The following is a 110,208-nucleotide window of genomic DNA, read 5'->3' as shown; positions in this document are numbered from 1 at the left end:
AGGGAAGGAGGGGAGCAGCCTACCTGCGGCCGGTGCCCGGGACACGCGGAAGCGGCGCGATGGGCGCGGGCGGGGCAGAGCGGGGCGGAGCAGGAACCGGGCACCGGGACAGCACCGGGAGGGCACCGGGAACCGCAGCACCAGGGCCCTGCCCGGGCGAGCCACCCCCACCGTCCCCAGCCCGAGGTGACACAGAGCGCCGGGACAGGCAGGGAGCGAGCTGCCCCTGCGGGCACTGCTGGAATAGGGACGAGCAATGCAGAGCCCAGGATGCAGGGGTGAGGAGGGACAGGGGGCACGGACAGATGCACCTGAGCCTCAGGAGTACAGAAGTCAGGAAAATAAAACAATTAAGGTGTTTTTCTGCTTAAGAAAGCATGGGACCTGCTAAAGGCACTTTGTTTTTTCCCCCTCCAGCAAGAGCAGGGGACAGAGCAGCTGGCCAGGGACAAGAGCTGGTAAAGGCAAAGCTTCATCACAAGCAAGTGCAGGGAGCAGAGCAGCTGGCCAGGGACAAGAGCTGGTAAAGGCAAGGCTTCATCACAGCTCAGGTAAGGGGAGAACAGAGAACACAACCCCCCAGCTTTAGGTACACACAAACCCCCATGGTTTTGAACACAGGTCACGCTTTATTCCAGTGTCTGCTCACCAGCCCTGGCACAGGGACAATGCCAGGAACAGTTACCAAAATAAGTTACATTAGGAATTATTACAAAGTAGCATTTTCTGGGAAAGAACCAGCACCTGGATTAAAATCCCCCCTATTTTAATAACAGGATATCCTAATCCCATGGCAGAGTAACTCCTGGGAAAAGCTGCCTCATTTAATGGCTGTGAAGTGTTTCACACATGGAGTTACTCACAGATAATCCTTCAAGCCATTCACAGAAATTAGAAAGATGATTAAGGAAAACCCCACACTGCCGAGTGCTTCTCCATGAAGGAAGAAGGGTTTGGCTGATCCATGAAGAGAAATCTCTTCTTGAGCTCCTTGCCCCCAGCTGTGCCAGATGTGCTGCAGGGCCGAGCCTTCCCAGAAGCACAACAGGCACAAAGGAAGTTGTGTCTGAACCTGTATTTTTAAATGTGGAGAAGGTGGGAGATGGTATCAAAAGTCAAGCATAGCATCTTCTCAAGAGTTCCACAGCTTGGGCAAATTAAAAACAAATCCAGCATTAAAAATAAGTTGAGATCACTTCTCTCCCACAACTTGTCTCAGCAAGATTTAGGCACTCACAGCTACAGCTGGGCTGAGTTAAAAGGCTGCAGTGCAGGTCCCATCTCCCCTTTCAGCACAGCAGTTAGATTTAAAAACAGTAAATCAAGATTGAGAATCTCCCCACCTTGGTTATCAGACCTCCTTACAACTACATCTGACTCTAAATTCAGAGAGCAGAGGCATCCATGCCACAAGTGGGCACACAGTTAGAAGATCCAGTGCTGTTCTAGCCAAGTAGCCTTGGCCAGAAGAGCTGGGATTTATCAGAGATCTTCCTTTGCTGCACTGGTTTTTATCTCCTTTGCAGCCAGGGCCACCTCTGTGTCCTTCCCTACCTTCTCCTCCAACTTGTCTAGCACTTCATACCATTTTTCTGAGAGCCTGTTGGTTCCCTTTGGCTCTTCAGGTGCCTTTGTCACCTCCTGTGATAGCGGAGCCTTTTCCAACTTGGGTAATTTTCTATCACACCTCATCTCTTCCTTCTTGTGCCTTCTGCTGTCCTGTGCCACCTTGGCCATGGCCCTGAAGGGCCCCACAATCCAGTTCAGAGGGGTGTTGTGAGTGACAAACTCAAAGAGGACATCCAGGGACCTGCGGGCCTCCGCCACGCGGTCCTGGCTGCGGGCCAGGGTGGTTCTGGAGAGGTCCTGGAAGGACACGGCCCTGGAGAAGGAGCTGTGGAGCTTGTGGAGGTGTCTTGTGGCCCGAGACACGGCCTCCTGGATGCTGCTGGGGAGGCCGTGGATGCTGAGCCTGAGGCGGTGGTAGGCGGGCTGCAGCTGCTGGGTGATGATCCTCAGCATGGCCAGGGTGCGCGGCTCCACCTGCCGGGAGAGAAGAGCTCAGGGCGGGCTCGGGAGGGCCCGGCCCCGGGGGCTGCTCCGTGCACCGGGTACCTCTGCCTGGCACGCCGTTCTGACTTGGGTTCCTTTGGGCTGCGTCAGGCTCCACTCCACCCACAGCTGATGGAGCTTCTGCTGCCCCGCCAGCAGCTTCTGGCCGACCTCCTGTTTCACAGACTCAATCTGATGGGGAAAAATGAGAGGAAAGGTTGTACTGCAAGCACACACAGAGAGGCACAAGCTCTTCCCTGCCAGGGAAGGATCCAAGGTGACACGGAGCTGGCGGGGGACGGAGGAAGAGCTTCCAGCTGGATAGCAGGGCAGGAAAGGCTACAGACAGGAGGAAGGAGGGCAAAGCGTGTTGGTACCAGTCTCAGTGCCAGCTGCAGCCGTGCCAGGGGGTCCTGGGTGCGGTGCCTGAAGCCCTGCAGCTTGGCCAGGGAGTGCTGGTAGGCTCGGTGCCGCACGCGGCCCGACAGCGAGCCCAGGCGCACAAAGTAACTCCTCTGCCTCTTCTGCTCCTCCAGGGAGGCCACGCCAAAGCCCTGCACCGTGGTGGCCAGTTTACCTGGGGGAAACAAGAACACAGGGCAGCTGGGAGGGGTGGCAGAGGTTGGATCACCCACTGGAAAACATGAAGGCTGAGGCTTGCTGTGGGTTTGTAGTTGCTCGTGTGCTAAAGGCAGGTTAGTCCCTGCTCAATCTTCAGGTAAGCAGACTCGATGGAAAGGTTGAAGCATGAACCCATGTATTTATTTATTTACTTTGAGGACCAGCCAGCAAACGCTTGAACTCTGTCCCATGCCATGTGGCAATCTGGTGTTGACAGCCAGCAACTTGGTGACAAATTCAGAGCACCTGTCTGCTTCAGAAGCTGCATCTTGCTGTGTCAGGTGCTCTCTACTCACATGGGAAAGGACTCGCATCTACAAGCGCCAGGTACAGATTTTCTTACCTAGCTCTTCCTCGGTCATTGGGAGGTAATGATCCACCAGATCTTCTGACATTCCCAGGACAGATTCCACACCTCCAGCCACTGCCTGGCTCACTGCCTTGGCCTTGCTTATGCTGTTGGTCACCACTGAGTTGGTCATCTCCACACCCTCCTGGAGAACCTCCCTGCCCTGCTCCAGGGCTGTGTTGATCTTGCTGGTGATGGTGCCATAGGCAGCATCCAGAGCTGTACTGACCGTAGAGGTGACCACAGATTTGGTCTTCTCAACGCTGTCCTGAACAGCCCCTTTGGTCAGGTCCACTGCTTCGGTCACCTTGTTGGCCACCAGGTCCTTGGCCCCCTGGGCAGCCCCCACAGCTGCAGTGATGGTGGAAGCAACAGCAGACTTGGTCCTGTCAATGCTGTCCTCCACTGTGTGCTTGGTGACATCCACGGCCTCTGTCACCTTGCTGGTCACCAGCTCCTTGGCCCCCTGGGCAGCCTCCACTGCATTGACAATCGTAGAGGCAACGGCAGACTTGGTCAGGTCAACACTGTCTTCTACAATGTGCTTGCTGAGGTCCACTGCCTTGGTCACCTTGTCTGTCACCATCTCCTTGGCCCCTTGAGCAGCCTCCACAGCGCTGACAATCGTGGAAGCAACTGCAGACTTGGTCAGGTCAACACTGTCCTCCACCATGTGCTTGGTGACATCCACGGCTTTGGTGACCTTGTCCACAGCATCGGTCACCTTGTTGGTCACCAGCTCCTTGGCTCCCTGGGCAGCCCCTACAGCTGCAGAGATGGTGGAAGTCACAGCAGACTTGGTCCTGTCAACACTGTCCTCCACAAGGTGCTTACTGAGGTCCACAGCCTCTGTCACCTTGCTGGTCACCAGCTCCTTGGCCCCCTGGGCAGCCTCCACTGCATTGACAATTGTAGAGGCAACAGCAGACTTGGTCCTGTCAACACTGTCCTCCACCATGTGCTTGGTGACATCCACAGCCTCTGTCACCTTGCTGGTCACCAGCTCCTTGGCCCCCTGGGCAGCCTCCACAGCGCTGCTGACAGTGGAGGTGACCACAGACCTGGTCAGCTTGACACTGTCCCCAACCATGTTTTTAGTGAGGTCCACAGCTTCAGTGACCTTGTCAGCCACCGCTTCCTTGGCCTCACAGGCAGCGTCCATAGCAGATGTCACTTTGGTGGCCACCAGCTGCTTGGTGTCTGAGATCACCTGCACCAGGGAGAGGCAGAGAAAGATTTTGTTGTTGTTGTTCCAAAATATATTTTCCCTCCCTGAAAAAGCTTTTCCACTTGGGTTAGTGGTGCTTGCAGTGTGTGGGCGGGCCAGGGAGGTGAGCACACCTCATGGACATGCTCACACCTCTCTAGCTTTCCCTGCTGCTGAGCTTTATTTATTTCCCCATATTCTTCTGGACCCACAGCAGTCCCACCAAGCCATGGCTTCCCCAGGAAAAGCCTTTCCTTACCTTGTCTGCTGGCTGCTGCAGGAAGGGCAAGTTCTGCTCCAGCTGATCCAGACCTTTACAGGCATATTCATTCACAAGAGCAACTGGAAGAGACAACAGGCACCAGTTTATTCTTACATTTGGGGATGGATTTTTGACCCCACAATGGCCAGGATACAGTCATGAAAACAAGCCCCAGAAAAATTAATCCCCATTCTAGGGTGGGATGTGTGTGGGCATCTTGTTAAAAGTGAACAAACCCTAAAATGCAGCAGGTTCAAATAATCTTCATTTTGCCTTCCCAGCTTTCTAACAGCAGACTTCAATCCAATTGCACTGTAGCACCTGCCCTTGGTGGGTTTAAAGGGTTGAAAAGTGTTGGGGTAAGGCAGACTGAGCTCTGTTCCAGCCCTGGGATGGTCAGAACATGCAGTGAGAGCCAGCAAGCAGGGAGTTACTGCTCAGTAACCTCAAGAAATCGAACTTCTGCTGGAAACCATTTCATTCCCAGGCAGTCCAGTGTCCAGGAGCTGCTGGGTGGGAGGCCCAGTGCCAGAGGAGAGGGTGCTGTGGGAGGTGGGATCATCCTGGAGGCCCCTGGACCTGCCCTCCTGCCCCAGGGGTCCCCCAGCCCTGCACTTACTCTGGGGCTCGAGCTGGCTCAGGATGGGCTGTGCCCCTCCGACCACGCTGCCCACAGCCACGGCAGCCACGGTCTCAGCCACGCTGCAGACACCACTGAGGCAGGGGTGGCACTCCTTGGTCTGGTTGTAGGCAGAGGAGACCAGGTTGAAGGCAGAATTGAGCAAGGGCAGGTTGGAGACTCGGTTGACAGCGCTCTAAAGCCAAGAGAAACCCTGACATTAGAGCCCGGCCCGAGCTGGTGGTGAACACAGCCATGTGTCTGTCCAGAAACCTCCCAGCAAATTCATCTCCTCATCCCTCAACTCATCCAGAGGCCTCCAACAAGCCAGGCTTGAGAACTGTGAACTCTGTGCTAGTGAATCCTGAGTCACACCAATTTCAGCACCAAACCAGGACCTGTAACAGCCCCTGTTTCAGAAATACTTGCATCATTTGGCCAGCCCTGAAGGTGTCTCTTGAGCAAAACAATTCTGTAGTGAGGGGGTTTTGATTTGGCCACAGCTTCACAGGGCTCATCTTTCTGTCCCCCCAGCCTGGTTTTGGGGTGCTGGCAGAGGTTTGGCACATGTGAGTGGGTGGTTTAACTGCTGTGGGCGTCCTGGCACCTACCACAGTGTGCTGCTCCTCAGCCTTCAGCAGGTCTGGGGTTGGGGTCTTTCCTGAGGCCATACCGACTTCAGCTGCAGCTGGAAGGAAAAACAAGATTATCATGAGCACAACATCATTGCCTCCAAAGAAATCAAATCCTGCCAGGACAGGGGAAAAGCAGAGGGCAGCAAAGCTGGGATCCATCATTCTGCTGCTCGCAGGAAGGGTCAGGTTAGAAATAGGGGAGAACTATTTTATCTGTATTGTGTTTGCTCTGTGGGGTGGGATGACCAGGTACCCACTAAAGCAACTCCATCACCCCCTCCTCAGCTGGGCAGGGCGGAGAAAATACAACAATCTAGCCAGTCTGGGAGGGACATGGAAATCCTGTGGAGTTCTCCCTGGAGGGTGAGCCAGGATTCCCAGCTGCAGCATTCCACGGCTACCTGGAGACTTGCCTTCACATCCTACTGGGCAGCAAGGCAGGAAATCTCACTTCCTGTGAAACCAAGGCTCAGAGACATTCTCATGACTAATGGGATTGAAGAAGTATAAAATGTTGCAATAACCTGAACGGGTACTGGTCTCCCAGCACAGATCTCCTATGGTATCTGGACACTCCTGTATTGGTAATAAAGGCAGCATTACTCTGAGCCTTAGCCAGGCACAGCAGGGATTTCAGCACATTTGTTCCTTGGGACACAGTCTGCTTTTCTGTCCTTTGCCAGTTAACTCCTATTCTTAGATTTGCCGTGACATTTTCCAGTGGAAAACCCTCAAACCAAAATTCCTCCCAAACTGGATTTCCAAGCCATGCACTGCTCCAGGCTCACTGGCAGACTCTTCCCCCCAAAAAAAACAACTTTCCATCCGAGTTGTAGTGGAGCCCATTGTCTTGTTTCTTGTGTTCTTTGCCTCGTGCAAGGTTTTGATTTTGCTGAGAAACAGGAACAGAGAGATGGAGAGCAGTAGTGAAACCAGCATTTGTGAGCCTGGATGGGCTCTGCCACTGGCCAGGGACATCTCAGGAGGTGACTTGGCAAAACACCAAACATTGCTGCATTAACCACTGAGTTAGTCAGAATTCTGTGAGATTTGAGCAGTGCAGGGGTGCTGAGTGCCCCATGCCTATAGCAAAAGTGTCACACAAGTTGTCACCTGCAGCCTCTCCAGTGAGAATCTGGGAGCCCTCCCTATTTATCTATTATTAACCACCACTGGGTCCTCACCAGGCTGGGAGAAAAAAGCTGCTCCAAAGAAAGCAAGGCTGAATATTAAATCTGAGTCCCAAAGTCCACAGGGCTGCTGTCAGTGGCTGCCCCTCCTGCTCTGCCTCAGGGCAGCTTTGTTATTGCTTTGGAGCCTTGCAGGGCAAAGCACAGCTCTTTCAACACCACCACAAACAACCCCTTTGCTCAGTTATTTTACTTCTGGGCAGGTGGAAAAAGCTCAGACTGTGGAGTTTGACACTGTGGTGGCCTTGGTGTCAGGGCCAGCACAGAGGCAGCAGCAAAGGGAAGAGGGGAGGATCCTGGTTAGAATAATTCAGGAGTAATTTTTTGGCTGATGTAAAAACTGCTGTAAGGTTAGATCACCCTCTGAAGTACAGAGATCCTGTGTTGATTATAGATGCAGCCTGCCAGGGACAATCCTTCAGCACAGTCATGTTGGAGCGAGGTTTGTTCTGCACTGTGGAGGAGAAATCCATGTTTTGCAACACCCAGATTTGCAGTGTGGGCAGATCCCCACGGCATGGCTTTATTTTCTTTTTCCCTGCAGAAATGCTGAGCAGCCCTTGCTTTGCTTCAGAGGTTGCAGGAAAGCCCAGTGCTTGGCAATTGTGGGTCAGGTGGTTCTGAATCCTTTGGAGAAGCCACAGCCAAGCCAGGATGGCTGCAAGTGGAAATCCCAGTGGGCAGAGGAACAGAAACAGCAGCACTTTGGTTTGGTTGTGGTTTCCTTCATATGAAAGTGATGAGCAGATGACTTCACACCATTGCTACATCTGAAATATTAGGTCACTGCTGGAGAAAGCTCTTGAAACAGGTGGTGTCAGAACAATGAAACTTCTGTGCTCTTTTCTGGCGTCAAGGTCAAGAGATCTTCTGGTTTCAGGAGCTGAACTCTTGGTAATTGCCCATTTGGAGTCAGTGAAGGAGCAAGGGCTGGCTTCCCTGATTTCTGGCACTGGCAGGGACCAGTTCATGTAAAACTGGTTCTTTGCTCCCCTTGGCTGGGAGGTTTCCCTGCGGGAAGCAGCTCAGCTCCATCAGAACAGGCTGCTGGTGTGGGCTCCTGCAGCATCCACATGTTCAGGAAGCTTCTCCCCCTTCCAAGGGATTTCACCTTGGGAGATAAACCGAGCCACAGCCAGCATGGCTGGTTCCCTGGCTTAACTGACAATTCCTTAATGACCACTGAGGAAAACAAACTAAATTTAGTGCTTTAGATGTGAGCAGGGAGGGCTAATCAGGGCACAGGAATTCAATTGTGGTTAAAGCACCTATTTACATTCTTTTCGAGATTTACCACTGATACCCCGTTCCCAAAAATGCAGAGCTGGGTCATGGGATGTCTGTGGAGAATGGGCTGCAAATGCTCTGAGGACAGAATTAGTTTTAGGAGGAATATCAAACGATTCCCAGCTTTGACCTGAGGACAGTAGTTTCCAGGGCTGGCCGAGGTGCCCATCTCACCTTTCTGGATAAACCAGCAGCAGTAGGAAACCTCAAAGATCAAAGCCACCCTTGCTGATGGATGCAGGGCTTCCCCCACACGCCTCCAGCAGAATTAAACACCAGCCAGTGGCCACCACCGGGCCAGTAACTGCTTGGAACAGAGATATTTTATCAAAGAGGAGAGGAAGTTTTAACTGAAACAGCTTCTCAGGACTTCCCAATCTTTCCGTGAGGACAGAGTTCCTGGTTTCATCTGGAAGCTGTAACTTGCAGAGCAATCAGCTCAGCACATTCCCATCTGGAATTTTCAGCAGAACCAGCTACAGGAGCTGCAATCCTTCCACAGCTCAGGGTAGTCATAACCACATTTAAAGCCTTGTTGGTCTTGGGAAACGCTAATCCCGTTTGGCAAAGCTGCCTCTGGGGGCTGGCAGAGCCCTGCAGGGACAGGAGCTCTTGTGTCACTCAGCTCCACCAGAGCATCACGAGAAACAGCCCCGGGCAGGGCTGGCAGCGCTGTCACAGGAAGGGAATGCCGGGCTGGTCACCTGCACCTCCTGTCCCCGGGGTGTCACCTGCACCCAGAGCGTCCACCTTGTCCCCACCATCACCTGTGCTCATGCAGGTGACTGCTGGGAGTCACCCCCTGTGGATCCCCAGCAAACAAGAAGCAGGACAGAGCTTTTAAACCCCAAACTGCTCCAGCACAGGTCGGAGATGCACAGAGTCACCAAGGAGCCATCTCGAAGCTGGGAAGGAGCCTTTAGGGAACGGTTTGGGTTGGAAAGGATCACCTGGTTCCACCCCTCAAGCCTCTCAGCTCTTACCCAAGGCAGACACATCACAACACCAGAAAATGCCACCTTTGGCCTCGGAGAGCAAAGCCCCCTCACACACAGGGACACAGCACCCAGCTCCTGCTCTGCCAGGGTGCTGAAGGGCCCTGGGGTGTACCCGGGCAGCTCTGAGCCACAGCTCCTGTGGGGACCGAGCCGGGAGGCACCCCCAGCCCGGCCACAGAGCCCCCCAGCCCCAGCTCCCGCCCCCCAGCCCAGCCTTACCTGCCTCCTCCGCGCCCGGCACCGCTCAGACTGGGAGCACTGGGAGCACTGGTGTGACTGGGAGCGCGGGGCGCCGCCCCACTTAAATACCCCGCGGGGTGAGTGGCAGCGGGGCTGAGGGAATCGGGAGCCAATGGCAGGGGAGCTCAGCGGGGAGGGGCTGCAGGTGAGGGGCTGGGGGTCCCCTGGGGGGCTGGGGGTGAGGGTTGGGGTCCCCTGTGGGGCTGGAGGTCCCCTGGGGGCTGCAGGTGAGGGGCCCCTGTGGGGCTGGGGGTCCCTTGGGGGCTGGGGGTGAGGGTTGGGGGTCCCCTATGGGGCTGAGGGTCCCCTGGGGGCTGCAGGTGAGGGGCCCCTGTGGGGCTGGGGGTCCCTTGGGGGCTGCAGGTGAGGGGCTGGGGGTCCCCAATGGGGCTGAGGTCCCCTCGTGGCCATGGCGGGTGTTGGGAGCTGCTGTTTGTCCCCTCAGGAGGGACAGACCTGGCAGGGGATCTGTCACAGGGTGTCCATCCCCTGGTGCTGTGGCCTTGGGGCCGTGGGGTTGTGGAATACCCTGAGTTGGGGTCCCCTGGCCCTGCACAGCCCCCCCAGCAATCCCCCCGTGCCCCAGAGCTGCTCCTGCTCAAGGAGCTGCTCGTGGAGGCCGAGCACTGGAGCTGCCTGGAGATGGGGTGCTGGCACAGGAGTGAGCCCCTCTCTGTCCCCCAGCCCTGGGGCTGCTCCCTGCAGGGGTCACAGATGTCACCAAGTCCCAGAGGAGCAGGACGTGCTGTTTGTGGTGTAAACCATCATCATCATCATCATCATCATCACCATCCTGATGTTTCCTTGGCAAAGCTCCCCCTCCCCACACGGGGGCTGCTGTGTCTCCCTGAGCTCTCCCACCTCAGCCCGTGCCAGGCCCTGCAGACAACTGATGATGAAACTTTCTGCTTTTCCTGTTTGCTGGGGTTTTGCTTGATTTATGTTTTTATCCTTGCTGAGGGCCCAGCAGTGCAGGGCTCCAGGGAGCTCAGGGCTTTTTAACAGCCATAACAAATACTGAAAACTCCAGTTAATGCTTTTCTATTTGTGCCTTTTCATCTCCAGCTCTCAAAAACTGGTTTGAAAACATCAATTAAGCTTCCTGTTGTCTGTTGTCAAGATCAGCGGGGGAGGAAACTGAGGCACAGGTAAAAATTATCTGAAGTCTTCTAACACTATTACAGTGATTGAGTCACCTTGTTTTGGGCCTCTGGATGCAGGAGACCTCGGCTCTGGTTCTGTGTTGCCATTCAGGCAGGTGGGGGTGCCAGTGGTTTTTGAAAAATGTGCTGTTAAGCTGACAAAAATGTAGAGAATTGTCACTCCTGAGCTTTGGGGCTGGAAGGAATCCTCATCCTGAGGCTGAATTAGCTGGAAAGGGCTCTGGAGCTCAGGAGGTCCTGGGAGATGGGACCTGGCTGAGTCTGGGAACATCCCAGGGATGGAGATGTCCCACAGCCTCTCTGGGTGCTGGATCCATTGGGTCTGGATGTTGCATTAATGGAGAAGCTGCTCCCGGTGTCCACTCTGAGCCTCCCCAGCTGCAAACTGTGGCTTTTGCCTCTTGTTTGATCACCTGCACTGCTGGACACAGTCCTTGTGCATTTGTCTGTGTGACATAAACTCCATATTCCTTCATCACCAGAGTCACAGGATCCAGAATAATGGCCTGGATGGGAAGGACCTTACATTTTTGATGCAGTTCTGAAGTGTTTGATATCTTGTACTAAAACTGAAGCCAGGCTTTAACAACTGTGATGTTTGTAAGGGAAATAAAAATTGTTCTTGTCTGTCCTGTGAAGAATTGATGAAATTATTTTTTTTTTTTTTACAGGAACAGGGAGTCAAGAAATGAGTCCTGTGTATTTTGGAGTGTTGGTCTGCCATGGCCAGTGCTGCATCCCCAGGTAAGGTGGCAGTGACCCAGCTGCCAGGTGTTCCTGGGTGTGAAGTGCCCCAGTGGTCAGTGCTGTGGGGATGGTGAAAGTCTCATGGGACAGGTTTTATTTCATCCCCTAAGTGAGTGAAACAGCACTGTCTGCATGATGCACAGCAATGGTGGGGCACAGGGGAATGGGAGAAGTGATAACTAGTGATTAAAATTAACCAGGCAGTGTTTAATATCTAATGAGTGGCTTTGTATTAGGGTAAAATGTCAGTGCTGGGATTTCCTGCTGGGTGGCAGAGCTGCCTGCAGGCTCAGGACACTGGATTTGGGAGATTGCAGTGTCACAGCAAAGCTTTGCACAATTGCTTCAGTGACCCTTGGTGCTGTATGAAAGACACAGATTTAAATCTGAGATAAAATCACCCTAAGATGTTTGGTGGGGTGGGAAGGGCGTGGGAGGAAGTGGAGAAACACGTTTGGGGAAGGGAGAGGAGTTGTGTTGGTTGGGAGCCCTGTGCAGCCCTGAGCAAAGCTGCAGCATCCAGACACAGGGCAGGATCCTTCAGGTGTGAATTGTGAACCCCACCTGCTGCTCCTGTGGGAGCCAGGAGCCCCTGTGCCTCTGCCCTGCTGCTTCAGCTGCCTCTTGAGTCCTTCAGCTGCCTCCTGGCCCTGCTGGGGACGAGCCACTTGTCCCATGCTGGGATTTCTGTTGAGTGCACACCTGCAGGTGTGTGTGGGATTTGGAGGGTCAGAGCCCTGTGTTGGGAGCCATTCCTTTCCCTGCTCTGAGGTGTGTCATAGCTCAGCATTGTCCCCCTGGGGCCCAGAGGCCACACGTGACACTGGAGTTCCCACTGCAAGTGTTCACCTGCTGCAGCGGAAATCATCCTGCTGCTCTCGCAGTGCATGAGTAACCTGCCACCATGCCATGGTCACCGTGCCCTTGTCACCTGGCCTGGGGCAGGCACAGGCACGAGAAGGGATGAGAATGATGATTCAGGGCTGGGGCATGAGGAGCTCTGCTGCTGTTCCTCAGGTCCTTGGGCTCCCAGAGCTGCCTGGGCATGGAGGGGACAGCTCTGGGTCATTGTCATTCACTGCTGTGCAAAGCCCACCAAGCTTCCCCGTGCCCCCAGGCCTTCAGAGCACCCTCCTGGGTCAGGGCCTGCTGCAGTCTCTGCTGCCCTCCCTCTGCATGAACCCAGCAGGACCCTCCTGTCTCCTGTGCCTGCTCAAGGTGAGCCACTTCTGCTCCCCTTCAGCACTCACCTGGGCTCCCCAGGCCCTGTTTTGTGTCCAAGTCCCCTTCCAGCACTCACCTGGGCTCCCCATCCTGTTCCCTCTCCAGGTCCTGCTCCCCTTCCAGCACTCACCTGGGCTCCCCAGCACCCGTCCTTGGGAACAGCTGTGCAAGAATAGCTGTTTATGCACATAAAAGCATAAATGCCAGTGCCTCTGTCCTGGTTTTGGCTGGGATAGTGTTCATTTTCTTCCCAGTAGCTGGTCCAGGGCTGTGTTTTGGATTTAGCATGGGAATAATGTAGATAACAACCGATGTTGTGGTTGTGGCTGAGTTGTGCTTACTCCAAATCAAGGACGTTTCAGTTTCCCAGGCTCTGCCAGCGAGCAGGGGCACAAGGAGCTGGGTGGGATCATGGCCAGGAGAGGCCGGAGGGATATTCCATTCCACAGAACATCCTGCCAGTGCAGAAACTGGGGGGAGCTGGGACCTGTCTGTCTCTGCTGTGGGAGGGATGAGCTGGGTCAGGGGTGGTGAACGACTCTTGGGCACTCTGGCAGGGAGGAATTCCAATCTCCCAGAACCCTCCCAGGCTGCAGGAAGTGCTGCGGTGGCTTCAGGTTCATCCTCCAGCACATCTGCAAGGGCGTGCAATGACTCTGTGTCAGGCAGAGCCTCCAGCCTTGGCAGGAGATGAAGCCTGGCGGCACCAAGCCCATCCGGGCTCCTGTCAGCCGCGACCGTGGCTCATCCCATGGCGGCTCCAAGGAAGATGGGGCCTGCCCCGTGTGTCCCCTGCGTGTCCCCTACGTGGGAGGGCACCACATCCTGCTGCTGGCTGTGCTCTGGTGCCGAGGGGAGGCCGTGGGGGCGGGGAGGGGAGCACGGAAGCGGGGTGTGCCGCGCCGTGCCGCGCCGTGCCGGGCCTCCCGCGCCTCGTGCTCCTTTGTTCCAGCCCAGGCCGCGCCATCCCCGCGGCCCCAGCCCGGCCTCTCTCCCCCACAGGCGCCAACCCTCGGCCTCTCATCCTCCTCTTGGAGCAGGCTTCTCTCAGGGGCCTCTTGGCCACGCTTTCCCCCATCCAGCGGTTGTTTCAAGCAAATATTATCATTTTAGATTTCCTCACAGCATCGGTGGGTTTGGGGATAAACATCCTGCTGGATCTGCCCGTTCTGTCGGCTCGCGCGGCCACGCCAGGGCCCTGCCGTGTTACCCGGGCCACGTTGTCACCAGTGGGGCCCTGCACAGCGCCACGAGTGCCCCTGGAGCTAACGGCCTGGGGAGTTAGAGCCCTTTTGCGGATTATTTGCTTTATTCGGATTGCTCTGTTTATTCGAATTCGGTTATTCGGATTATTCGGATTATTCGGTTTATTCGCATCAGGGTAGGGCCTGGAGCCCCCCAGGGGGACAAGAGCCCTCCTGGAGCTCCCCTGGGAGAAGAGGACCCCTGGGGAAGGGTGGCTGTCATAGAGGGGTCATTGGAGTCTCCTCTCCCTGGGGCTCACCGGGTTTGAGGACAATACCCGGTACCGTGCCCGCGGCCCGGGGGCTCAGGGCTGATGGAGCCCTTGGGGATTCGGGGGGTTTTGCCCTCGGTATCGCAGCGGAGCGGGGGGCGCCGGGCCGGGTCACTGGCGGGGATCCCCGCTGTCGCCCCCGTTTGCCGGGGGTGTTTTCCCGGTCCCGTTTCCCCCCCGGGGCCCCCCCGGCTCCGGGAGGCGGCGGCGGCCCCGCCCCGCCCGCGCGTTCCCGCCAGCGGCGGCCAATGGGCGCGCACGGGGCGCGCGCGGGGCTTTTCCGCGCCAAACTCCAAAGCCCGCGGAAAGCGCGCGCGGCACCGGCACCGGCTCCGGCACCGCACCCGGTGAGTCCGCCGGGACCCCCGGCACCGGTACCGGCACCGCACCCGGTGAGTCCGCCGGGACCCCCGGCACCGGTACCGGCACCGCACCCGGTGAGTCCGCGGGACCCCCGGCACCGGTACCGGCACCGCACCCGGTGAGTCCGCCGGGACCCCCGGCACCGGTACCGGCACCGCACCTGGTGAGTCCGCCGGGATCCCCGGCACCGGTACCGGCACCGCACCCGGTGAGTCCGCGGGACCCCCAGCCCCAACCCCGGCACTGCACCCGGTGAGACCGCCGGGACTCCCAGCGCCAATCCCGGCACCGCACCCGGTGAGTTCGCCGGGATCCCCGGCACCGGCACCGCACCCGGTGAATCCGCCCTGACCCCCAGCCCCGGCACAGCCGCCCATGGCGCTGCCGCCGCGGGCCGGGGAGCGTCCGGGGGCACCGGGTGCGGGAGGGCAGCGAGGGGCGCGGGGGTTTCCCCGCCCTGCCCGGGGGGTGCGGGAAGCGGCGGGAGCGCTCCGCGGTGCCCGGGCGGTGACAGCTGGGTCTGGTGCCCCGGAGGGGTCGCGTCGCTCGGGGCTGCGACAGCGGGACCGACCCCCGTCCCCGAACGGGCCCGCGGGAGGGGGTGTGGCCGTCAGGGGCGGTGCCGGCGGCACCGGTGCCCGGCGGGCCCGGGGAGTGGCATCGCCCCGGGGGCTGCGCGGGGATGACGCGGCGGGGCTGGGGCGGGTCCGGGCGCGGCGGGGGTCGCTGACGCCCCGCCGTTCCCCGCCTGTCCCGGGCGGGTGTGCGGCCGGGGGGCCGCGTTCTGCCGGTGACGGCCCCTTTAAGACCACGCGCTTCGCCCCCTACCCCCTTTATCCCCTCTCTCATTTGCATGATCGCGCGAGACTTGGCGCGTGGGCGCGGCGGGCGGGTTTCAATTGTGGCGCGAGATACGGCCGGCGCGAGCGGAGCCGTTAGGCTCCCGCGTGGGAGGGCGGGGCCGGCCCCTCGCAGCCAATCAGCGGCCGAGCCGGCAGGGCCGGCGGCCAATGGCGTGCGGCGGGCTCGTGAGGGGGGCGCGGCCGCGGGTGCGGGCCCGCCCCGGCGGTGCCGCCGCTGAGCGCGGTCCCATTCCCGGGGCAGCGCCGGCGCCATGTGGATCCAGGTGCGCACCATGGACGGCAGCCAGACGCACCGCGTGGACTCCCTCTCCAAGCTCACCAAGGTGGAGGGGCTGCGCCTGCGGATACACGAGGTGTTCGGCGTGGAGCCCCACCGGCAGCGGCTCTTCTACCGCGGCAAGCAGGTACGGGCGCGGCGCGGGCATTGACAGCGGGGAGCGGCAGCAGCGCGGTGCCGGACACCCCCAGCCGGGCCCTGCTCCCCTCCAGCTGGGGACGGGTGTTCTAATTTATTTATTTTTAATTGCGTGGAAATAAGGGGTTTTGCTGCCATCTAGTGATCCCCGCTCCTTCCCGCGTCCGTGGGTTTGCCGGGACAGGAGCCCGCTGCAGAATTGCCTTTATTCTTACTTTGCTTTACTGTTTTCTACCTAATGTGTTGCTCTTCTGCCTTGACATCGCCTTTATGAAGTGTCTGCAAATTACCAGTGGTTTTATGGTCTTTAAAGTACTTAATGTTTTTGAGCCTTGCAAGTTACACCGCTCTGAAAGCCATAAAGATCTAATTTTCCTTTGTAAATTGGGAAAAGCATCTCATGATTTTGAAGTTTCTCAGCTGATATCAAATTCTCACTAGGTACAGAACACTTCAGTGGCTCAGTGCTGTATTATGTTCTCAATAATACGTTTACAATTGCTGTTGCACAGCTGTTTTATTCCCTGTCAGTTCATAATGTAACTAAATTAGCAGTGAAGTCAATCAAAACCATTTAAAAATACAATTGATGTAGTCTACCTAGTCCTATGCTGCTAAACCTTCATGCTAGAGAAACTCCTAAGCTGGTGTTTGGTTGATCACAGGATTAATTTCAGGAAAAGCAGCGGGATGCTGAGCTGGCTGCAGACGGACAATTTTTTCTAGCTGCTTTTCTTTCTGTTTTAGGCAGTCCTGAGCTAACTGTACTCTGTAATTAGCAGGTGTGACACCTGGACTAGCCTCAGTCTAAGCTCAGGTACCAGCTCTAGCATAAACAGAGGCCTGTAGGATGGTGTGGCATCACCTTTCTGTTGGGTTGGTGTAGATTTGGGTGCATTAATGACCCATTTGTGTTGTAGATCGAGTGATAAAGGGAGAGGTTGGTTCAGGGCAGGTGCCACCTGTCAGCCCGTCCCTGAGGTCTGGGGTTAAGCAGGTTTTCAGAAGTGGTGACTTTCATTCAGTTTGCCCTTGCCCTCCAAAGGGAACCCCTCCTCCTGCAGCTCCAGCGTTCCCTGGCTCGGGCAGGAACGTGACCCGGCCTCTCTCGGGCCTTGTTCCCATTGTGCTTTGTCTGGCTGTTGGAAGCCCTGCAAATGTTCCATTTCTTACCCGTGAGCGTTTGTCAGTGGGGTTAGGAAATTAGCTGTTAGTTCAAAGCTGCCTCCTTTGTTTGAGGTTTGTCCTCGGTGCTGGGCTCTTCTTTCTGCCCGTGCTTTGAGCTCCTGTGGTTTCCTGTGCTGTTCCTGTGCTCTTCCATTTCACTTTGCACCTGTTGTCACTCGTGTCCTCTGCTGCTGTTCCCGTGTTGGTGACGCTGTGTCCTGCCTGAGAAGGAACAACCCATTCCTGGTGTGTTCTTCTGCACCTCGAGGAGTTTTCATCTCTGAACCAGCAAAAAGCTCAGACCTCTTCCTGTGCAGTCAGATTTCCAGGGATTGTTCCACAGCCATTTGATGCCATAAATCAGAATTGAATTATCATAGTGATTCCTGTGAAGTGTAAATTTTTGTGGTTTTGCTCTGCTTCCCCCTGATAGAGAACAAAGCTCCAGGGATTGCTTTTTCTGGTGGTTTAGGCTGGAAAGGGATGATCATTTCCTGTATAATTTCTTAGTCAGACCTTAAATATGTGGGGAAGCTTGTCTGAACTTCTGACTGCTCCGTGGGCTCCAGCCTTACATGTTAACTCTAAAATGGTTGTGCTCCTTTGAGCTCTTGAGAGGTTATTGAGGGGCCTCTTTCTGCCTCTGCACTTCTCTTTTTGCAGGGGCAGGGTCCTGATTTGACTACAAACTGTGCCAGATAAACTCTTAGAATTAGAGGGAGTGTGAAATTGGAACGCGCCAGGCTACGCTGAAGAGCGATCGAGTGGTTTCAAGTTGAATTGACTCTTTTTTGATTTTACTTTTGATGGAAAAAATGTGTGTTTGCTGGGAGAAAAGTGTGTGATTAACTCTGGCTTCTACTTAATGCTATGAATTATGGTGTAACAATTCGTAGCATTATGGAGATGGTGTAACAACAATCTGGATCACACACAATTAAAATATAAAGACAAGCTGCATTAGCATTTGGGATGTGTCTGAATTGAGGAAGAAATAATTTTTTTTTGTAGGTAATGTGGAATTATCTTTGAATCCTGACAGGAACGTGGAGGGTCTGTAGTTGTTTAATTGTAGGGAATGTGCTGCAAACTTTTTCAGATCTCCTAGAGGCTGGGTAGCGAGTCCAGAGCAGCATGGTCGCCTTGCTCTGGCAGACTGAAAAAAAAAAAGCATTTAAATATCAGGGGCTGAGAGAGAAGAAGGGCCCGGATCTGGCTGGTAATGGTTCCCAAGCCACGTGGTGGATGTTGGCGGGCTCTGAGCTCGATGGGAGGCTGGAGGCAGCGCGGCGTGGGCAGCGAGGGGCGCGGTGAGCGGTGAGCGGGTCCGTCAGCGGTTCTGTGAGCGGGTCTGTGAGCGGATCCATCAGCGGTTCCGTGAGCGGGTCTGTGAGTGGATCCATCAGCGGTTCCGTGAGCGGGTCCGTCAGCGGGTCCGTCAGCGGGTCCGTGAGCGGTTCTGTGAGCGGCTCCGTCAGCGGGTCTGTGAGCGGATCCATCAGCGGTTCCGTCAGCGGGTCCGTCAGTGGGTCCGTCAGCGGTTCCATGAGCAGATCCGTCAGCGGGTCCGTCAGCGGGTCCGTCAGCGGGTCCGTGAGCGGGTCTGTGAGCGGATCCATCAGCGGTTCCGTGAGCGGGTCCGTCAGCGGTTCCGTGAGCGGGTCCGTCAGCGGCTCCCTGCTTTCCCTGCAGATGGAAGATGGGCACTCCCTGTTCGATTACAGCGTGGGGCTGAACGACATCGTGCAGCTGCTGGTCAGACAAAGCCCGGCCGCGCTGCCTGCTGGCAGCAAGGACAAGGACCCCGAGCTCTCGGACAGCGACTCCGGCTGCGGCTCCGGCCCCAGCGAGTCCGACAAGAGCTCCCACAACGGGGAGGCTGCGCTGGAGCTGGAGGGACAGCCGGGCACGGCCGCCCAGCCCGACTGGGCAGACCCCTGCTTCGGCCTCTACAAGGTGGGTGCTCGCACGCCGGGAGCCCTCGGACCGCGCCTGGCCTGGGGAATCGTTCTCTGTGCTGGGGAATCGCTGAAAATCTTCCGCACTCCAGTTGTGTGGGCAGTGCCTTTCTTCCTCTCAAACACCCCGACAACAAAGGCAGAAATACCAACCAAGCCACAAACCAATTCAATGCAAAATGCTGTAGGTCCAAAAACTTAATTTTTTCATTTTGTCCTTTGAAATTAAACTACAATACACTATTTTTTTTTTTAAGTATTCAGAGTGTCTGGTTTGATTCTTTTACAAATTTTCCCAGTACTTTTGCTTGGAGTCACTACATTTGTCAAAGCTGAAACTTTCTTGAATGAGCAAAAGAAAATCTCAAGCAGCTGTTCAGAATAATTTTATTTCTCTGTTTCAATGGGTTTTATTGCAGATCTAGTGATGTCTTTGCCAGGTTACGAGCAAGACACTTTGAAACTCTATTACAGACTAACCAATAATGGTTTGGGCTCACCAGCAAGGCTGGGTTTACATGTGCTGGTGTGGAATGGATTTATAACCTTACAAATTCAACCTAAGCAGACTGTAGGGCTGCACAACAGGACCAGGAGAGCAGAGGAAATCTTAATTTTTAGGGTGGTCACTTAAATATCTTGATGATGGTGCAGTTCTTGAGATGGTTAAATCTTTAAGTAGATTGGAAATGAATACCTAATTTGCAGATCCCTTTTGGTGAGCTGTGCTCTTGGCTCTGTACAGATCAATGACCTGGTGGATGCTCGGGACACGGACATGGGAGCGTGGTTTGAAGCCACAGTTGTGAATGTAACCAGGAAAAAACCCACCACTGGATCAGCTGAGAGCTGCACAGACCCCGACCAGCCCACAGCTGTCCCTGAAGAGGATGTGATTTATCATGTGAAATATGATGAGTGAGTTTTTGTTTTGTTGCCCTCTTGGCCAATAGAGTCATTGGGGTCGTGATGTTGATGGGAAATTTTATTGCAGATATTGCACAAATTAAAACAGAACTGGGCAGTGACACAGTCATTATGTCATTGGGCCCTGGCAGCTGTAAGGTTGTTTTGCAGTTGGAATTCTGGAATTGCAGTTGGGGGCTGGAATCACGTTTTTATGGATACCAGCATTTACAGGGAATGCTGGTGTCCAAGGGTTGAAGGGAGGCAATAATATCAAAGTCAGACTGGTTGGTTCTGGCTGTGTCTGTGTGGGAGGAGATTTTATCCTTGATGATATTCTTGTGTTGCACAGCAAAATCACCCTGTCAGCATAACACCTGTTCGTCCCCAGAGCTGATGTTGAATGTGATTTCTGTTGTGTCCCTCCCTTCAAGTTACCCAGAGAATGGGGTGGTGCAGATGGGCTCGGGCAACGTGCGGGCGCGGGCACGGACCATCCTCAAGTGGCACCAGCTGGAGGTGGGGCAGGTGGTGATGGTCAACTACAACCCTGATGAGCCCAAGGAGAGGGGCTTCTGGTACGATGCTGAGATCCTGCAGAAAAGGGAAACCAAAACCACCAGGGAGCTCAATGCAAAGATATTACTTGGGTAAGCTGTTCATGGGGGTAAATGGAATTTTCCTGCTCTGCTTCAGCTTTCTGAGGTCTGAGTGGCTCTGCTGGTGTCTGTGAACTCGAGCTGTGGGATACTTCCAAACTCTGATCTCTTCTCACCTTCTTCTAGGGAAGCTGGTGATTCCTTGAATGACTGCACAATTATATTAGTGGATGAAATCTATAAAATTGAAGAGCCAGGCACTGCTTCTCCCATCAGTTCTGGAACCCCAAAACGTGAGTCTGACGTGGAGTTCTTGCATGTCTGTCTTACCTTGTCATGTCCTGCCAGTTGTCTCTGTGAGGGTTAAAGGTTTAAGGGCTCCAAGTCACGTTCAGCTGTGCCTCCTTTGACCATTTCCAGTGGATCTTGGCACTTGCTGAGTATGGTTTGTGTTTGCCCACAGGACAGAGTGGACCCGTGTGTAAAGCCTGCAAGGACAACCCAAACAAGACCTGCAGGGTCTGTGCTTGTCACATCTGTGGGGGGAAGCAGGATCCAGATAAGCAGCTCATGTGTGACGAGTGTGACATGGCCTTCCACATCTACTGCCTGAACCCTCCCCTCAGCAGAATCCCAGATGATGAGGACTGGTAGGTTCTGAGGAGGTGTGTGGGGTGTCACAGTTACATCTAATTAGGAACAGGGATGTGGGTGTTTAAGGTTTTTTTTTTTTTTTGTAAAACTTCATAGCTTTTAATGAGCTTAATGAGAATAGGTTTTAAGCCCATGGCTTGCACACTCCTTTTCCTAGTTTAGGGATCTGGATGCCTTTTTTGTGTACCTGCCTAAGGGCAGGGCTTGGAGCAACCTGGGATATAGAGGAGGGTATCCCTGCCATGGCAGGGCTTGGAATGAGAGGAGCTTTAAGGTCCTTCCAGCCCAAACCAGCCTGGGATCCAAAGAGGACCAAATGAGAGCTTGATGCTGGGAGGATTCAGCTGTGCACTGGCTTTTATGGGTCACTGCAGGCAGGCCCCATCATCAGATCAGGCAGGTTTGTGCATGAGATTTGTGCAGTGAGAGTTGTGGGTAGTGAAATACATCCTTCAATAGACAGAGTCAGTTGAAATGCACTGGTTTGTTCCCTCAGTGTTTCAATACTGTATGCAATGATTTTATATCACAGCTGTTTCCTGATACATCTGCACAGGAGCTGTTGTAGGTTAAATTCCAGCATGGAAAGTGTTTCCATGTCCTGTCTGGTTTCACATGGGGAAATTGTAACATAACTCACTGTGGCTGGAGGAAATGTTCCTAACTGAAAGCTTTGCTACTTGTTAATTTTCACTGACTTTAGGTATTGCCCTGAATGTCGAAATGATGCAAGTGAGGTGGTTTTAGCAGGAGAGAAATTAAAAGAAAGTAAAAAGAAACAAAAGATGGCATCTGCTAATTCCTCCTCCCGGAGAGACTGGGGCAAGGTCAGTCCAAAGCTGTTTTACTTGGGGTTGTGTTTGTTCCTTTGGGCTCTTGGCTGATGCTGCTCTCTGCCCAGGGCATGGCGTGTGTGGGGCGCACCAAGGAATGCACCATCGTCCCCTCCAACCACTATGGACCAATCCCTGGCATCCCCGTGGGCACCATGTGGAAATTCAGAGTTCAGGTATGAGGCTGAATCCTGGCCTGACCTGCTGTGGGGAAAAATTGGGGTTACCCAGCTCCTGCAAGAAACTGAAACAGTTAATGTGGAAATGTGTGTGTCACTGGATATATGGAAGTGCAGCAGGAAAAGAATTCTGGCTTTGTCTGGATCAAGTGTTCCATAACTAATGCTGCATTGTTGGACCATCAAGTGCTGGTTTATTTTGTTGTAGTGCTCTTTTTGGTAACTCAGAAACCCCAAAGCAAGCGGATTTGTTCCCAGTGGTTTGTCCTGGAGGTGTGCAGTGTGCCCTGCCAAGGGTGTCTCAAATATCCACGTACATGAAACAGAAGGTTTCTCATCCTGTTAGAAAGCTGGGGCAGAAAAAAGCACTGGCTTATCCAGATCTTGTTTTCAGGTATTGAGGGAAGGCTGCTATTACAACTCTTTCAAAACTTGATACAAATATTTAATATCTGTATTTTTCTTAAATACCTGGAGCATTTTAATAAGCAATTTCAGTAAGAAATATCCAGATAGTTAGATTTGCACACAAACCTTATCCACGTGTTCAATTTACTGATACAGTCAGTGCCTTATTTTTTAGAAGCATTTTTATTTTTCCTCCTTCTGTCTGGAGCTTTTTGGGGGATGATGGTGAGAGCAGCTTCCCCCTGTGACACATGGAAAGCAAATGTGAAGTGGCACAGTTGGTTCAGCTCAAACCCAGTGCTGGTGTGGCCTGCTGAGGGCAGGTGCCTCCAGAGCTGATTTTGTCTCCCAGGTGAGCGAGTCTGGGGTGCACAGGCCCCACGTGGCAGGGATCCACGGCAGGAGCAACGATGGGGCCTACTCCTTGGTGCTGGCAGGAGGATATGAAGATGACATTGTGAGTGGATTCTGATTATTTATGCACAGAACCAAACAAACCTGTTGAAACTCCACACCAAACACTTGCCCAGCTTCACCCGTTTCCTTCAGAAGCAAACAAGGCAAGGAAAAACTGCCTTGATCTGTGCCAGCCTGAGGCACAGGATCATCCCAACCCAGTTTGATATCCCTGTGTCAGCTTTTGATCCCAGAGTTCTGAAAAAACTGCAGTGGTCTGTGCCAGCCTGAGGCACAGGATCATCCCAACCCAGTTCGATATCCCTGTGTCAGCTTTTGATCCCAGAGTTCTGACTTTTCAAGGTCTGCCTTACACCCACATTGGAGCAGTCTCGTGGGCTGTGCTGCCAGCTGTTCACTTGCAGCAGATCCTGTGTGAGCCTGGGCTGCTCAGGGGTGTGACAAGACAGCATTGTCACCATTGTCACCTGATGTCCTCTCCTGGCAGCCTGAGGGACAACCAGAGACTGGCCCAATCTGGGAGCTTAAATACACAGGAAGCATCTTTCCTCTTTGAGAATGCCCTGCTAAACCTACCTGGTTGAAAGACTCTCCTGCTTTTGTTGAATTCTTTTTGTGACTGTGAAATCCACCCGTGTTCATTTCAGGATCATGGGAATTCCTTCACCTACACGGGCAGTGGGGGCCGGGACCTGTCTGGGAACAAGCGCACGGCAGAGCAGTCCTGTGACCAGAAACTCACCAACATGAACAGGTTGGCAATGTCTGTGCTCCATTCTGGCCTCAGCACCTGGCACTCTGTCAGCACAGGGGTTGTTGGGCTGTTCAAGCTTTGGAACAAGGGCTGGAGTTGGGTCTGGGCTGTGGTTTGGCTGCAGATCAGTTACAGAATGGGAACGCTCCTTTCAGTGCCCTGCAAGGGGACAGAACTGGGTGGGCTTGGTGTCACCTGCAATACTGGCTGACACTTAAAGAACAGAGCAATAAATTGGTGTGGGAGTTCTGCTCTCTCCTGCAGACCTTTGCAGCCACTGCAAACCAGACCATTTGTAATTCTGAGCTGTTACTCTCAGATAAGCCTGGGCTTGAGTGGAGGAGCTGCTCTGGGCCGGGGCATTGGGGTCATGCCATGAACAATTAACTGTGCCCCCATCAGGAGGGTCCCTGAGTGCAGAGGTGTCAGTGTCACACACAGGGGTTCCATGGCAGTCACACACTGAACTCTGGCCTCTCCTGCAGGGCCCTGGCTCTGAACTGCAGTGCCCCCATCAACGACAAGCACGGGGCCGAGGCCAAGGACTGGCGGGCGGGGAAGCCGGTCCGGGTGGTCAGGAACGTCAAGGGAGGCAAGCACAGCAAGTATGCTCCTCTGGAGGGCAACAGATACGATGGCATCTACAAGGTGAGGAGGGCTGAGCTGGGAAAAGAGCGTGTGCTCGTGGCCAGGGGGCTTGGACAGAGGGTGATGGCCTTGCTGTGGCTTTTGCAGGTGGTGAAATACTGGCCTGAGACGGGGAAATCTGGGTTCCTGGTGTGGCGTTACCTGCTGAGGAGGGACGATGAAGAACCTGCTCCTTGGACCAAAGAGGGGAAGGACAGGATGAAAAAGCTTGGCCTGACAATGCAGGTACTGCCCTGGGACATCACCTGGAATCTCAACTTGATGGAGAGCAGGGATTCTTCTGTTACATGCTCCTTAGCTAAAAATTGAGATTAATAAATGCTTTCGGTCTGCTGAGTTGTTTGTTTTTATACATCGAGAAGCTAAAAGGACAAAACTCTCTTTGTTTCTGGTATGGAATTTCTATAGGCTGTGAAGTGCTTCCCTACAGCAGGGATCTGTTGCTTAAATAGATTAAAAGTGCCCCTGGAGCTGTTCTCCAGAGGTCACTCTTGGACCTGTCTTGGTCTGCAAGTCTGACCCGGTGTGTTGGCATTGAATGATCTTTGATTTGTTTCCCTGCAGTATCCTGAAGGATATTTGGAAGCTGTTGCAAACAAAGACAAGGAAAAAGAAAATAATGGAGATGATGAGTTTGATACCCCAGGGAAAGGGAAGAGGAAAAGGAAATCAGCAGGTTTGTGGAGTAGGCAAGTGGATCTAGAAAACCTTGGAGGTTTTTGTGCATTTTACTTGGTTACTCTTTTCAGGTGGCTTTTTGGTTTTTTAAAAAAAATCTTTGTGTTTTCTTTCAGGTAGGGAGGAAACACCCGTCTCCTCTCCAGCAGGGACTCCAAAGAAAACTAAAGTTGAGCCATACAAGCTGACGTCCCAGCAGAAATCTCTTATAAAAAGTGATGAAGCCAATGAAAAACTGTGGAATGAAGTCCTGCAGGCTCTCAAAGATGGACCGGTACCTTGGGCATTTCCCCCCAGCTGTAGTTGTGCTGTCCCCAGCCACAGACCCTTGACTGAATTCAAGAACAGCCTCAGACCTAAAATTATTTATTTTAGTGTAAACACCCCCAGCAGGTTTAATGGGACAGATTGTGCATATTAAGATTTGTTGAGGATCTTTCTATGATCAATTGCATTTAATGGTGGGGGTTTGGGTTAATTTATCTTTCAGCCCTAAGCTGATTGAATGTTCTCTCTTTGCAGAAATTTCTGAATAAAGTGGAGGAGGCCTTTCTGTGTATTTGCTGTCAGGAGGTCGTGTTCAGGCCAGTCACCACCGTGTGCCAGCACAACGTCTGCAAGGTGGGCTGGGCTCTGCTGGGCTGGGCTGCTGGGGAGGAATTGTTCCCTGGAGGGTGGGCAGGCCTGGGATGAACTCCCAGAGCAGCTGGGGCTGCCCCTGGATCCCTGCAGTGCCCAGGCCAGGCTGGACAGGGCTTGGAGCAGCCTGGGACAGTGGGAGGTGTCCCTGCCATGGCAGGGGTGGCACTGGGTGGGCTTTGAGGTCCCTCCATGCTCAGCCAGGCTGGAATTCCTGATCTCTGCTGTGTCCAGCAGCACTGGCTGGGTTGGGTTTAATGTCCCTCCATCCCAATCAGGCAGGAGTTCCCTGCTCTCTGCTGTGTCCAGCAGCAGCATTGGGGTGGGATTTAGGGTCTCCCCATCCCATGCAGGCTGGGAGGGATCAGTTCCCTGCTCTGTGCTGTGTCCAGCAGCAGCATTGGGGTGGGATTTAGGGTCTCTCCATGCCCATCCAGGCTGGGAGGGATCAGTTCCCTGCTCTCTGCTGTGTCCAGCAGCAATGGCTGGGTGGGATTTAGGGTCTCTCCATCCCAGCCCTGCTCTGTGCTGTGTCCAGCAGCACTGGGGTGGGATTTAGGGTCTCTCCATCCCATGCAAGCTGGGAGAGATCAGATCCCTGCTCTCTGCTGTGTCCAGCAGCACTGGGGTGGGATTTAGGGTCTCTCCATCCCAGCCCTGCTCTCTGCTGTGTCCAGCAGCACTGGGGTGGGATTTAGGGTCTCCATCCCAGCCAGGCTGGGAGGGATCAGTTCCCTGCTCTCTGCTGTGTCCAGCAGCACTGGGGTGGATTTAAGGTCTCTCCATCCCAGCCAGGCTGGAATTCCCTGCTCTCTGCTGTGTCCAGCATCACTGGGGTGGATTTAAGGTCTCTCCATCCCAGCCCTGCTCTCTGCTGTGTCCAGCAGCATTGGGGTGGGATTTAGGGTCTCTCCATCCCAGCCAGGCTGGAATTCCCTGCTCTGTGCTGTGTCCAGCATCACTGGGGTGGATTTAAGGTCTCTCCATCCCAGCCCTGCTCTCTGCTGTGTCCAGCAGCAGCAATGCTCCCAGCTGGGAGCGCAGTGCCCCTGCTCTCTCTGATGCCATCCCACGAGTCTCAGGGCTGGCTCTCTGTGTCAGAGCTGTCCCCAGCGAGCCCAGCTCAGCTCCCCGTCCCTGACCCTGCTCTCTCCTGTCCCCAGGACTGCCTGGACAGGTCCTTCAAGGCCTCTGTGTTCAGCTGCCCCGCGTGCCGCTACGAGCTGGGCCGCAGCTACAGCATGGAGGTGAACGAGGCCCTGCAGAGCGTCCTGGCCCAGCTCTTCCCCGGCTACGGCAGCGGCCGGTGATCCCCCAGAGCACTTCTCCCTCCCTGCTCCCTCCCTGCCTGCCACACCCACCCCGGGCTTAATTTAAAGCAAAAAAAAAAAAAAGGTTAGTCTGTGTTTTCTCCCGCCCCCCCCCCCCAGCAAAACAATGGTTTGAAGTCTTCCTGGTTTTGAAAACAAACCTGTAAACTCCAAGGATGGTCCTTTTGTACGTTCGTGGGTTTTGTTTTTGTTCTCTGTGTTGAACTTTGCAGTTTTATTTTTGTTTTTTCATCCCCTCAAACCTGCCATTCATCAGTACAGAGTTATTTGTTTCTAATAATGGACTGAAAGTGCTTCCGGTGAGGCTGCTAATGATGAGGAAAGTTCTCAGAGTGCCCCTCTGCCCCCTTTATTTTTATTTTTTATTCCAAAAATGGCTTGGTTGCTAGAACAATCTTCACTGTCTGGGGATTTGGCCATCAAGGTAGACTCGTGCATCACCTTGGCAGCATTTTGATACTCAATTTGTACAAGTGGTTCCTGGCTTTGTACCACAAGTGGGTTTTTACTATTTTTTTGTAAGAACTGGGTTTTATACATTTGACAAAAAGCCATTTCCCGCTAATTTTGTATCTCAGAAGCAGAAGGCTGCTTGCTTAGAGCCAAGTGGTTGGAGCAATATGAAGTACTACCTCACTGGACTTCTCTTAGGGAAGGATTTGTTCAGCTGGGCGCTGTCCCCTGTCCCGAAATGCCATTGTGGAATATCCTAAAGCCATTCTTAAGTGCCTTTTGTCCTTTGCTGGAAGACTGGGCTCTGAATCACCATCAAGGTCTCCTTTTTTTTCATAAGCACTGAATTGTTGGGACTTGCCAGCCGGATTCTTTGGGAGCGTGGATCACTGTAGCTGTGTGTGATTAGTGGGGATTTGCAGAGGATCAGGTTTCCTAGTTATAGGTGTATTGGGGAGTTTGTTTTTCTTTGTTCGCTGCATTTCTACTTGGAAATGAAAAATAACCAATTCTGGCTTTTGTATGAACCGTTTTGTATTGGCCATGCCTGGAGAAGGCTCCCTTGGTCTCCCTCTAACATTACCAAAGTTTGCAGTTTGATACCTCAGCAAGACAGGGATGTTTTTAATCACACTTTTCTGCAGACAGACTGGAACAATTGTGCCTATTATTGGTTTCCTCAAATCTTACCCTTTGCAAAGTGATTATGTTAATATGTTAGGGAAAAAGACCCTGCAACATTTTATACGTTTTTTGGTGAATTTGTCAATTTTTTGTATAATGTGCAAGTTGATGTTCTCAAAATAAATATCTTTTCAGATGAATTGTTGACTGTTCTCCTTCAATTCTTTTGATCCAGAGTGGGTTTCCAGACCCAGTTCCTTGGTTGAATTTATGTCCCATTAAGCCAAGCCTTTTATTGTTCTAAGGGTTGAGATTTTCATTATGATTTTTCACTGCAAGTTTGGCGAATCCTCATTTCCACTGCTCCAAAATCACAAACACCAACTGGCATTTGGAATTTTTTGTCCATTTAATGAATAAACTCCAAAACTGTTGCAAATGCCAAGTCCTGCATCATATTTGAGGTGTTACAGGAACAAGGGTGAGCTTCTCCACAAACCAGAGGAATTAATTCAGCCACTGAGGTTTCCACAAAGGCAGATGAAGGAAATAAAGCACCATTAAGGTGGTAAAAACAAAAATCTCTGAAATGAAGCAGCACTAGCACCATCTGCCCTCTTTAAAATAAGTTTATTTTAAGGTCATTGTTAACGTGAAACACTTTCAGATATTTAGATTTCATTGCAAATGTCCTTGTGCTTTTTATTCTGTGTTGTTATGTGAAGAATTGAGGTGAGTGAGTGAAAAGTGAGAAAGTATTTCTGCATTTAAAATGCAATAACTGCAATGACTTCCTTCGTTTATTGGTATTGCTGTTACTTGGAACTTGAAAAACAAACTTTGTTTCCTCCATAGGTGCCAATGTACTGTTCTGTTGGTGGCTTTTTTAAGCAACAATTACAATTCCCCTGCAAATTGGACACTTTGTGGTGAGATGTGCCAAAATTATCTGTCCCAAATTACAAAGCCCTAGCAGGGAAACGCCTGCGCTGCTCAGTGAGGGATTCCGTGCCGGGGGTGATGTGCTGGGCTGATATTTCACTTCCCACCCTCACCCGGGGCCGTTTGTGGGGCAAATCCCCGAGATGGGAGCAGGAACAGAACAAAGTTTCCTGGGGAAAATCAAAGTTTCCTGGGGAAAGACTGGGGGAGCGACAGCAGCAAAAACCCAACCGAGGAGCGGCTCCTGTTCTGGGAATTCCCAGCGCGGGCACGGACTGCGAGCTCTGCTCGGCCTCACTGAGGGCAAATTGGCAAATTCGGGATGGAAACGAGCTGTGCCCGGACACCGGCGGGGACCGGGACCCTAAAGCTCCCCGGGCAGCGCCGGCCGAGCCTCGGCTCCGCCCGGGAGCGGCGGGGATGGGGACCGGTGGTCCCGGGACCCCCCGGTCAGTGCCGGTCCCCAATTCCCGCTGTCCCCCTCATTCCCTGCTTGTCTCCCCGTCAATCCCCGCCGTCCCCCCGATGTCCCCCCGCGATGTCCCCGCTGTCCCCCCGATGTCCCCGCTGTTCCCCCGTGTCCCCCTCCGTCCCCGCCGTTCCCCGCCCGGCCGCGCGGGGGCGCGCGCGCTCGCCGCTCCCCCATTGGCGCAGCGCGGCCGCAGCGCCCCCGCCCCGCGCTGTGCGGCTCCTCACGTCCTCACCGCCCCGCCCCGCGCCTGACGGGCACCTCGCGCCGCCAATCAGCGCCCGCCCGGCTTCTGCCTCGCCCAATTGACGCTGGGGGGCGGGCCGCCGGCAGCAGAAGGCGGCCTGCGATTGGCGGAAAGCGCGTGAGTGACGGGAGCGCTCCCCGCTGCCCCGCCCGTCGGTGGGCGGACCGTCGCTCCGCGCCGCCGACCAATCAACGCCCGCGCTTGCCTTGTTATTCGGCGATCGGGCTCACCACTGCCTGGACCCGCCGTCCGTCACCGGCGGCGCGGCCAATGGGCGCGAGGGCGGTGCCGCGCGCGGCCAATGGGCGCGGCGGGGAGGCGGGCGCAGGTGGTGGCCGCGGGGCGCTGCGCTCGCCTGGGCGCCCCCCCTTCGCTGCGCCCCCCGCGCCGCCGAGGGCCCCGCGCGCAGGTACGGCCGGACCGCGCCCCCGCCCCGCCACCGGCACCGCCACCGGCCCCGGCCCGAGCGGGCCCGCACCCCGCCACCCGCGCTGCGCCCCCCGCGCCGCCGGGCCCGCCGCCGCTCCCGGCCCCGGCCCCGGCCCCGCCGCTCCCGGCGCGGCCCCGTCCCCGCCGCTCCCTTCCGGGCCCGCGGCCCCCGCGCGGCCTCCCCCGCAGCCGGCCCGGACGGGCCCGCACCGGCCCCGCCGCGCTTTGTGTGGGTGGCACCCCCGGGGTCCCGGTGCCCCGAGCCGGGGCTGCCCGCGGGGATTCACCGCCCGCGGGGTTCGGGCCGCGCACGGGGATCAATGGCGATCCCGGGGGCTGGGGGCGAGCAGGAGCCGCCGCCGGCTCCGTGATTCGGTGCTGGGAAAACCGGGGGCAGGAAGGTGACAGCGGCCGGGGCTGGGCTGTTCTGTCGGCGCTTCCCTCCTCCGGCACTGTCAGAGCCTGGGCCCGGCCGCGGCGCTTCTCTCCCGTTCTTGTCAATTCCTCTGTAATTCCTCCGTCAATTCCTCTGTCAATTCCTCTGTCAGTTCCTCGGTGTGACCCGCACAGCCCCGCTGTCCCCGGGCACGGCCCGGGACCCTCGGGAGCTGCGGGGTTCGTGTGCCCGCCCCGGCCCAGCCGCTCCTGGGTGCGCAGCGGAGGGGATGGAGGGGATGGAGGGGATGGAGGGGATGGAGGGGATGGGGAACCCTTCAGGAAACCCAGCGGGGACAGGAGCCCGGCAGGGGCTGGAGCGGTGCCAGGGCTTGGCATGGGGCTCAGGGAATGGTGCTGGGCACTGCCCAAGGTGCTGGGCACTGCCAGGTTCCCCAGGGAATGGTCCGGGCCCTGCCCAGGGTGGGATTGTTGGGGGTCTGTGCAGGACCAGGGGCTGCGCTGCGTTCTCCTGTGAGTCCCTCCCAGTTTGGGACATTCTGGAGTTCACCCAAAGGTGTTCTTGGCTTTCCTGGGTGGTTTTGAAGGTGTTGAGGAGCCAGGGGTGGTGCAGAGAGGCAGCTTTGGGCCCCTGTGTGCTGAGGAATGAGGGCACCAGTGAGGATCCATTTCATCCCTGCTCCCTCTGCCTTGGGATGGAGCTGCTGCTCTGCCCTGGGACACTGCATCTGTAACTCGTTTGGGCCAGAGGAAATCTCTGTTAGGGCAAGCATGACCCTCCCAAAACAAAGTTTCCTTTAACCCAGAAAAGTCAATTTTAAAATTGACTGAAACCTGATAGCGTTTCACCCACAACATTGCTTATTTCCCGGGAACTTTTGCTTTTTTCTCGTCACTTTCCTTTTCCGGTTTCACTGAAATTCACAGAGTCGGGGAAACCTCAGGCCTAGGATGCCAAACTCACAGTTACATTTTAGCAATGACATCGAGTAACTGTGGGAGCCCCCAGGAATTGCTCAGCGACAGCGAGTTCCCCGTTCTTGGGCTTCCCTGTAACAAGAGAAGGAAGTTGGGGCGGGCCGACCAACTCCTGCAGTGCCAGAAGGATCCTGAAGGAATCCTGAAGGGATCTTCAAGGAATCCTGAAGGAATCCTGAAGGAATCCACGGCTGTTCCTGCCTCATGACAGGCAGGAGTTCCTCCCATGCAAAGGAGGTGTAGGTGGATATGAAGTGATTCCTTGTTCCAGAGCTGATGTTCATGGATGAGACATTCACTGGAGCATCTTTTGACAGGAAAATTCTGTCTAACCCTACGTGGTGGATTGTTCTTTTTGTGCTGATTGGAAAGAGACAAATGCCTTGACTGGCCCAGTGGGACCGGAAAAACAAAAAAGTGTATATATATATATATATATGAATAAAAGTGTATATATATACATATATATATATATATAGTGTATAAGTGTATATATATATATAGTGTATAAGTGTGTATATATATATAGTGTATAAGTATATATATATATATATATGGTCCTATATATAAACATGACGTATGAAATATGCAATATATTAATATATATACAAAAGGACATAAAATATATTTATATGTATATAAAAAAATATATAGAAGGAGTCAGTTTTGTCAGTAAGTCAGAGCACTTTGGTAAAGACTCAAAGTATACAGGTCACGTTCCAAGTTTGGCTTTAGGATGAACGTGGGCTTTTATAAATTAAAAGAAATGAGCTTTTGATGGGAAGTCAGGAGCAAAATTCGCTTTCCCAGCCGTTTGCTGTAGATAATCCTGGCCATTGGTCATGGGAAGGGCTCACCTGAGCTGTGGGGACACTGCTGCTCTCGCTGGGAGCTGTTCTCAACTCCTGCCATGCACCAAGGAAAGATTAGGCTCAAGTGGGAGTTTCACAGCTCTGCAGGTGTTTTGGATCACCCAAAATACAGACAGCTCCTGAAAACGCGGAGCTATTTCCATATAAAAGGTCGTAAGAAATTTGCTGTGAGTTGGGAGAACCAGTTTGGCCAGCCCTGCTGGAAGGGCTCTGGGACGATTTCACATTTATGCGGGGTTGTGTTTTATTTCCTCCTGGGATGTCCAGCAAACAGTGTCAGCATCAGGAGGCTCTGATTCACCTCGCAAGTTTAAATCTCATTTTTGAGAGCAGGCAATGCACCTGAGAGCAGAAATAATCATTGTGAGCCAGCCAGGCAGCAGGGGAGGGAAGGCTCTTGGCAGTCAGGAGAAACTTGGTGTTTCAATGAGTTCTGGGCAGTCAGGAGGAATCAGAACTGGTGGATTTCCCCTCCCTGACTCACCCAGGCTCAGGCTGTGCTGTGGGGAAGGGTTTGCGGAGCCTGTGCTGCCCCACGTTCCTTCGCTGGAGCATCTGTTAATAGCAGAGATGGATGGCAGCTAAATGTGTCACACAAGTGAGGGATTCGCTTAATGGCTTTGGATGCCACTGGGATCCTCCGGGGCTGCTGGAAGGAATTATTTGTCATCTGGTGAGGAATTCAAGGCGGTTTGTCCGTTTGCAGTAGCGGCTGAAATCCTGGATGCTGCAGAACGTTGGCAGGAATCCTGTCACTTCCCACAGGCTGGGGGATATTAATGACTTATCACTGTGGGATATGAGAAAGGTGTTCCTCCCTCTTCAGTGCTCTCCACTCAACTGGTTGTTGCTTAATAAGATTTTCTCGTTTTAACCTTTGTTCTGGACCAAATATGTTCTGTCTTGTCACAGCTTAGGGGTAGAGCCATTTGCTACCATGGCTTAATTAAGATGCTTATTTTCGTTTATATTTTCGTTTATATTTTCGTTTATATTTTCATTTATATTTTCATTTATATTTTCATTTATATTTTCGTTTTCACTCTCCTGTGTAAATGAGGCCGCTCCTCAGCCATGCTCTCACTGGATTACACGGGAGGACACTTTTGTGTTCTGCCCTTCCTTGGTCTGGGTGTGCCTCACTCCTGGCAGAAGTGACCTGAAGCTTCGTTATTTTTATGTTTTATAAGGCTCATGAACAAGCCACAGTTCCCAGATCCTCAGAGAGCACAGGATTGCCCTTTTGTTCCTAAATCTCCTAGAAATCCTGCTTTTGAATATGGCCCAAGAAGCGAATGTTGGAGGTTGGTGGGGGGCTGAGGTGATTTCTGAGGCTTTCTGATACTCCTTCACAATTTTGGCTGCAGCCCAGGGCAGCGGAGAGGCCTTTGGTGAGGTTTTGGTGCAGATAAGAAGTTTTTTGTGGAGTTTCCCACATTTGATCTCAGTTGGCAGAACAAGCAGCACAGCTTTACCTGGGCGGGGTGTGTGGAGTTTGGAGCTGCAGCTTCCAGAGAGACCTGGGTAAAGCAGAGCTGGGAGAGATCCAAATTGTCTCGTTTCACCTCCACGCTCTGGGGTTAATTCAGGCTTTAAATTGTCACTCCTGGAGCTGCGGGTTTGGCTGAGAGGTGTGAGGTGGGTGCGGGCTGGGAGAAGCCTGGCGGGGAATGAGGGACCTGGGGGTACCTGGGCAGGTGAGCCAGGGAGGGGCTGGGGTGCCTGGGGGTATTTGGGGTATCTGGGCAGGTGAGACAGGGAGGGGCTGGGGTTCCTGAGGGTACCTGGGCAGGTGAGACAGGGAGGGGCTGGGGTACCTGGGGGTTCCTGAGGGTACCTGGGCAGGTGAGACAGGGAGGGGCTGGGGTACCTGGGGGTTCCTGAGGGTACCTGGGCAGGTGAGACAGGAAAGGGCTGGGGTGCCTGGGGGTACTTGGGGGTACCTGGGGTACCTGTCCAGGTGAGCTGGGGCTGTGCTGAGCTGAGGTTCCTGGACAGGTGAGCCAGGAAAGGGACTGGAGTTCCTTGGGGTACCTGTCCAGGTGAGCTGGGGAAGGCCTGGGGTTTCTGGGGATACCTGGGGGTACCTGGGGGTACCTGTCCAGGTGAGATGGGGATCTTCAGGACCATGCTGGGCTGAGATTTCTGGGGATACCTGAGGGTTTCTGGGGGTACCTGTCCAGGTGAGCTGAGGTTTTGCAGGGCCATGCTGGTCTGGGGTTCCTGGGGTACCTGTCCCGGCTCGCCGGGGTTCTGCAGGGCCGTGCCAGGCTGGAATACCTGGGGGTATCTGGGGATACCCGGGGGTTCCTGGGGTGCCTTTCCAAGCTCGCTGGGGTTCTGCAGGGCCGTGCCAGGCTCGCTGCTGCCCTGCCCGAGCTCCGGGGCATTGCCGGGACGTGGCGGCAGCTGGAAGTGGGTCAGTGTGTCACACCCAGCCCGGGCATTGCCTCGGGCACAAAACCAGCCCAGGGCTTCCTTTTGTATGGGCAGCGTGGTTAAAAACGCCGCTGACAGCCCCATTTGTTGAGGGCTTTTTGTTGTAAAAATCTAAAGGAGCTTAGGGAAGTTGCTGAGAACTCCAGGCTTTCTGTTCTGGCAGGGTTGTGGAAGGAAAACTGGAAATTAGTCCTTATTAAGGTGTTTTCTGATGCAGGAATCACCTTTTGGGCAAAGCTCTGCAGTGATCCAGGCTCCTGCTTGCTCTGCAAGGTTCTGATGTCCTTTCCTGTAGGAATAAGCACTGAGCAGCTGCCTCATTTATACGGGAGAGTGATTGACCGATGAAAATATAAATGAAAATAAGCACCTTAATTAAGCCGTGGTAGCAAATGGCTCTGCCCCTAAGCTGTGACAAGTAATCGAGGCTCCTGCTTGCTCTGCAAGGTTCTGATGTCCTTTCCTGTAGGAATAAGCGCTGTGGGATAGTTTATTTTAACGCTTGCAGTGCTGCTGCCTTGGGTTGAGGTGCCGTGGGTTAAAACTTGGGATTCCCGTTCAGGTTCCACGGCTCAGCCCGTGTGAAGTGCCTTTTATAACACTGGTTGAAGTTGCTTTTAGAGACTCCTGGAGCAGTGGAGATAATAAATGCAGCAGAGATAACTGGGGCCATGCAGCAAACTGAGCCTCCCGCAGTCCTTGGGAAGGCTGGGCCTCAGCGCTGCTTTGTGAACTGATTTCTGTGGTTTTGGGCTGACTTTATCTTGTCTGTTCAGTCAAACTGTTGAGTTTCTGAGGTTCTGATCTGGATTTAGTCAGAAATAACCATTACATGTTAGCTGCCTTGCCTCAGGCAATAATCAACTGTTTTAAAGTCATCCAGATTTATTGCTCCTAAATGTAACCACTTTTTTTTTTTTTCCCTTTTAAATACAGTTTGTGACTAAATAATTTTGTTGCTAGAGAAGTGTGTGAGTAACTGTGCACTTGTACAGCAAAGAGGGTGTTTTGGGGGAAAATTTTGTTTTCCCTTAATGAGCTACATATGCTGCTTGATTTCAAGTACAGGAGGATCTGGAATTGTGGAGGAGTCTTGTGGAGTGTAAAATTTAATAGAAAATAACTCTCAATTTGTCAAACCCCAGGCACTGTAGATCTTCATCCCTGTGCTGGGTGGGAATGTTGTCTCTGTTCCTCTTTCCCAAATATTTCCTCTGTTGTGTTTACTTAACCTTTATGGAGGATATACAAAACTCAAAGCAATTTGAATGTTAAAGATGTGATGAACTGAATCTATAAATATTATATCTATAATAATATATTTATATTATATAATATATAATACTATATCTATAATAATATAATAATATATTTATATAATATATAAATATCTATCTATAAATATTTTTGGGAGAAAGGTGTTAGTTTAAATCCTTGCTGTAATTGCACAGTTATTTAAAACAACTTAGCCTATATGGAGGCTATACAGAACTCAAAGCAATTTGAATGTTAAAAATGTGATGAACTGAATCTATAAATATTATATCTATAATACTATAATAATATATTTATATTATATAATAATATAATTTTATATATAATAATATATATATAATATATTTATATAATCTATAAATATTTATCTATCTATAAATATTTTTGGGGCAAAGGTGTTAGTTTAAGTCCTTGCTGTAATTGCACAGTTGTTTAAAACAACTTAGCCTATATGGAGGCTATACAGAACTCAAAACAATTTAAATGTTAAAAATGTGATGAACTGAATCTATAAATATTATATCTATAATAATGTATTTATATTATATAATAATATTATATATATAATAATATAATAATATATTTATATAATATATAAATATTTATCTATCCATAAATATTTTTGGGGGAAAGGTGTTAGTTTAAATCCTTGCTGTAATTGCACAGTTGTTTAAAACTGGGCTGAGCAACAGCGAACTTCACATTTAAAAATTTACATTTTGTTTGTCCAAATGCTGGAATCTGATTCTTGGGAGTAGAGGGGAAGGAGCTGCTCAGAAATCCCAGCCCTTTTCGTGGAGGAAGGATTCCCAGTCTGTCAGTCCTGTAGCAATCCTTGATCTCAGCTGGACTTTTTTCTGTGCTGTACAAAGATTTCAGTCCACAGGTGCAGGATTTCAGTCACAAAAGTGCCTTGGTTCACATCAGTTTTGGAAGGGAAACGTCTCGTTGAAAAGTAAAAGTCATTGAAATTAAAACTCAGTTCTTTGTGTGCGCCGAGATCGTCCCTCTGGAGACAAGTTTTTGTGCTTCCTCACAATGGTTGAAAATGAGAAGGTTTTCATAATATTTCAGGTTGTTAGTGTCTGACAAAGAAACAGAACGTATCCAGCTGAGACAAATACCTTCACTCCTCTTTTCAGGAGCTGGTGGGGGCTCCGAGTGCAGAATCCTCCTTGTCAGTACTCAGAGAAGGGTTTGTTCCCACCTGGCCCTCACCTGCAGCCCTGCTGGGGCTGGGAGGGCTCTCAGTGTGCTCAGAACAGTCAGACTCTGCTCTGGAACCTTCCAGGGATGCTGGCAGCTCCTTAGGGCACTGCTTAATTGGGGCCATCTCCTGAAAATCCCAAAGGAAGCTGCAGCCCTGTCCTGCTGTGTGTTCTGTGTGATCCCAGGAGCTGGGACAGAGCTGGCCGGGAGTCCTGGTGGCCACAAATCCTGGGATGGAGGTGACCATAGGCTCTGCTGACCACAAATCCTGGGATGGAGGTGGCCACAGGTCCTGGTGACCACAGGTCCTGGGATGGAGGTGACCACAGGTCCTGGGATGGAGGTGACCACAGGTCCTGGTGGCCACAAATCCTGGGATGGAGGTGACCACAAATCCTGGGATGGAGGTGACCACAGGCCCTGGTGACCATAAATCCTGGGATGGAGGTGACCACAAATCCCGGGATGGAGGTGACCACAGGTCCTGGTGGCCACAAATCCTGGGATGGAGGTGGCCACAGGTCCTGGTGGCCACAAATCCTGGGATGGAGGTGACCACAGGTCCTGGTGGCCACAAATCCTGGGATGGAGGTGACCACAGGTCCTGGTGGCCACAAATCCTGGGATGGAGGTGACCACAGGTCCTGGTGACCACAGGTCCTGAGATGGAGGTGGCCACAGGTCCTCATGGCCACAAATCCTGGGATGGAGGTGACCACAGGCCCTGGTGACCACAAATCCTGGGATGGAGGTGACCACAGGTCCTGGTGGCCACAAATCCTGGGATGGAGGTGACCACAGGTCCTGGTGGCCACAAATCCTGGGATGGAGGTGACCACAGGCCCTGGTGACCACAAATCCTGGGATGGAGGTGACCACAAATCCTGGGATGGAGGTGACCACAAATCCTGGGATGGAGGTGACCACAGGTCCTGGTGACCACAAATCCTGGGATGGAGGTGACCACAGCTCCTGGTGGCCACAAATCCTGGGATGGAGGTGACCACAGGTCCTGGTGACCACAAATCCTGGGATGGAGGTGACCACAGGTCCTGGTGGCCACAAATCCTGGGATGGAGGTGACCACAGGCTCTGGTGACCACAAATCCTGGGATGGAGGTGACCACAGGTCCTGGTGGCCACAAATCCTGGGATGGAGGTGACCACAGGCTCTGGTGACCACAAATCCTGGGATGGAGGTGACCACAGGTCCTGGTGGCCACAAATCCTGGGATGGAGGTGACCACAAGCCCTGGTGGCCACAAATCCTGGGATGGAGGTGACCACAAGCCCTGGTGGCCACAAATCCTGGGATGGAGGTGACCACAGGTCCTGGTGGCCACAAATCCTGGGATGGAGGTGACCACAGGTCCTGGCACTGCTTTCCCAAAACAATTCCACGTGGGAAGCACTTGGGACAGAAATTCTCCTCTCCCCCTGCTTTCCCTGGCCCTGGGTGTTCCCAGCTCCCTGGGGCTGGTGGGGGAAGCTCCCACATCTCACTGAGCTCATGGACCTGATTCCCCCCTTCCCATGAGCTCTGTGGCCATTTTATTGTAATAGCTTAATTGGTTTGATTAGCTCAATGTACATTATCGAGGGTGGTTGTTGGAATGTTCTTTGGATGGGACTGCATGTGGAAAAACCCTGTGTTTTGCTGTGTCTGGACTAAAGAATTCCAGGGTGCCAGGTGATGCTGCTTGTACTGAGGCAGTAGAACCTTTTAATTAATTAATTAAGCTTTGCAGGAAGTAGTTTTATCCTTTAATTAATTGATTAACCTTTGCATGGAGCAGTTTTTGATCTCCCTCCCTTACAGGAACACGTATTTCCACTCTTTGCTCTGAGTTTATCGGCTGAAAACTGGAATTTCGTGAGAGAATCTTGAGGGAAGGGTGGGATCAAGCCTGTTTGTTTTGCCCTGGCTGTGGGTAAAGCTGCAGAGCTGGGAAGCCTCTGTGGAGCAGATGGTGCTGGCAGGGCTCCTGCTCAGGATGGAATTCATTCCTGAGCCAGCTCCTGCTCCAGCTCCCCGCTCCCCTCGGCCCCTGCCATCTCCAGACCCTGCCCAAAAACAGCCCCAGCGTTCCCAGGAGGCTGTGGCAGGATTTGGGGTGGTTTCTGTCCCTGCCCCACTCCCCTGCAGCCCCTTTTCCTCCAGCTCAGCCCTGTTTTCCTGGGGGATTTGAGCAAACCCCTGGCAGATGGGTCCCCAGCTCCCCTGGCTCATCCCAGGGATTTCCTCCTTGTGTTCCTGCAAAAACATTTGTGCAGGAAGGGCTCCCCATGGGCAGGGATCAATCTGCTGCTTCTCCTCCAGTGCTGACCCTGAAACAGCAGGTTTTGTTCTCAAAAAAAAGGGCGATTTTTGTTCCTTGTTTGGCAAGGTTGGGAATCTCCCTGGGCAGGGCCACCCTGAAGATGGAGGGGTTGTTTAAATGGCCCTTTTGTTTCCAACAATTCCTGTTGGAGATGAGAAGTGAAGTATCTTGGGGTGAATGGGGTGAAATGGTATTTTTCTCCCTCAATTGGTTTTGCACTGGGATTTCCTGCAATACTGGGATTCATAATTTGATTTTGTTCTGGACTGGGTTCTGCATCCCTGGCTCCTGGCTTGGGAAAGGCTTTTCTGCCTGTGAGAAACTGTGATTTTATGCATAAAATTCCTTTAAAGACTCCTTGGGGAAGGACATAAGACTTGCAGATCCTTGTTTTGAAGCAAATTTGCATAAAAGTTACTGTGTAAAATTCTAATATTTTCTGGCTTCTAAAATTTCACTGAAAACTGTTCATGTGCCTTTGAAATAAAAAGTTTTACCCAGTTAAAATGAAACGTTGGTGCCCTGGGTGTGGAGTCTGCCCATTTTAGGTGGTTTTAATTCCAGGAGCTGGGAGCACTGGTTGTCTCTGGGTTGAGTTCTGTGCCACACTCACCCATTCAAACACAGAGCTGGGAGTGCTCCCTGCTTCGTTTTGTGTTTTCCTAACACTGTGACTACTTCCAGGAGCATCTGCAATACTTCTTGGCTGCTCTGAAATCAGTTTAAACACACTTTAAATGCTTTTTTTTCCATGTGAAAGCCTGGCAGGAGCTGTTTCCCTGCAGTTCATCCTCCACAGCCCAGCACTGCCATCTCGTGAGTGCTCAGAGTGTGGAGCTGCTGCAGCTCCTCCTCATGGAGAATTCATTCCTGGGGATATTTGCAGCTGAAACGCCACTAAAACCTTTTATTTCCCTTGCAGATTTCCAGCATAACCTTTAAAAAGTCCGTTTTAAAAATCATTGTTTCATCCTGAATGATTTGAGAGTTTGTTTTGGATGTTTGGAATTGTGTGTCTGTATTTCTTGTAAGACTTGCCTGACACTTTGTTCTGTTTATGTACATTGTAAAGACAAAGTGTAATGAAGCTACGTTAAAAAAACCCAAAACCTTAATTTTATAATTTTTAATGTTGTCTGGCACATGAAAAAAACCCAAATTTTGGAAAGCTGTTGGGTTTGGAACTAAACAGAAAATGGTGAAGCATTTTGGTGGAAAACTCGCGTGGTGGCAAGTTGTGCACAGTGACAGAGCTGGGGGTGGTGAGGAGTTGTTATTTTTGTGGCACCACTTTCTGTGCTGAACTGGGGGCAGATGTGGTTTATATTTAGCCCCTGGCCGGGCTCTCGGGTGATCCTGGTGTCAGGAGTTCCTGACTAAGTGAATTTTTGGCTGGGAGCTCCTCATGCCCATGTCAGAGGGTCGCTCTTACAAATTCCCCCTTGCGGGAGCCGAGGGAGGAAATGAAAAATCTCTGCAGGCTTTCTGTGGAACTCCTTAGAGTTGGGGGTTAGAAACCAAGGGTTTAACCAGTGTATTTCCCTCCCTGTGTCCCTGTGCAGGACTGGAGCTATGGGGTCGGAAAACCCCAGCCCGCAGAACCCTGGCTGTAAGATCATGACCTTCCGGCCCTCGCTGGAGGAGTTCCGCGACTTCGGGAGGTTCATCGCCTTCATGGAGTCCCAGGGAGCCCACAGGGCAGGCCTGGCCAAGGTGGGGGCATGGGCAAGGGGCTGGGCAAGGTGAGGGCATGGGCAAGGGGCCGGGCAAGGTGAGGGGATGGGCAAGGTGAGGCGATGGCTGAGGGCTGGGCAAGGTGAGGGGCTGAAATAGGGCAGGCCTGGTCAAACTGAGGGCTGGGCAAGGGCAGGGCTGGGCAAGGTGAAGGGCTGGGCAAGGTGAGGGGCAGGGTGAGGTGAGGGGATGGCTGAGGCCTGGCCAAGGTGAGGGGATGGGCAAGGAGCTGGGCAAGGTGAGGGGATGGCTGAGGTGAGGGGATGGCCAAGGTAAGAGGATAGCTGAGGGCTGGGCAAGGTGAGGGGATGGGCAAGGAGCTGGGTGAGGGGATGGGCAAGGTGAAGGGACGGGCAAGGGGCTGGGCAAGGTGAAGGGATGGGCAAGGGGCTGGGCAAGGTGAAGGGATGGCTGGGGCAGGGCTGGGCAAGGTGAGGGGATGGCCAAGGTGAGGGGCAGGGTGAGGTGAGGGGATGGCTGAGGGCTGGGCAAGGAGCTGGTCAAGGTGAGGGGATGGGCAAGGGGCTGGGCAAGGTGAAGGGATGGCTGGGACAGGGCTGGCCAAGGTGAGGTGATGGCCAAGGTGAGAGGATAGCTGAGGGCTGGGCAAGGTGAGGAGATGGGCAAGGAGCTGGCCAAGGTGAGGGGCTGGGCAAGGTGAGGAGGTGGTCAAGGAGCTGGCCAAGGTAAGGGGATGGGCAAGGTGAAGGGATGGCTGGGCAAGGTGAGGGGCTGGGTGAGGCAGGTCTGGCTGACCTGGAATGCTCAGATTAATCCTACAAGTAAAGTAATTACAGTATCTGGAAGTCACCAACAAGCTCTATTAAAATAATCTCCCTAGCAAAGTCCTGGAAGGTAATTGCTTGTACACTTGAGTGGACAAGGAAACATTCCACGGAGAGCTCTTCATCAATAGCCAGCTCTCTTTAGAGCAGCAATAAACCCAGTAATTGACCTGTGTTTTAAAAGAAATAAGAATTATTCCATGCCTAACAGCTTTATTTCTCCACTGTGCTTTATTAAGGCCAGCTAAACACCACTCCTAACAAGTCCTTGTCAGAGCAAATGATCTCATCAGCCTGTGCTGGCATGGCCCAAGTGCTGACAAGTCCCCAAAGCCAGGGCTGCAGTGTCTGTGACAGTTCCATGTTTTGTCCCCTGCAGTGTCTGTGACATTTCCATGTTTCTGTCCTCATTGCAGGTGATCCCCACAGCTGCAGTGTCTGTGACAGTTCCATGTTTTGTTCCCTGCAGTGTCAGTGATAGTTCCATGTTTTTGGTCCCCGTTGCAGGTGATCCCCACAGCTGCAGTGTCAGTGACAGTTCCATGTTTTGTCCCCTGCAGTATCTGTGACAGTTCCATGTTTCTGTCCCCTGCAGTGTCTGTGACATTTCCATGTTTTTGGTCCCCATTGCAGGTGATCCCCACAGCTGCAGTGTCTGTGACAGTTCCATGTTTTGTCCCCTGCAGTGTCTGTGACAGTTCCATGTTTTGTTCCCTGCAGTGTCTGTGACAGTTCCATGTTTCTGTCCCCTGCAGTGTCTGTGACATTTCCATGTTTCTGTCCCTGTTGCAGGTGATCCCCACAGCTGCAGTGTCAGTGACAGTTCCATGTTTCTGTCCCCTGCAGTCTCTGTGACATTCCCATGTTTCTGTCCCCTGCAGTGTCTGTGACATTTCCATGTTTTGTCCCCTGCAGTATCTGTGACATTCCCATGTTTCTGTCCCCGTTGCAGGTGATCCCCCCCAAGGAGTGGAAGCCACGGCGCACCTACGATGACATCGATGACATGGTGATCCCAGCTCCCATCCAGCAGGTGGTCACGGGCCAGTCAGGGCTCTTCACCCAGTACAACATCCAGAAGAAGCCCATGACCGTGGGCGAGTACCGGCGCCTGGCCAACAGCGAGAAGTGCGTGCCTGCAGGCTCCACACGGGCGTGGGGCAGCTCCTGGGAGGCTTTTCTTGCCCAAAACTGGCTGATGAGAAAGTGCAGCCATGTTAAATGTGGAGCATTTGGGGGGAAACTGCTTTTATTGAGTCTCAGACCAGTTTGTGGCTTGGGTTTTGGTGTATCTTGGAGCTTTTTCTGAGAGTTGGTGTAGAAGGTCAGCATTTGGCTGAGAATCTTTCTGAAAAGAAAGGCTTGGGACCAAAAAATCATCTCTTGGCTCTTCTGGAAAAGGTGTTCCATGGCTGGGGTAGAAATGCAAATACTTTGGGGTGCTTGGGCAGACACTGGTGACACGAGTGTCTTCCAGAGTGCCTGGGGGCTCTGCAGGGCACTTCATCAGCTGGGATGTGCCACTGCAGTCTCATCCTGGTTCCAGGGTCTGGAGTGCTCCACAGTTCTGGAGGACCCTGGGTTTTAATCAGGACTGAGATGATGCAGCCATGGCTTTAAGCTGAAGGAGGGTGGATTGAGATGGGATATTGGGAATTAGGAATTCCTGGCTGTGAGGGTGGGCAGGCCCTGGCACAGGGTGCCCAGAGCAGCTGTGGCTGCCCCTGGATCCCTGGCAGTGCCCAAGGCCAGGCTGGACACTGGGGCTTGGAGCAGCCTGGGACAGTGGGAGGTGTCCCTGCCCATGGCAAGGGTGGCACTGGGTGGGATTTAAGTGCCCTTCCAACCCAAACCATTCCAGGATAATCAGCTTTGGCGTTTTCCTGGCACCTGAGGGCTGTGGGATAACCTCACCTCACGTCCCCATGGGATGGGGATGCGGTGCTGCACATCCAGCCTGCCCCAGAGGGGTTGTGCAGAGGTGGAGAGGCAGCAGTGGTGTGAATTAAAGGTGAAATACAGCCTCAGAGCTGCTCCCATGCCTGTGTTCCCTGGCAGGTACTGCACCCCTCGGCACCAGGATTTTGAGGACCTGGAGCGCAAGTACTGGAAGAATCTCACCTTTGTGTCCCCCATCTATGGGGCTGACATCAGTGGCTCCCTGTATGATGCAGTAAGTGCAGTGCTTTCCTTCATTTATTTCCTTTTTCTGACTTACTTTTCTCATTGAGGAGCAGTAATTCAGAATTTCACTGATGTAGCCACCCTAAAAAAACCCCAATACCTTTGTGGTTTTCCCCTCATTACAAAACTTCCCCTGAGATTTAGGATAACAGTCAGTGGAAGCTGTGAAAAGCTGACTTTTAGTAGAAAAATGAGGAAAAGTGTGATTTAAACAAATTCTTTTGCAAACTGTGACAAAAAATTGTCTATACCTTGAGTTTTGTTTCTTTTTTAAGGGAATAAAATGGAGATTTCTGCTGAAGCTCCTTAGAAAGCCACAGATAACCAGCATTTTAAGGAAATGGTGCTACATCAAAAATATTTTTCGAGTCTTAACATAAATAATTTGCATTTGGATTTTAAATTATTTACATTTGGATTTTAAATTATTTGCATTTGGATCTTTTCCTTGTAGGCAGCTCCATTAGGATACAATGCACCTGCACACTGAATTATTTTACAATTCAAATTGTTTAAGCTTTTCCGTGGTGAAATTTCATACTCTGCTTCAAGTAATTCTGTAAATGATAAAGGTTTCTCTCTTCTTACTCTTTTTAGGCAGATAATTTAAATCTCTTCCTCTGTAGTTTTCTTTTGAGTGGGAAGTGGCTTTCTTTGGAGTGTTGTCTGATTGTGTGTGAATGCATGAGTGTCTTTTTATTATCAGCGAGGTTTAATATGGGATTAATTAGAATAAGCAGAGATATCTGAGGTGCTCAGAGCCGTGCACATCTCAGGGGTGCAGAGGATTTGGTGTCTGGTGGGAGTGTCACATCCTTCCCCTGCTGGGATCAGGGTGGGACACAAGCCAGGCACCAGCACAGCTGTTCCCAGGTGGTTTCTGGTTTCACCTGAAGCTCTGGCCTGAGGTAGAAGGTTCTGCCCCTTTGGCCACACCGGGGTGTTTGTGATTAGGAGGAGAACATCTGAGAGGAGTGTGTTTTACCCTGAGTGTGTGCTGTGTTCATTACAGAACAGTTAATTGCTCAGTGCAAGAGCCTCTGCAGAGTGCTGGAGCACCCAATGAACCTTCCTGGGGGCACAGGGGGGTCAGTCAGTGCAGGCCCTGCAGGGAGCTGAGGCTGTGCCTGCTCCTGCCACTCCCAGCACAAACCATTCCTGTTGGCTTCCAGGACGTGGATGAGTGGAACATTGGCAACCTGAACACCCTCCTGGACATGGTGGAGCACGAGTGTGGCATCATCATCGAGGGGGTGAACACTCCCTACCTCTACTTTGGCATGTGGAAGACAACTTTTGCTTGGCATACAGAGGACATGGATCTCTACAGCATCAACTACTTGCATTTTGGGGAGCCCAAGTCCTGGTGAGTGAGGGCTCTTGGGCACCACTAAAACATCCTTTCCCCAGCTCTACCAAATTCCATCAGGTTTACCTAATCTCTCAATTCCCATTTTTTCTCTCCTCTTCCCTCCTACTTTACATTTAAAAGCAATTTCACTTTCTTTCATGCTGGCTTGCTCAGAGGCCTAATTCCTGACTTTCAGCAGGATTAGGGAGACTTGTTGACATCACGATTAAAACCAGATTTCAGCACTTGGGGATTTTTGCAAGCGAATGCACAGGAGAGCAAATGGGGATGGGAATGTGTGGATGCTTCAGAGGCACTGCAATAATGAAGCACTGTTGTTCTTGCTCTCTGCTCTAGGCAGGAAACATCTGTTACTTTCACATTTCCATTATTTAAATACATAAATATGTTCACAGCTCCAGGGACGAGTTAAGTGAAAAGGTTACTTTTCCATGGTCATTTTTTGGCATGATGGTGAAGCATTTTTCAACACTGTTGATGCATAGACTGCTTGGAAATCACTTCCCACAAAAGCAGTAGATAGTTAAGGATGAAATAAAGAATGTGGGAAGTCTGGAATAAGTTACCAAGAACCAATATGCTTCTTTTTAAAGCAATTTAAAAGTATAAGTGCAGAGACTCAACAGCCCATGGGAGCTTTGCTGAAGATCTGGATGTGACTAATAAATATTGACATTTGCGTGCAAATGAGAGCAGAAATGTCACAGGGAGGCTGTGCTGTCACCGTGCCCTGGCAGTGGCAGCAGCATCCTCCCACCTCTCGGGGCTATGGCTCCCTGGGGGCTCTGGGCCTTGGTGCCTGTGGCACATAAAAGCCCCCAGGAGCCAGGAGGCTGTAAATGAATGGCTCCAGTGCTCTTTTCCAGGCCTGGGAAGGGTGCAGGGAGGGGCTGACTCTCTGGAACATCAATGGCAGTGTTTAAAACCCTTCCCAACACATCATGAAATCTGTTTCCCAACATTCCTGCTCCTTGGGCTCGCTGTCCAAGGCAGCTGCAGGAGGGTTTTACAGAATCTCTTGTGCTACCTCTGTTAAACAAGTGGAGCTCCAGAAATGTGGCTCTGGGTTATGACTGGGATGTGACTGATCCCAGGGAAAGGTTCATCCCAGGGAATGGTCCCAGCCCCAAGGCTGTCACAGCTCCAGGAGTGTTTGGGCACTGCTCTGGGACAGGCTGGGATTGTTGGGGTGTCTGTGCAGGGCTAGGGGTTGGACAGATGATCCTGTGGGTTTCCAGCTCAGAATATGATTCAGTTTGCATCCTGTCAGTTCTTCCTCCAGAGTCCCTTAATTCCAACCCATTTTCCTGGTGCCATCTCCAGCAGATGGTGCCACAGCCCTCGGGAAGCTCCTCAAACCCTTTGGCCATGGAGCTCAGGGCCAGCAGCAGCACAGTCCCATGAGGAGCTCGGGGCCACCAGCACAGTCCCATGAGGAGCTCAGGGCCACCAGCACAGTCCCAGCAGGAGCTCAGGGCCAGCAGCACAGTTCCATGAGGAGCTCGGGGCCAGCAGCAGCACAGTCCCATGAGGAGCTCAGGGCCAGCAGCACAGTCCCAGCAGGAGCTCAGGGCCAGCAGCACAGTTCCATGAGGAGCTCAGGGCCAGCAGCACAGTCCCATGAGGAGCTCAGGGCCAGCAGCACAGTCCCAGCAGAACTTTCAGTGCAGTTTTCATGGGTAGGTGGCAGTGTGTGACACAGGATAGGATGGATTGTGACACGATGCCACTGCTGGTTTGGCAGGGCCTCCTTGCCCTTCCCTTGAGCATCAGGCAGCAGTTTGCCACTTGCCAAGCCACTCCTTGTTCTGCACCATGACAGCTCCTCTCAAGAGTTCTCCAGCTCTCCTCCGAGCAAGCCCTGGCTGCAGAGAGTAAATGTGAATCCCCTCGGAGCAGATCTGGAACTTTGCAGGTACCTGAGCTGCGCTGGGAGTGAGTGCAGCTGTCGCAGGGCTCAGCTGGGGGAGCTGTTGGACTGCACTGCTGGAATTGCAGTGCTGCAGCCTGGCTTTGCTGGGGATGGCTGAAATGTTCCTTCTGTTTTGCTGGCACCACCTCTGTGGAAATTTCCCAGCTTCCTTCATCCTTTTTATAGACTCCGTGGCTCTGACAGTGATCATCTTGGAAGCACCTCAGGGAATAGCAGGAGTGTGGAGAGTTACAAAGTCTACCAGTTTGGGGTTGAGCTCTAAAATAAGAGGCAGAGTTATTGTTTGCCTGTCAGAGATATTTATTCAGTGGAACCAAGGACTCTGTACATTGGCAGTATCTGCTTCAAAATTGCTCGTTAAAAGCCGTAACTCTTTCTTTGTGTCTCCCATAAATTATCCGGGGCTGTGGGAATGGTGAGGAGCCACCAGCCCTGCTGCCTTCTGCAGGGAAGGGGAGAAAGGAGCTGCTTCCCTGAGAACCCTCCTTTCCAGAGGGATTTTCCCTGTGGGTGTGCTGTTCCCAGGCACAGGCTCTGCTCCTCACCTTCTCACAGTGCTGCTGCAGCTGCAGCTGGAAATTGAGGCTGACAGCTGGAGCAGGAGGCATGGGAGGTGTGGGCACTGCCATGCAGCACCCCAGCCTTGGGAGCAGTTGTGTAACCTCATGTGAAGCCCCCGAGGCAGGAGCTGCCAGATCCAGCCTTCCACTCTCTTTTTCTCTCAAATTACACAAAAACGTCCCTCTCGCATTAGGAATTTAATTGCCACCTTTTCACAGTCTCAAACTTTTGAAATAACTGAAATGTGTTTAATTCTGCAGCCCCATATTAAACCTCTGGTGGTGGGAATTTTTGCTGTATCAGTTATACATATTGTGTATAATTACCTCATACACTCCTGTGTGAGATCTAAAATTGAGCATATTGTCAAACGGTGCGAGCAGAAACTGATTTTATAATGACAGAAGCAACAAAGCTGAGTGCCAGGCCTCATTCTTCATGGTGATTATGGCATTTTAGTGAGGAATGGATGTGGCTCAGCCTTTGCAGTTCCAAAAGAATATTTTTAGATGCTGAGGTGTTCCACCAGCACTTTTATCTCCATAAAGATGTGCAGTCCCACCTGGAGGCTTCCTGGCTGGGGAAGTGCTGCAGGAAACTTTGAATCTGAGTATTGTGAATTTGCCTGATACACTTTAGGAGTGTAACATTTTATTTTGTCGGTACCACCTGATTGGGTGATACAGTTATTTTTCCTGGATATTTTGTGGTCCTGCTGTACAGTAACAGTATTTATGAAATTTACTAACTGTACAGTAACTGTATTTAATTTACCTTCCCTGGGTGCTGGTGGGGTTTTACACTCTCCCTTCTCCCAGAAACCACAGGTGTTAAAGCAGACTGACACTGAGGAAGGTAATTGATTTTTATAAAATGTCCCTTTTCCCTTATCATGATGGATGTTTAATCCCCTTTAATTAAAACAGGGAGCCAGCTTTAGCTTTTAAGTTATATCATCTCCTCTCCAAAACACTCCCTCGCTGGAAGTGGATCATGCCTAATCTGTTTGACTTTGATATCACAAAGTACACTTTATGCCAGAACAGCAGTTTGTGTGGAATTAAGGACAAATTACCAGAGGAACTTTAAAATAATATGATTAGTTGGAAGCGCTGGTCACAGATACAATTACATCCCAGAAACACTTCTGGAATTCTGTCTTGTGAAAGGACTGCAAACCTGAGAGTCCATGGAGTTGCCCCAAGAATTTCTGCTTTCTCCCCTCCCAGTGAGGCTCCCCGCATAGGGCAAGTCCAGCCAAGGAGGGCAAATCCTGCTTGTGGCTGCCCCTGGATCCCTGGCAGTGCCAAAGCCAGGCTGGATGGGAATTGGAGCAGCCTGGGACAGTGGAAAAATGTCCTTGCCATGGCAGGGGTGGCACTGGGTGGGATTTAAGGTCCCTTCCAAGCCAAACCAGTCAGGGGTTCCGTGGCTCTTCTGTACATCTGCAGTTTAATGCATTTGTCAGCAGGGAAAGCTCCCCTTCCCACAGGCCTGTGAGGGGAGGGAGATTCCAGCCAGGACTGGCTGTTCCCTGGGGAGGGATTCCCAAAGGAGCCCCTCTGGCCCTGGCTGAGAGCCCCTCCTGGAGCAGCAGCAGCAGCAGCTCAGAGCTGCTCAGCTTCTCCCTGGGTTTATTTCTCACTCTGGTCTGCAAGAGCTGCAGCTTTGTGTGCTGAACTCTTGTCCTGTGCTCTCCCCTCAGGACAGGAAATGTTAATCCCTGGAAAAATGCCTTGGAGGAGGAAAATGACCTAAAGCAGTCATGGAGCTTAACTGTTCGTTTACAGGGTGCTGCCCCTCAGCCTCTCACCATCCCTGTGCTGCTCCTGCTCCAGCCCCTGCACCCTGGAGATGCTGAGGCTCCTTAGCTGGGATTCACAGCTGATGCTCCACACGAGAATTTTTATTTTTCCGAGTTTTGCTTTTCCTGTTTCTTGGTGTTGGGCTGCAGAATTTTTTCTCCTGGATTCCCTTTCTTCCCTCAGTCCCCAAGGTCTGCATCATCTTCCATGGGAAGTGTGTGAGGTGTCCTTGCTCCTAGAAGTGTCCCAGGCCTGGCAGCAGAGGTTTGGGTATTTTTGGGTGGAGTGGGGAGAAAGGAGAAGCAGGGAAGGCCATTTGGCTGTGGTGGCAGCTCCTCCCAGCTCCCAGATTTCCTTCCTGCCCCTGCTGTCCTGTGTAATCTGTTTTACAGCTCTGCTGTTTTGGATGGAGAAAGAGCAGAATTTATGGTGATGGTTGATTTATAGATTAACTGCAACACCATTTGCTCTCAGGCAGATTTGGCAGAGCAAGACCCTTTTCTGTTGATAAAAGGGAGAGAGAAAAGAACAGGGATATTCATTAAAAGGGATAAAAGGAAAGTGAGATAAAGTATGGCCAGGCAGAGCAGCTTTTCACTCTCCTGACTTTTCTAAAATGAAGGTGAAATCTGCTTTGCTTTCTGCCCTGAGAATCCGTGTGCATGTGGGTTTGCTGGAGATGCTTGGGAGGAGGGATGTGTTGGGACGCAGAGCTGGATCCCCCTGTAATTCCCTGATAACTGAGAGCAGGGAGTCATTAATCCAGCCCTGCGAGCTGCAGTCATTAGTTAATCAACACAAAGCACTCCCAGCCCTCTCCCCAGCCCTTTTTCCTGGAGGTGGTGCTGTGGGAGAGGGATGTCCCCTCAGCAAGGGGACAGTGCTCACTGCTGGTTTGCTCTCGAATCCATGGGGTCACCACGTGCTGCAGCACCTGAATCAGCTCTGCCTTGGATTATCTTCCCAATCAGGTGCTGCAACTGCAATAGTGGAGATTTCTCTTTTTAATAGACTCAGGTTTTTGTGGTCTTTCGTTAGGCTGTTGTAGACAGATTATTAAAAGGTCATTTTTGTGCCGCAGAGGAGGCACAGGATTTGGGGAGTTAGGGCTCAAGTATTGCCTTTCTTCATTCACCCTCTTCTAACTGAGAGAAAATGCCAGAAAATGAAGGTCAAGCCAGACTGGGGATTGATGGAATCACTGTGGGACTTGTCTGAGGAGGCACAGACGGATAGATCTCAGCCTCAGCACCCCTTTCACTCAGCTCCCTGCTGTCTGTGCTTCCCCTCCTTGGTTTTTATTTTCACCCAAACCTGCTGCAAAAGGCATGGAATTATTCTGTGCTTTGCTGCCATTTCACTTTTCAGTCCCTGCATTTTATGTCCATCTTTGCTGAGCCCGTTCCGTTGGTTGAAATTAGAAATCGTAGAGGTTGATGTTCATCTGTTGTACCCGAGCCAGCAAAGACGAGACCCTTCCCACCTGTGCTTCCTCTTGGCACTTTCCGGGATGGTTTTAGCAGGAGGAGGTGCTGGTCTGGGGCCACAGCAGCATCCTGGGGTGGTCCCTGCAGTGGCTGCAGCCCCAGCTGCACTGGGAGAAGCAGCTCTTTGATCCAGGAGTGCTCTTGCTCCAACCATTACCTGCCTTCTCAAAGTGCCTGCTCAGAGCTCAGGCCTGGTTTGAAATGAAGATCTATGCAAGTCTGACAGGATCACAGACTGGTTTAATAACAGAGGCTTTTGAGCAGAGCAGGGGCTGGAGGGGAGGGAGATGTGCTTCCATGCTCCATCTCCCTCCTTCAGCCTGATCTGCCTGCCCGTGGGACAAGGAGCTTGCAGATTCCAGCTTGGCACAGAGCTGGCAGCAGGGCTTGGGAGGGCTGGGAGGGAGCAGGAGTGCTGCTGCAGAGCTTTGTCTTAATTCACATTTTGTTAACACGTTGGCAGAAATCAGCGGGGATTTTTTTTTTTTTTCCTTTACTCAGCAGGGAAAATTGTCGAGGGGTGATGCCAAGTGCAGCACAAGTGAGGTTTAAAATAAGAGGAGCCTGTAGTAATGACAGCACTTAAATAGCACTCGGTGCTGTCTGAGAGCTGAGCACTCGTTAACCCCTTAATGTTCCGAGGAATAAATGTGCTGGGTTTGCATCCACTTCATTTCCAGCTGCCCAATCAGCCGCACAGAGGGGATCAAACAGGAGAAACAAAGGAACTTTACAAACTGTGTCAGTGATCTTTATCAAATCTCAGCTACAACACTTGTGGCTTTGATGCTGACAAGAACACAGCTCTCACTTCAAAGCAGTTGTAGTTGGGAACGGTGCAGTTTGATGGATGAGGAGCATTAAACCTTTGGAATGCTGGATTTTTTCCTCCTCAGAAAAGAAAAGAGTGTGTGTGTGTGTAGAGGCATTGCACCTCCAGCACAAGGGGTTTCCTAATCTAAGAATATCTTTCATTACTCAGGAGCAAATTTCTTTTGTTCTGCTGGAGGCAATTATCCTGTTTTTTTCAAGAATTCGTGTTGCTGTGCCCGGTGAGGTAGGCAGCTCACACAGGTCACTTGGTACAAGGCACAGATAGCTCTGATCTCCCCTGGTTACCTTTTTTCTCCTTGTTTCTGGAGCTGAAATGAGCTATTATTTCAGAATACAGGCTCTTTGAAGCATAATCTTTGCTTTTCTTTCTATTTGTATGGTATCCAGTACAAAAACAACCAGTAATTAATAATCTGATTGCCAGTTTAGGGAAATAAATCTGATGTGAACAGGTTCTTCCAAACAAATAGGGGAATGGCAAGGGGATGAATATTGTAGTCATTCATCTCTGTTGAATTGTGTACTAATTATCTTCTTGGCTAAACTGAATGAGTAAATGACTTCATAATGTTTTTCCCCAAACACCTTTTCTTAGTAAAATGGCTCCTTCATGCTGCTCATTCACTGCAGGCAGAGGCAGGCTCTGGGTTATTTTTACATGTGGAGGGAGAAACTCCAATGTGCTCTGCAATTTTGTGCTTTGTGCCTGGCACTTGTGCTGTGGAGCCGACTGGACTGGGGCACAGAGAGTCCTTCCAAGAGCAGATGGTTGTTCACATTAAATTCTCTGCATTTAAAAAAAAAAAAAAATGTATTTGAAAATTGCGTTTGGAGTTCTGGAAAAATCTCCTCTTTGTGTTCCTCGAGTCGGGGGTGAGTGAATCACACTGAAAGTAGCCCATTGTGCTAATCTTGGAGCTCAGTTGTACCTCTTGAAAATTCATATTGCTTTAAAATCTGAATTTTAAAAAGCTCCTGTCTAATGTCACTTCTTGAAACTAATGGCTCTTTAATCCTATTTCTAGCTCAAGGCAACTCTAAGGGTTGGAGAGTCTTTCAGAAGTACATGATTGGCACAAGTTAGGCTTGACTCTAATCTCCCAATGCTCAGTCTCCAGGGATTTGATCCCAGCCTCAGAGTAACCTGAGATATCCTGCCCATCCTTACTGGAAAACAAATGGAGATTTTGCAGTCACAACTTGAGTTTCTTTGGGGAAGGAGGAAGTTTTTCACCCTGCTGCTCTGTTGGCAGCAAAATCACTGCCATTTCTTCACATTGTGGGTGATGAGCAAGTTCTGTGTGTGGAAAGGGGTTGTCTGCAGTGAAATGGGCCCTGTGGGTGATACTGGGTGTGTTTGGTGGTGCCCAGGCCCTTCTGAGCAGGTTTGCCCTGATTTTCTCCCCGTGCTGCTTCCCCAGGGGTTGCATTTAGCATTTGTGGGAGGCAGGTGTGTTTGGTGTGTTTTGGAGTTGTGATTTGGTCCTGTCATTACCTATTTACTCCTAATTATGGCTTTTGGAGCTGATACTCCCCAGCCTCTGTGTTTATCTCTCACTCTGGGTGTATTTCAATAAAAATGTCATTATTTGAGATCATTGACACTGCTGGTTAAAGATACTGAATCCCATCATCCATTGTCCTGTGAAGTGATCCATTCAAGATAAAACTGCAGGCACTTGATAAAGGCTCTGTCCTAGGAGCTCCCTGCTCCCCGTGTGATCTTATCTCCAGGCAGGGTTTGCATTGCTGATGGAAGGAGCCGCAGCAGAAGGGGAGAGGAGAGGGAGGCCAGGGATTCTCCTTTCCTAACCAGGGTCTTGAGAAGGGGAAATGGGAAATTTCCAGCCCATTCAGCGCGGCCCAACCTCAGATTTGGTGAGGGGAAGAAGGAAGGGAGTTGATTTCAGTGTTTTAATGAATTGTTGGGAGAGAGGGATGACGGGAGGTTAATTAGGAGGAGGGTAAAGGTGAGGAAAAGAGATGTGACCATGGAAGGGAGGTGACAGTGCTACCAATAAAGGGACAACCTGTTCTTCTTAAAATACCTTTTTTCTTTCCTCATACAGGCAAAACTGCTTAAAATAGTGTTGCACAGCAGGATCCCTGTGGGTCCCTTCCAGCTGAGGATATTCTGGGAGATTCTAGCATGGAAACCCTCACTTCTACCCTGAGCTGTGCTCCGACACAGCGAGGAGATGTTGTTTAATGTTTTACCTTGTAGAAAAGTGAGGCCTCAGGAGCAGGATCTGAACTTGGCAGGGAGGGGCCACCCTGTGCTAATGCTGGTTCTTAATGCTTCTGTTGGGTGATAAATATTCCTGATGGACCAAGGGGTTTTCTTTGGAGGCTTTGCTGCTGTTGTGGGGGCTAAAGATGTTGAAGGTCGGGGTTCAGATTCTGGGTTTATGGGCACCCTTTGCCTTACAGAGGCTGAAATAGCAGCTTTTCATTCTGCCTGTCATGGCTGAGAGCAGGTTGGCATTTGAATCTTGAAGGGTCACTGTTCTTGGCACAATTAAATCTGCTTTGAAGACAGATAACTCACCCCAGCTTGACACGTTGGCCTGGACATTTTAAATGTGCTGCTCCCGTTCTGTTTGTGTTCCTTATTCCATAATTATGGAGCGTTAAGCTGTGTGGGGCCTGCCTGGGCAGACCTTGTGCAGACCCTGTGAAATTGAGTTTCTTACCTTCTCCCAGGAATGGCACTGAAGTGACATTTCCAGAGTCTTGTGGTTGAACCTCCCCCTGCCCACGGAGCCCAGAGTCCCAGAGAGTGGGGTGTGGGATTTGATGAACTAATCACTGCTTAATTGGTCTGTGTTGGTGCAGGAGAGTGTAAATGAGGTGTGGAACAAGGTGTAACTGGCAAAACCTCTGGGGGTGACAGCTGGAGTGGGAAAAGGTCTTGGAAGCTTTGGGTGAAGTGACAGGATGGTCTGGTCCTCTGCCAAAGGCAGGGATGGCTTCAGGTGAGAAAAATCCTCTTAAGTAAGCAGAAAACAGCTATGAGGCCTTTGCTGTGGATGGAGCTTTAGGGTTTTGGCCACTGGAAACCAAAACTGAGCTTGGCTGCCTTTGAGGAAGCAGCAGGGAGGGGAGAACCTGGGCCAAGCTGCCCAGGTGAATTCTCTGCCACATCATTCCTTGGTGGCCCCCAAAGGCGTCCCTGCATCCCAGGATGGCCTGAATGCTCCTTTTTACTGACACACTTGTTTAATTCTTAATTCACAAGACATTTGCTTATTTATTCTCATTGTTCCTGATAATAATTCTAAACCATTAGAGGGGAAAATTGTATTCAGAAATGCTGTTTCACACTTTATTTGTTTGATGATTTAGAGCGATAGAAAATAGCACATTTGCTGGCTTTTATAGTCTGATAATTATCCACATCCATCAAGCCCCATTCCAAGGGAATAAACAAAACACCAAGAAAATTACTCTATTAATGATATCCTATGATGGCAAATAGGACAGACCTCTCTTTTGTGTTAAGGAGAGAGAGGGGATTGTCCAGTTCAGCTCATGCTGGGAAGGAATTCCTGGCTGGGAGGGTGGGCAGGCCCTGGCCCAGGTGCCCAGAGCAGCACCAGGGTCTCTGGAATGCCCAAAGCCAGGCTGGACAGGGCTTGGATCAGTCTGGGACAGTGGGAGGTGTCCCTGCCATGGCAGGAGTGGAAATGGATATTTAAGATCTCTTCCAACCCAAACCATTTTGGGATTCTATATTAACAAAAGCAAGCCACCACTCCAGGATGATCTTTTCCTGATCCATTTATAGCTTTGGGGCAAAACCTTTTGGACTTGTGATTCTGACTCGAGGGCTCAGAAAATTGCGTGGAAGTAGAGCTCAGAAATGCTGGATTTAGGTTTCATGAAATAAGTTTGGGAGCTGAGAGTCTTTCCCAGAGAACAGCAAGTTCTAGATGTGTACAAGTGGTACTTGATCCACTTCAGGGATTTTCTGTTGTTTTGGTGGAAAGTAGAAAAAGGTAATTTAAAAGGCTCAGTATATTACTTTCAGGTTGTTGACTTGGGGGTAGGATGACATTTGAGTCACAGAACTATAACTTTTTTTATCTCGAGCTGCTTTTTCTTTCCCCGTTGTGTAAATCTCCCGCTCCCTGGCAGAGCAGCAGCACATTTTTCCTGCTGTAATCCCCAAAGTGCTGAGTGGCAGGGTTTGGGTGAAGCCTGGCCCTTTGTCTTGGTCACCCTGTGCAAGGCTGAGCCTTGGAACCAGGCTGGAGGTTTGATTTATCTGCACCCACAAAAAAAAATCACACCTGCTGCTTTCCTCTGTGGCCATCAGTGTCCCTTGTCCTGGGGACAGAGGGGCACGTCCAGGCCAGTGTTCCCAGCACTGGGGGCTCCTGCAGTCGTGCCTGAAGAAAAGGGAATTATTGGCTGTTTTTCACCTGTGGAATTGAGGTTCTGCAGCTGAGCTGAGCAGTGGGGATGGTGACAAACTGTGCCGAGGGACGCAGGGGTGCTGGCTCTCACAGAGAGCAGGGGGCATCACTGGCACCCAGAGCCAGCCCTGCTGGGCGCTCGTGGCTCAGAGGGGCAGCACCCCTTGGATTGCAGCAGTTTTTAATCTTTCCATTGTTGTTCTGCCTCACAATCAATCATTTTGTGTGTAGATGCAGCTCAATCTGTGCCGTACGTGCAGGAGCCTTCTGCTTCTCCTCCTGGTTTTAAATAGCAGCCCAAATTCTGTCTTTATTGCCTATCTTTATGTAAATCAGATTTGTGAGCATAACTTAAAGCAGAATTTGACCTACTTTTAATTCTCTTCTGCAGTTAATATTTTGAATTCCTAAGAATAAACGCAGAGGGATGTGTAGGCTCTGCTTCCTAAAGACTGGCCCAAAGAAAAAAGTTAATTTCTAAAATTGGACTCAGCTATTACCATTCTGTGCTGGGGTATTTTGATTTGTATATTATTACATACGGTTCTTTTTTATGAGCTGGAAATTCCTCCTCTCTGGCTGGTTTCTATCCAAGCAAGTCTTTTTTCTTTGTCTCTCCATGGGCTGTTCTCTGAAGCCTTGCTTGGCTTTTTGCAGGCTGCAGTTTCAGATAACACAATAACCGTGTTCCAATGTATTAAACTTTTAACATCCTCAAGATTCAATTAATCTTATCTTTACAACTCCCAATTACAGGCACTAATTAAGTGAAGGTTGCATTGTAGACTGGGGATATTACATTAATCATCAGCAGCCTTGTAGCCATAAATTAGTTCTTTCCCAATCCTTCAGCATTTTTCCCAGAAGGAATGGAATGTCTCATTTCCCTGTTTTAAGGGACATTAATCCCACAAAGGAGCTTTGGATCGGGATTAGTTTTATCACATTTATGTAAGTGATGAATGGTCTTTGTAAAATAAAAGCCACTAGCTTTGTCCCAGACAAATGAAATTGAATTGTTTGATAATTATGCAATTTAAGGCACTGTCAAACTTTGGTCAGGGAATGTTGGGAGTCCATTGCTGCATTTATTATTTTACAAGATTAGGTGCTGCATAGTGTTTTACCTTAAATTTTTTCTCAAGCCATCAGTTCAAATCAGCTTAGTGCCTAAACCCTGCAGGGCCCTGTGTGGGATTTGTGTGCTGTCATGCCCCTGCCAGGCCAGCCCAGGTGTGTTTGATTTCCTGGCGCAGGTTGAGTGTTGAGCTGCTTCTCCAGCTGTGGTTTTACACGGGAAAATGCAGAATTTGTCTGGCTGAAACCCACAAATTCAGGTGCATTCTGAGGGGGCAGTGCTGGGCACCTGTTGCTGAGTCCCCTCCTGCAATTTCCTGATCCCTGTGAGGGATAATGAGAAGGATGGGTTTGACATCTTTATTGGAAACAGCAAAAATAATGCATTTTTTATTATTCACTTTGAAGAGAAGTTATAGCTGGCAATAAATGCCATTCCCACAAATGTAAATTCTCAGAATTCTCCGTCACAAAAAGCAGGGAGAGCCATATTTAATTTGCTGCAGAATGTAACCAACGATTTACAGATTTCCGCTGGCAATATTATTGTGTGTCATCATGTTAAACACGTCGAAATGTGTCCTGGTATTCAGCTCCCTTCTTATAACCTGAACACATAAATCTCTGTCACCTGGGCTTTGCTCCTGAGGATGTTGTGAACCTCAAAGCACTGAGAGAACTAACAGCTTTTTGGGAAGAAAAAGCCATTTGAAACTTGCCTGGTGTTTGTACGTGCTGGGCACACCCAGCCCTGTGGCTGGGACCTGAGGGACAGCTGATTGTTTTTCCAGAATTATGTTCAATAATTTGCACTCCAAAAAAAATTCCAGCCCAATTCTTTTGCGCTTTACTGACCCCAAATCTAAGAGCATTGTCTTTAGGAGGTGTAGAAGTTGTTCCCTACACCCTTTAATGATGTTTTCATCAGCAGGCATTTTCAGGGTCACCTCATCAAGAAAATTATTGAATACTTGAATTCCATTATTTCACATCAGACAATAAAATCCAGCAGGGACATAAGGATTGAGCCATGACTGCTTGAGCTGAAGAATATTCACTTTTTTGGAATAAAATGAAAGCTATTTGCACAGAAAAAGGCTTATTCTTTTCCAGAGCACACAGACCCTCCTTCACACCTTTCCAGCCCATCTGTTTCTTGCTTATTAATATTTAGCACAGTTTTATTTTGCAGATATTTTCCCCATGGAGAACACACCTGCTGTTCCCTGCACTCAAGTTATTCCTGGGGTTTCCACTGCTGCATCATCACTTTGTCTTCTCCATTTTCCTTCTACTTTGTGCAATCTTGTGATGCTGTTTGAGAAGGTGCCAGAAAAACACCTGAGGACTTTTATTAAACATGTCTGAGGACTTTTATTAAATGCTGTTTTTTCCATGGATTGTGTGTTACTGATGCCTTTCAGACACACAGAATTTTGGTTTTATTGCCAGCCATTGTGTGCTGTGCTCAGGATTATTGCCCCACTTGTTCCTAGCCTTTCCTTTCCCTGTTTTTACATTTAAAAATGTATTGATTTCATCATATCTAATGATCTTTTGGTTTCTGTCCGTTCTGTTCTCTCCTCCCAGGTACGCCATTCCTCCAGAGCACGGCAAGAGGCTGGAACGCCTGGCCAAAGGTGAGCCTGGCTTTGGGCTGGGCTCAGCAAGGACTGGCACTAACTGAGCCTGCTGGGCACTTGAGGGGCTGCTGGAGGAACCTGCTGAGCTGGGCAGCAGCTTCAGAGCCAGAGAACTTGGCAGGGAATTTAAATTTTGCTTCCAACCCTTCCCTCCGAGCCTCGGTCTCGTGGCATGGCCTGACCTGAACTAAACTAAACTAAACTAAACTAAACTAAACTAAACTAAACTAAGCCTGACCTGACCTAAAATTCCTTAAAAACCTTTGGATTTTGAGGCATTGAGGCCAAACCCTCCCATGTCTGTGGCAGTGGGTTTAATCCACAAGGGTTTGGGTTGTAAAGGCCCCTAAAAATCCTTTCATTGCACCTTCCACTGGATCAGGAATGCTCCCAGGGATGGGGCAGCCACAGCCTGTTCCAGTGTCTCACCACACCACAGCAGACATTTTCTTTCTGATATTGAACCTAAATTTCCCCTCTTCCAGTTTGTAGCCATTGCTCCTTCACCCTATAAATATATTTTGTATTTGGTGGTTTTCCTTTTACGTTAGCCTCATCCTCCCTTATTTTCAGTGCAATGAAGTTCATCTTAAAAAGGAAGAAAAAATGAAAGGGAGGGAAAAAGAAAAGGAAAATGGGAGTGAGGGGAAGGGAGAGTTACTTTGAGCTGTGGCAGACTCCCACCTCTCAAGCTTCAGGGAAGATGTCTGGCTGCAGAAGTGGATATGTTTTAATTTGTTGGTGTTGTTTCTATTTTTGTCCACTTGCAAATGTTCAAGGAGCTGCCCAGCTAAAAAAAGCTGCTGGCCCAGAATAATTAACTCCAAATCTCTGTGGTTTAATCTCCAGCGAGGCAAGTGGGGTGGTTTAAATCTGCTGGTGAAGGTAGGAGCAGGCAGGGAAATCTGGAAGGTTCTACCCTGATGCAAAAGAAAAGTTCTAATGCTGATTTCCCAGGCAACAGAGAAATTCCTGAGCTGCCTTTTCCTGCTGAGCACACTCCAGGCTGTCCAGCTGATTGTGTGGGGTAAATGCAGAGTAGCTGAGATGAGTGTCCTGGGGCTTGGTGCTGTTCTCCTGGGCTCTGAGCTCCCTGATCCCTAAATACAAATAACACTGGAAATGGCTGCTCAAAAACGTTGCAGTGCAAAGCTACAGCTCAGTAATTTGCTCGGTTTTAATCTATGAAAAAAAGTAATTTTTATAAGAAGTCAATCAATCAGATGACTTGTGTTCTGCAGACTCTGAAATACCACTCCAAGTCTGACAGGAGCAATAATAAGTTTCTTGCTGTTTGTAACTAATTTTTACGGATGATCAATTTTGAGGCACGGAGATGGTTTGTGCTGTAAAACCAGGAGCAAATTATCAATGATCTGGTCTTTATTTTAGTTTCCTGTCTCTAGAAGCTGGGTAGGTGATGATTTAACTCTGCAAAGAGCCAAAATTGCTGCCTGGCCATTCCCCTGTCCTGTGCATCAGTGGGGAGAAGTTTACTATGGAGAAATGAGTGTGCAATTAATATGGAAAATGAATAGCTGAGCTGTAAATGGGCTCACTGGGAGAGCCATGGAGCCCATGGAGAGAATGTTAATGTGTTGCCATGTTATTGGTGCTAATCACTTAAAATGTGCTTCTTTATTAGTGGCTTTAATGAGAGCCACTTAAACTGTGCATTAAAAAGAGGAACTGCAGAGAGGGACGACAGACTGGGTAGCAGACAGTCATAATTTGAATTGAAATGCTTTTAGAGCAAAAATATAAGTAAACCTGGAATCCAGTAATCCTTTTGACTTTCTGAAACCCCTTCCATTATGTCTCATCAATTAATGTTGGTTCCAGAGCTTGGGTTATTTGTTTTGCTAAGCTGTGATGGGTTTGAGTCCCTACAAACACACAGTTTGTTACGGAGTCAGCCACTTGGAGGGAAGGACATAGTGAGGAAAATTGGGCTGAGCTGCCAGTGAGGGGTTTGGACATTGGTTACTAATTAATTATTTGTGATTGAGTGGCAGAATTTATAACTCAGTGGCAGAATTTAACACTTGGGGGTGATGAGGTGCTGACTGGGTCAGCTCCTGCTGCCTCTGCCACTTGTTGGTGACCACTGTGAACGTGTCCCTCGTGCCACTGCCTGGGATGAGGCCCTTTCCTTTCCCTGAATATTAACATTTTTCCCTTTAGGTAGTGATATGTAGGGCAGGTTGATGTGGAATCTGGCAGGTTGTGTTGTTTTCCCAAGGACATTCCTTAGTGATGCTCCTCCTCCGAATGTCTCCGCAGGATTCTTCCCAGGAAGCTCTCAGGGATGTGATGCTTTCCTCCGTCACAAGATGACCCTCATTTCTCCCTCCATCCTGAAGAAATACGGGATTCCCTTTGACAGGGTAGGTCCCTGCAGGCTGTCCCTGCACAGCTCCTCTTTCCTGTCAACCCAGCAGAACCTCTGGGGGAATTGGCTTCATTTCCAAGGGCATTGTTGTGCCGAGCGCAGCCTGGGGTTCCAAGCAGCTCTGCTGCAAAAAAGGAGAATTTGGGCTTTGGCTGAGACACTGAAGAGAGGCAAAGCTGTCACTGAACAAACTCTGGCAGTGAGGGAGCCTCTCATGTGGAGAGTGACGAGCTGATAAGGATGGTCTGGCTCATCAAGGGGCAGCAAAGCCCCACTGGTGATTCTGAAGCTCTTTTTGATTTCCTCGTGGGTCCAGCGTGACCCAAAGTGGAGCTGGCTGTGCTGGTTCCCTGTTGTGTAAGTGTTCATGCTGCTCTCTAAGCCTGGAAGGATCCCTGCGGCTCTTAAGCCCTGATTTGAAAAGAGGGGTCATGTTTATTTGGTATGATCGTTTTAACGTGCTTATTCTTAAAGTCTTGTGGCAAGAAGTAAATCTCCTCAGCCAGGGGTGGTTACAGGGATTTGTATCTGTGCAGAATCACTCAAACTGCTGCTGCTGCTGCTGCTGGCTGTTGCCAGCACACGGAGCCAGAGCTGCCTGTGGGTGGGGGAAGTGTCACAGAGGCCTGCTCCAAACTGCTTTCATGGAATCATGGAGTGGGAAAGGACCTTAAATCCCAAACATGGCCAGGGACGCCTTCCACTGGCCCAAACTCCAAGCCCTGTCCTGAAACAGTGAAGTTTATTATTCACAAACAGGGGAAAGGTGCCGTTTTTCCTGAGGAACAGAGATAGGATTGGCAGATTTCAATGAAGTTGAAATAGGCAGCATTTATAAATCTCTATAATGCTGTTCTGGAAAAAAAAAAAGAAACAGATCAATACTAGGGCTTTTTAATAATTAAAAATGTGTATTTCTGTAATCTCCTATTGATTTCTCCATTTATTCCTCAAGAGCTTGCAGAAGTCAGTAAATTTGGGGCTTTCTTCATGAGTGGCAGTTTGTGCTGGCTTTCCTTCAATAGTTATTACTTTTCTGCATGGCCTATCCATCATCTGGAGTGTTTTCTAATTTATTGTGGGATAATGTTGACAGCAGTGCCATGGATGATGTGGGCTTGAAATGGAGACATCAGGATGTGCATTCACTGACAGGAACATCATCTGTCCATCTCCTGGAGCCAGCAGAGTGGCACTGCTGGGCTTTGTGGAGGGGCTGGGTGCAGGCTGGACTTCAGCACCTCCTCCTGAAATCCTGCAGGAGCTTCTTGTGCATCACAGCAGCTTTTATTCCCTCTTTCTCGAATTATTCTTCTGTTAATGACATCTGCGAGTTCAGATGTTGGCCCAGCCGAGGGGGAAGTGTTTGAAGCTCTGTGTGTTTCCATTTTGCATTTGGCCCCATCCTCGTGTGGGGAAGTGCAGTCCCCTGGGGTCCCTGTGGGCTCAGAGCTGCTGGGGTGTGGGCTGTGGCTGTGGGAAGGAATCCAGGCTGAATTCTTGGCCTGTGACAGCTGGGAGAGCTCTGTCAGCACTGCTGGTTGGAAGGACAGGGAAGGTCAAGCTCTGCCTCTTCCATTGCATTGATCTTTTGGAATGTTGCAGCCTGAGACCCCTTTGTAACTGGAGCCTGCAGGTGTAAATAGCTCAGGCTATGTGACCCCTTCCATCCACTGTTGTGAGTTTTTCCCTTAGGAGAAACCCTTGAGTATTCCTGCAGTTCACCAGGAGTGTTCCAGGCTCAGCCAAGAGCTGCTCTGCCCACCCTCCAGTGGGAAGAGATTTCATCAGTTGGGGTTTTTAACGAGTCTCTGTTCTCAGGCTGCTGCATTAAGTGACCTGTGGGGCGTCTCCTCCTTTTTCCTGCGTTTTGCAGATCACCCAGGAAGCCGGGGAGTTCATGATCACATTCCCCTATGGGTACCACGCCGGCTTCAACCACGGCTTCAACTGCGCCGAGTCCACCAACTTCGCCACCCTGCGCTGGATCGACTACGGCAAGATGGCAACGCAGGTGGGCAGCTGGGAGGGACAGCTGGGGCAGCCCTGGCACACACAGCCGTGCCCCCTGTTTGTCCTCACTGCCGAGGAGAGCACAGAAAGTGCCTCTGCTCTGGGGTGTGCTCTGTCACTGTCCCGTGTCGCTGGTTTTGCCTCTCGATAGTTTGTTTTCATGGAATTCACAGAATCCCAGAATTCACAGAATCACTGGGTTGGAAGAGACCTTAAAAGTCATTAAATCCAACCCAGCCCCAACACCTCAGCTGAGCCCTGGCACCCAGTGCCACATCCAGGCTTTGTTAAACACACCCAAGGGTGGTGACTCCACCGCCTCCCCAGGAAAACCATTCCAGAACTCTTCCACCCTTTCTGTGAAACACATTTTCCCAATATCCAACCTTTATTTCCCTTGGTGCAGCTTGAGTCTGTGTCCTCTGGTTCTGTCAGTTCCTGGAGAAAGAGCCCAACCCCACCTGAGCACAGGCACCTTTCAGGGAGCTGTAGAGAATGACAAGTTCACCCCTGAGGCTCCTTTTCTCCAGGCTGAGCACCCCCAGCTCCATTTTATTCTGAGGGTGTAGGAATGGTTTTCTCAAGTGCTGTATTCAGGTTCTGAACAGGTTGTTTTGGGATTGGTAAATTGGAATTAGTTTTCTGGTGCATCCAAACTGCGTTTCACAGTGAATAAGGTGACTGATGTAACTGAGCACAACTCATTAGGTACACACTGGAGGGGAAGGAATAAGCTGGAAATACTTTTAAGCTTTAATAACACTATGGTAATAACATTGAAAATACCTGGATTCCTCTAATCTGTGCACTCAGTTAAGTTTGGAGAGTTATGTTTGTGTGGTTATTTCTCATTAGGGCAGGTTCCTGGTGCACTTTGGTTTGTGACAGCTCTCCTGGTTTGAAGTCTGCAGAATAACTGAGCAGCAAAGCTCATTCCCAGTAGAATCTGGGAAGTTTTGCCATGGGCAGGGCCACCTTCCACTATCCCAGGTTGCTCCAAGCCCTGTCCAGCCTGGCCTTGGACACTTCCAGGGATTGGTCAGACATTTGGATTTGTTCTGGAGTTAAAGGGATGGTAAGAAAAACCTTAAACTGTAAGAGACCTCAAATCAGTGTCAGGTGTCTGAAACTCAAAAATAGCCAAGCAGTCTTGGTTTGAAAATGTAAAAAATGGTGATTGTCTGCTGTGACCTTGTAAAGCAGGTTTATGTGTAGTGAGTGGTCATGGTATTACACCCCAGAAAATGGGGTTTATCATGGAAATTCAGACAGACCCTTAACTACAACAGAGCCAGCAGGCACCACTCGAATATTAAAAGCAATTTTGGGCTCAGCCATGTGTTCACAAACAAGTGACATTTGGGAAGTGCAGTTTTAGATGGAGCCTCCATGCTTACATTGTCAGGCAGCGTAGCGTGAAATTACTGAACAAGCAGCAGCAGGGCAGGAGCAGATCTGGGGACACAAAGTGGAAGTGTGGAAGGAGATGCCCAATTTATTCCCACTGCACTCCGTGGCACTTGTCTGTTCTGAGCTTTTTTGCTTAATGCTGCTCCAAACCAGTGTTAATGAACCCGGGCTGGGGGTCCCAGCTGAGGGGGGACTTTGTTACTCTGTGTGGGCAAAGCTGTGTTTAAATCTCATGTGAGGTTAAGCAGGGACCTGGGGAATGATCAGCTGAGGGTGGGCACTGGAGCTGCCCGCACCTCTGTGGGGGGAGAGTTCCTGCAGAGACATCAGGAGGAAATTCCTGGCTGGGAGGGTGGGCAGGCCATGGCACAGGTGCCCCTTGGATCCCTGGCAGTGCCCAAGGCCAGGACGGACATTCCAGGACATGGAAGGAGTCCCTGCCATGGCAGGCATGGGATGAGATGAGATTTAAGGTCCCCTCCCCACCCACACCATTCCTGAGTATGTGATTTTTAATTAACTACCACAACTTTCCTATATTTCAGAAATGGCTTCATTGATTTATTTGTTCCCAGGCACAATTAGATTGTCCTTGCTCACATGCAGACAGGTTTGGGGATTTTTTTTTTATTACTATATACTCATTTATAGAAGTTCTTGGGAAGTCTGAGCTGGGCAAAGCTCTGCAGGCTCCTGCTGTTCCTGCAGTGACCCAGGTGGGGATTCCTCCTTTCCTTGGGCTGCCAGCACAGCCCTCTTGTCCTGCCTGCCCTCAGGAGAACGGGGACAAGGCCAGGCTCATAATTAGCCCCTTGTAATGCTCTCCTGGACATTATCCTGGGGAGGAGGTTTGGGCTGTGCTGTGCTGAGAGCTGTGTGGCAGTGGTGCAGTGCAGGGCAGGAAGGCAATGGTTCACCTCAGAGAGCAGAGCTGTGCTAATTGCCTGCCAGATGGGTGCAATGTTCTGCATCCCACAGAGAACCTGTAAAAAATACAGGATAACCAGCCTGGAGTGTAAAGATCAGCTGCTGAGACACTGGCCCTGCTCTAATGGTAGAACAAGTGTCAGGATTAGCAAAAAAAAAAAAAATATAGTAATGGCTGCAGAGTAGTGTGGGAAACTAACAGTGGGTAAATCCACTTGTATCTGTAAGTGAGAAACCAGGATGGGTAGATCCTTAGAAATTCCAGTGGAATTTGGTTTGGTGAATAGCAAGTGAATAATCTGAGCTGTCCTGTTTGGTCCAAAGCTTTTTGAGAATGTGGAGTCTTTCTCTCATTGGATTTTTAGTTAGAACAGGTGCTGTTGTCCCTTGGGTCTGCTTTTCTGATCCTCCTGCTCCTCCAGCCCCAGTGCTGAGTGTGGTTTGTGACAGAGAAATTCCACAAATTGTCTTTTGTGATGTGCAGAAATCCTCAGGACTGGTTCTCTGTGCTCTCAGCCAGTGTCAGGTCCAGAGGAAAGGTCTGGATCCTTCACAGCCTTGAGGGTGCCCCAGTGAGAGAGGGATGTCCCCATCCAGCTGGACAGGGCCCAGAAAGAAATACCAGATTTTAGCTGTTGTGCTGATGGAAATGTCTCCATCTGGCCTGGAGGAGCCTGGTGCTGCAGCTGAGTCCTCCCGGCCAAGGTGACTCTGAGGCCAAGCTCAGCTTTCCTCCTGCACCTGGTCCTGGGCTAAAGCTGAGGAGCAGATCCTTGTTTGGGGATGGAGGAGACCCCCAGTGATCCTGGGGTATAGCTGAGCACAAGATCTTTGTTTGGGGATGGGAGAGATCTGAACTGGTCCTGGGGTAAAGCTGAGCACAAGATCCTTGTTCAGGATTGGAGAATCCTGCACCTGATCCTGGGCTAAAGCTGAGGGAGCAGATCCTTGTTTGGGGATGGAGGAGACCCCCAGTGATCCTGAGGTAAAGCTGAGCAGCAGATCCTTGTTCAGGGATGGAGAAGCCTGCAGTGATCCTGAGGTAAAGCTGAGCAGAAGATCCTTGTTCGGGGATGGGAGAGATCTGAACTGGTCCTGGGGTAAAGCTGAGCAGCAGATCCTTGTTTGGGGATGGAGAAACCTGCAGTGATCCCAGGGTAAAGCTGAGCAGCAGAGAGACCCCCAGTGATCCTGGGCAAAAGCTGAGCACAAGATCCTTGTTTGGGGATGGGAGAGCCCTGCAGTGATCCTGGGGTAAAGCTGAGCAGCAGATCCTTGTTCAGGGATGGAGAGCCCTGCAGTGATCCTGGGCAAAAGCTGAGCAGCAGATCCTTGTTTGGGGATGGAGAAACCTGCAGTGATCCTGGGGTAAAGCTGAGCAGAAGCTCCTTATTTGGGGATGGGAGAGATCTGAACTGGTCCTGGGGTAAAGCTGAGCAGCAGATCCTTGTTTGGGGATGGAGGAGACCTCCAGTGATCCTGGGGTAAAGCTGAGGGAGCAGATCCTTGTTCAGGGATGGAGAAGCCTGCAGTGATCCTGGGGTAAAGCTGAGGGAGCAGATCCTTGTTTGGGGATGGAGGAGACCTCCAGTGATCCTGGGGTAAAGCTGAGCAGCAGATCCTTGTTTGGGGATGGAGAAGCCTGCAGTGATCCTGGGGTAAAGCTGAGCAGCAAAGAGACCCCCAGTGATCCTGGGCTAAATCTGAGCTGCAGATCCTTGTTCACTATTGGAGAATCCTGCACCTGATCCTGGGCAAAAGCTGAGCAGCAGATCCTTGTTCAGGGATGGGAGAGCCCTGCAGTGATCCTGGGGCTGCCAGGGCTGCTCCCATGTGCTGCCAGCAGCCCTTCCCAGGGTTGTGCTGTGGGTCCATCCCATTCCAGACCTCCCAGAGCCCTGGCAGGGAATGCTTCTGGGAGCTGCAGTCCTGTTTGGTGATGAGGCGTCGCTGTCACAGTGCGGCAAGAAGAGACAGGAGAAGGGAGCTCAGAGGGGTTTTCACAGCCTTGGAGATCCTGGCACAACGTTTCAGAGTCAGCTGTAATCCAAATATTTGCTTTGGACTTCAGCATTCCTGATTCGGCTGAGGAGGGATGGGTTTATTTGTATATAGCACAGTTAATGTTTGCCTGCACAGGCAGAGCTTAGGAATTAGGGAGAAATATTTCCCTTTGTTCTCTGTACTTGGAGTTCCTCAGCCATTTGTCTTCCATTTGTCAGATTTTTTTTTTTTTTTTCTGTTTGGTTGTTGAAAAAAGCTGCTGAGTGAAAGGCAGGAAATTATAATTTTCATTCCTTACTATATCTTTTATTAAATTTCTTTTTTATTTTGCACCACGAGCCTGCAGTTCCTGTTTGGTTTTTTGTTCCTGAAAACCCTTGGATGGCACCACCAGAGGATTTTAACAGCTGTGTCTTTGCCCAAATAACCCTTTTAAAGCAGGGGTTTCAGGAAAGTGCCCTCCCTGTAGTCACAGTGAGCCTCCTGCTATCCAGAGACCCTTTCAGAGTTTCAGCAGAAATTCAAATCCCACCTCAGCTTTTCTGTTTCTTTGGCAAACCGGACTGAAAATAAATGGATGGGAGTGGAGCAATCTCTGCACTTCCCTTTCAATTAAGTGCAGCCACTCCCGGAGAAGGTCTGGGCTCCTGCTGGCTGCCACTTTCACACCTTCCTTTATCTCCTGTTTACTCCAGAAAAACTGCTGGAATTCCCTCTCTCGACATAAAACAGGGTCAGGCTGCCCCTCCTGCCCAGGTCCTGCATTTTGGGCTCTGAATAAAACAGCTTTCACCTCATCCCAGGATCCTTTTCATGGTTTCTTGCTTCTAAACCTTCTGCTCACTCCTTTTTCTGTACTGTATATGAAATATAGAAACAATCTCAAATTTGCACTTGGAATATCTGTGATTTAATGTTGTCTAGCATATAATTTTCCAGCTAAAATTGAAGCTTTCTTCTTACTATTCACATTTTGGTAGATTTTTTTCCCCTTCAATGTGTCTGTATTTCCCAAGAAAATAAAACTTGTGAGGTTTTTGCAGAAATCTGTTTGGTAATACTGCAAAATTAGTCCCCAAAATAAGGCAAATCAGAGCTGTATTTTTGCATTACTTTGTGTCTATGCCTCAACTGACTCTAATTAGACCTTTTAAGCTTAGAGCACATAAAAAAATCTATTATGAAATAGCATTTCCATAGTTTATTTTTGTCAGACGTTCAAAATTGCTCTTTTACTCTAATTAGACCTTTTAAGCTTGGAATACATTAAAGAAATCTATTATGGAATAACATTTCCATGGTTTATTTCCATCAGACAGATTCAAAATTGCTCTTGTACAAATTCTTCCACCTTTCTTCATACTTATTTTCTTGTACTATTTGTAAACACTCCTAATGCTCTTGATTCTGTGCAAGAAAAAGGAACTTTTACAGCATTTTTTGTGCTGAGGTGGAAAGGGGACGGTTATTTTTTGGAAATGGTCTGGAAGCTTTGTTTTATCAGCTCTTTTCTGATCTCCTCTGCTGCAGTTCTGGCTGGGAGGTTCTGGAGAGGATTTTTGGTAATGAAAGACCAAAGTGGGGTTCTGTGAGCAGAATCAATCCTGGATTTGCTGGGATTTCCAGGATTTCCAGGATTTCCAGGATTTCCAGTGCTGGGGCTGCTGGGTGGGGGGGCTGAATGTCCCTGGGGGTCTCAGTGCCAGCAGCTCCTTCTGGGTGTTGGCATGGGTGATTTATTGATTTATTTTATTTTTTATCCTAGCTCTGGGATAATATTTTTATTTATTATTTATTATTTTATATTTTTAATATTATAATATTTTTATTTTATTTATTAATTTTATTTTTATCCCAGCTCTGGGATAATATTTTTTATTTTTTATCTTTTATTTTTATTTTTTATTTTTTTAGTTTTTAGTTTTTAGTTTTTAGTTTTAATATGATACTATTTTAATTTTATTTATTATTTTTATTTTATCCCAGCTCTGGGATAATATTTTTATTTTTTATTTTTTATTTTTTATTTTTTATTTTTTATTTTTTATTTTTTATTTTTTATTTTTTATTTTTATTTTTATATTTTATATTTTATATTTTATATTTTATATTTTATATTTTATATTTTATATTTTATATTTTATTTTTTATATTTTATTTTTTATATTTTATATTTTATATTTTATATTTTATTTTTTTATTATGATACTATTTTAATTTTATTTATTATTTTCATTTGATCCCAGCTCCGGGCCAACGCTCCCAGCGCGTTTCTGTGCCCCGCGGTGCTGTGTGTGAAGGGAGCGAGGGGCGGCTGTGCCCCGGCCCCACTCCTGCAGCCGGGGATGCTCCGGAGCTGCGGGGCAGCCGGGGGAGCGGGCAGGCAGCAGTGCTGCCCTGCGGCCAGGACAGGACAGGGGGTTCATGGCAATCCTCCCTAATGGTTTTGTTTGTCAGGCTCTGGAGGCTTTCCAGTGCGTTGGCTAATGAGCTGGGTTGTTGTTGATACCGCTAATTACTCTGCAAACGGGGGGTCAGGGCTCATCTTCCCTCCCACAGCTTCCAACCACCAGCATTAAACACACAACTGTGCACTTTGGGCTTTTCCTCCTCCTCCTCCTGCAAGCTGAATCCTCATTCACTGAATCCTCAATTCCCAGAATTGCTGCCATTCATCTTCCAGGAGCCCTCTTGGGCTGGCTGAGGGCGAGGAGAAGGAACCTGGAGCTTCAAACTGGGTTTTTGTGTCCTGTTAGATCCCAGAAACACACCTGATATAGGAACAAACTGGATTCCTGCTGCTGGTTGGGGGCTCGTTTCTCCCAAAAGCTGAAATTTCTCCCAAAAGCTGAAATTTCTCCCAAAAGCTGAAATTTCTCCCAAAAGCTGAAATTCTTCTCTCTGGGAGGTGTTGTCCGTGTTCCTCTGCTGCCTTTCCTTTTCCACCCCTCCTTCCCAGGAGCTTGCTTTTAGGCTTCATTTTTATTGTAAAGCAGGTAGAAAAGCTTTAAGCAAAGATTTTAGTCTGGCATTTAAAAGCTGAAAGAGCTTCAATTTCGAGCGTGTTGGGTTTTGTGATGGATGAATTTCCATTAAGGGAAAGTGGGAGGCTCAGCTGAGTCTTACCAACTGCTTTCATCTGAATATGAAGGGTTTTGTCCATGAAAACCAGTGGTGCCACTTAAAATATGTAATTTTGGTGACTATTTCTGCGTAAGGAAAAGGATTATTTTCCATTAACCTTTCTTGTGTGCTGGAACTGGTTCAGTTCAGTGTTAATAGTTAGGAATTGAGGGAAATATCCTCCCAAAACTCTTGCTGAAGGTTGAAGTTGAATGAGTCTGCACTTTTCCATAAATCATTTGATTTTATGACTTCGAGGAGACAGCCATTTTATTTGACTGTTATTTTATAGAGACTTATTTGTGTTTTTATGTTTAAAAATATTGCAAATAAGATAATGGTTGTACATTGCATAGCCACAAATTCCCCCCTATCAGTCTTGGAGTTAGAATTGATGGGACAGGGCTCCTGGTGTGGTCACATATTTTACCACAGGCTCCAAATTAGAGTTGCAGATAATAAAATAATGAGGAAAGGAAGAATGTTGTGGTTTCAGGCTGGAAAAAGGTTTAATTGTACATTTCCTTACAGTATTTTTCCATGTGCTTATAGTTAATAAAGCCATTAACTTATGGAAAAGGAGAGGTGAGGCTGGGAAAAGCTTTCAGAGAGTGGAATGAGAGAAGTTCCTGCAGATTTGGTGAATATGGAAACTCCTCTCGTTGCTCTTTTGGGTCTCGGCTCCCCTGCAACCGAGGGCACAGAACTGACCCTAAAGCTGTTGATTTTTGTTTGGTTTTTTCCACTCCCGTTTTCAGGACTTGCAGTGGCTCCTTGGAGAAGGCAGTTATGAATATTCTGCTGTTTGTTCCTCTGTTTGATCTGTGGCTCTGCCAGCCCTGCTGCTCCCAGGGCTGGGAGGGATGGAGGGGAGAGGGGAAGGTGCAGGGTGGGATCTCAGGGTTCCTGGGATTTCTCACTGCCGTTTGCACAGGATGTTCCTGCTGCCATTCAGTGCTGTGCTTTGGGTGATCACATCACCCTGAAATCCTTCTCGGGGCTGTTGATCCGTAGGAATTCTGTGAATTCCCAGACTGGAGCTTTGTGGTTCGGTTTTGTCTCATGTAAAGGAAATGAGGTTTCAGATCTCTCCTTAGGGGTGGTGTTTTAGTGTAGACGTGTTAGTTTTTTGGGTTTTTTTTCTATGAAGTTTAATAATAGAGGAATAGAAAAGTGTTAGAATTGGAGGGAATTTGGGAGGATATGTTCTGCAGAACCTGGGGTGGGGAGGGAAGAGATGGGAGCGTAGGCACCATGTCTTTTAGGAAATACATGTGTTTATGACCACAATGAAACACTTTGAAAGAAATACAGCTGTGTGTGTGTGGAAGGGGGAAGGCAGGGTGTGGGACTGGAGATCATTGCCAGGAACCAACCAAAGCAGGGATTGATGGCAAAGGCAGTTCCTCACCCTCCTGTACCCTCACTCTCCTCCTGGTCTCCCCCATTCTCACACACACACAGAGAACATTCCCTTCTCCAGCTGTGTTGGAAGCATCAGCAGGATCCCAGTGCTGCCTGAGGAGAAGGAATGAATGGAACAATGTCCTGGCCATGCTGGGGATGTGGCTGTGACACAACTGCAGCAGCTGAGGAAACAGCACTGCACGCTCCAGAAGGAGCCCCAGAGGAGGGAGGCTTTGTAAATTATTCACGCTGGCTGCCGTGAAAGCAATAGAATTAAATTAAAATTGAAATATAAACATCCATCATGGTAGATTTGTGGACAGAGAGGAGCTTGGCTGCTGTGGGGGCCACAGTGGCAGTGCTGAGTGCAGCCCAGCAGCATCCCCAGAGCTCAGCCTGGGCTTCTCCAGCTCTGCCCAGGGGCTGGAACTGCTCTGCAGCCCCTGCCCTCAGTGCCTCGGGCTGTGCTGGCACATTTGAAGGTGTGGGGGAGTCTGTGCTGCACCCCTTGGGTCCAACTCAGCATCGCCAAGGGCAGAGCTCCCTTTGAAGCCATTTTTCAGCCTCTGAGGAGTTCAATCCCCAGAGCTGTGCTGGGGAATGCTCTTTGTGTTCCTCTTTTAGCTCTGCACAGGTGCTTTTAAACTTTCTTAAGGGAAATGTGCTGAGTCCCTCAGGCCAGCACTGAGGGAGGTGCTGTGGGAAGCTGGGGTTGGAAGCCTGGGTGCCATCTGTGTTCCTGCCATGCTGTGGCCAAATTGCATTTCCAGCCTTTGTGGCCTCGGCTGTTTTTCATTAAATGGAGTTTTTCCTGAAAGTGCCTGTCCATAAATGCTCCTTCCCACTCAGCACACTGGGGTTACCAGCACTGCCCCAGCCCCTGCACAGTGAGAAACAGGAGCTGGAGGGTGTGGGATGGTGGAGAGCTGTGCAGAAGGAATCTCCTGTCTCCCTCTCTCAGTGAATTCTCAACTCTGGCCATAAATTATTTAGTGATGGCGGTGAAAAGGGAAGGGAGAAAAGGGAGAAGCAGGTTTAATTTCAGGCACTTCTGCCAAAAGAATGGATGGAATGGTTTTGAAAAGGTATGAAGGAAAGGTGGAAAAAACCCCAAACCAGCCCTGCAAAGTGGCTCCAATTACCTCAGCCTCAGCTTGGAGTTGAAAAGCAATTTAGTGCAAGCAAAGCTTTGCACCTTAGAGCAGGAGAGCTGTGGCTGCAGCCCCCAGAGGCACCTGGGGGTTCCTGGGTCCTTTTCCATCCTCTGCCTTCGTCTGATGGAGTTTATAAAGGCTGGCTCTTTGAGACTGCCATCAGTGCCCGGGGTGAGGATCCCTCTGCTGCACTCAGTCTGTTGATCCGTCACAGCAAAGGGAATATCCAAGGAAAACCACCTGTGAGTCCTCTCTGTGCAATGGCAGGGGTGTGACTCCAGGTTAGTTTTAATGAGCATATGCCAGCTGAAGTGAATAAAGCACATTTTCTCCCACTTCATGCTTTGGATGCAGGTTATAGTTACTGCAGGGTTTTTATTTCTTCCCTTTTGTGCAGGATTGCTGGGCCATGTCAGGATGTATCATTATGAAGTTTAACTGCCCTGTGCTCTAGGTCAGGCTTTGGTTCCTGTAAGGCTTTTCTGAGTTATGAAGTGGTACCAATAATATCTTTTCAGCCTGGAAAACTCTGCCAGGGTGGAGGGAAATGGGTTTGAGGGCAGGCTCAGACAGAGTAATTGTGTCGAATGCCTGCAGCACAGAACTCGAGCAGTGCCACTCCCGGGAGGCTTTGGCTTGTTGGGGAGAACAAAATCCTTGGGAAGGAGTTTTCCACCAGCCTTGGAGAGCTTTGGGGTGGCAGCTGGTGTTGCAGGAGCGGGCAGTGTGGGGAGAGCTGTTTTCCCCTGGCCAGTGCCGTTCCTGTGACCCCGTGGGCTCTCTTGCAGTGCACGTGCCGCAAGGACATGGTGAAGATCTCCATGGACGTGTTTGTCCGGGTGCTGCAGCCAGAACGCTACGAGCTCTGGAAGCAGGGCAAGGACAGTGCTGTGCTGGACCACATGAAGCCCACGGCCCTGAGCAGCCCCGAGCTGGATGCCTGGAACGAGACCAAGGCAGAGCTGAAGGCGAAGCTGCTCCGCAGGTAAAGCCAGAGAGGGGCTGAGCCCTGCCTGGAGTTCAACTGCTCGGTTGGAAACGCTGCACTCCTCCATGGAGATGGTTCAAACTCTTTTATTTTCTGCCTTTGTTCTTTTCATACAGCTCCTCGTGCCATTTGTCTGGGGTAATGTGTCCCTCGTGGTCCTGTTTGCTTCCCATGTTATAAAAGCACGTGCTTTTCAAAGTGGGACACTTTGTGCTTCCTCACATCTCATCTCTTATCCTGAAGACAAAAAAAAAAAAATCTATAGTGAACATTTAGAGCTTCACTGATCAGAAAGCAGGAGTTTAAAAAAGCCCATCAGTTGCAAAGGGGATTTAATGCATGCCTTTCTGTGCTTCCTTTGATCTTTGTATTAATTTTCTACAAGTCTGTGATTTTTGTGTGTTACAGCATGCTTGAATTGAAAATTTGGCATGCTAACCTTTTCCTGTTGGAATCTTGCTTTATAGGATAGGAGATGAGGAAGAGGACAACAAACACCGGTATGTGACTTCCCTCAGCAACATCAACCCCTTCATTCTTTTTCCTGGCAATCCCTTAAATAGCAGCTCTGGGACTCCTTTCCTCAGTCACTGAGCTTTTTATGAATGCCCCCAGGGAATATTCAGGCCTTGAGGTTCCTCAGGTTTCACCTTGGTTTGTATTTCTGTGCTCTCCATCACTGGAGAACCTCAGCTGTCTGATGGCTCCTCTGGTTTTCCCTCTGGAGCTGCTCTCCTGGACTGTGTGATGTACCTGGGGTGGGGAAAAGGAGCTGCTCCCTGGTGGAAGTGCTGCTGCAGTTTTGGGGCTGTTCAGGTTCCTGGTGCAGCTGGTGTGCACACTGGAAGGTGCTGTATGAACACCAAGGATTATTTTCCCTCCCTGAGCCTATTACCCAGCAGAGAAGCCTCTGTCTCAGCCTGAGCCTATTGCAAAAGATCCAGGTGCTTTTTTTTTGCTTATCTATTCAGCGTTTCCTGGATTATTCCAGCATTATCCTGAAGCAGTTTTGAAGCTGTTCAATGCTCCTTAGCTGTACTTTCTCCTGTGCTTATGTCTTTCCAAGACATGGTTTTACTTGAAGCCTGACTTTTCTCAGCAGGATGGAGGGATGGGATTCACCTCTGCCCAAACCTTCACAGTTGTAGCTACTTAATTTAAGTCACTTTGTGGTTCTGTTCTTCAAAGAGTACAAACGCTGCTTTTTTTGTCAGCTCTCTTGGAAAAATGGAGCTTTTAAACTCTGCAGAGAGGTGTTATTTCTTCTCTAAGGTCAGTCAGACTTGGTTACCTTAAAAAACCCAACTTTGTTTACTTTATGGCTTCAGCAAGAGACTGTTTTAGTCCAGTCCCCGTTTCATTTCTGGTGTGTGAATTTGTCAGACACAGAACAGCTTCACTTCTGGAAGTGCTCAGCCTTCAGCCTGTAGTTCTGGAAGCACTTTCTTTAAATGCTGAGCTTTCTGCCTCTCTCCCCCACAGCCCCTGAGTGAGAAGAGCACTGCAAAACAGATCTTTTTTTTTTCCTCTCCTGCGAGTATAAAGCTCTGTGCTGTAATTTTCGCCCGGCACTTCCACACCACAGGAGTAAAGCACACTTTGCTAAAACCAGCCTGTAACGCTCGACTCAGCTCCTCCTTCAGCCACAGAACATTCCAGCTGCAGTGGCAAAGTCTTACAGCTTTATCTCCACCTCCCACCCTGCTCTCCCCTCGCGGGGAAGGTGGTGTGTTCTTGGGGTACGGGTGAAGAGCAGAGCTGATCCTTGTGGGCTCAGCCCCTGTTCCTGCTGGTGGCTGTCCTGCAGGTGTGAAGGCACCAGCTCCTCTTGGAGGGCCACCATCTGCTCAGAGTCTGGCAATTAGAGGTCCCTGTGCATATGGATCAGCTTGCTTTTCTATTCATCATTCAGCTCAGGTGGAGTTTTTTTTTCTCCCTTCTTTGTCAGTTTAAAGGCTGATTAAGGGCTCTTAACTCTGTTGTGCTCCAAATGTAATTAGCAGCTGAGTTTTCTGGGCTCTGAGGATGAGGAGCTGCTTTTTAGCTTTTCTAGACTTTGGGACTGATGAGTAAAGTGTGTTTTGGTCTCTGTCACACGATGATGGATGTGAGGCTGTAAGGAAAATGCAGCTTTCAACCAAAGAAGAAGTGCCTACATGCTGAAAATGGGGAAAAAAAATCACAAGTTTCTGAATCAGTCCTTTTGGAAAAGGAGAGCTTGTTAGATTTAAACTTGAAATTCGAGGAGAAGTTCTGCAGATTCTGTAAAGCCCTGTGCTGGGGCTGGCTGGGATGGAGTGGCTGGGATTTGGGGCTCTGAAGTTTTGGCTGTTGCTTGCACAGTGTCAGGGCTTTATCTGGTCCCACTCTGGCCCAGAGGGTCCCTGGGGCTGGGTGAGAGCTGGGGAGGGGACCCAGCTGGCCCCGAGTGGCCAAGGGGAAATTCTGTGCCATAAAATGTTATGGGGAGCCATAAAAACTGGGGGAGAGCAGGAAGGAGGGGTTTGGCTTCTGAGGTGCTGTTTTTGGGGACTGGCTGGGCACTGCTCTGCCGAGGGAGGTGGTGAGTGGATTTCCTGGGCTTCTTTCTTTCTTTCTTAATTCTTTCTTCACCTATTAAACTGCATTTGTCTTGACTTTCAAATTTCTGACTCTTGTTCTTCCAGTTTTCCCTCCCTGTCCCTCTTGAGCAGTAGGGAGTGTCTGTCAGGGTACAGTTCCCAGCCCAAAAATCTTGTTCTGGCTTCTGAATTTCCATTTCTCTTTGCATTGTGGCTCCTGTAATCTTTGCCTTAGTGGCATTGACTTTAAAAAGAATGAACAGCACTGCTATTGCCTCGTTAGTATTTGTCTGTTCTTATTAATAAGCATATTTTTTAGTTAGATTTCTTCAAGGACTTGGACCTTCTGAATTTACTGCTGAAAAATCATAGACTGCCTATTGATTGTGCTGTGAGCATTCATTATGGTGTGTTTTTGGGAACTGGCAGTGCTGGGTAATGTCTCAGAGCTGGAAGATGATGTTTTGCAGACTTCCAGCAGTTTGCCAAAGGGAGGCACGGACAGAATGAAAAGAAATAATGGAATGGAGGCAGAGGATGAAAGAGAGATTTAAACAAGTTTTCATCTGTATTTTGAAATACAAGCAAAATAGATTGAAAACACAATTAAAATCACTTTAACTGCAGCTTGTGAGCTTACATTAGTAATGGTAGGAAAAAGCTCTTCAGGAAACCCAGACAATTAATGGCTGCTGTGAATGGATCTTAAATGTTGTGTTATGCAAGGTTCATCTGCTCCCTTTCAGATATCTCTTCTGCCCTGTAGCTATTTTAGCTACCTTGTGTTTTCTCTGCAAAGAAGATCCTTTTGTTTTTTATTCAGCTTTTAAAGTCAGTGATGGTTTTCTATTTTGAAGGCTGTTCTTTTATGTCAAATCACACTTCTGTACTTTCAGGTCTCACAGAAAAAGGAGTCAACCCAGAAGACACAAAACAGAGGATCAGAAATCTCTTGGGGACGTCATGGCTATTGAAACTGCCTTGGAAGACGTGAAAGTAAAAGAGGAGCTGAAAAGGGGGCCAGATGTGGAGGAAGAGGAGAGAAGCAAAGGGATGGAGGGAGAAGGTGAGGCCAGAGCAGTGAGGAGCTGGGGTGAGCTCTGAAACACCTCTGTGAATAACTTGTCTGCTGCTGTTGATTTCTGTTGAAATATCAGCAGAGTTTTCCCCAATATTAAAAACTCACTGAAATATGTCATCATTCACAGCAGCAATTGATTTTTCCCTCCCTTTAAGGATTCAATCCAAATAGCTTTTTTGGCAGGGCTTGAAAATTCTACAGGCTCAAACTATTCCAGGATTGTAAAAAATATATATTATGTGAGGAATATTTTAAATTATTTCATAGAGAAACAAATAAATGTATTTTTATGTCCTGCCCTGAAAAAGAATGATTTGTGCACTGCCTTGTGCAATTCATCTTTCCTCTTCCCCTCCCTATGTTCCCATTTTTCAGAGACTGAATCCAGAGAGCTCAGTTTGGGTGGGATCCACAGCTGCTGCACGAGTCCCACTTGGGTTTCTTCGAGTTTAGCTGGGGCAGGGAAGCTTTGCAGCTTCCTCTGCATGAAATATAAAACCTCTGCTGAAAATAAAACCAGGCAATGGCAACTCCCAGTCCTTTGGGATTCCTTCTGCACATCCAGCCCCCTTTGTGCAGGGGGCTCTTTCTGTTGCACCTTTTTCTTGGCTGTGTAGAAAAGCTTGGAGTTCTTGCTGGGAAAAAGCTGCTTTTTTTTCCCCCCTGATGTGTGGAGAAGTGGTTTTTATGTCTGTGACACACTCACTCCCTCTTTGAGGCTTCTCCAGCACTTAGGGGGAATTAATTTACATCTATTGTATATGTCCATTATTTGTTTAGCATTTGGAGAAACTGATGCTGCAAACTGTTTAGAGAACCTCGATAATGATCATAAAGGAAATCTGTGGTAGCTCTGGGAAGAGCATTGAGGGCTTTGTTCAGTCTCTCAGCTAGGCAGTGTATTTTCTCTTTTCATGGGAAATAAGGAGTTGGAAAACCATTGTTGCACAGTGCAGATACTTAATTTCTATTGCCCTAAGCTTGAGAGCATCAGCAGTGTGTTAAATTGTCTGCTCTTAGCTCTTGTACAAGTTTAACACTTGATGCTTGTAATAAATGGCCCGAAAATGCTGATTTTTCTTCGGAGACGAGAGATAAGTGACAAGGACAGATCTGAGATCATTAGAATGGCCAAGGAATAATAAAAACTCTGTTCTAGCTGAATGGCTTCCAAATCATACACTTCCACTACTTCTGAAGAGCTCTGTAGCTGTTGGCTCAGGAGGGAAAAGCTTATTTTCAGCACCATTGCAGAAGTGCCACTGGAGCAAACTCCAGCTTGGTGTGGCTGCTTGCAAATGTTCAGCTTTCCTGCTGCAATACAGCAATTAAATCCCAATGGCTTCTCTAGTTTTCCACATCCTGCTGTCTGCATTGCCTCTCACCAGTGTCTCAGGGTTTCATCTTGAAGAAGAAAACAGCATCTGTTTGGATGGCCCTGCTTGTGGTAATTCTGCTCCCACCCCCTCCTGCACTTCCTTTCTTTATTTCCCTGGTTTTAATTTGGCTTCATTTTCTATTACACCAGAAGACGTGACCTTGAGAAGGAGAAAGAATGAGATTTCAAAGTAGTCATGGTTCCAAAGTAGGTCTTGTGCTTTGTGTTGGTTGTTTGGACAAGCTGAGTATTTATAACTCGAGGTTTTCAGGATTTCTGACCCAGATCCCTTATGGTGTTTACTTTTGGTTTTTATGACTCAGCTTTATATTCATAATTTATTATGTTGCTATTAATACATTTGGAATTTTAGCAGGTTGTCTTGGGACGTTAGGAAGGAGAGCGTTGAGGCTTTGCCCTTGCCTGGAGGTGCTGGGCAGAGAAATCCCCCTGTGAGTGAGCAGGGGAACTGCAAACCTGAGTGCACCTCCGGGGCTGGGGGCTCCAAACCTCCCTGGCAGCCCCTTCCAAGCCCTTTCCAGGGAGGAATTCCTGCAGGCGTCCAGCCTGACCCTCCCCTGGGGCAGTGTGGGGCTGTTCCCTCTTGTCCTGGTGTCCCCTGGAGCAGAGCCTGCTGTCCCCTGGCTGTCCCCTCCTGTCAGGGAGCCACAAGATCCCCCCTGAGCCTCCTTTGCTCCAGGCTGAGCCCCTTTTCAGCTCCCTCAGCTGCTCCTCACTTTCCTGAGCTGGGAAATTCAGATTGTGGCAGCACAGCTCTGCCGCTTGTGTTCCTTGTGTCACCTTGTGTCCCACGCACAGCTGCCATCCTTCTGCAGTGGAAGGACAGGAAAGACATTCCTTCTGGACCCACCTGTGCATGTGTGCCTTCAGGTCCTTTTCCTTCCTGGAAGTGTTCAGGATAGCCAGATAAGGCTCTTGGAATTTTTCCTCCCTTTTTCCTGGCTTCTGATTCCGTAGATTCACTTGCAAACTGGTTTGTTCATCGTAATGCAAAAACTTTCAAACACAGTTCTCGGTGCCAGCTGCTGTCAAATTACCCTTTAGAAGTCAATAAAGCTGGTGAATGGCATTTGTGGTGCTGTTGGGGAGAGAATTCTTGGAGTGTATAGAGAGTAAATATGATCTGGTTTTGTGCAACTGGGGAGAAATCCAATTTGCCTTTCATTCAATATGTTTGTTTCTCTAAGGAAATTCAATATTCCTTTCTCTGTGATAGAACAAACCAGTTTATCTGAGGGACTGCCTACATGAGTACAACTATAATTATTCGAGCTGGACTTGTTCCCATTTTTATAAGTTAGTGTGAATTGTAAATAAAGTGATCAGACTTCTGTGGAGTGCTGGGGTTAAGGTGATCCCTAAGGGATTTCAGCAGGGATTTTGGCACTTTATCCTATGGTGGGAGTATTCACCCTTCTTCATGCAGAAACCTCTATTGTGTGATGGTTATTCTGGTTTTCCATTCATGGGTTGGGCTGGTCAGGTTTGGTGTAGCCTGAAGTGGAGGGGTCTGGGTGGGTTGGGGCTGGTGAAACCTTCCCTGGGGTGAGCAGGCTGTCCCTGAATATCCCAAACTGGAGACTCCCCTCAGTGGAGAGCAGGGATTTTAATCCCTGCTGTAAAATGGGAGTGTGTGAATCCCTTCACAGGGAGGAGAGGTGGGGAAGACTTTTACAGGCCATTTCTGCCTCTGGTGACAATGCTGAGATGTTTATCTGCTCAAGAAGTGTTGTCACATCCATGAGGGCTGTGCAGATAAACCGAGTGACAGTGAGCTGGGAGAAACAAGGACATGGGTGTGAGTAAAGGATATCTCAGGATCCAGCTGAGCTCTGTGCTGCACCTGATTTATGCTTTAAAAGCATTTTTTAAAAAAGCTTGATAGCAGAAATCTTTGGGTAATAATGATTCAGGTATCTTTTTTTCAGTTCTTCATTTCCTGGGGCTGTTGGGTACATTAACACACAGTAATACCCAGATAAGAGCTGTGCTTGCAAACACAGTGAGAAGCAAACTACTGATACACAATGGGGGTCTCCAAACTCTTGATTGCACCTCCTTATCAGCAAAAAAAAAAAAAAAAAAAAAAAAAATCTGAGCACACCTCCTGATGTATGTCTTTATTTATATTTATTCATATACAGCACAGGAATACACATGTACACCTGTATTTCTGTGCTAATGTGAATATACAGAAAAACAGAGGTTAGAAAAGGAAGGCATAAAGATAAAAATACTGTTTAAATATTTATTTTATTAATGGTACAAAAATATTTCATTCCTGTGCTCCAGTGGATGGTTTTGTGCCCCTGACTTTGGAGGACAAAAAACCTGAAGCACAGAGTCATGGCTAATGTGACATATTACAGGTTTTTTGGCACACTGTCCAGTTTCCTAGGGATTTAGATATTTTCCCTCCAGGAAATGTTGCTTTTAGCAGCCTTTGTGTTCCAGTCAGGAATTTAATAGTCCATAGAAATGACACAAGTATTTTCTTTCTGAAGTGGCTTCTCTAGGTCAGTGCTGAGGCACAGCTGAGTGTGTGCAGCTTTCAGAGCGCTCATTGGAGAGCAGTAATTCCATGGTGGAACGTGCTAGCCCAGAGTGGAGCTCTGGGAAGGGAAAGCAGCAATTCCATGGTGGAATGTGCTAGCCCAGAGTGGAGCTCTGGGAAGGGAAAGCAGCAATTCCATGGTGGAACGTGCTAGCCCAGAGTGGAGCTCTGGGAAGGGAAAGCAGCAATTCCATGGTGGAATGTGCTAGCCCACAGTGGAGTTCTGAGAAGGGAAAGCAGTAATTCCATGGTGGAACGTGCTAGCCCACAGTGGAGATCTGAGAAGGGAAAGCAGTAATTCCATGATGGAACGTGCTAGCCCAGAGTGGAGCTCTGGGAAGGGAAAGCAGTAATTCCATGATGGAACATGTGAGCCCATCAGGGAGCTCTGAGAAGGGAGGGAAATGCTGAATTCCATGATGGAGCTCTGGGAAGGAGAGAAAGCAGTAATTCCATGATGGAACGTGCTAGCCCAGAGTGGAGCTCTGGGAAGGGACGGAAAGCAGTATTTCCATGATGGAACATGCTAGCCCAGCACAGGGCTCTGGGAAGGGAGGGCAATGCTGAATTCCATGGTGGAACATGCTAGCCTGGCACAGAGCTCTGGGAAGGGAAAGCAGTAATTCCATGGTGGAACGTGCTAGCCCAGCACAGGGCTCTGGGAAGGGAGGGCAGTGCTGAATTCCATGGTGGAACATGCTAGCCCGGCACAGAGCTCTGGGAAGGGAAAGCAGTAATTCCATGGTGGAACGTGCTAGCCCGGCACAGGGCTCTGGGAAGGGAGGGCAATGCTGCATCCCAGAATTTCAGGGCTCAGTGTCACCTTTCTCTCCACAGGGGAGTGCAAGGCCAAGGCGCGGCCCCCGAAGGCCAAGGGCGAGCGCAAGAAGAAGCAGCTGTTCCCCCCTCAGCCCCCAGGGCCTGTCCCAGGGCCCATCCCGGCCCCCCAGCCGCCCCCCGAGGCCGGGCCAGGCCCAGCACGGCCCCCGGGACCCTCCCCAGCCCCGGGCCCAGAGCAGGCCCGGCCCGCGGCCCCTCTGAACGTGGTGCAGCCATCGGAGGCGCCGGCCGAGGAAGACGACTTCAGGCCGCGGCCCATCATCCCCATGCTGTACGTGGTGCCCCGCAGCAAGAAGGTGGTGTTTGACAAGGAGCACATGTCCTGCCAGCAGGCCTTCGAGCAGTTCGCCACGCAGAAGGGGCTGGGCTGGCGCCAGCAGGGCCCTGGCAAGGAGCAGGATGGCGCCGAGGCCGAGCGCGCCGAGATCGCCGCCGAGGTCAGTTCTTGTGGCGGGAAGGAATGATCAGTCTGACTCCTTAGATTCACTTGCAAACTGGTTTGTTCATCTTAACGAACATAAACTTTCCAGCACAGTTCTCAGTGCCAGCTGCTGTCAAATTACCCTTTAGAAGTCAGTAAAGCTGGTGAATGGCATTTGTGGTGCTGTTCAGGAGAGGGTTCTTGGAGTGTATATTCATGTTCTTGAAGGCTGATTTATTATTTTATGATACTATATTATAGTAAAGAATACTATACTAAAGAATACAGAAAGGATACTTACAGAAGGCTAACAAGATAATAATGAAAACTTGTGACTTCTTCCAGAACCCTGATACAGTTTGGCTGTGATTGGCCAATAAGTCAAAACAATTCTCATGAAACCAATGAAACAATCACCTGTTGGTAAACAATGTCCAATGACATTTCAAAGCAGCAAAACACAGGAGAAGCAATGAGATAATTATTGTTTTCCTTTTTCTCTGAGGCTTCTCAGCTTCCCAGGAGAGAAATCCTGGGCAAAGGGAATTTTCCAGAAAATGTGACTGTGACAGTCAGTGGTCCACAGGCTGTGGTGGCTGGTGTGAGGACAGCTCCAAGGCCAGGCTGGGTGGAAGCACCACCTGGTCTAGGGGTCTGCAGCCCCGTGGCAGGGTTGAAACTGGATGGTCTTTGGATCCCTTCCAACCCAAACCAGTCTGGGGTTCCATGAGTCACGATTTCCGTGGAGTTCCCAGCTGTGTATGTGGTTGAGCAGACTTTTCACGAGCGGATGGAATTGGCAGCTTGCAGATGTTCTGAGGCTGTCCTGATTTGAAGAAAACTCTGTAGATTACCCAACTTTTTAAGAGTTGGTTTTGGCTTTTATCTGCTCCAGGAATTGGCTCGGAAGCCTTCAGCGGTTCAGCCAAAAGGCAGAGAAAAGTTTTCTGTGTGAATCCAAGAACTCTCTTTGACAGGTGCTCTGCCTCTCTTGTCCTGTTCCCTCCTTTGGGGTGCCCATCCAGCTTGCTGTGCTTCCTTCCAGGCTGCTTCTGCCTTCTCCAAGATGAAGATGGAGATCAAGAAGAGCCGCCGGCACCCGCTGGGCAAGCCCCCGACGCGCTCGCCGCTGTCCGTGGTCAAACAGGAGACCTCGAGTGACGAGGGTGAGTGAGCAGCACCAGGGCCCTGGGCAGGTCCTGTCTGAGCCAGGGAACTGCTGCAGCCTCTGACAAAACTGGGTGGCCTGAAACTCTGTGCTACACGGAGCTGGTAGGAAATGCAGCGTGTTCCCGTTTTGATAACCCAGCTGGAAACAAAACTCTCCAGTGGGAGGTGTCGCTTCTCGCCTCCCACCCTTTTTTTCACTCAAGAAAAATATTTTGCTGGCTGCAGAATGAGGCAGCATTATGGGCAAAGGGAAAAGAAGAGTTTGCACAAAATAATATCTTAAAGGCAAAGCTCTGCCTTGGATATTGCAGTGGGATGAGAGCTGGTCCTTGGAGGCAGTGGAGGTCAGATCTGCTCTCATGTGTGTGAGGAAAGTCAGTTCTAAGCTTTTTCTTGCCTAATTTCCATCAGTGTTGGGGTCCAACTTTCCTTAGCAGATGCAGAGATGAGAATTAAAATGGTTTTTGGTGTTTACATCACTGATTCTTCTTTCCCCACATTCCAATCCCCAACAGTGTGGACCAAAGGGAAAGAAAAGATTCTTACCTCTCACTGTTTTGTGGTGTAATTTCCCACTTTGAGGCCTTTTCCACATTACTCAGAATATGGACAATGCCCCAGTAAGGAGCTTTTGTGTGCTGGGTCAGGCACGTGGGTGTAGCTGGCAGTCCCTGCTCACAGCTCCTCATTCCAGGGGACATCATCTTTCCCATTCACCCTCCTTCAGGAGTGCATCCATTGATTTTAGAGCCTTTTCCTGCCTTTCCTCCTGCAGGAAAGGCTTCTCCTGAGCTCACAGAGCTCCTTCCTCACCAAGGAGGATGCATTTGATGCCTTCCAAGTGTGTAACATGGACTGAAGTGTGCAGAGGCAGCTGAGACTTGTTATCTTGTTTTGGTGTGAGACCTTGGAACCAGCTCAGAGCTGGAGGATCCTCATTAGGCAGATTCTTCTCACTGCTTTGACTTGTTGGAAGCTGTTTGGGGACTTGGCTGGTGGAGCAGGAGCAGCTCTTGTGGAAGCTGGCATTTCTTGGGGAGTGATTTACAGCCCTGGTGGGCAGAATCTGATCAAACAGATTCTTCCCTCCCCACCAGGGAATAGAGGCAGCTCTCTGCACCCCAGGCTTTTCCAGGGAATGATGTGCAGGATGAGCTGCAGGCTGCAGGAGGATCAGTGAGCATGTAAATTAAGGGAATGCACATTTTACACAAAGATTCAGCTCTGATAAGTTGTTTGCAATGTGGGAGCCATCCTGAATGCCTTGTGGATCCATCCTGGGAGGAGCCAAGGTGACAGCACACGACAGCCATTCCCTTTCTTCTCTCCATCTGTCACTCTGGATTAGGCTGCTGCTTTCACTGATTTCACTGGTGTCATAAATCCTGCTCTGTCACCTGATGTGCCTCGACTGAAATTTGGAGAAATGTGGGTTTTGATTCATGTCTTATAAATAAACACTTTTTAGAGGGTAACCCTCATATGAAATGTGACAGAGCCACACACCCAGCACTCATCACCTTAAAAAAGGGATTAATAAAACACAATGAAATTTCCACATTGTCTGACAAATATGTTATGGGCAACATTTAAAATCTGAGATGTAAACTCAGCCATTAACATTTTACTCCAAGTTCCTTTTATCCTTTCAGGTAACCCAAGAGTCAGGAAATCTTCAAAGGGAGGGAGAACTGGGGAGGAGACTTAGACTTGTAGAGCAGAACATAAACTGCTTATTTCCAGTAATTAACAGTGAAGCAGTGAACAATTTGGTTTAATGTGCTGAGCTCTGGGGATAATGTTCTTCCAAGATGTTGTTGAGTTCCCTGTTCTTTTGGAAACTTTGCAGATTGGTGATGCAGGGAGTGATTTACACTCAGCCTTGTGTGGAAAATGTCTTTAACACTTACAGTGACTCAAAGCTCCTTCATAAGGAAGGGTAAGGAGCTCAGACCCCCAGACTGCCACAGATGGATTCAGCAGTGGTTTAATCATGAAATGCCAAGGACCTTTGAAAGGTTTATAAAATAAAGAACTTAACAAAGTTCAAATGAAATCTTCATGAAAAGGATGGTGGAGGTTTCACAGCTGGGAAGGGGAGGGAGTTACAAAGGCAGTAAATCTGCATTCTCTCCTTCCTCATGGCCAGTTCCTTCAGGTCACTGCTGCTCCTGTCTTGTGTATCGTGTCCCCAGAGGGGATATTCTGTCCATTTAAGGAAGTGTTTGGGGCATAGGCATATGGGAGACCATGGAGGAGTTGAATGTTTTTGTTTATTTCACTTCTGTGTTGTTGAGACCTGAGCTGTTTAACTCACCCTTGCTCCTTTTGCATCTTCTAACCATAAACTCTTTTGCCTTTACTTACTGCTCATTGTTTTGGGATTTCTTTTTTCCCTTTTCATTCTAGAAATGTTTCCATTTTCTGGAGAGGAAGATATGAGTGATCCAGAGGCTTTGAAATCTTTGCTTTCCTTCCAGTGGAAGAACAAAGCACTTAATTTCCCAGCTGAAAGGAAGTTCAATGCAGCTGCTGCCCTGAGTGAGCCATACTGTGCTGTCTGCACCCTCTTCTACCCCTATAACCAGGTAATTCCCCATCACAGAGGCAGGGAAGCATTAAGGTTGGAAATGGATCTAGGATCAAGTCCAGCTGTCAATCCCCCACCACTGTGTTCACCCTAAATCCACATCTCCCCTCTGTATCCATGGGTTTTGTGTCCATGTTTTTTTTTTGGGATGGTGACCCCAGTTCTCTGGGCAGCCTGTGCCATTGCCTGACCACACCTTCCATGAAGAGATTTCCCCTAATATCTCATCTAAACCTCCTCACGTGGCTGAGTTAGGATGCAGACATTTCTGGTACAGACATTTCTGATACAGACAAACCCACACAAATTTGCACACCAAAGAAATGTGTTTGGATTTGGCAGTGGCTGGAGCCTTTTTTGTTATCATTCCTGGCTTCTCTGGCTTGCTCAGTGTTCATTTTGAAATCACACTGAAAGAGCTTTGCAAACACTGTTCCATGCAGAGAAAAGTCACACCAGGCTCGTGTTTCCATATGGGCCCCAGTTGCTGAATTTATGCAAACAAGCCACAAAATAAAAATTTACTGAGTAAGCACATCCATCACCTTTTTTTGGAAACTACCAATATGCTTTGGGAGATGTTATAAGCAGAAAGGCAAAATTCATCAGATGAATTAGTTATTTGTGCAGTTGTGCATTGATTTGTTCTCACATAGAGCCAAATCTGGCTTTGTGTGCCCACCAGGAATTCGTGCCTTAGATACTTGTAGCTGTGTTGGAAGCTTTTCCTGAGGAAAGCAGAACCCACCTCCCCCTTCAATAAAATCTCTTGATTTATTATACAGACTGAAAATAAAATATCTGTTCTGATTGCTGGCTGTTGTGAGGAAAACTGGGTGCAGCTGAGCTGGTTCTATCCATTGCTATTAACTCTGTCAGCTACCAGAAACCTTGAAATGTCCTTCAGGAGAACTTCTTGCAGGAAAAGTAGGGAAGGATGCCAAGGGGATGGGAGAGAGGGAGGGAAGGCCTTGCTTTTAGTAATATTTTCCTTTTTATTTTTCCTTGGTGTTTTCAGCTGCAATTTAGGAATTTTTTGCAGAAGAAAACCAGGAAAAGCTGCTCGTTATTCTAACGCTTCTTTGAGCTTCCACAACAAATTACAGATCCCAGCTGATGCCTTAGGAAAAGGGGAAGAAGCAAGGGGGGAATCAGGATTTTAGGCTGTTTGTTGGCTGTTTGGTGCCAGGTGTTGGGTGACGTTTTTGCAAGGGGAGTGCTCAGAGTGGAGAGTGGGCACCACGGCCAGGAAGAGGAGGTTCCAGTGATGGGCTTTTCTCTGCAGTCCTCACAGGTGGAGAAGGAAGCTGCCCCAGCCTCCACAGGGGAGCCGTCCTCGTTCGTGCACCTTTCCAAGTGTGGGCAGAAGACCAAGCCCCTGATCCCAGAGATGTGCTTTACCTCAAGTGGAGAAAACACCGAGCCCCTTCCTTCAAATTCCTACATTGGAGAGGATGGAACCAGTCCCTTGATATCCTGTGCCAAATGCTGCCTGCAGGTTCATGCTAGTGAGTGTTTCATCTTCCCCCAGAGCCCTTGGCTCCACAGAAATCAGGAGTTTGTGTGTTGCTGTATTTGAGTTCCTTCTTGTCGGGTTTGTATCCTGTCACTCCCATTTTTATCTTTCTAGGTACAAGGATATCAGGAATCCCAGAAAGGTTTGGGTTGGAAGGAGCTTAAAGCTCATTCAGTTCCCATCCCCTGCCATGGACAGGGAACCTTTCTCTCAAAGCACATCTGTGTATTCAAGTCCATCTTGGCAGCCACTGATCTTAAAAATACACACCAATATTCTTTTTACTGCTTTTTTTGTTGGCTGATTCTTCTCTGTCTCAGAGAAAAGATTCTTTCTTTTGATACCTTTCATTTTTTGTAATAAAGCAGAACTCAAAGGCTTTATTGCACTCTTTTCTCTCACATATTTTGTTCCAATATTGTTCTGCTGGGGGAGGCTATATTGTTCCTGCATGCAGCAGAGATTATGGAGTAGTTTGAGATATATTTTATTAGTGTCTGTGATAGTGTTTGTAGTAATGGCACTTGATTACAAAAGGGAACATATGTCTGTTTGCTTCCCTGATAGTTATGTCTAAAAGAAGATCTGATTAATCCTGGTGGAGTGTACCTTCAGTGGAGATTGTACAGCATCCAGTTAACATTTGTGACGAATTACTGTTCAGCTGTTTGATCTTGACAGATGGGGAATCTTATTTGACTTGCATCAGCTGGAATTACTTTTGTTGTTCCAATTTTAGAGTCTGCAGGTCCCCGTGCAGCTCAGCAGGGCTGGGGAACTGGAAGCAACTTTTGTGTCTGTGCTGAATCTCTGATTACGGTCATTTCTGGCTAATCAGGCCATGGGATGCAGAGTGGATGTGAGGAGGAAAATTTCATCCTCCCTTCATGATTCAGGGTTCTGCGTCTTGTCCATCCTTAGGCCTGCAATAGTCCAGTCTATAGAATGGTTTCTGTGGCCAAATTCTATTTAAGGATAGAGGGCTGTGGGCAAGATGATGTTAATATGCAGGCTCAGACCTGAGATCCATCTTTTTTTAGAGAAACTCAGCTTTATATTTTGGCTGTACCCTCCCCTTGAGGGTAGGACAGGACAGGTGTTAAATCTGATGGAGGCTTCAGTGCCTGGTTGTTTCCTTGTGCTCTGTGACATCCCTTTGACTTTGCTGCAGAGAATCCATTTGCTTTTATTGCAGGATTGCAGTGGTGAGGTGTATTTTGGCTGACTGTAAAAGCAGCTGGCAGCCTGTGTGTTCTTGGGAAGTGCCCTCTCAAACTGTGCTGAGTTCCAGCAGCCAGGCCCTACGGAGAGGGGAAGGTTGGGGAAGGTTTCTGGGCTTTTGAGGCACTGAAAAATCCATAAAAAGAGCAGATTTTTCTTGGATTATCCCTATGGGACTGGGGTTCTGTAAATGGGACTATTCTGCCCTCACAGAATCACTGAGGTTGGAGAAGACCTTCAAGGCCATCAAGTCCAAACATCAGCCCAGCACCACCACCCTGCCCACCTCTAGCCATGTCCCCAGGTGCCACATCCATGGATGTTTTTAACACTTCCAGAGATGGTGATTCCACCTCTGCCCTGGGCAGGCTGTTCCAACCCTTTCCATGAAGATATTTTTCCTAAATTTCAATCTAAACCTCCACATTTGCAGCTTGAGGCTGTGCTCAGGGTCTGGCTCTCCCTCAGCTCAGTTTTGGCCTGAACTCCCTGTCCCTGTTCTAGCCTGGGTGGAATTTGCTGCCCTGATTTGCCATGTGATGAAAAGAGACCTCAGATGTGGAGAGCAGCTGCAGATCCATAGTATTGACTTTTTTTTGACATGCTCTTTATCTGGTTAAGTGGATGATATTTATAAATCAGGCTGTGGTGGCAATCCCAATGCTTTCTGAATGTTTTCTTTTAAGTTTAATTCAGGAATTTGAGATTGTTGTTCCCAGCTGAAATTTTCTGTTCAGTTTGTTAGGACAGGTAAAGGCTGGATGAGATTTTGTTAGGAGGGATAGAGGCTGGGTGGAATGAGCTGTGTGTTAGTTGAGATGCTTATCTTCAATTTTCCACTCACTTTACAAGCTTGCAGGAATCACATAGATCTACTTTTCCAATCTGTATTTGTGTCTTTTCCCCATTGTTTTCAGTGACAAACCTCAGTGCCTTTTATAGAATTTTAAGGACTTTTTTTTGTTCTTATTTCCCTGTCTTTATAATGGGCATGATACCACTTTACTATTTTGGTGGTGTTGTAGGAGGATTTGGTGTTTGCATGTTACAGTAATTGATGCTCTGTAGAATGAGATGGTTTTAAGACTTCCTATAACCATAAATTAAATACTGTTAACCATGTGGAATGCAGGTATTGAATTTCCTTGCCCTTGTCCTTCCTCATAACACCACTCAGCAAAAGCAACTGCTTCAACCTTGCTAAAATTCAGTGCCCTTCCCTGTTTCCATTTGTGGTGGCATCACCTTGGAGCCCAGTTCCTGCCTAAAGAAACAAAGTCTTGCTATTGTAGTCCCTAGAAAAGTGAAAAACAAATGTGAGTTACCTGTGGAGGGGTTTGGTTGGTTTGTTTTCAGACCTGCTGGTCCCACTTCTGATTTTGTTGGAATAGAGTTCCTCAAACGCTCTCAGAGTTGCTTCTGAACTGAAAAATGATGAGAAGGGAAACTGAGTGAAACTGGGAGGTGCTGAGGAAGGGCTGCTGTGACAGGCTGTGGCTCTGTTTGTTGCAGGCTGTTACGGGATACGCCCGGAGCTGGTGAACGAGGGCTGGTCCTGCTCGCGGTGCTCGGCCGGCGCCTGGGCAGCGGTAAGGGCTGGCACAGCACCCACTCACTGCCCCACACACACAGGGGGGAGGATTCACACTGCCTTTGACATCTCACATGGGAGATGGGCAGTGCTAAGGGCTGGCACAGCACCCACTCACTGCCCCACACACACTGGGGGAGGATTCACATTGCCTTTGACATCTCACATGGGAGATGGGCAGTGCTAAGGGCTGGCACAGCACCCCTGGCACTGCTGGCACAGCACCCACTCACTGCCCCACACACAGCGGGGAGGATTCACACTGCCTTTGGCATCTCACATGGGAGATGGGCAGTGCTAAGGGCTGGCACCTCACCCACTCACTGCCCCACACACACTGGGGGAGGATTCACACTGCCTTTGGCATCTCACATGGGAGATGGGCAATGCTAAGGGCTGGCACGTCACCCACTCACTGCCCCACACACACTGGGGGAGGATTCACACTGCCTTTGACATCTCACATGGGAGATGGGCAGTGCTAAGGGCTGGCACAGCACCCCTGGCACTGCTGGCACAGCACCCCTGGCACTGCTGGCATCACCCACTCACTGCCCCACACACACACACAGGGTGGGAGGATTCACATTGCCTTTGACATCCCAGGTGGGGTATGGGCACTTTGTGGGGAGGCTGAAGAGCCTGGCAGAGCTTTTGGGCCCATTCTGAAGGAGTTGTGTTCCCACAGGAATGTTGCCTGTGCAATCTCAGGGGAGGAGCTCTCCAGATGACCACTGATGGCCGGTGAGTGCTGGTTCTGAGGGTGTTGTCCGTCCATGCTGCACCTGATCTCCTTGTCTTGTGAATTTGGTCTTAATGCTCAGTGTAGCAGCAAATTTTGGGGTTCTAGAGGGAACTGCTCCTCGCTGACTTGGCAGAATGAGCCCAGGGGACTGTGCTGCCCTACACTGCACCAGGCTGCTTGACAGCAGAGCTCCTGAACTCCTGCTGAATGTGGCTGTTTCTCAGAGAAAAGTCTTCTCAGAGAATGTTTAGCATTGTGCGATATCAGGTGTAGGGGAAGGTTGATCTCTGTTGTTCCAGAGACATTTACCTTGTGCCACCCTGATTAACAATCAGTTGGGAACATTGCTACGGCTGCCAACCCCTGGAAATGTGCCTGGATGCTGAGAGAGGCAGGGAAATGTTAACTGCCCTCCTGAGCATTTCATTGAGATGATGGCAGGCCCTGATTTGTGTCTTCTCTCTGCTCCCCAGGTGGGTCCATGTGATCTGTGCCATCGCTGTCCCCGAGGCGCGTTTCCTCAATGTCATCGAGCGTCATCCTGTGGACATCAGCGCCATCCCCGAGCAGAGGTGGAAGCTGGTGGGTGTCCTTTCCCTGGGGACAGTGGTTGGGAGCAGGAGCCAAAGGGAAAAGCTGTAACCAGACAGAAAACCATTGTGTGGGTTCGTGAGGCAGCTGGGATTGGAGGCGATCGCGCTCTCATTTCCAAACAAAAGCTGCATTTGTGTCTGCTGAGCCCTGTCAGTGCTTTGACACACAAGCAGCTCTGATTTCCAGATGTGCCTTTACTCTCTGGGAGTGTGCTGTACCCTGGGCAGAGCCTGGGACTCCTTCCCACCTGCAGTCAGGTGTAAAGTGCCTAAAAGCTCCATTTACTGCAAGTGCTACACAGCAGGAGTGCAGAGGGACACGGTGACTAGAGAGAAGCTGAATTGTTCATCTCTAATTCACCTTTCCTTACAACATTTCTCTCTTTCTATCAAGAAATCTCTTGTAGAAATGGATAAACATTTCTGTGACCCTGACTGCAAGGCAAGACTGCAAGGATTTTAATACAAGCCCAGCTCCAAGTTGTTATTTAGCTGTGTGGCCTCATCCGAGGGATTAGTAATGGACGATTCATTAGCTCAGAGCAATTTATCTTAATGTTAGTTAATGCTCCATCACTATAGTGTGTTATTGCAAAATAAATTGTGCTTTTGCTGCTTTTTTTGGTACAGAAGTCAGCTGGGTGACACAGTGTGGGATGGGGAAGGTGCTGGAGCAGTGATAGATGGGCTAGTGCTGATGGATTCGTTAACAGAGCTGCTACTTAGTGCAGCCAGCCCGGGTGAGAGATTAGGAGGAACCTATCCCTGCTTCCAGAGTTATTTCTCTGTTGTGCAAATGGGTTTTGTACACAAATGTGAATGTAAAAAGCATTCATTATTCAGCAGGAGCGATGGGGCAGCGCAGTGCCAGGGTGATAAATCTTGCAGCCGTGGCTCTTTATGGATCAGCTGACACTTCCAACGTGCATCCTCTTCATTACCAGCACTTGTAACGCTGAACTTAAAATCCTTTTACACAACACTCACTTGTATTGCTTAATGGAGCCTCACAAGGAAACATGACTTAATTCTTTAACCCTTCCCTGGCTGCCTGGCAGTGCTGCAGAGCCAGGGCAGTGTCTGTGTGTGTCTGACTCTGCTGCTTTGCTGTGGTCCAGAGCAGAGCCTGTGCCTGCCAGAGCCTCTGCATGGACCCACTGCACCCATTTCTCATTCATTCCTCAGTTAAAACTGCAAAGTTTCACAGAATCCCAGAATATCCTGAACTGGGAGGTCCCCAAAGGCCATCAGTCCAGCTCCTGGCCCTGCACAGACACCCCAGCAATCCACCCTGAGAGCGTTGTCCAAATGCTGCTGGAGCTCTGGAAAGAAATTTTGTTTGATTTCTTCTGTTGTATTCCATTTGCACCTCGTGTTTTCTTCCTTTCTCAGGGAACCTGGAGAATTTTTACTTGAAGTGCCTTGACTTACACAGGCCAGTGTTGGAATTTACAGGCACATATTCCTTGTGCTGCTGTTAGCCAGAGCCTGGCTTGTAGCTCAAATGTCAAAGCCTGGCTTTAAGCCCTTCACTTGGAAAGTTTTAGAGTTTTCAATTAGGTAAGGATTAAACAATTAATTTGGATGGCAGAATACAGAGGCAGCGGTGCTGTGGGGTACAGAGAGAGTGTAAATTGGATAAGATTGTGTGCAGAGACTCATGAGCCATGGTGGGGAGGTTTAGGATTCTTCATGGGAATTTGCAGGTAATTCCTGGAGCATGTGGGGAGTCACTGGAGGAGCTTTGGAGGTGAGCAGCTGCAGTTAGGAAGATAAACTGAGGGAGACTAAAAGGTGATGGCATTGGAGCTCCTGACTTTGGCAATGATGGACTCGGTGCAGTACTTGATAAAATTGGGAAGATGACCTTTGTGGCTGGAAAAGCTGGAAAAGGAGAGAAGGAATGATGTGAGGATAGTTGATGTAAATAGATGAGGGTGGTGGAGGAGAGAGGGGGTAGGGGTTATCCATGGTTATAATTTGATTTTTTAATATATTTTTATTGTTTTGAGTTCCTGTGATGAGGGCTGAGGTGCCAGGGAGTGGCAGTGATCTGGTGATAGGAATATCCTGTTCTCTGAGCATGGACCAAGCACAGAATTTCAGTCCATTTGTGGGTAGGGCACCATTTCCAGAACTGCAGTTTCCTGCTCCCAGATTGATGGCACATTACAGGCCTGTGCACGTAAATTATTTATGACGTGGAAATTTGGAATAATTAGCTGTCATTCCTCAGTGGAGCAAATGAATTGCAGTGTTCATCATGCAGCAGACAGCCCATTTCTTACTCTCAGCAGTGACCTGACTCTGGTGTGCATTTATTTCAAAGATTTCTCTCCTGTGCTTTGGACTCTTTTCCCTCCCACAGCAAATGCTTTTAAATCTCCTTGTGCAGCTTTCCCACAGCACTTGGCACTGGTGTTTCTGTCCATCCCATCTCCCACACTTCCAGATCTGCATTTTCATAGATCCCAGACTGGTTTGGGTTGGAAGGGGCCTTAAATCCCACCCAGAGCCACCCCTGCCATGGTCAGGGTCCCCTTCCACTGTCCCAGGTGCTCCCAGCCCTGTCCAACCTGGCCTTGGATATTCCAGGGATCCAGGGGCAGCCACAGCTGCTGTGGGCACCCTGTGCCAGTGTTTTGCCACCCTCACAGCCAAGAATTGTCACTTCCCCCATCACTCCTTACACATCAGGCTCACTGTCACTCACATTTATCTTTTGATCATATTTGCTCTGAACATCCCTTTGCTGTCACGGGGAGTTTGTGTGGGCACAGGGTGTGTGCTAATCCCGGCTTGGCAGAGCCCTGTTGGCATCAGGAGGGGCAGATTCCTGCCCTGGCCGGGTTAATGCTCCCTGAGCCCCCTGTGTGTCAGCAGCTGCTGGGACAGGGGGATATTGACAGGTTAATAATGGCATCGGTGCCATTGACTCCCCTCAGGCCTGCTGGGCACTTTCCTGCTGCTTATCAGCTCTGGAACATGGTTTGCAGAGTGATAAAGGCTCAGCTTATTAAAGGCTAAACCCACGTTCTGGCAGCACTCAGGCTCTGGCTTTGAATTTCCTGGCTTTTGTTTGTTTGTGTAAAAAGGCCAAATTAATCTTTGGTGTAAACAAACTGCCTTCAGTTAATTCATGGGACTTATTTCATAGAAATGTGGGGCAGAGCCCAGCCGGGGAGGGGGTGTTGCACAGGAATAAGGAAGAACAAATCTCCTGTTCTTTGGCATCTTTTGCTTTCAAGGAAGAGAATTGTTCCTGGAGAAGGAATCCCAGAATGGTTTGGGTTGGATGGACCTTGGAGGTTTTGGAGTTCCACCGCCTGCCATGGTCAGGGACACCTTTTGTTCATTTTAATCATGAAAGGCACATTTGTCTCATGTGTTTGGTATTAATTTTGCCCTGATTTGCCTTGTGCCAGCCTCAGATAAGGTAAAGAAGCTGCCCCACCCCTGGAAGTGTCCAAGGCCAGGCTGGATGGGGCTGGATGATTGGGATGAGCTTTAAGGTCCTTTCAGCCCAAACCATTCTGGGATTTGCTGATCAGTGACAGATTCCTGGAAATGTTAAAAACTGAGTGGTGTTTCCAAATGGATCCCTGGAAACATTATGCAAGAACCCATTTTTTAGACTGGGATTCCCAAAATCTCCTTTTCTGTATTTCTGAGGGTCTGGAAACAAGAAATGGTGCTGTTATAGGGAGTCAGGAAATTTGTCTTGTTCCCACTACAGCTCCTGCTCGCTGTCAGTGCCATCAGGCTCAGGATTTTTAGCTTTGAGAAAATGTAATTTCTTTTTAAAGCAGTCCCACATCTTACATCGATTTCCCTCATAACTGGATCTGCTTTGCAGAAAATGAGTGTGAAAATGTCTCTGAGATTTCAGACTTTTTCCCTGATAATTCTGGGTATTTTTCGTACAATGTTTTTATTTCTTTTGTTTGCAAAACTGACTGAATTATCTACAGTGGCTCATCTGACATGGATGCCAATAAAATATTTATGCTTGATATGCTTATGCATCTGAAATAAACACACAGTATTTTGGTTCCATTATATGATTTTATATTCCATGAGATCTGATCAATACAATGTCCCATTAAATATAATCGAGCAAATTGCCACCCAGTTACTGTGCTCTGTTCCTTCAGAAAAATGGAAATGTTATTTTCCAGCAGTGCACCTGAGAGCATCCAGCTGCTGTTGGAGTTAATGAGGTGTAGGTGCAGTGTTTATGTGAGGAGGATGAGGGTGCAGCAGTGCCCCTGGTGGGTGTTTGCCCAGCCCCGTCTGTCTGTGCCCAGTGTGGCTCTGCAGGGCTGAGTGACTGGAGGTGCTGGCACGGCCACGGGAGTGGTGAGGCAGGGAATGACAATTCTGCTGGATGTTGGCTTGGGGAGATCCTGAGTGGGTGCACCCAGACTGTCCTGGCGCAGAGCTGTGGCTCTGCAGCTGTGGCTCTGCAGCTGTGGCACTGCAGCTGTGGCACTGCAGCTGTGGCACTGCAGCCACGGGCTCTGTGCCGTGTGCCACCTCCTGTGGGGGCTGTGGGGGCTCTGCAGGGCTCCAGGTTCTGCTTCTTGGGAGATCTGAGCTCTGGGTGTGTTCCCCTGCAGGGCTGGCTGTGACTCCAGCTGTGTCCCTTGCAGAGGTGACTCCAGCTGTGTTCCCTTGCAGAGGTGACTCCAGCTGTGTTCCCTTGCAGAGCTGCGTGTGATTCCAGCTGTGCTCCCCTGCAGAGGTGACTCCAGCTGTGTCCCTTACAGAGGTGACTCCAGCTGTGCTCCCTTGCAGAGGTGACTCGAGCTGTGTTCCCTTACAGAGGTGACTCCAGTTGTGTTCCCTTGCAGAGCTGGGTGTAACTCCAGCTGTGTCCCTTACAGAGGTGACTCCAGCTGTGCTCCCTTGCAGAGCTGGGTGTGACTCCAGCTGTGTTCCCCTGCAGAGGTGACTCCAGCTGTGTTCCCTTGCAGAGGGGTGACTCCAGCTGTGTTCTTTGCAGAGCTGCGTGTGATTCCAGCTGTGCTCCTTTACAGAGGTGACTCCAGCTGTGTCCCTTGCAGAGGTGACTCCAGCTGTGCTCCCCTGCAGAGGTGACTCCAGTTGTGTTCCCTTGCAGAGGGGTGACTCCAGCTGTGTTCCCTTGCAGAGCTGGGTGTAACTCCAGCTGTGCTCCCTTGCAGAGCTGGGTGTAACTCCAGCTGTGCTCCCTTGCAGAGCTGGCTGTGACCCCAGCTGTGCTCCCTTGCAGAGGTGACTCCAGTTGTGTTCCCCTGCAGAGCTGCATGTGATTCCAGCTGTGTTCCCCTGCAGAGCTGGGTGTAACTCCAGCTGTGTTCCCTTGCAGAGGTGTGTGTACTGCAGGAAGAGGATGAAGAAGGTGTCTGGGGCCTGCGTGCAGTGCTCCTACGAGCACTGCTCCACGTCCTTCCACGTGACGTGCGCGCACGCGGCCGGCGTGCCCATGGAGCCCGACGACTGGCCCTACGTGGTGTCCATCACCTGCTTCAAGCACAAAGCAGCAAACCAGAACGTAGGTGTTGGGCTGGGCTGAGGGATTTGGGGTTTTGTTGGGTTTTTTGGCTTCTGTTTTTTTGCTCAAAACGTTTTGTGTTTTTAATGCAGAAGGATTGTCCAGGAAGCCATTGTTGGGGATGCAAGAGGGCTGGTTTGGATGGGATGTTGGGAAGGAATTCCTGGCTGTGAAGAGGGTGGAACAGTGGCACAGGGTGCATCCCTGGCAGCGCCCAAAGCCAGGCTGGACAGGGCTTGGAGCACCTGGGAGTGTGGGAGGTGTCCCTGCCATGGCAGGGGTGGCACTGGGTGGGATTTCGGGTCCTTCCCACCCAAACCATCCTGTGATTCTGTGGAATTTTGGTGGCAGCTTTTGCAGCTGTGTCTGGCAGCCGTTGCTGTGTCCCTGCAGGTCCCGTTCCGCAGGGAGGTGGCCCTGGGGCAGACAGTGATCACCAAGAACAGGAACGGGCTCTACTATCGCTGCAGGGTCATCGGCACCAGCACCCAGACCTTCTACGAGGTCAACTTCGACGACGGCTCCTACAGCGACAACGTTTACCCCGAGAGCATCATTGTAAGGCAGCTCTGGGGCTCTGCTGTGGCACAGGCACTGCAAACTGAGCTGTGCCTTGGGCTGGAACAGCAAAGCAAATCTTAACTTTTTTCATTTTAATTTTTAACTTGCTGCTCGCCTAGAAAATCTCATCCCGCTCTTCATGACAGAGCTTGTTTCTGACATTATCTCATTTATTTTTTGGTTGCTTTACAAAGATGTGATCTTGCTGAATGCAGATGACTTCACAGAAAGCAGTGTTTGTTCTAAATTTCATCCTATTTGTTTTGTGGTTGAATAATCTTATTTTTCAACTGACAAGTGTGATTCATGGGGGAAGCAGATTGTTCGTAAGCACTTCTGGTTCAAAACAGGGAATTCACTTAATAGAGGGAATGTCTAGAAGAGGCTGATTTGTCAGCTCATGCATTGCCTTCCTGATTGTGCCACTGATTCACTGAGTTGCCCTGCTTGTTTTTGAGATACAGGAGATGTGATGCTGTGGGATTTGTAATGAGAAATGTCCATGAGCTGGGCGCTGGCAGCAGAAGGAGCTGCCGGAGTCGGTTGCTGCTCTCTCAGGCTGGTTTTGTTTGAGATGCCCACAATTAATCACAAGTGCAGAAATACTTCCTATTGCTCATTAGCATGTGATTGTAGCACACCTCTGGCTCCTGAGCTCTGCTGGAGCTGTGTCTCTGACCCCTCTCTCTCTCTGTCCTCAGAGCAGGGACTGCATCCAGATGGGGCCCCCTCCCGAGGGGGAGCTGGTGCAGCTGCAGTGGACGGATGGGATCATCTACAAGGCCAAGTTCATCGCAGCCCAGATCAGTCAGATTTACCAGGTGAGTGGCAGAGGCAGCCCTGGGCTGTGCTCCAGGATGGGAGAGCTGAGCCTGCACCAGGGATGGGCGGCTGGAGCTGGGCAGAGCAGCAGGAGGATTTGGGAGCAGATGAGACACAGTCTCAAGTTGCGTCAAGCTAGATGTAAGTTAGAAGTAAGAAGGAAATACTTCACAGAAAGAGTGGTCAGAAACTGGAATCATTTACCCAGTGAGGTGGTGGAGGCATCATCCCTTGAAGAATTCAAAAAAAGACTGGATGTGGCACTTGGTGCCATGATCTAGTTGAACAGTTAGAACATCGGCTGGACTAGATGATCTTATAGGTCTCTTCCAGTCTTGAAAATTCTGTGATTCTGTGATTCTGTGATTTATTCCCTCTGAGTTTGTCCAGCCTGAACTTGACACCCCTGTTAAACTGTGCCCTGTGTGCTTCTGCTTTATGCAGAAAAGTGTATTAAAGTCTTGGGCAAAGGAAATAAGAATCCCTTAAAAACTTTTAATAGTTTTAACATTTTGCTGTGCACGTTTCCATGAATAAACATCCCTGGAACATCTGATGCATAATTCATGATATAATCAGTGCTTAGCAAAACGGCTTTCATGGGAGGAGTTTTTTGTACCTGCCTGACTGTTTCTGCTGGTTGAAATACAAATGTACTTTAGTAGCTGCAGTTGTTTCCTTGTGACCTGTAAAAATGCTTTGTTTAAGATGAAAGAAATTCTTATTACCATATTGGCCTGAATAGAGGGCTGCTTTTATCATAAGTGAAAAGCTGCTTTTTTCAGGATATGAATCAAAAATCAGTAGAAATGTGAGGTGCTGGGCCAGCTGGAGTACAGATATTTTGGGATCCATGGAGCACTGAATGAATCCACTTGGATAAGACAGAGGTGCCTGGACAGCATTGAAAGCAGCACTTCTTGGGCTCAGCATCCTCCCCAGAGCTTGGGAGTGCTCATTCCACAGGGACACCCATGGGAGCTGGCCCCTGGTGCTTCCTGCTGTGCCATGGCATGCTCAGATGTGGCTCTGAGTTCACCTTCTGCCTCCCTGCAGGTGGAGTTTGAGGATGGCTCTCAGCTAATGGTGAAGCGTGGGGATATTTATACCTTGGAGGAAGAGCTTCCCAAGAGAGTCAAGTCTCGCCTGGTGGGTACCAAAATAGCAAACAATAAACCAGCTGCAGCTGGCAGAACCCCTGCACATTTTCTTCATGTGTTTTTTAGAACATTAGGTGAATGCAGCCTCCAGTTTCTGTGGCTGTAAAAGTGCTTGTCATTCCCAAAATACACAGAGTGGAAGAAATCCTGGCCATGGATGCTTGAGAGGCACAGAAATGATTTCCCCTTGCACGTGTTCAGCTCAGAGTTTTATTTTCTCTGGTTAAAAGATTATGTTCAGATCATTTTACACCATATGAATTCAGTTATGTGGAGTCATCCTGTCCAAGGGTGAGGTGAGCTGGGCTGCAGCTCAGGCCTTTCTGGAGAACTGATCATCTCCGTGGGACCAAACCCCCTTTCCTCACCAAACTGGAGATTTAGAGTGTGGCTCTTACCTATAAATCTCTTCATCTACAAGACCAGGCTGTCTTTAAGTGCATACAGTGGAATTAGCGAGCCTAGAAAAGATGAGGGATTTATTTCATAGCTTTTTTTTTTAAATTCCAGCCTTACTGGCTGTTTTCAGACCCTTTCAAGCCATTTCATTTAACCCGGTGGTGGGGCCGGAGGGTGTTCCCAGCCCAGGGGGGCTGTGGGTGTCTCCCCGTGCTCCTGCTGTGCCCTGATGGCTGTTTTGTGTCTCCTGCAGTCCCTCAGCACCGGGGCCCCTCAGGAAGATGTGTTTTCAGGAGATGAAGTGAGAGCAGCCAAGCGTCCCCGGCTGGGGACTCCCAGGAATCCTGAGGAATATGGACAAACCCCAGATTACCTGGCCTTCATGGAGAGCCTGTTGCAGACACAGTACCAGCCTGGGACTCAGAGCAACATGTTTTAACCGGGATTCATCCAGAATATTCAGTTAACCCTTTTTGAGTTAGTGGAAAAAAAAATAAATAGGAAACTGTGGCGTGGAAGACCAGCCCTGTGCAATAGCCTGCTGTGAATTTCTTTCATCTCCTCTTGGTTTGGACTGCAGGAAATCCCTGTCTGGCTGCTACCTCGACCTTGCCAGGAGTTGCTGACCAAGAGCTGGGGAGCTTGGAAACCCTTCAGCTTTTCACACGGAAACTTTGGAAGAGTTTCTACAGATGGAGCTTTGTGACTGGTTCTTTTTTTTTATGAGGAAAGGGTTAAAATTTAACAAAATGACTTTTTCAAATCTGTCAAACTTTTGTCTTTCAAGGTGCTATTACATTGACTACTGAAGCAGCCTTTGGAATCGTGTTTTCTGTACATAGACGTCACCTTTGTGAAGTTTTCTATGAATGAGCATTATTAAAAAAAAAAAGCAAGCAAAAATAGGAAAATGAAAGTTTCCACAAAACATTTTTCTAGATTATGGCTTTAAAACAGAAAATAAATTAAATCCTCCCCCCTCACCCCCAGATGAATTGTGACTGATGTTAACAGCGGGGAGAGGGAGAGCAAGAGCAGATGTCCTGGAATGTTCTGGGTTCTTCTTTTGTAAAGAAACACTATCTCTGTCAGCTGGGGAAGGTGGGGAAGCCGTGTTCACGCTGGGGTGTTTGTGCCATGGGCTCTCTGCACGCCCTGGCATGGATGTTGGCATCGCTGCCACGTCCCCAGGGAGGGGCTTAGGGAAGAAGTGACCAGGTTTGGGTCATGCCTCTCGCCTTCCTTCCCCATCTTTGCCATCACAGTTGCTTTCTAGTTCAGGATCAGCATGGCTTTGAGTTCCAGTGCGCCACCCTGGTTTGGCAAGTGTTCTGTTGCTGCTTGTGTTAGCTCCCCACGAGCCAGAGGCTCCCTGGCAGCACTTCTCCCTTAGCACTTCTCCTTTCTCTTTCCTTTGTCTCTTTATTTTTTAATTTTATTGTTTTTTTTTTTTTTGAGTTGTGCTCCTTACAGTGTGAGAATCATTCCATGACAGAAGCCTGGGAGGTGTTTGTATGTTTTTCTTTTATCCTATTAAAGAAGAAATTCCTCAAACATCTGATTGTCGTGACATCCTTTCCTTAAGCAAAGACTGAGCCTCCTGTGAGTTCCTCCTGGGGAAGAGGAGTGCAAGAAGCCCTGCCTTGACTGGACTCAGCTCTCCGAGGATTGAAGGAGCACCAAAGGCAGAGCCCAGCCCTGCAGCGTTGAGGGGCAGCTCCCACCCGCACCTTCGGAATTCCCTGGGGCCGAAGAGCTGATGTGGAGCTTGGCAAAGAGCCTGCTCCAAACCCTGCTGGAGCCACTGGAAAATCTTAAAATCTTCCCTTCCCTTTGAGGAGCTGGGGCAGCTCAGAGGAGAGGAGGAGGCCGTGCTTTGTGGGCTGGGAAGGTTCGGGTGCAGGGGGAGAGCAGAGCTGGGGGCACCCGGAGCCTCCCCTCCCTGCAGCAGCCGGGAATGCTGCGCTGCAATCTCTTCCACTTAATTCCCTGAAATTGCTGGATGGAGAGAGACAATATTCTGGTTTTGATTATTATTTTTAAGCCCCCTTTGCGAGGTGGTCGTTGTGCTGGGGAGAGGCTGTTAAGCAAAGCTCTGGCTGGATCTTTAAGGGAATAAGTGGGAAGGATTTGTGGGCCAGCAGATGGTAGATTAGCATCTTAAGAGACTCCATGGGTATTAAACTGTCCTAGTGAAAGAGTGGAGATAGAATAAAGCAATTTAATTCCTTTTTTTACTTTGGTTTTGTTCTCCCTTGAGGATTGGAGGTCCCATCCTTTCTCCTGCCTCTGCTACGGGTCCTTTTCCCGTGCCTGCAAACAGGGTTCTGCTTTTGGGTTCCTTTATTCCTGAGTTTCTGACGTTTGCAGTAGATGTCTCCACGAATAAAACCAAACTGAGACTAATAAAAGTTTAAAAATTGGCAAGGTTTCTCCCGAGCCTGGGTTGTTCCTCCCACAGAGCTGTCTCCTGTCGGGTGAAATGTGATTAAATAGAAAACTTGCTGTATAAAAGACTGAGGATGTTGCCAGGCCACGAGAGAAATATTTAAAACAATTGCAAGAGAAATTTAACCAGCAGAGGAATTTTTTTGGAGGCGGGAGGGAAGGGTGGGATGGGATGAGGGGTTGTGAGCGACGGGGAATTTCCTCTGCATGCTCGAGTCCTGCAGTAGCTGTGTCCATGTGTAGTACCTTTCCCAAATGCTATTTATTATTGTAAAAACACCAATGTGTCCCCTCACCCCATACTCAGAGTTATGTTAAAACGTGAACCTGGAACTGTTGAATGCCCTTCCTCGGTGCAAGGCTTTTCTCTCTTTTCGTTGATTTTTTAAATCCCTCACTTTGGTTTAGGAATGATTTGTGCAGATTCGGGGCAGCCTATTGAAAAGGAAATAGGAAATGCACATTCCTACCCCTTCCTCCAGTGAAATATATTTGTGTCTGATTATGTGCTATAAAAATAACGATTTTTTTTTTCCTTTCTCCCCCTAGATTAAGGCTGTGATGTATTTTTTGCCTATTTTTTTTTTTCTCTGCCTCTAGGTTCAAAATGAATTAAAAGCTGTTGAGCATTTCAGAATGACACTTTTTGGGGGGTTGAAGTCTCTTCATTTCTAAGTTTGAAATCCTGTGCAGCAGGAGGTTGTTGAACCTCCTCAAACAGCATCTCCCTGAAACTCCATCTAAACACCTTTAATTCCCCATCCAGAACTTTCAGGTCATCTCTTGTTCCCAAGAATGACTGTGCTGGCACAGGCACCCAAAAAAGGGCAATTTTGGCACAATCCTGAGACTCAAATGAGCTGGAGCTGTTTGACACAGAATTATTTGGCAGCTTTGGTAGCAGAAGAGGAGAAGTCCTTGGGTTACTTGCTCACCAATAGAAAAATCACTGGAGTTATTTATTCTGCATGAAAGCAGCAAAACGATTAAAATTTTGGTTTCCAACAGGGGAAATGTAAAGGTCACTGTGCAAATACTGTTTGGAATTGCACAGTGACCACAGTTTAACCACTTTTCCTGTGGAACAAACGGGATTTTGGCTCTGTTTCAGCCCAGTTCACTTCGGCTCAACCTCTCCAGCCCAGCCTTGCCATTTCAGATGCCAGCTGCTGATATCCCCTAGCAAACGAGCCAGCCTGTCTGTGAAACAGGAGTGATCCCCTCCCCTGTGCCCCAGATCGGGGTTTAAAAATAAAGAAATGGCCAGACCCTCTGCTCATCTGCTTCATTTAACCGAGCCATCTCTGGAAAATGCAGCAAATTGTGTTTGATCAGGGGTGGACGGTCAGTTCCCCCCGATGCAGGCCAGGATGCTGCTGCAGGGATGCATCTGCCTGGCCAAAGAGATGAATTTGAGCTGGTTCAGGTGCAGAACAGCCCCTGGGCAGTTTTCTCTGTGGAGAAGGCGCGAGGAGGGAGAAGGGCTCTGGTGCAAGTGGGGTTTGCTCTGCTCAGAGCTGAGGTTTCCTTCTCTGTGTCACCTGAGGAGCTCAGAGCCTCTGTGGTGTGCCTGGTTAATCTGGGATTCAGCTGGAACATGGAATTAACGCTGCAATCCAGGAGCTTTGTGGCCTGGCTTGGGTGATTAGTGTGAGATTTTTGTCAGCACGAAGGGGAAAAGCTGCCTGAGCACCACAGAGCGAGATCCCTGAGCTCAGGGGCGGCTCTGGGCTGCAGGAACAATTTATCACCACATTTTTCACTAATTCAGCTTAGAGACAATTGGCTGCTCGTTAAACGCTGCGGTTCCTCTCACTTCTGTGATAGTCCCAAATCAAGGGCTTGGTCCGTTTTGTCCAAATAAATTTCCCTGCAGTTTTTCTCAGAAGTGAGAGATGTCCTCAGGTTTTTTCTGCCTTCAGGTGATGGTGCTCAGACCCAGCTGTGAAGCGCCTGCAGGTGGCACAGAGCTGGTGGAGCTCTGCCCTGGCACAGCTGGGGCTGCCCCTGGTCCCTGGAATGCCCAAGGCCAGGCTGGGCAGGGATTGGGGCACCTGGGACAGGGGAAGGTCCCTTCTCCCGTTTCCCCTTTCCCTTTTCCCCTTTTCCCTGTTCTCTTTCCCCTTTTCCCTTTTCCCTGTTCTCTTTCCCCTCTTCTCTTTTCCCTTTCCCCCTTTCTCAGTTCCCTTTTCCCCCTTTTCCCTTTCCCTTTTCCCTTTCCCTTTTCCCTTTCACCTTTCCCCCTTTCCATTTTCCTTTTTCCCTTTCCCCTTTTTCCCTTTTCCCTTTCCCCTTTCCCTGTTCTCTTTCCCCTTTTCCCTTTCCCCTCTTCTCTTTTCCCTTTCCCCCTTTCTCAGTTCCCTTTTCCCTTTCCCCTTTTCCCATTTCCCATTTCCTTTTTCCCTTTACCCCTTTCCCCTTTTCCCCTTTCCCTTTCCCTTTTCCCTTTCCCCCTTCCCCTTTTCCCATTTCCCATTTCGCTTTTCCTTTTCCCTGTTCCCTTTCCACTTTTCCATTTCCCCTTTTCCCTTTCCCCTTTTCCCCTTTCCCTTTCCCTTTCCCCTTTCCCCTTTTCCCATTTCCCATTTCCCATTTCCTTTTTCCCTTTTCCCATTTCCCATTTCGCTTTTCCCTTTCCCCTTTCCCATTTCCCATTTCGCTTTTCCTTTTCCCTGTTCCCTTTCCACTTTTCCATTTTCCCTTCCCCCCTGCCTTTTCCCTTTTCCTCCCCCTGCATTGCACCCTCTCTGTGCCACCCTTCCCAGGTCCATTGTCGTAATCTGCTTATTCCCCTGCCATCCTCCTCCTCCTCCTCTTCCCCATTTTCACGTCAGTGCTCAGTGGGGGAAATTTTCCCTTTTGTACAACTTTGCTTTCAGTGTAACAGCTCTGCTTTCCTGCAGAAAATTGCAAAAGGGCTCCCCCAGCTCCTTTGTTCCTTCTCCCTGTTCCTTTCTTTCCTCAGGATCTGTGTTGGGAGAGGAGGAAGAAAATTCAGAGAATTCCTTCCACGAGCAGTTCAAGGAGCTCCTGGTGTTTCCCTTGGGGCTCCCTCCCGTCCAGAGCAAGGAAAACAAATTAAAACCAAGGTGGTGGAACCCACCAGAATATTTCACTTTTATTTTGGTGATTTATTAACTCCAGAGTAGATCGGGGAAATTTATGGCATTGTGTTTTGGTGTTGTTGGAGCATCCTGCGTGCATAATTTGGGGTAAGATTAATTCCTGTGTGATAAAGGAATAAAAAACCACAGTGAAGTCAGGCTTGTGCCCTGGAAATGGTTTCCAGCCTTTGCTAGAACACAGTGAAACAAGATAATGGGAAAAATAATGGGAAATGTGGTTTGCTGTGTAATCACTGGCCTCTGGAGATTTTATTTTGGTGACTCAGCAGACACAGAAATGAGAACTTGAGGCGTTTGGCCACTGCCAAGGTCGTGGCTGTTGCTCTTACAGCAGGATTTGAAGTCCCACAATAAATTTGGGGCAAAAAGAAAGAGAATTCCAAGGTGTTCCTGGCGCCCTTGGCACACAGGGACATGGGCCTGGCATGAGATTGGGAATGGGCAGAATTCTTCCAAGTGTGAATTTCTTTAAGGTTTTCTTTAATTTCTTTAATTATTTTTTAAAACTTTGTTTCCAAATCAGCTCCGCCCTGCTCTGCTCAGCACATCCAAAGAGAAGAATTAAAATAAACCGGGGGATGTTGGGAGCTGAGGTGTGGAAGCACCTTTGGCACAGCCCCAGTGTCCCCCCAAACCCAGGAGAGGCTCAGGGGGCTCCAGGACGGAGGCAGAGGCAGAGCCAGGAGAGGGAGGAGCCCTGAGAGCAGCCCTGGAGCTCCTCTGGAGCCTGGCGGGGAGGTAAGGTCTGCTCTGCTCCATCCTGTTCTGCTCCATCCCTCTCTGCTCTGCTCCCTCCTCCTCTGTTCCATCCGGCTCTGCCCTGCTCTGCTCCATCCTGCTCTGCTCCATCCTTCTCTGCTCTGCTCCATCCTATTCTGCTCCATCCTTTTCTGCTCCATCCTGCTCTGCTCCATCCTCCTCTTCTCCATCCTTTTCTGCTCCATCCCTCTCTTCTCCATCCTCCTTTTCTCCACCCCTGCTCTGCTCCATCCTTCTCTGCCTCATCCCTCTCTGCTCCATCCTCCTCTTCTCCATCCTTTTCTGCTCTGCTCTCTCCTGCTCTGCTCCATCCTGCTCTGCTCTGCTCCATCCTTTTCCGCTCCATCCTCGTCTTCTCCATCCCGCTCTGCTCCATCCTATTCTGCTCCATCCCACTCTGCTCCATCCTGCTCTGCTCTATCCTTTTCTGCTCCATCCTCCTCTTCTCCATCCTTTTCTGCTTGGCTCTATCCTGCTCTGTTCCCTCCTTCTCTGCTCTGCTCCATCTTGCTCTGCTCCATCCTGTTCTGCTCCATCCTCCTCTTCTCCATCCCTGCTCTGCTCCATCCTTTTCTGCTCTGCTCCATTCTGCCCTGCTCTGCTCCATCCTTTTCCGCTCCATCCTCGTCTTCTCCATCCCTGCTCTGCTCCATCCTTCTCTGCCTCATCCCTCTCTGCTCCATCCTCCTCTTCTCCATCCTTTTCTGCTCTGCTCTCTCCTGCTCTGCTCCATCCTGCTCTGCTCTGCTCCATCATTTTCTGCTCCATCCTCCTCTTCTCCATCCCGCTCTGCTCCATCCTCGTCTTCTCCATCCCTGCTCTGCTCCATCCTTTTCTGCTCCATCCTCCTCTTCTCCATCCTTTTCTGCTCTGCTCCATCCTGCTCTGCTCCATCCTTTTCCGCTCCATCCTTGTCTTCTCCATCCTTTTCTGCTCTGCTCCATCCTGCTCTGCTCTGCTCCGCTCCATCCTATTCTGCTCCATCCCTCTCTGCTCCATCCTCCTCCATCCTGCTCTGCTCTGCTCCATTCTATTCTGCCCCATCCTCGTCTTCTCCATCCCTCTCTGCTCCCCCCAGCTCTGCCCCGTCCCTGCGAGGAGCAGCCAAAAGCCGAGATCTGATAACGGGGCCTGCTCGGAACAGCTGCCTGCTGACAAGTGTAATAAACTGTATTAATGGTGTCATTATTATTCCCTAATTAAAAGCTAATAACTAAGAGTTAATTGCCTTTAAAAGATGAAGCAGTGCCGTGGCAGGGATTTATCTCTGTTTTTCTTTGCTCGCCTGGCTGTGCTGATATTTTCAGGCTAATTAATTGAATCAAATCTTACTGAAAACTAATAATCTCCCTGTGTCGATTCAGCCAATTGAATTAGAAGGTATTTGCTGTGTGCTGGGCTTAAACAACCCCTCACATTAATAAATAATATCTGTGCACATTTCTAAATAATATCTGTGCACATTTAAAAATAATATCTGTGCACATTTCTAAATAATATCTGTGCAGATTAATAAATAATATCTGTGCACATTTATGAATAATATCTGTGCACATTTCTAAATAATATCTGTGCACATTTCTGAATAATATCTGTGCACATTTCTAAAAAATATCTGTGCACATTTATAAAAAATATCTGTGCACATTTAAAAATAATATCTGTGCACATTTCTAAATAATATCTGTGCACATTTATAAATAATATCAGTGCACATTTATGAATAATATCTGTGCACATTTCTAAAAAATATCTGTGCACATTTCTAAATAATATCTGTGCACATTTATGAATAATATCTGAGCACATTTAAAAATAATATCTGTGCACATTTCTAAATAATATCTGTGCACATTTATGAATAATATCTGTGCACATTTATAAAAAATATCTATGCACATTTCTAAAAAATATCTGTGCACATTTCTAAATAATATCTGTGCACATTTATGAATAATATCTGAGCACATTTAAAAATAATATCTGTGCACATTTACGAATAATATCTGTGCACATTTATAAATAATATCTGTGCACATTTATGAATAATATCAGTGCACATTTATAAATAATATCTGTGCACATTTCTAAATAATATCTGTGCACATTTATGAATAATATCAGTGCACATTTATAAATAATATCTGTGCACATTTATGAATAATATCAGTGCACATTTCTAAAAAATATCAGTGCACATTTATGAATAATATCAGTGCACATTTATGAATAATATCTGTGCACATTTCTAAATAATATCAGTGTGTGTGTGTGCTGTCACCTGGGATC

The 110,208-nt window shown here is 49.5% G+C and overlaps 2 protein-coding genes across 2 annotated transcripts; both read left to right on the top strand.

Annotated features, from left to right (window-relative positions):
* The first annotated feature begins 15,587 nt into the window (after nt 1-15,587).
* Nucleotides 15,588-26,940, top strand: UHRF1 (ubiquitin like with PHD and ring finger domains 1). Its single transcript, XM_058041047.1, has 16 exons — nt 15,588-15,740; nt 18,611-18,874; nt 19,622-19,794; nt 20,217-20,432; nt 20,568-20,674; nt 20,845-21,031; nt 21,739-21,862; nt 21,937-22,044; nt 22,808-22,912; nt 23,520-23,626; nt 24,112-24,274; nt 24,362-24,499; nt 24,839-24,950; nt 25,069-25,226; nt 25,475-25,573; nt 26,755-26,940. Exons 1-16 carry the CDS (start codon nt 15,588-15,590, stop codon nt 26,899-26,901), a joined length of 2,361 nt encoding a protein of 786 aa, XP_057897030.1. The 3' UTR covers nt 26,902-26,940.
* Nucleotides 26,941-29,998: 3,058 nt separating this feature from the next.
* Nucleotides 29,999-103,141, top strand: KDM4B (lysine demethylase 4B). Its single transcript, XM_058041031.1, has 23 exons — nt 29,999-30,066; nt 41,139-41,289; nt 43,048-43,223; nt 44,154-44,268; nt 45,452-45,645; nt 59,357-59,406; nt 61,693-61,796; nt 63,678-63,815; nt 74,628-74,824; nt 75,295-75,327; nt 78,285-78,454; nt 83,260-83,699; nt 84,729-84,849; nt 87,263-87,441; nt 88,729-88,951; nt 91,693-91,769; nt 92,460-92,515; nt 92,990-93,098; nt 98,460-98,645; nt 99,039-99,203; nt 99,908-100,027; nt 101,085-101,177; nt 101,841-103,141. Exons 2-23 carry the CDS (start codon nt 41,149-41,151, stop codon nt 102,024-102,026), a joined length of 3,273 nt encoding a protein of 1,090 aa, XP_057897014.1. The 5' UTR covers nt 29,999-30,066; nt 41,139-41,148; the 3' UTR covers nt 102,027-103,141.
* Nucleotides 103,142-110,208: the final 7,067 nt, after the last annotated feature.

Source organism: Melospiza georgiana, chromosome 26 (genome assembly GCF_028018845.1).
Source record: "Melospiza georgiana isolate bMelGeo1 chromosome 26, bMelGeo1.pri, whole genome shotgun sequence".
NCBI classification, from domain to species: domain Eukaryota; kingdom Metazoa; phylum Chordata; class Aves; order Passeriformes; family Passerellidae; genus Melospiza; species Melospiza georgiana.
Note: the sequence above shows the minus strand (reverse complement) of the source record. Positions and strands in the feature narration are given on the sequence as shown.

Bases quoted from the DNA above. Each gene is read 5' to 3' on its own strand.
- KDM4B (XM_058041031.1), top strand. From the start codon at position 41,149: ATGGGGTCGGAAAACCCCAGCCCGCAGAACCCTGGCTGTAAGATCATG. The intron at 83,700-84,728 runs GTCAGTTCTTGT...GCTTCCTTCCAG, and splicing joins GCGCCGAGATCGCCGCCGAG to GCTGCTTCTGCCTTCTCCAA. The intron at 92,516-92,989 runs GTGAGTGCTGGT...TCTGCTCCCCAG, and splicing joins CAGATGACCACTGATGGCCG to GTGGGTCCATGTGATCTGTG.
- UHRF1 (XM_058041047.1), top strand. From the start codon at position 15,588: ATGTGGATCCAGGTGCGCACCATGGACGGCAGCCAGACGCACCGCGTG. The intron at 24,500-24,838 runs GTACTGCCCTGG...GTTTCCCTGCAG, and splicing joins AGCTTGGCCTGACAATGCAG to TATCCTGAAGGATATTTGGA. The intron at 25,574-26,754 runs GTGGGCTGGGCT...TCCTGTCCCCAG, and splicing joins GCCAGCACAACGTCTGCAAG to GACTGCCTGGACAGGTCCTT.